General features: G+C 35.9%; 7 protein-coding genes and 1 pseudogene across 11 annotated transcripts; 5 read left to right on the plus strand and 3 right to left on the minus strand.

The window, feature by feature from the left end:
- The first annotated feature begins 16846 nt into the window (after positions 1-16846).
- On the plus strand, positions 16847-21997 carry LOC110712408 (ankyrin-3-like). The gene is made up of 4 exons (XM_021890870.1): positions 16847-17573; positions 19429-19701; positions 20037-20174; positions 20282-21997. Exons 1-4 carry the CDS (start codon positions 17238-17240, stop codon positions 21851-21853), a joined length of 2319 nt encoding a protein of 772 aa, XP_021746562.1. The 5' UTR covers positions 16847-17237; the 3' UTR covers positions 21854-21997.
- A 2023-nt stretch (positions 21998-24020) lies between these two features.
- On the minus strand, positions 24021-26789 carry LOC110712422 (annotated as a pseudogene).
- Positions 26790-29385: 2596 nt separating this feature from the next.
- On the plus strand, positions 29386-42505 carry LOC110712609 (urease-like). 3 transcript variants are annotated; one of them, XM_021891082.1, is made up of 20 exons: positions 29386-29498; positions 30534-30695; positions 31159-31232; positions 33474-33519; positions 33863-33968; positions 34088-34230; positions 35064-35174; positions 35782-35945; positions 36037-36415; positions 36517-36625; positions 36854-36993; positions 37362-37499; positions 38085-38176; positions 38293-38422; positions 38507-38665; positions 39222-39389; positions 39572-39706; positions 40235-40306; positions 40974-41205; positions 41755-42505. In XM_021891082.1, exons 2-19 carry the CDS (start codon positions 30570-30572, stop codon positions 41193-41195), a joined length of 2514 nt encoding a protein of 837 aa, XP_021746774.1. In that variant the 5' UTR covers positions 29386-29498; positions 30534-30569; the 3' UTR covers positions 41196-41205; positions 41755-42505. The 3 variants fall into 3 exon arrangements, with proteins under 3 accessions (XP_021746774.1, XP_021746773.1, XP_021746775.1); XM_021891081.1 differs by lacking the exon at positions 41755-42505 and adding an exon at positions 41351-41611; XM_021891083.1 differs by lacking the exons at positions 29386-29498; positions 41755-42505 and adding exons at positions 29500-29574; positions 41351-41611.
- Positions 42506-42781: 276 nt separating this feature from the next.
- LOC110712610 (1,4-dihydroxy-2-naphthoyl-CoA synthase, peroxisomal-like) lies at positions 42782-45544 on the plus strand. Its single transcript, XM_021891084.1, has 9 exons — positions 42782-43213; positions 43582-43704; positions 44076-44177; positions 44261-44299; positions 44395-44493; positions 44628-44675; positions 44777-44872; positions 44975-45097; positions 45186-45544. Exons 1-9 carry the CDS (start codon positions 42938-42940, stop codon positions 45300-45302), a joined length of 1023 nt encoding a protein of 340 aa, XP_021746776.1. The 5' UTR covers positions 42782-42937; the 3' UTR covers positions 45303-45544.
- A 17253-nt stretch (positions 45545-62797) lies between these two features.
- On the plus strand, positions 62798-67859 carry LOC110712524 (lipoxygenase 6, chloroplastic-like). The gene is made up of 9 exons (XM_021890989.1): positions 62798-63352; positions 64254-64531; positions 64657-64894; positions 65186-65500; positions 65599-65684; positions 65775-65882; positions 66063-66364; positions 66519-66785; positions 66993-67859. Exons 1-9 carry the CDS (start codon positions 62953-62955, stop codon positions 67741-67743), a joined length of 2745 nt encoding a protein of 914 aa, XP_021746681.1. The 5' UTR covers positions 62798-62952; the 3' UTR covers positions 67744-67859.
- A 273-nt stretch (positions 67860-68132) lies between these two features.
- LOC110712525 (65-kDa microtubule-associated protein 3-like) lies at positions 68133-73650 on the minus strand. The gene is made up of 13 exons (XM_021890990.1): positions 73068-73650; positions 72171-72274; positions 71881-72087; positions 71235-71486; positions 70929-71138; positions 70682-70837; positions 70231-70390; positions 69912-70063; positions 69734-69821; positions 69522-69595; positions 69364-69438; positions 68976-69231; positions 68133-68836 (listed from the first exon to the last, which is right to left on the minus strand). The coding sequence occupies exons 2-13, from the start codon at positions 72240-72242 to the stop codon at positions 68343-68345; spliced, it is 2196 nt and encodes a 731-aa protein (XP_021746682.1). The 5' UTR covers positions 72243-72274; positions 73068-73650; the 3' UTR covers positions 68133-68342.
- Positions 73651-78465: 4815 nt separating this feature from the next.
- Positions 78466-84618, plus strand: LOC110712395. Of its 3 annotated transcripts, none has more exons than XR_002509579.1 (4): positions 78466-79839; positions 80947-81378; positions 81647-81865; positions 83032-83128. XR_002509579.1 is itself a non-coding variant. In XM_021890854.1 (4 exons), exons 1-4 carry the CDS (start codon positions 79342-79344, stop codon positions 84236-84238), a joined length of 1335 nt encoding a protein of 444 aa, XP_021746546.1. In that variant the 5' UTR covers positions 78473-79341; the 3' UTR covers positions 84239-84618. The 3 variants fall into 3 exon arrangements, 2 of the variants coding, with proteins under 2 accessions (XP_021746546.1, XP_021746545.1); XM_021890854.1 differs by lacking the exon at positions 81647-81865 and adding an exon at positions 84105-84618 and having other exon boundaries at positions 78473-79839; positions 83032-83302; XM_021890853.1 differs by lacking the exon at positions 81647-81865 and adding an exon at positions 84091-84618 and having other exon boundaries at positions 78477-79839; positions 83032-83302.
- Positions 84619-84666: 48 nt separating this feature from the next.
- On the minus strand, positions 84667-87355 carry LOC110712396 (LON peptidase N-terminal domain and RING finger protein 3-like). The gene is made up of 5 exons (XM_021890855.1): positions 86689-87355; positions 86150-86301; positions 85844-85893; positions 85680-85754; positions 84667-85581 (listed from the first exon to the last, which is right to left on the minus strand). The coding sequence occupies exons 1-5, from the start codon at positions 87035-87037 to the stop codon at positions 85194-85196; spliced, it is 1014 nt and encodes a 337-aa protein (XP_021746547.1). The 5' UTR covers positions 87038-87355; the 3' UTR covers positions 84667-85193.
- Positions 87356-112706: the final 25351 nt, after the last annotated feature.

Below are 112706 nucleotides of genomic sequence, written 5' to 3' on the forward strand. Positions count from 1 at the left end.
AACACAATCCATAACTCTATCAACCCAAAACCCATTAAAACCAAACTTACGTAAAGTAGCCTCCAAAAAATCTCACTCTACTCTGTCATAAGCTTTGGACATATCCAGCTTCATAGCCATCGAACTTTCCACATGATTCGAGTTTTTCATAAAATGAAACAACTCAAAATCCACAAGAATATTATCTGTTATCAGCCGGCCCGGGGTAAAGGCACTTTGATTAACAACAATAATTTTATCAAGGAAAACTTTGAGTCTATTTGCAAGAACCTTATACACAAGTTTATAGACTACATTGCATAGAGAGATGGGTCTAAAGTCCGACATCCGATCAGCATTTGATTTTTTTGGGATAAGGCAAATAAAAGTTCTATTCAGAAATGATGGAATAGCCATACCTCCCAAAATTGCAAGAACCATATTTGACACCGAAGAGCCTACAATATGCCAATACGACTGAAAAAATAACGGACTCATTCCATCCGGCCCGCGGGCTTTAATTGGATGCATTTGTCCTAAAGCAAACTCCACCTCTGCCACAGTATACGGAGCACTAAGAGTCGCATTCATGTCCTCAGTAACCCGACTCTGAACCTCTTGCAAGGCTTGGTTGATCATCGACGGATTGGAAGTAGAAAACATATTCTGGAAATAAGCAACGGCCACCTCACTAACTGCCTCATCACCCACATGAACACTCTCATTATCATCGATAAGTTTCCTTATCGAATTTTTATTTTTCCTTCCCGAAGCTCTTTGATGGAAAAACTTTGTGTTTGGGTCCAATTTAGTCCAATTGGGCCTAAGCACTAAATGATCCAATTAAAAGCCCAAGGTCAAGGTTCAACTCTCCAATTGTGCTAAAGTCAAAGGTCAGCCCACAAAGCAAGCCAATTGGGCTAAGGCCCAACCTCTCCATGTATGATGAGGTATAAAAGCCATCATATTGATACATTCGAGAGGGGGGATTTCATTCTGATTCATTGATAGATTCATATGTTCATTCATATATTCTGATATATTCCATAAAAGCCTCAAGCAACAAACTCTCTTGCATAGTGTCTTCTTCTTACACATTGTACTGACTTTAGCATCGGAGGGGCCTTCCTCGGAAACACCCCCGAGGCTAGTTTACGTGTGTTTACTGTGCAGGAAACCTTCGGCCCAACATAACTTGGACCGAATCCAGCCTTCTCCATTTCAGCGGACCTTCGGCAAGGTCCCATTGTTTTCACCCGAAACAATTTGGCGCCGTCTGTGGGGAAGACTTTCAAAAATCTTTAAGCCAAATTCCTAACCAAGATCATCTTGCAATTATCTTAGCAGCAATGGCTAAGAACCGCAAGAGCAAAAGCCTCCGTCAAGGAGCGGGCGAAAAGCCTAAAACCCCTACACCATCGCCCTCGCCGGACCGGAACTCTCCCAAGGGTGCCGGCTCGGGGGGAGGATCATACAAGGAGGATTCCCTATCTCCCGTAATTCATGACTCTCAATATAGGCCGGGCCACTCTCGGTCTAGCAGGGGTGAGTCCGATCATAGGACATATTCAGTGTCCCAAAGCCAACCATCGGCTGCGCGCCCTCATTCCCACACTCGGCCGAGGACCCCTTTGACGGGTCCCAGCTCGGAAGAGGTGGCAAGAGCGCTGGCAGTACTCATGGAGGCGATGAGGGCACAAAATATGCCACCACCTCGTGATCGAACTCCTCCGCATACCCGGCATCAGCGGAGGAAGTTAGACCATGATGGTGGGAAGCTTCCTTCCTTCCGAGAACTGGAAGAGTGGGAGGAGGATTCTTGGAAAAATGAAAAACAGAGGAAAAAGAACCCTCAATTTTTAAAAGGATCCTCATCCTCAAGACCAGAAGCGCATAAGAGCAGCAGCTCAGCTTCTCGGCCAGAATCTACTCACCGAGAACCTGAGACTGTTCGCAGAAGCGTCCTTGACCGACTCGGCGGCCAGGAACCGAGCGTGCGTAGTCGCCTCTCGTTCCCTGCAGCCGAGGCCCAGACTTCCCAGCCAGGGACGAAAACCACTCCTACCTCTCTAAGAGGGCGGAGCGCGGTCCCTTCGGCCAGGAACAAGGGCAAGGCCGTTATGCTACCCGCTAGTTCACCATTCGAGCAATGGATACTGGAAGAGCGCGTACCCACGGTTAAAATACCGTCGCACATCACATATGACGGGACCACGGATCCGAAGGATCACGTGGCCTCGTATGAGACTCATATGCATCTTTGCCCCAGATCCGAGGCGACTTGGTGCAAATATTTCCCAACCACTCTCAAGGGGGTCGCGCAAGCGTGGATCTCCAAGGGAGTAAGGCAAGGCTCCGTAACAGGGTGGGATGATCTGTCCTCCAAGTTCAGGAGCAAGTTTTCCACGGCAAACCGCCGAGAGAAGACTACCGCAGAGCTCATGAGTCTGCAACAGGGGGAAACCGAAAGCCTCCGAGACTACTTGACCCGTTTCAGTAACAAGTCATCAAGCGTCTCCCAGCTGGACCAGGGGCTAGCCGTTTTCGCAATGCAGAATGGCCTTCAGCCAGGAAAGTTCCTAGACTTCATGGTCATGCATACCCCGCAGACCTTGGAGGAAGCTCTTAGTGCTTCGGATAAGTTCATCCGAGCCGAAGAATGGAACAAAGCGAAAACCCAACCTCAATCCGGGGGAGGGAAACAGAGGCAAATACCCTTGTCTGAAGGCCAAGGCCATAAGGCAAAGGGAAAGTCAAAGGCCCCGGAGCAATCTTTGGCCAACGACCCAAAGAAGGAAAGATTTGCCTCATACACAGGCAGATACGAGTCCTACACTCCGCTCTCTCTTCCACGCGCCAAAATTTACAGTGTGACGAAGGAGGAGCAGAGTTACCGAAAGCCGAGACCACTCCCAGAGTGGTATCAGCGAAAAAATAAAAATCAGTGGTGTGAGTTCCACGAGTCTTCGGGCCACAACACTGAGGAGTGTATCCAACTGAAGGACCAGATAGAGGACATGGTCCGGAAGGGATACTTGAAAAAATACATCGCGGATCACCGCGAGAAAAAAGAATCCGAGAGGTCAGCAAAGGACCCTCGGCAGGACCTTGACTTCCCCCGGAAAAACAGTAAAAAGCCGGAGGGGAAATTCCCTCCGATCAATGTTATCTCGGGAGGAATATACTCTCGGAGGGAGCACAAGCGCCACCTTAGAGCTTTGACTCACCAGGTGAACAACGCTGACATTCAATCTCCCCAGTCGCCGGTGCCGAACATGACGTTCACAGCCGCCGACTGCCGGGGGATTACGTTCCCTCACGAGGATCCGTTGGTGATCATCGCCACGGTGGCCAACCACGACGTCAGTAAGGTCCTTGTTGACGGTGGCAGTGGAGCAAACATTCTGTTCCGAAAGGCCTACAATCAAATTAAGCTGAAGCCCAAGCACCTTACGCCGGTACCTTATCCGGTATCCGGGTTCAATGGGGCTTCAACTTATCCAGATGGGAAGGTGACACTTCCTGTCACCATCGGTTGCGATGAGGCAGCCCGGAACGTCATGATTGAATTTTTGGTCATCGACGCTCCTTCAGTGTACAACGTGATTTTGGGGAGACCCATAATTCACGAGATCCAAGGGGTCGTCTCAACTTATCATCAGCTGATGATTTACGTCTCAGACGCCGGCTTCCCCGAAAGGATACAGGGCAACCAAGAGGACGCCCGAAGGTGCAACTACCTCAAGCCATCCAGTAGTCGCCCAGATGACGACAAGGATGAGGAGGAGAAAGAAAGAGAGCCAGGCACAAAAAAGCCGAAAGGCCTAAGTGCTTCGGCCCAAGGATCTGTGCCCAGAGAAAAAGGGTCCGAAAGGGAAAAGGCTAGCTCTTCAGCTGAGCCGCAAGACTCAGAGAGCCAACCGAAGAACAAAAAGACTGGGACACCTGCTGACATTGGCAGCAGGCCAGATTCTGAAGAGTCCAGTCCATCGGCAATGGACATGGACCAACAGACTGAAACAGTTGAGTTGGCCGAAGGAGACGGTGAGAAATGTGTAGCAATTGGGATGGACCTTGATCCGAACACCCGTTGTGAACTTATTCAGCTCCTTCGGGACAACAGAGATGTGTTTGCTTTCTCGGCAGCTGATATGCCCGGGATAAGTTCAGACCTCATCTCCCATAAGCTTAATGTTGACCCGACGTGTCGACCAGTTAAGCAAAAGAAGCGGAATTACTCCGCCAATAAGAACCGAGACATCGCAGCCGAGGTCAAAAAATTATTGGAGGCAGGATTCATTGAACCTTGCCAATATCCAGAATGGCTGGCAAATGTGGTGATGGTTCAGAAGCCCAATGGTACCTGGAGGATGTGCGTTGACTTCACGGACCTAAATAAGGCTTGTCCAAAGGATTTCTATCCCTTGCCGAGAATCGATCAGCTAGTCGATTCGACAAGTGGCCATGCCTTGCTTAGCTTCATGGACGCATTCTCGGGGTATCATCAGATCTTTATGCACCCCGACGATCGAGCCAAGACAGCATTCGTCACGAACGCTGGGGTGTACAATTACAAAATGATGCCCTTCGGATTGAAAAATGCGGGGGCAACCTATCAAAGGCTGGTGGATCAAGTTTTCGCCGATCAAAAGGGCCGAAACATGGAAGTCTATGTTGACGATTCGATCGTCAAAAGCAAAAAACTAGAGGACCATGTAAAGGACCTGGCTGAAACTTTCGCCACCTTGAGAAAGCATCAAATGAAGCTGAATCCGAAGAAGTGTGTCTTCGGCGTGAAGTCAGGGAAATTCCTTGGGTTCATGGTCAGCAAAAGGGGGATTGATGCCAATCCCTCTAAAGTCAAAGCGGCGCTCGACCTTCCTGAGCCGAAAACGAAGTGGGATGTTCAGCGGCTCACCGGAAGAATGGCAGCCCTCTCGAGGTTCATTTCCAGAGCTTCGGATAAGGGGTTACCTTTCTTCAAAGCCCTGAAACTCCCGAAAACAAAATAGCTCGTTTGGGAGGAAGAGCAAAAAGACGCCTTTAAACAGCTTCGGGAGCATCTGGCTCAACTCCCAACGCTGGCTAGCCCAGCTGAAGGAGAAACTTTATACCTATATGTGGCCTTAAGCCCAGCCACCATCGGCGCAGTATTGCTGAAGGAAGAGAGTAAGAGTCAGCAACCGATCTACTTCGTCAGTCATACACTGACGGATGCCGAGACTCGCTATCCTCTACTCGAGAAAGTTGCTTTCGCGGTAGTAGTAGCTGCTCGGAAGCTGAGGCCCTATTTTGATTGCCATCAGATAGTGGTCTTAACTGATCAGCCGTTGGAAAAAGTTCTCGGCAAGGTTGAAAAATCTGGTAGGCTAGCCAAGTGGGCTTTTGAGCTCACCGAATTCAGCATCAGCTACCGTCCGAGGGCTGCCATTAAGGCTCAAGCTCTAGCGGATTTCTTGGCCGAATGCTCATACCAAGAAGCGCTAGACAGTGAAAAGAAAGTCTGGACCGTGTTTACGGATGGGTCTTCCACCGAAAACGGTTCCGGGGCAGGAGTAGTGATAACTTCTCCCGAAGGCAAATCCTTTGAGTATGCACTAAAGTTTTCTTTTAAGGCCTCGAACAATGAAGCCGAGTATGAGGCAGCAATCGCCGGCCTAAAATTGTGCATCTCCTTGGAAGCCGATCATGTCTGCTTAAAAACAGACTCTCAGCTAGTTGCATATCAGATCAGTGGCAGCTACGAGGCCAAAGAGCCCTCCATGATAGCTTATCTTGCCAAGATCAAATCAGTCATTGCAGAGCTGAAAACTTTTGAGGTTCAGCTGATCCCAAGGGGTCAGAATACTCAAGCCGATGCACTCTCCAAACTTGCTAGTTCATCTTTTACCGAGCTGAACAGATCTGTATATGTAGAAGTGCGTCGAGAGAGAAGTGTCGACGAAGCACCTGAAGTGTGCTGCGCTGACCCAGAGCCTAGTTGGATGGACCCCATCCTAGCTTTCAAGCTTCGGGGAGAAACTCCTGAGGATAAAGCTTTGGCCTCCAAGATGAAGAGAACCAGTTCTAGGTTCATTGTCTTCAGGGGGGAACTTCTGAAAAAGTCCTTCTCAGCCCCATTGCTGAAATGCGTGGGACCAACAGATGCAGATTATATCCTACGGGAGATTCACCTCGGCATCTGTGGGAACCACATTGGGGGAAGAACCTTAGCCCACAAGGCATTGAGGGCTGGATATTACTGGCCCACCATGATCGCAGATGCTAAGGGGCTGGTTCGGAAATGCGAAAAATGTCAAAAATACGCTCCAGTTATCCATCAGCCAGCAAGGGATCTTCAGCCGATCCTTAATCCACTCCCGTTTGCCCAATGGGGACTGGATATACTGGGACCATTTCCAGAGGCTGTGTACCAGAAAAAATGGCTGATAGTTGGTGTCGACTACTTCAGTAAATGGATCGAGGCCGAAGCAGCCTCGAACATTACAGAGCAAACTGTCAGAAAATTTATCTGGCAGAATATCATCACTCGCTTTGGCATCCCGAGAGTATTTGTCTTCGATCATGGGAGGCAATTTGATAACTTACCGCTGAAGCGGTATACAGATCAGTTCGGCATCAGACTGGCATATTCAGCGGTATGCCACCCGCAAAGTAACAGACAAGCCGAAGCTGCAAATAAACAGATCTTAAATGCCCTCAAGAAGAGGGTGGAAGATCAAAAGTTCAAATGGCTAGAGGAGCTCCCTGGAACCCTTTGGTCCCTTCGGACAACTGAAAAAGAGGCAACGGGCCACTCACCTTTTGAACTGGTGTATGGTGCCGAAGCCGTCCTTCCAGTGGAAATTGGCTCTGAGAGCCTTCGAGTGCACCACTTCTCGGCTGAGAATGAGCGACTGATGAGGGAATCTCTCGATTTCCTCGACGAAGTGAGAGACTCAGCCCGAGATAGAATGGCCGCCTATAAGCAGAGAATCAGCAAATTTTATAACCGAAGGGTCCATGCAAGGCCTCTCAAAATTGGAGACCTTGTCCTTCGGAATGCCGCTGCAGTTCAGAAAGGCCGAATCCATGGGAAACTCTCAGCTGCATGGGAAGGACCTTATGAAATTTATGATGAGCTTCAGCCAGGGACATACCGACTTCGGCAGTTGGATGGAACTGAGTTGAAAAATCACTGGAACGCTGATGTACCGAAAAAATACCATGTGTAAACCCTTCGGGGCAGAACAATCTTTGTAAGTACATTTTGAACTAATGAAAGGCCTTGGAGCCGCCATTTATATAAATGTTTACAACTTTTTATCCTTTCAAAGTTTTCTTTGTTCTATCTACTCTTTAAGGGTTTTTTATATCAGCCTCGTCTGAAACCTTCGCCTTCGGGTAACTGGGTTTCAGATTGCTGACAAAACTCGTCTTTTTAAAGAACACTGGTCTTTCAGCTGAAGTCAAACTTCAGTAAGACTTGTTCTCCAAAGACATGAGTCCATGGACAATTCTGGGATATTGCCTTAACTGAGCCTTGTATCCCAGAGAGCCATTATCCGAAACATTGCCTTAAGTTGGCCCTGTGTTTCGGGTATCCATTTTTCAAAGATAGACAGAAAATCAAGGATAACAGCAACAGTTGAAAATTTTTTATATATCAGCCTCGTCTGAAACCTTCGCCTTCGGGTAACTGGGTTTAAGATTGCTGACAAAACTCGTCTTTTTAAAGAACACTGGTCTTTCAGCTGAAGTCAAACTTCAGTAAGACTTGTTCTCCAAAGACATGAGTCCATGGACAATTCAGGGATATTGCCTTAACTGAGCCTTGTATCCCAGAGAGCCATTATCCGAAACATTGCCTTAAGTTGGCCCTGTGTTTCGGATATGCGTCTTTTTAAAGAACACTGGTCTTTCAGCTGAAGTCAAACTTCAGTAAGACTTGTTCTCCAAAGACATTAGTCCATGGACAATTCTGGGATATTGCCTTAACTGAGCCTTGTATCCCAGAAAGCTAATATCTAAAGCATTGCCTTCAGTTGGCCCTGTGTTTCGGATATCCAACTTTCAGATGAAGTCAATCTTCAGTAAGACTTGTATCCCAGAAGCATTGCCTTCAGTTGGCCCTGTGTTTCGGATACCCATTTTGAAGAAGTGAAGAAATTGCTTATTCCGCTGAAGTCATACTTCAATTTCTGGGGGGCAAGAAGCACTCTCAGTGCAAGTATGTACGGCAGAATTGAAGAAACAGAAACAGTAAAGCATTCAAAAACAAAGCAACTGAAGAAAAGAGCATCAGGTATATAATTCATGCTCAGAATTTGAGCTACAAGTTCAATTAAACTGTATCGGCAGCCGCCCACAAGCGGAAAATAACAGCTGCCGAAATACGTACATAAGCAAAAAAAATAAACTGATGTACGACAAGGCAAGCTGAAGCAAAAAATAAGGCAAAAAATTCAGAAAGCGGCAAGTCTAAAGTTAAGCACATGATGAACCGCAAGATTCTGAAGACGACTGCCCGAGTTCCTATGCTTCAGCCTGAGGATCAGACTGATCAGCGTTGAGCCCCATGGTGGCCTCAGCCCCAGCAGCAGAAGAAGCGGGCTTTGCACTCTGCCGAGCCTCCCTTTCCCTCTGTTCAGCTTCCAACTCCATTCTCTCAGCTTCCTCTTCGGCTTCCTCAGCCTTAAGGATTTCAGCTTCGGCTGGAGTTGCATACTTCATATGAGGGTCTTCGGGATTCTGGACCCATTCAGCACATTTAGACCAGTCCAGCTTCGGTTCAGCATGAAGGCAGACTCTTCGGCATACTCGGAACCCGTTTCTGAAACCCATCTCATATTCCTCTTGGGTATAGACACGGACTTTGAGTAGAGCCTCAACATCAGCCAGCTTCTTCTGGGTCTCCTCCAAGTCTTCCTTGGATTTCTTCAGCTCATCAGCGAGCTTGGAGGAGGAACCTTTCAGCTCATTCAGCTCCTGCTGAACTTGGGAAGCCTTTGTCTGAGCTTGGGCCACTTCAACTTTTTGGGTCATCAGTTGATCCTCAGCCTCATGGAGTTTAACTCTCTGAGCTTCGGCAGCAGCAGCAGCCTCTGAGAGTTGGACATCTTTGGCCTGGAGCAGCTCTTCAACGGCCATTCGGCTGGCTTCAAGAGCTTCTAGACGTTGCTGCACTTCAGCTTGTGCAGCAGCTCCTTCCTGAATACGGCTCTCAACAGCAGCCTTGAATTTGGAGACGTCCACTCCCATATGCTCCTGGAGGAATTTTTCCCCTTCCATCAGTGGGGGAAAAACTTCCTTCTCCATAGCGTCGCAGAAGGTTTTGAGGGCTTCAGCAGCTCTTTTCTCATACTCCTCACCCTTCTGCTGCTTCTCTTCAGCTGCTGCTTGCTTCAGCTTAGCAAGCTTTAATTCCTCTTCAGCTACCTTCTTGTCGTGCACAGCAGCGTCTACCCTATCTTGTAGGGTATCTATCAGCTCTACAGTGAGAGTCTGATTGTGCACGAACTGAAAACAGGAAGACAAAAAAAAAATAATAAATAAAAAAAAATATATAGAGCTGAATTTCAGAGGAAATGAAGACAAGGAAAATTACCTGCATCATCAGCAGTTGGTTAGACCTGGCTGGGTCAGGAACTGATCTGCTGGATTCGCCCATCCCAGCAGTGGCCTTCAGCGACCAGATCCTTGCCCTATCTACTTCGGACCTGCCAGCCAAATCGCCGAAGTAGGCTGCAGCTCCTTCTCGGTTCTGACCCCATATGAGGTCCCAGATGTGGTCTGGGATTGGAATTCGGGGGGCCGAGAAACCCATTTCTCCAGATTGCAGAGTCTGGAAAGAAGGGAAGGATGACGATGGAGCTTGATTAGCTTTGGATGGCTCAGCATCATCCTTCTCAGAGGAGTCAATTACTATGACCTCCTCTTCTTCACGGGTGAGGACGAAAGCCTCAACCTCTCTTGCGATGTCTGCCGTGAAGCCCTCAGCACTGGACATCACGACATCCTTGTTTTCGTGCTCAGCAGCACTCTCCTTAATTTCTTCTTGGACCCCTCCCTTAGATTCGGGAGTTCTCTGATCCACCTCCATCTCAGGAGGTGGCGGAGGGGTCTTTTGAGGTGATTGGGGTGGTGGCCGGGGAACCCTCGGCGATCCATTGCCTTCCTCGGGTTCCCTTATTGCAACGCCGATGGTCATCGGCCTCCGCTGAAAGTCATGAGGGCCGATGATGGCCATCCTTCGGCGCCTTTTCAGAAGGGGCTGCTCGTCCATATCTGAGTCTGAAGACTCTCCTTGTATTTGGTCTTCGGGACGAACAGGAGCTTTCCCTTCTCTATGTCTGTTACTCTCTTCAGACTGTGATAGGGGGGAGGAAGAATGTGAGTAAAAAAAAAAAAAGAAAAAAAAGAAAAGAAAAAATAAAAAGTTAAGTCTGAAAGCTCACCGAGGTCTTCAGCAAAGCCTTGTCTTCTTCAGCTGCTCTAGCTGCAGCTTCTGCTTCAGCAGCTCTGGAGGACCCTTCTCCTCCTTCGCAAGCTTCGAGAACCCGTGCAACCTCTTCGGCTGTGTGGGCAGCTTCAGCTTCTTCGTCCAGCAGCTGAAACCAGGGGTCTCTCTTCTTCCACCAAGGCTTCTGCCTCTGATACAGAGCAACAGCCTCAATTTGGAAGTGGGAAGAGTCTAGATGAACTTCCGTATGCCTCGGCTCAGTGATAGACGGGGCCCGTTCAGTTACAACTCGTTCTCGGTTGACACCAAGACGAGCGTAGTTAATGCCAACGTTGGTCTCGTCCCGCTCTGAAAAAGGAAAGGGGAAAGGTTAGTTCAGATAGGTTGGCACAACATAAAAAAGCGAAGCGAGAGAAGAGAAAGAGTTAAAAAGCCTCGGCCCCAGCCGAAGAAGCTTACCATCCTTAAACTTTCGGCTGAGGCCAACAGCTGCTAGCATGTTCTCTTGGAAAACGTAATGCGTATCGGGGAGCCAAGTCTCCGGGATATGCTGCATTCGGCCACTACCCCCCCGGTTCGGCAGCTTGCCGAAGATATGTTGCTGATCCAGGTTCGGATCCGCCCCGTTATCTGCGGGGGGACCTAGACTTCCCATTTCGGGATCAGGCTCAGCGAGGTACCGGGGAGCGCTGAAGACGCAAGGGTGGCCCGGATCTGTGGGTGCCCTAACCCAAATCCATTGACCTCTCCAGTCCTTGTCTGAAGAGTCGTTTGGCCACATGGTTAGGTATTGGGGCCGGGACTCAATCCGGTACCACCCAGAACCATGGCTTCCGTGCCCACTTTGAATATTTGGCACTAGCCGATGGAGCTTTTTGAAGCAGTGCAGGTTCGGCACGTACTTGAAGAACTTGCAGACCCATAAGTATGTCATCACCCTTCGGATGCTGGTGGGAGTTAACTGACATAGAGAGATGTTGTAATGGATCAGCAAGTCTCGGACGAATACGTCCAAAGGGAACCTCAGCCCGTACTGAAGCTGTCTTGTGTACACCCCCACATACCCCGGGGGTGGACGATGGATTCTATCGGATGCCGAGGGCATTCGGCACCAATACCCATCAGCTTCAAAAATGTCGTAATGCAACTCAATTTGCTCGGCAAATCGATATTGATCGGCATTCTCCACCCACCATGGGTAGGGGCGGTTCTTTATCATGGCCGAAGCAACTTCGGCATTCTCCCATTCTGAAAACCCGGGGAGGATATCCCAAAGGACAGCGAGAACTTCATCATCCCGTCCAGAAGCGCTCGGCTCCTCCGTTCTCTGAGGAGGAGCCGAGGAAAGGGGAGTCGCCCTAATCCCTTCAGCAGGGTCAGACTCTGGCCTTTGTCCATTCCAGGTCCCAATCCTGTTCCTAGGATCGGGAATCGGCCTTGCTCTTCTTGGAGCACGGGCTCTACCTCTAACTCCTCTTGCCATTGATTATTTCGAAGAAAAAAGTCGAAAGAAAAGGGGAAGGAGTTCGAATTCGAAGAAAAATAAACTGAAATCAAAGGAATTTACCTTAATCTGAAGCGAAAGTTGCCGATTTACGAGTTCGTAGTGGCAAGTCTCAGTTTCTAAGCTTAATGCTCGGGGAATTTGCGAAGTTTTGATGCGGGTTCTTGGTTTCTCTCTCGAGAATTCTGGGTTTGTGTTGGTGAATAAGTGAGGAGAGATGACGTGCCTTTGTTTATATCTCCAGGTATGGGATACGAGGAGTCCGCGTTTTAATTTCTCTTAAATACTCCACTAAGTAACCGTTAAACACATGATCTTGTGATTAAACTGCCCATTATCCGTCCAACTTCCACAATCATTAACCGTTGTTATCTCATTAATTACGGTTTAAATTCAAATTTTTGGATTAATTAAATCATTTACTTCCCTCCTTTTCTGAATTAAATCAAACCCGACCCGTCATCCTTCCAAATCGGGTCTGGGGGGCAAGTTGTTTGGGTCCAATTTAGTCCAATTGGGCCTAAGCACTAAATGATCCAATTAAAAGCCCAAGGTCAAGGTTCAACTCTCCAATTGTGCTAAAGTCAAAGGTCAGCCCACAAAGCAAGCCAATTGGGCTAAGGTCCAACCTCTCCATGTATGATGAGGTATAAAAGCCATCATATTGATACATTCGAGAGGGGGATTTCATTCTGATTCATTGATAGATTCATATGTTCATTCATATATTCTGATATATTCCATAAAAGCCTCAAGCAACAAACTCTCTTGCATAGTGTCTTCTTCTTACACATTGTACTGACTTTAGCATCGGAGGGGCCTTCCTCGGCAACACCCCCGAGGCTAGTTTACGTGTGTTTACTGTGCAGGAAACCTTCGGCCCAACATAACTTGGACCGAATCCAGCCTTCTCCATTTCAGCGGACCTTCGGCAAGGTCCCATTATTTTCACCCGAAACACTTTGTATTTTTGTCCCCTTCCGCTAGCCACAAGACCCTTGAACGTTGCCGCCAAAAAATCTCTTCATGATGAACCAAATCAGCAATCTCACGTACCAACTTTCGTCGCTGATTCAATTGGGCAGAAGTCAACCCACCTTTGTTAAGATTTTTCAGCTTTTTCCTTTTTTTTTATCCAACTCCCTGAAAATTTTACCAAACTTTTCCTTGCTCCAATCTTGTAATTCACTAGCACACAAGTTGAGTTTTGCTTCCAGAGAAGCCCCACCCAACCATGCATTCTCAATAACACCTTCACACGTTTCATTGGATTGCCAAAATTGCTCGAATCTGAATGGTTTAATGCCAAGACGATTATTATGAGACTTTTGAAGCACTAGTTTGATAGGAGCATGATCCGACCACTCTCTATCAATATGGATCGAATTGGCATCCGCAAAGCAAGTCATCCAACTATCCGTTGCCAAGGCACGATCTAACCGACATTGGATATTTTCTCCTTCATCCCTACCATTATCATAAGTAAACTCATACCCCGTAAAAGGTACATTACGAAATTCACAAAAATCAACCACACTCCTAAAATTATCCATTTGCCAATTAGCTCTATCATTACCCCCTGCTTTTTCAGACGGAAACAAAATCTCATTAAAATCACCCAAACACACCCATGGAAGCTGAGAATATTGCTTGAGCTCTCTTAGAAGATCCCATGAAAGATGTTGATTAGTACCTCTGGCCACCCATAAAAACCCGTCAGCCTCCATTTATCCTCTCCCAAACCCCTATGAACCTCTACATCAATATGATGCACTGACATCGAGCAAAGAACAATATCCAAGTCCTTTCACCACAAAAGCGCCAAACCACCAGACCTCCCCATAGAATCTACCACAATGCCCTCAAAATCACCAATCCTCTCCTTAACCCGTCTAAACTCACTAGAGCTCAATTTCGTCTCTGACAAAAATATCACAGACGGGGCCTCTCTCCGAATAAGATCTCGGAGCCCACTCACCGCAGAGGGATTGCCCAACCCTCTGCAGTTTAAACTTAATACACTCATTGAGCTCGGCGGGGTTGCTAAATTGCAACCGCCGCCTCCCGCCATCCAGAAATATCACTACTAACAACAGTTTTTTTCACCGCACTCCCTTCTTCAGATTCCCTCCTCCCCCTTCTCTTTGCCTCTTTTCCAAACCCCCCTCCTCGTGAGAATCCAATAACATAGAGTCCCCTGACCCGTACCCCCTAATTAATTTTTTCCCTCCAATCGAACCCCTCACCCCCTCTCCATCCAACAGCACCTCCTTCCCACGGTCTAAAACCCCTTGCATTTTAGTAGAAACACTCCTCACCTCACCCCTCTCTTCATTATGTAACACTTCTTCTCCACCACTCACTTCCTCCCCCTTTTGCTCCTCCTTGTTGCTAATTTCAGACGTACCATCAATACTTTTTTTCCCCGGAGGAAAATATAAATTCCACCAGAGAGTTACTAGTGGGCTGCTCAACATCACAGACAAAAGTATCTTTCCCCATCCCTTTCTCAACCTCAGGCTTGACAACAAATAGTTGTTTCTTTGCAGCACAAACAACTTCCTCTTCTTCTTTGTCACGCAGCCAGCCTTTACGAGGGGACGCTTTTAGCCATCTCCCCCAGCCTAGCTTCGACTTCCTGCTCTCATAAGAAACAACATGGCCCATAATCCCACAGGCATAGCAAAAGAAAGGAAGCCGTTCATAGGCAAATTCCAATCTGACTTCCCTCCCCAACTTATCAATAATACGCTGATTCCTACGTATAGGTTTAGAAACATTTATCATTACTTTGACACGTCTGAATCGATCAAGTCCCAACAAATCATCCTCGATTTCAATTAATTCCCCTAATCCCGAAGCTAATTGTTTCACATCATCATTAGAACGGCAATTAAAAGGTAAATGCTTAATACGATCCCAGAAAGGAGAATGAGTGAGTGATACCTTCTCCGGTTGCTCATGCCCTTCAACTTCCTTCAATAGAATTAACATGTTATCAAAGCACCAAGGTCGACCCTTAAGAATTTTCTCTTTGTCTTTCCAATGAAACAGTTGAATAGCATACAAATTGGGGCTTAAGACCCTAAACACCACCCCATTCGCCGGAGCCCAAACCTTCTTCATTGTTTCTCTAAGCGCATCAACATTGTAAGGTCTGTCAGTCAACAACTTACCAATAAGTAACAGGCTAAATTTCTCCTCCACGGACGATGTAGCACCTCCGCTAAGGTCCACAACACCACTGTCATCATCGTCTAACCGTAATCTTGAACACTGATCAATGATCTCCTCCGCCATCTAAAACCAAAGAGATGAAAAACAGGCAGACAAGCCGCTAGTGACGGCAGAAAAACCCTCCTATCGAGAGAGCAAAACCCTTTCTTTCGAGGGAGTCTTTTTCGCTCTTTTTAGCTATGTTGAATATGGTAATCCCTTCTAAATAGTGTTACGTTCTTAATTAAATCCATATGTGGTATACCACTTTTTATAAGTACTGGTAGAAAATTATACGTTAATCTGGTGTTATAATGACAATTTAGATTTTATAATGAAAAATTTAGTGTTACTTGTGTCTGTAATATAATAGCTAGGAAGCCTAGAAGGCCTAGAACACACAGAAAATAAAATGAGATAAATGGTATGTATATATGGAGTACATAAAATGATACACACTTTAAAGAGATTATTATTGGATAACCATGTCATTTATGTAGAACCCTATTTGCTACTCTTTACTTTAAAAATTCACATCCTTATTACTACTATTGATTTTACAAAAAAAAAAAAAAAAAAAAAAAAAATTAATAATAATAATAATAAATTAAAAAAAATATATGTTGTGATGTCTTTCTTAACCCCACAACTTATGAGCATGATGATGGCTAATTTTGAGTTAGTGCCTATGTGGTCATCTTTCACCAACAGGAAACGGATGAAGAAGCTAGCTAGGAATGGGGTCAATGGGGTTATAGTGTTTTATCCTCTACTAATTTAATTTCATTATTTAATTGGGATTTCATTTTGACTATTGTCCAATATAAATCTTGATCTCATTAACATTAAGATTTTATCACAAATTTTGAATTTGAATGATTGATTGTAACCTATGAGTATCAAATCAATTAATAGGTCCAATTTGATAAATATTAACCAAAAATTAACAAAAAAATTAATAGGTCCATTTTTTTTCCTTTCTTTTTTTTATTTGAAAAAAATTTTATAAATCTAATCAAACTTACCTTTCAATTATTGAAAGATAACATGTCTAAGTCATACCCCTTTGACATCTTGTATGCTACCTTAATTGAATCGACATAAAGGATAATAAAATTTTATATATTAATCATTACTAATATGATATACTCTGTGATTTTTATTTTTTTTTTAAAATTTAATTTAAATTTTTAATGTGTGTCAAAATTTTAATATCATAACTAAAAGAGTGCTCTTTCAATCCAACCAAATCTAACCAATTAATTAGAGCCATAATATTTGCTTCTATCCTAATGTAGCACAATTCACAAATCCAAAAAAAACAACATAATTACCAAACAAACAATAATTATTACAAGGATGAACTCTAACAATATCTTAATATACAAGCAAAAAGATAACCCCAATAAAATTTTGTGAGATATCAATACTTTAAAAACATGATTGATTGACCACTCATCCTTCCATTTTTTCTTTAAAAAAAATCATATGAATTATACATCTTAATAATGAATTGACTACATTCATTATTAAGAGTTTTTAAACATTTCACATTTGCTAGTTTGTATTGGATATGCTTATAACCTAAATGAAAATTTTTACAAAGTTAATTACTTAAAGACTTTTTTTTACAAGTTTTCCTTAATACTAATGGTTAATATTATACAGATACATCATATATGTGTCAGTCAAAGTGTCGTGATTATTAAAAAATAGAAATTTAATACTACCTCCTGTCCAAATTACTTGCGATTTGGGTATTATTTGTGAGATATAAAATATTCCAAAGTTTCGAGTAATTCGGACCGGATGTAGTATATCTGATATCTATAATCTATATGTAATAATGGGGCCCACTAAATACTTTATTTAAAAAATTGATAATTAATACAGTATCAACGACTGATGAGTGTAACGGCTAAAAATGGTCACTGAAACTCCAAAGACTAAACCCCCACATTCCAACCATCAAACTCTGCGCACACTCCATTGTCTCTCAGACAATTAGGAGAGAGAAACTCAAAACCCAGCTGATCACACAACAACAACAACAACCGAGGGCAAACACGTAATTTCCCCCAACCCCGCGAAAATACTATGCACGGACTCCGAGTCTACAACTCCTCCGGCAAGTTTCACGGCGGAAAACAGATTTTTCCGATGACTTCCGGCGAATCTGCGGCGGCTTCACAGCGCCTTATCGACGCCATTCTCGCCGGAGATTCAAAGCTCGCTTTTGATCTTCTCTCCGATCCTTTCGTCGACGTTGATTTTGTTGGTACTGTTACTTTGAGGTCTCTGAAGACTGAACTTGTTCCTAATGGTGAGTCGACTCACCGAGTTGTCTCCGAGTTTGAGGAGTTTCGGACTGATGTTACTGCTTTGTTTCTTGCTGCTCACTCTGGGAATCTCATTCTCCTCAATAAATTACTGGTATTCATTTTTTTTTTTATTTCCACTTTTTTTTTTTGGCTGGATTAAAGTAGATAATATGTGGATTTGTGTGTAAAGGTGAAAAAAGTTTTGATGTAGAAGTTGTAAGAAAACTTTTAGAACAAATTTGGATTAGTTGGAGTCTAGTTAGGCTCTAAATTACGGACCGGGTTGGGTAACTCGAACAGAAAAATTAGTCGGAGTCTAATTAGGCTCTGAATTACTAAGGTATATTTTGGGTCGAATCTGAATTAGTCCGTGTCTAGTTACAGACCTGGTGGGGTAACCCGAATAAAATTAGAAAACTTTTGAACTGTTAACTAAAACTTTAATGCTGTTATTATTTCCTATTCTAGAGGAATTTTGATTTTTTATGGCTTCAATTGGAGTTCTGTTTGTACTGTAAATTGATTTTGGTTGATTTAGCTCCTTTTTTTGCAGATTTTTGTGCTGTTTTGATTTTCGCGGCTTAAATTGGACCTTCATTGTTAATAGAAAATGATTTTTGAATTTATAATACTAGATAAAGTTCTTGGAAAAAAAAAATTCGAAAATGTCTGATTTGGTAGTTTTCTTATTTATTGGTTAGGAAAAACTTTGAATTTCTGGCTAAATTTATAAAACCTAAAATCAGAATATATATATATATATATATACTTTTTAAGATAATACTGTAAAAAAGTTGATAATTTTTGTAAATTTATAAAACCAAAATCATAATTTTAATTTGTAATTTGTGGATGATAATTATTTTTATTTTTTCCTTCTTTAAACGGCCACTTTGACTTGTAATAAGTAACTCAAAATTTAAGGTCAAACTTCCAATTTCAGTAGAAATAAAATTTCCAATTTCACTACTCTGTTAACAAACTAAAACAGAAGATTTTTGTCTTTTGTTTAACTCGATTGGAGGAGGTTCTTTAAGCGTAAACTATAGACAATATTTAGGAATGATCTAATTTCTTGCTTTACTTGTGCTACAAATCTTACATAATATGTAGACAAATCATCGGTATTTGCCTACTCTGCAGTTATCATGTACACAAATCATTGATACTCGACTACTCGATAGTTGTATACTATATAGTACATTTAGACAAATCAGTGGTACTCGGTAGTTGAAACACAATTCATGCACAATTTTGCATTTTAGCTTTTATGTGAATGATTTTGAAACAACCTTTTGTCTTAGAATTTACTGTGACTATGTGGTCCAATGGTTGTTGCTGTTGTTGTAATTTGGTAAATTTAGTTGAGTTGTGAGTATTTCTGAGGTGGTTTGTTGAAATTTTATGTCGTGCCAATTGCCAAATAGTCGGAAATCAGACTAGGGAAAAACTATTTGTGCTGGATCATGGAAGATTGGGATCTAGATCTCGTAAGATTTCTTAAAATAAGTTTTGGATTTTGGCAGAACTGCAAGTGCTAAACTTATCAGTTTATTAAACATATGTTTTGTTGCAGACTTTTATTAAGGAGAATGTGTGTAGGAGTGGATTAAAAAAAGAATGCTTGATGTAGTGATGCCATGTTCTTGTTTGATATGCATATTTTATAATCAGTCTTTCACTAGTATTGAGATTAAGGGATAAGTATGCCATGTGGGTTGAAATGTTATCCTATTAAAAATTAATACCTAGACATAAAATTTCGGAATTTTGGTGTTACTTCATGTTAACTTGTGGTACGGTGGTAGAAGGAGATTGCTACATTTAGCCGTGATACTATAAAGCAATCACTATAGTTGATTTGGAACTGTTATTTTTCTTATTATTGTAGGAAATACTATGTATCTCTGTTGATAGTTTCACATAAATTCTTGTAAATGATACTGTGAGTTGCGGAAACATGACAGAGTTTTAAAGCTGATATAAATAAGCTCTTCCGAGGCTATGCAACAACGGCAGCAGTTAGAAGTGGTCACATCGAAATACTTGAAGTTCTACTGAAAGCAAGGGTATGTCAGCCAGCATGTGAGGATGCGTTGTTAGAGGCAAGCTATGTGGGACGGCCAAGGCATGCAGAGCTACTCATGGGTTCCAACAATATCAGTTCACAAGTTGCTGTCCATGCCCTTGTCACTGCTTGCAGCAGAGGCTTTCTTGATGTTATTCAGGTGTTAATTAAGGTAATTACGCCGTCTTTTAGAGGAATTTCCTAATTGCTTGTGGACTTTAATTTTATAGCCGTAGTAGTGTTTAGGTCACAGAGGCACTCCCAAAAAAGACCAGTACTAACTTCCTCAGATTTTGTGTTCACCGGAAGCAATTTCAATTTTCAAGGCCCTACTCTTTGTTCTCTTAATCATTAAATCCTTCAAAATATTATATGCTAAATGGTGCTAGATTTCTAGTTCTTACTATACAAATTAGTTAAAGCCACAGAGGCAGGCAGAGCTTATTGAATGACCACTACATAACTCATGTCTGCTTTTGTTATTTCTTCATTTTTATATGAATGCAGTGTGGAGTGGACACTAATGCTATTGACCGCATGCTGCTCCTGTCATCAAAACCATACCTACACCTGAATGTTGACTGCAATGCAATTGTTGCGGCCATAGTTAGCAGACAGAGTTCTGTTGTCGAATTACTGCTAAGGGTGAGTGACCAGGGGAGTACTAAATATACTTGGATTTATGTAGGTGTATTTGACATTCTTCCAATAATACATCTCATTATACAAATAAAAACAATTATTTTCCACAGGAGGGTGTCCGGACAGATACTAAAGTCAGGTTAGGTGCATGGTCGTGGGATCCATCAACAGGAGAGGAGTGCAGAGTGGGTGCTGGACTAGCTGAACCTTATGACATTGCTTGGTGTGCTGTTGAATACTTTGAAGAAACTGGTAGTATCTTGCGCTTGCTCCTTCAGCATCTCTCCCCTAACACACCTCACCTCGGAAGAACCCTTATCTACCATGCCATCCTATGCAACAATGCACGAGCGCTTGATGTGTTGTTGAGTTGTGGCGCAGATGTGGAATTTCCTCTAAAATCAAGTAAAAAAACTGAAATCCGTCCTATACATTTGGGTGCACGCCTTGGGGAAGTGGAAATTCTTTGGCGTCTCATAACTGCAGGCTGCAAAATCAATTCCAAAACCAGTGGAGGAGAGACTGCAGTTATGATATGTACTAAATACAAGCACAAGGAGTGTCTTAAAGCACTAGCTTCAGCTGGTGCTGATTTTGGGCTGGTAGATGCAGCTGGTGAGTCTGCAAGCTCCATAGCAGGGTCCACGAGGTGGACATTAGGTTTCCAGCAGGTAATCCTTTATGTGATTAGATCTGGGAAAGTAGTCAAATCCAGTAACTCTGCAGTCTTTTCTTCAATCATATTTGTGGTTCAATCCAATGAGATTCAAGCATTGAAATTCCTTACAAAACAACCAGATGTTGCTCTTGACGAGCAGGACGAGAATGGGTTTACAGCAGCTATGTTGGCTGCAGCAAGTGGTCAAGTGGAGACTTTCCGCTTGCTTGTCTATGCTGGAGCTGATATATCAGTAAGCAACAAGCGTGGAGAAACAGCGTTAACTTTATCTGAAGCAAGCTGTAACCGAGAAGCTTTTGAGCAGATAATGCTGGATTATGCCCTAAAAAATGAAAGTCAAGGGCCTACTAGTTCTTTTGCCTTGCATTGTGCAGCACGACAAGGGGACTTGGCTTCAGTTCGAAGGCTAACAAGCATGGGATACGATGTCAATGCTTTTGATGGTGATGGGTATACCCCATTGATGTTAGCAGCTAAGGAAGGCTATGGAAGCACGTGTCAATTTCTGATCTCTCGAGGTGCAAAATGTGAGACTGAAAATGATAAACACGAGACTGCACTTTCACTGACGAGGAAGAACGGCATTGGGAACGAAGCAGAGCATGTGATACTTGACGAACTAGCAAGGGTTCTAGTTCTATGTGGTACATGGGTGAAGAAGCACACCAAGGAAGGCAAAGGATCACCACACTGGAAGAAATTGAAGATGATTCGATCAACTGGAGTGCTGTACTGGGGCAAGTCAGGGAAGAGGAATGTGATTTGTCGGGCAGCTGAAGTTGGTCCCAGCATAACATTCCTTGGAAACAGACCAAAGACATACAGTGACAAGCAGTCAGGGCTGTTCCACGTAGTGACCACCAAGAACCAAGAAGTGCACTTTGCCTGCGATGGAGTGGAAGTGGCCAAGTTGTGGGTGAGAGGGATAAAACTAGTGACAAGAGAAGCCATTTTCGGGAAGACAACACTCCGAGCTATATTCAATCAGGAATTTGGGAGTTAAGTTAATAAGAAACTACCCTATTCACATGTGTATTGCTAGCTGTTAAATATCGTGCCTTGTAAAAGATGATCAGTTTGTAACTAGCAGGGATAATATTGATCTTCAGTAGTTAACCATCAGAAGTAGAGTTCAGTTTAACTATTACTCGTATTAATATAGCTCTTCGTATAGCTAGCTAATTGGAGATGGCAAAATTAAGTGTTTGAAAATAGAGCTAGTTGATATAAGCCAGTTAGAATGTTTTCCAACCCTAAGAATAATAAGAAGTTGCACATTCAACACTTTAAAATTTCGCCGAAGCCCCCTAATTATCAAGACATGATAATTCTAAGGGTCAATTTAATCCACCTAAATTAATCATCAATATGAGAGTAATTTCTGGTAGCAAGTTTTAAAGGAGAAAGTTTCCAGGCCTTTCTGTTAGTAGGCGAAATTTTAAAGGAGAAAGTTTCCCATTCTTTGTCACAGCTTTCCCTTCTTAATCATCATTGTCGGGTGTTGCTGAGAAGTTTTCATTATCCTCGGGTTCTTGAGGCATGGATTCTCACCATTGTTTGCATTACATAAGCCATGTAGCTAGCATATGTTCTTCCTCTTAATCTGATATGAGCCCTAACACGTCTTTACTGATGTTTATTTCACACTCACAACTTTGGCATATTGGTTAACTTGATGTCTTAATCAATTTGTATCCACTAAACTCATACTGTAGTACTCCGTACTAAATTTGCCATTGTCTTTTTCTGATTAGATTGGGATTGGGTAAAAGAGGATAAAAAATATTTCCATCTTTGTATGGCGGATTGTTTGAGGCAAACAACATCTCTAGTCTTTACACTTTTGTTAACTCATTTATAACTTTCTTCTTTTTGAAACAAATAAATAAATAAAAAATACGGAGTAACACAAAGATAATGACAATAAAGCTACACTAATTCATAGTACCCCCATTTCTTTTTAGTTGACACATATTTCTTTTTGGGAAGTTTTTTTTAGTTGACACGTTTTCTTTTGAGGTAAATTTTTTACCTTGTATTTACAAGTTACCCCACTTGCTTTTTCATTCTCTCTCACTCTCTCTCCTCTCCTTAATATATGTACCTAAATCAAACACGTCAAGTCGTCAACTACTACGTAAATAGAAACGGAAGAAGTATTATGGAGTATTTTATAAGAAAATACACTCTAGTAATCCTAATTATTGCCGATTTACTTCTAATAATCTCAACTTTATTATGAGTTTGCCTTTAATGGTCCCAATAACCGATGACCTTCTTAAAGAGTTATTATTATTATTATTACTAGGTTAATCCCGTGCGATGCACGGTTTTATAATAAGAATTGAATTATAAACTTTTAACACATATTGAAATAAAATAACTACTTCTTCCGTTTTCCTAATTAATTTTGGATTAAATATGAATATACAATTCCCAAAAGTGCATAATTTTCATATTTAATTAGGAAATTTCAATTAAATTATATTATTAACTATTGTTAACAAATCATAAATAACTAAATAACATAATATCTATAGAAAACCAAAAATTTAAAAATTCAAATGAATTTTAATTTTCAATGCAAAGTTAAATAGGGTAGCTTTTAAAGGAAAAATATGACATCATTCATGTATTTTGGAGGGAAAAAATAAAATAAGAAAGTGACACATAGACAGTGATGACATCAGCGGTTATTACTTTAGTATATATATAGATAGATTATTATTATTATTATTATTATTATTATTATTATTATTATTATTATTATTATTATTATTATTATTATTATAGGCATGTGTCAACACTTGAAGCTACTATAGCCTATAGGGGCTTGGTGATCTCATATTCTATTATTTTGCAAAAAAATATAGTTTTGCTTTTGTAATTATCAGCTATTCAGCTTGCCTTTGGAGTTTGTAAAGATTCTATTGTTTTTTTTTTCTTCTTTAAAAGTAAATGCAAAGACTAGAAAGGTTTTTTACCCTTTGAAAGTGTGATTATATTTTAGACTATGGAACGTAAAAATACCATGTTTTGAACTGAAATTGCGATAATGTAGTTCTTCCTCTATGAATCTATAACACAATCAATCAAAATTGATCCGTGAAACAATTTGATCTATGGATGGCGTTGTTAAAGTAAAGATCGTAATGCCAAAAAAAACCATATAGTAAGCCCCTAAGGCATAGATTGTTGACACTAATAATATGCAATGTTTTTGCAAGGCAAAACTACCATAATTCTGAATACTGATACATTAATTCCTGCCCTTGTGACCAAAGAAAGGCAATAGGGATGAAGAATTACCGTGCTTAAATCACACTGGTGGAGAGCTGTACATCTCTTTTACTATGGAAGACCTCAAAAATGGGAGCTGCCAATGAGCTAACTAATATGCAATACCCTGTACACAGTAAACAATGGTAAGTACACAAATATTCCAACAAAAATAACCACTGATTCGAAAGATACATGTAAAGTTTTTCCCCGAACATGAGCTCTCCATAATCAGCTGTCAATAACAAGAAACTACTACTCTGTATAAATCTCAAAATGATACAATTTCATGGTTATGGTGAAGATGAGAATTCATCAAATCAGCAAAAACACGGCCTATAACACAACTACAATCAATTTCACCTAGTAAATGACTAATACCTGTGGGCTGTGGCAATATAGAATTATAGATAGCTCTTATCCTAAAGCTACTTCTTCACTTTACGAGCAAGGAAACGCTCTCGAGCTGCTTGGATTTTACTATCCCGATCAGCAGGAGACTCGACTTCCTTCACTTCCTTCTTTGACACACCTTGATCATTCTCTTTAATGCCATCCTCGGGATCAGTGAAGCCCCCACTGAGTTTGTTGATATCAAGAGTCTCAAGCTTCTTTAAGATGGGGGAGATCCATTGCATTTCTACAGTACACACATTCCGCATAAATGGACTAGATGTTGTAATCAACTCCTGGTACACAACATAATTCGGAAGCATTCCATCCTCATCGGGTTGCAACACAGATGATGGATGTAACTGAACAAGCTGAGACTTCAACCCAAGTGTTCGATACCCATTATGGCGAATCATTCTTTCAGCAAGCTGATTAGCATAACCAACACATAATGCCCTCCTCAAGTTTCTGTAATTCATTTTTCTCTCTCTAGACTGGTGTTTCCCTTGAACTTCTGTAGCACATTTGGCCATCTTCTGCATTAACTGACACAGCTGCCCACGAACATCTTTGACAAATGACATCCCTCGTATCTGCAATCCATACTCTTTACACCATTCAATATCATAGCCTGTTTCATTCCACAACTCAAAAATATGCAGCAGTTGTATATGATCACCCAAACCTCCTCCATCAGGAAGCTTCAAGGGAGTGTGCTTCCGTTTCTTTTCAGACCCTTTAGCAAAACTAGGAAGCAAAGAAGTTTCAGCCGATAACATGGCAGCAATTGTCAAAGCCTGTGACAGACTTCCATTCTCATTGGCTGCTATTAGAGTCCTAGACAAAGAAGGCTCCAACGGAAGCTCAGCCATGGTTCTTCCAACACTAGTTATCGCTCCATTCTCATCTATTGCATCAATGAGATACAACTGCCTAAGTGCATCACCTAAAGTAGCATAAGAAGGCGGGTCCAAAAAATCAAACTTAAGGATATCAATGCCAGGGAGGTCCAAGGACTTCAAATACAGGACACTCCCTGCAAGTGAGGTTCTCTGTATCTCAGGCACTGCGGCCTCCATAAAATCATCTTTATACACAATAGATGAATATAACCTATAACATTTCCCGGGGCATGTCCTCCCAGCACGCCCCGCTCGTTGATTAGCCTGCACTCTACTAATCTGTACAATATCTAATGAATACATCCCAGTTTGAGGATTATACTGTCTTTGCTTAACATAACCAGAATCAATAACATACACAACACCATCAACAGTCAAAGAAGTTTCAGCAATATTAGTTGCAACAATAAATCTCCTACAATTACTCGGAGGAGGGTTAAAAACTCGAACCTGTAACTCGGGTGGCAATGACCCATGAAGTGGATAAAACACAGCATCCATCACAGAACCTTCCTCTAAGCTCCTAACTCGATCCTCCAGCTTCTGCACCAACTTCTCAATATCCTCCTGACCTGTCATAAAGATCAATATATCCACTCCCGAACGTGTATATCGATCGCCTTCTTTAACGCCGCCTCGACAAAACTCTTAGTCACTTCATCCGTGTATATCACCTCCACCGGAAACAGCTTCCCAGGCACATTTAGCACAGGACACCCATTAAAAAATTCAGAAACTTTCTCCCCTTCAAGAGTTGCCGAAGTAATCAAAACCCTAAAATTCGCCGAATCACGAATACCCACCAATCTTTTCACAAGACCCATCAAAATATCCATATTCAAACTCCTTTCATGAGCTTCATCTAAGATTATCACGGAATATGATCGAAGTTCTGAATCAGATAAGCTCTCTCTAAGAAGAACACCATCAGTTAGGTATTTGATTCGGGTTTTTGTTGAAGTTCGATCTTCGAATCGAATTGCGTACCCAACTTCTTCCCCAAGTCGAACCCCCATTTCATGGGCGACACGGCGTGCGACGGAGACGGCGGCGACACGGCGAGGTTGTGTGACGCAAATGGTGCCGGAATCGGCGAAACCATGCCGGAAGAGGATTTGGGAAAGTTGGGTACTTTTGCCGGAACCAGTTTCTCCGATTAAGACAGTGACGAGGTTGTTCTTGACTGTTTCAACGATTTTGGCTTCGAATTGAAGAATTGGGAGCTTATCCATTGAAATGGAGTTGCAATGATGGCGGAAATTGTGATTGCGCCGCCGTTTAGCTGGAGGTTTTTGGGCGGGACTGAGGGGTGCTGTTCTTATATCCTGCGAGTTTAAGAATGACAATCCAAATTCCAAACTCTCTAGCAAATACAATTTTATGTGCCAGATAAACGCATTTATGTTAAACTGATGGTATTTCTGTAAATATATTGAAAAAATGTGGTCATTTATTTTATCTTTTTAGGTGAGCTATTCAATTACTGTTTGCAGATTGCATTTACTGTTTGGTGAAAGAAATTACACATGTACCCCTCAACTAGTACATGAAAAGACGCATGTACCCTCTACTGGTACTTTAAAAGACGATTATACCCCCCAAATAAACAAAATTATCTGAAAAATTAACTGGGCACAGCTCCTAGTTTACACGGGTCGCGTGCAACTAGAGTCTAAAGAACGGAGATATATAAATATTAAAGATACTTTCTAAAATAAAATAAAGTTAAAATTTGATAAAATTATGCGTTGATCGGTGTAATTAATGTTAATTTACCATTAATATTTCTTTTTATAGATTCTTATACATAGTCTTTAAGGCCCTTAGGGCTATGTTTATCATTTTCCATAAATTATAAATCTGATTAAAAACTCGTAGTGCTTCATTTAGGCATAAGTGAATAAGCTAAATGAGCCTAGCTCAAACCATTTTGGCTCACGGATAGCTCATTCATTTTGTTTGCTACGTTCATCTTGTGCCACAGACGGTAATTTTAAAATTTGTTATCCATTCTATACTATGTTTAATGTGCTCATTTAAAAGTCAATTTTAAAGGAAAATTATTGTGTAGAACGGACTCACATGAGTCCAATCATACAAAAAAAAAATTAACTGTTAAAAATTAGATAATAATGGTCAAATATTAGATAATAAGTATCAGAAATTAGATAATAACTGGAAGAAATTAGATAATATTGGTCAGGTTTTAGATAATAAGTATCAGAAATTAGATAATATTGGTCAAATTTTAGATAATAAGTATCAGAAATTAGATAATAAGTGTCAGAAATTAGATAATATTAGTCAGGTATTAGAAATTAGATAATATTGGTCAGGCATATAAACTATTGTTGGAGCTGCTCTCTTTTATAAATCTTTACAAAGTATTACATTAGACACCATTATCTTTACCCTCGATTTTTTTCACAAAGTCAGATTTTCTCATATTCTTTCTCAATTTCTTCATTTCTGAGCTCTATGTTTTGCGCCATTTTCGAATTTCTGGCAGGAGCTTCTTCGAGTTAATACGGAGAGGATTTGGTGGCAGATGCAGGAAGTTGCGGGCGGCGGCAGATTATGGTCGGCAGCAAATGCATGAAGTTGCGGTCGACGACAGATGCAGGAAGTTACGGTCGCAAATTATCGCTCTTTTTTATCTGTTGTTGATGTTTTGGTTTCGATTAGAGAAGAGGTAAGGATCTGAATGAGGAGGAGAGAGAAAATGTGAAAAAAATGGTGATGAATGAAGGATTGTAAAAATGGAGGAGAGAAAAAATGGAAGTGGTGTGTTTGAAGGTTATAAACTGGACTCACATGAGTCCGTTCACACAAAACCTTTTAATTTTAAATTTGTTCAAACCGAATTAAAAAAATAAAAAGCACGGAGTAATGATTATTATTTTTAGGCAAAATTGGTCTTAACATCATAAAATATTACTCCGTAGTTAATTACGATGAAGGTCATATGTACTAGCATGACCTTTAACTAGTAGCTAATGCAACATAGCAATATCATAAACTCCCGATCCCTAACAGAATCTCTATTGCCAGGTTTCAATTATGATATTTCACCCATTTGATGAAAGGTCAATTTTTCCTTATTCTTCTTCGAGTATTAGGATATAAATATAAATTACGATGTACATCTTACAAAAATTTATATATATTATATAATTGAAAGAAAGTTAAATTTAAAAGTTACACCCTAATCCAATTGAACTCCATTACGAAGTATTTAGTATTACGTATCTATATTTATTATTATTAAAACTCACGGGATTAACATGCTAACGCTATGTGTACCCTTATTATTATTTGGTACCACATGTACACCATGTGTCATCCTATGTGTAACACCCATCTCTCACCGCATTGAAATGCAATAACGTGTAATTAATTTAAAAACTCTTCATTAGTATACCTTTAATTCTCTATATTAATAATTTATTTACTTCAAAAACTATTCATATGTATAACCTTCCTATTTATATTTGACATTTTTAATATAAATATTAATGAAAAATAATAATTTAAATTATATTATTTTGACTTACTCAATTATAATTGTTCAACATTAACCTTTTTTATTAATTTTGATAAAATTTACATTATATCGGGGCATCGCCCGAGCCAATAACTAGTTATAAGGGTCTGTTCTCATACGTTGAAATTCAGTTCAGTTCAGCTCCTAATTTCCTTCTCTTATAAAATATTCAGTTTAGTTCAGCTCAGTACAGTTCAGTTGAATTCAGTCAATGAGAACATGCCCTAAGTTTATAACCAGTATCCTTAAGTTCTTAACCGATAATTTTGTGTGAGTTTGAGTCAAATTGACCAGTGTCACCTCTATCGATTTTGCTACATTTGACTTGAGGACTTCATTAAAATTTATTACAACCAGTCAACCATTGATTAATTAAATCCATTTATTGAAATAAAACATGAAACTAAACTTCAATTATTCAATAAGACAAATTTTCAATATTGAACTAGTTTGCTCTCAAAACTCCCAGTTGTCCTATTCTATTGAATTAACTCAACGTTTGAAGCTTCAATTTCCAATTTAATTTCAAGGTTCAACTCTCTTTCTTTCCCCCATTGTTCTTGATTCAGTCAAATGCAGCATTTTAATTATTTGATTTTGTAGTGGGTATGAATGTTTTGATAATTTTTTTCCCCAAAGTTTCAATTTTTAATCAAATGTCTGGAATTTGTAGTTGCTTACTTTCTTTAATTTGACATGCATGAATTTCCTTCGATTTTTACTAGTTTCATAGTCTGTGATGTTTATGCTTGTATTTTCTTATGATTTTTCTGGGACTAACTAAATAAATACATATCAATCTTTGTTCTATTTAATGGCTGTTTATGTTGGGCATAATTTGGTGTTTGAATAGTGGTTCAACTGCTGGGTAGAATACTCAAATTGGACAAAATCCCCCCAAAAATGGAGGGGAAAAGAAGGATGGAAATGGTAAAATATTTAAAATAATGGAAATGGGAAGTGAGAGAAAATTATTTTGTGTAAATTCAAGAATATACTTAGTAGATCAGTGTTGAGGGAGGGTGGCTAGAATCAATTTTCCTTGATCTAAAATCGTCGAGTTTCGAAGTTTCATAATCTGTTCAAAGGTGGTGGAAAGTCTTTTCTGCTTGATAAAAAATGGCCTCAGGGTTGTCAAGTAGGTTAATCAGATTCCCTAATGTTTGATATTTGGGGGTGGGGAAAGCGTCGTAAAGGCATTGCTTTTTATTGACCGAAATCACATCCATTCAATCATGTAGTGTTAATCTCTTCCTCCTTGAATTAAGGTATATGTATTGTTAATTGACTCCAGAAAAATGGAAGGTTTTCTTTTAAGTACTTCATTCTAGTTCTTGGCCTTTTGATTCTGTTCCCATTTGTTGACATGTTTCTACTTGGTTAAAGCCTTTGTTTTATATACCCGGTAAAACATGTATAGGAAGAAATTGAAGGATAGAAGCAATGTGTGACTTAGAGGGGATTCATGAGAATTGTTTTCATTAATGTCCGTGTTTCTTGTTTTTATTATAAGTATATGTATGGGACCTTCTTACTCTAATTTCTATCATCGTAAATGATTGCAGTTGATAGTGGTGCAAATCTCTGAAGGAAAGTTACAAATGAAATTGTGTCCTAGAGAGGTTGAGAAACTAGCTCTTCATAATGCTGGTTTCCTTGCGCAAAAGCGTCTTGCTAGTGGTCTTAGGCTCAATTATACCGAAGCTGTGGCTGTCATAGCAACTCAGGTGGCTACCACTTACTGCCACTTTATAAACCCATGCCATTCATATTTTTATTTCTGAATTGTTTAAGCATCTCTTAACAATTTTTTTTAATGTAAACTTTCTAATGTACTTCATTCAAAATTTGTGGAAGCATGGTTGAGTATTGTATACACAGATATTTGTAAAATTCTTTACACCCCATATAACCCCTTGATTTTGATGGAATTTGGGGCTTTCAGCTAATACCTCATACCTAATCCTTTACCTAAGTCAAGGAGCTAGGATCTGACTTCCACCTTTATTTATTAGTTCCTTGCCACCTGTTGAAAATAATTTCTCAAGCAATCACCTTCGAATTGAAGGGTCAATGCGTCACTATTAAGTATTAACAGCATCGAGATTTATCATCTGGTTGAATGTGTTTGGTATGTGGTTTAAAGCCTCAAAGCAAAAAGGTTGATATACTAATTGTTTTATTCTATAGATTTTAAGTTTTGTTCGTGTTGGAAACAAGAGTGTGGCAGAACTTATGGACATCGGGAAGCAGCTTCTTGGAAGGTAACTTATACGAAGTAGTTTTATTTTTATGTTTTGATCATCTCTAGGAAAATGCTCTTCGGAATAAAGAATTACTTTTCCAGCTTTCCTAATGTTTTGCTATGTTTGGATAACAAATTAGAAGGGAAATGAAAGGGAGGGAAATAGAAGGGGAAGGAAGGGAAAGTGGAGGAAATGATGAGCTCCATTTTCCCTCCAAATCTCTCCAATTTTGAAGCAATGATCTTTATTAAAGGAGGAGGGAAAATGGATCCCTCCCTCCCCCTCCCCCTCCCCTTCCCTCCCCCAACATATTATCCAAACAAGGAACTTTGTCTCCCTCCCTTTCCCTTCCCTTCCTTTCCTTCCATTTTTTGTTATCCAAACATAGCCTTTGTGTCTCCTACTCCCCGGGATCAACCTTCTGATGTGTAAACAATTGTATTATCATGCCGAAAACCTATACAACGCACTTGTTTTGTTTCCTTTTGTTTTCATATTCAGACCTCCATGTGTTGTTTCACAACTATTTAGTTATGTGAATGTTTGCACCCAAAAAAAAAAAAAATTATGTAAATCTGTTGCTTGAAGTAGATTTTGATCTGTTGAGGAAAACTCACAAACTCATTGTCATTATATCTATTGGAACCGTGGAAGGAAAATATTTCTCTTTATGATGAGCACTGTCATAAAGAGTGATCTTCCATCCTGTAGTGGTAGTTGGTGATCTGGGAAAGACTGCTTTGTGGAGGAAGTTTGGGATGCTGTTAAGAATTTGGGTGAAGAAATTTTTTCAGATTAGGTCCATTTTAAAAGTACGTTCTTAAAGTTACCAGATTGTATAGATGACTGTTGGTTTCTTTACTACCTTTGATAAAAATTGTATGGAGTATCTTAAAATCTTTTATGCCACTTTTATGATGTGGCTTTTACATGCGTAGTTGAGATTAGAACCCAATACTGTAACTAATTGTATGGATAGTTGTAGCTTTCTTTACTACCTTTGGAAAAGTATGCTCAAACAATCAAACCTATTGATAGATCTTTTAATTTGAGATGAGGAAGTAGTAAATTAGAAGGCTTTACTTTGGGAAGCACCTTGATGCCTAACCTTGTCGAGTCCAAAAATGTTGTCCAGAGTCTAAGTTTGAAGACAATAATTCACGAAATTGGACCGTTTATGGAGATTGACTCGATGACAAAAACTCAAGTGATGGCAGGGGAGGCATCCCTAGGTCAAATAACGTTGTTTGAATCCATATATACAACCACTAATTGGTCGCATAAAGGCCCGTGGTAGCATTGAGTTAATAAAAAGAGACTTGCACGTAACCTACTACATTGACAGCTTAAAGGCAATGTTGATGGTTCCAACCACCCAAATGGCCTCTCGGGATTTTTTTATTTTTATTTTTGGGCCCAAATAACTCGAAACCGAAAACTATAATAATTGCTTAGAGGCCAATTTTGAGAGAATTTTCCAAGAATGAACTGAATGTGTATGGTGGTCCCCAAAATAAAAAAATGTTTGTTTTGAACCATAATAGGCATTCCGTTAGGTCTATAAAGTTTCGAGAATGAGTTAAGTCTAATATGTGGTGGTTTCGGAATTTTAATGCATTGGTAGTTAAGAGTTATAATAGAGCATCCCTCTGTCCAAAAAAAAAATAAAAAAAAAATAGAGCATCCCAGGTGAGAAGCACCTCAATGCCTAATCTTGTCCGATCCAAAAATGTTCTTCTGAGTTTAATAATTTTTTAGTCTATAATTCATGAAATCGGACCATTTTGAAGATTTTTGACCTAGAGTCGAAAAATCAAGTGATGGCAAGGGAGGCATCCTTAGATGTGTTGAGAAGTATCTCGATGCCTAATTTTGCCGAATCTGAATTTGTTCTCTGGAGTCTAATTTAAAGACTATAATTCGCAAAATCGGACCATTTTTTGGAGATTTTAGAACCGGTATTAAAAACTCAAGTGATGGTAGAGGAAGCATCCCTAGTTAAATAACGTTGTTTGGAACCATATACCACCACTAACCGGTTGCATAAAGAGTTATAACTAGAGCTGTCAATTCGGGTATTCAAGTCAGGTTTGGGTCGGGTCTAATCAGGTTTCGAGTTAAATCAGGATTAGGTTTTGTCGGATCAATCTAGCTTCAGGTTCGGGCCGGGTTATAGACTTATAGTACATCACTTTTCAACATTAGATAATGTCTTCTCACATGTAATGAGAAGCTAACCTAAAATTTTGGTTATGGCAGGCGACAGGTCCTTCCAGCTGTTGTTCACATTTTACATACTGTCCAGGTACATGGCTTCAATTCTTAATAAACTTTGTGTATTTTGACCGTAAAATGTTCCAGAGTCATGTTGCTGATTAATCCAAGATAAAGTTTCCTGGTTTCAAATTTGTTATTCTGATCTCTCAGGGTGTTTCATTCATGGATTCTGACAGGTGTGACAGCTTGTCTTCTTTCATGATAATTTGGGAATCACTTTTGTTTATTAGTTTCTGGACTTTAGAACACAATGAATCAGTCAAACGAAATTCATTATTTAGGACTCAGAGTTTGTAACTGCTTTTTTTTTTCTTTTCTTTTTTTTTTTTTTTCAGAACATTACTACATAAATGTATTGCTTTCATGTTTAGGTTGAAGGGACCTTCCCAGATGGGACTAAGTTGATCACCATCCATGATCCTATTGCTAGTGAAAACGGAAACTTAGAGTTAGCTCTTGATGGTTCCTTTCTTCCAGGTTACAATCTGCACTTCTTTTTGTTTACGTCACTTTATCTACTGGTACAGCAGCATATTCAGTAGCACCAGGATGAAAATTCATTTAATGAGGCATTGATTAAAACTTTAGCTTTGCAGTTCCATCATTGGACAGATTCCCGGAGTTGGAAGACGATATTGTACCCGGTGAGCTAAAGCCTGGGGTTGGAGACATCTCCCTGAACAATGGCAGGAGAGCAGTAATCCTCAAAGTTGTTAACAACGGAGATAGACCGGTTCAGGTGCACTCCTTAACTAGATTTAAGTGAATAGATTGATTTAAGAGATTAATTTGGTAACCAACTTAATTCTTCTTAACTAGATTTAGAGAAAAGATTGATTTAAGAGATAAATTTGGTGGCAAGGTGAAAAATATCTTCAAGATGCGACAACTGAGTTTGATTTTAATGGCAACGACACTAGTCCTTTGTTTGAATTTTTATAAAGAATTCTCTCTCTCAATGGTTCAAGCACAACAGCTCAAGATAGACATATTAATTCATATGCATCCAACTATATTTGCGGGCATGTGACTTGAATTATGGCAAAAATAATTTAACTTTCCTTGTATCTTCTACACAGTTCAGGAGAAAACAACTAACTTATTTTGCTGCCCTGCAAGGAAACTAAATGAACGCTTACTAACACTAAACATAAACCCCGGCCAATTAAAGAACCAATGCTGCCCAATAATTATCTGATATGAAGTATAGCTTTTGAAACCTAAGACTCCATAAATGTAGGAATTACATACATAAAACAAATCCCAACACATTAAACCCTCACTATAAGAACCATTATAAAGTGCTTCCTAGGAAAGCAATTAAACAAAAGTAACTCCTATAACAAGACTAAATCAGCTGTTAGGAGTCTTAGGACCCAAGGACACTGTCTCAGCCAGTGTAACGAAGAGAAAGCTTTGGAATCCTAATTCTTTCTTGGCCTATGTTTGGGTACCTGAGCTGTAGTTTTAAAGTGTTTTTAAGGACCTTTTTCCTTTAAAGTTCATACCACAGTATCAGTTGACCGCGTATAGCATTCTTATATTCCTAATCAGTCTTGTACTTGTGTTCAGGTTGGCAGTCACTATCATTTCATTGAGGTGAATCCTTCCTTAATATTTGATCGAAGAAAAGCTTATGGCATGCGATTGAATATACCTGCCGGAACAGCAATACGGTTTGAGGTTTGACTCTGCATTTTAAGCGTTTGACTGTTGCACTATCAACTTCCTTTGCTGAAATAATTTTAGTCCTTTATCTGCAAAAGTTATCTGTCCGGTGAAGTGTTGAGACTGTCTATTGTAAAGCTACAAACCTTCCGCTCCAGAGGTTGTGTTAATGTGATATCGTTCCATTATAGTAATATTATGCCTTCCTATAGTTCCATTATTAACAATTTGAACTTAGCCAGTCCTCTACAACAACAAAGCCTTAGTCCCAAAATAATTTGGGGTTGGCTAACATGTATCGTCACAAGAAACCGTCCGACAAAGAAAAAGGGAATATAACAAGATAGCCAATTGAAAAAGTCCTCTATTGTGACTTTTTTTTTTTCTTTGGTAAAGTGATGAGTCCTCTATTGCCACTCACCCATCTATAGATTTAGGATTATTGTATAACTCCTAAATGATATGGAATTGGAATGATAATGCATTTCCTTCAATTTTTCAACCAAACCCAAAATTGACTTTGTTTTAAGAGGTTGCTTTATTGATTTTTCTAATTTCTGTTATTGTTGAACCTTAAATTTACCGGATTTTCTTCTGTTTGTTTGTTCCTTTAATTTGCTAGCCAGGGGATCCAAAAAGCGTCACTCTTGTAAGTATTGGAGGTAAAAGATGCATTAGAGGAGGGAACAACATTGCTTATGGTCCAGTTGATGATGCCAAAATTAAAACTATAATGGACACTATACATTCTAGAGGATTTGGACATTCAGATGAAGATAATGCCAGGTCAATAATTACTGCATACTGTATTTATGTCTAGACACGTGAATGTCATAGCTTGAATTCTTTATAGACCCCCCTCCTAATTGGTTTGCAGTAGAGGAGTCACCGGAGAAGATTCGAATTTCACTAAAACTATGTCTCGTGAGGCTTATGCAAACATGTATGGCCCTACAACTGGTGATAAAATCCGGCTTGGTGACACTGATTTGTTTGCAGAAATAGAAAGGGATTTTGCAGTTTATGGTGATGAATGTGTTTTTGGAGGCGGGAAAGTTCTAAGGGATGGAATGGGTCAGGCTTCTGGGTACCCATCAGCTGTCTGTCTGGACACTGTTATCACTAATGCCACGATAATTGATTATACCGGAATATTTAAAGCAGATATCGGTATTAAGGGTGGTAATATTATTGCCCTCGGAAAAGCGGGTAATCCAGATACAATGGATGGTGTATCAGCCAACATGATCATTGGGGTAACAATAATCACTATTTGTGTGCTACTTGTACTAATTAGATTTCTATTTTGTTTCAAGTACATAATGCATTTGAATTTTTATATTATCAAATGTATCAGGTCAATACAGAGGTGATTGCTGGAGAAGGAATGATTGTTACAGCAGGGGCTATAGACTGCCATGTGCACTTCATATGTCCTCAATTGGCTTCTGAAGCAATATCCAGTGGTAAGGATCTAATTGATCTAAATTGTGTGAGCTGCTGCTGCAAAAAAAAAAAAAAAAAAAGGCTGTAGTTGTTCCATGGTTTTAAATAAAAAAATTGCTGATATGATGTAATGCTAATGAATACACTGAAGTCGAAATTATTTTTTAGGATTCTGGACCATCTTCAACTTGTTTGTCAAACATATCTTGTCGTTTCTTTTTCCAGTTAAACTTGTATTGCTTTTGTAGGAATTACTACTTTGGTAGGAGGTGGAACTGGACCTTCTTTTGGGACACGCGCAACTACCTGCACACCTGCACCTTCACACATGAAATTTATGTTGAAATCCACTGATGATATTCCACTAAACTTTGGTTTCACTGGTAAGGTAGGCTTAAGTTATTGTTTTGTAAGAATTTAAGCTTTTCTCTTGGGTGCTGGGAAGTGGCATGAATACGCATAATTTTATCCTTTGTACTCCCTATGTCCCTAAAATATTGCCCCAAACCTTTAACTTCACTTTTTTAAGAAGCAAAGCCAGATTTATGCACATGAGGGACACAATTATTGATGATGAGAGATAGATAGAGAGAGCAAGTTGGGTTGCAAGTGGGAAAATTTACCAAATAGGTTTTGGGGTGATCTTTTTGGGGCAGAGGGTGTATTTGCCATTTTGTTCGCCTGTAACAATTTTTAGGTATTGAGTCTCTGATTGAAACATTGACTCTTATAACTACTTTTGTTGAATGTCACTAGGGTAATAGTTCTAGGCCAGAAGGACTTCCTGAAATAATAGTTGCTGGAGCAATGGGACTGAAGCTTCATGAGGATTGGGGAACGACTCCTGCTGCAATAGACAGTTGTCTTAATGTTGCAGAAGAATACGATATTCAGGTATTACATCGTAGCATTTATGTGAAGAATATGGTACATGGATTAATATCCAAATGATTATTGTCCCAGATGTCATTAATGTTTTTTTGTAGACCTGGCATATTTCATTTGTGCGACTTGTTCTTATCTAATAATTTCTTAAGAGCCATGTTTTGCTATATAAGTCCTGTGTACAGGTTCATTCTATAATGGGGATTATATAAAATGCCCTGAGTTCAAGGTGTTTTCTCAGAAATTCCCAAAGTACAATGAAGTACCAAAAATTGCTCCCAAACTAATCTTATGCTAACGGGTCTTTGGCAGTATATATACCCTCTCTTCGTCTCTTATCTATCTCCACTTTGAAATTTGAATCCCTCCTCCTCTACATGGATATATAAAAATTCATTTTTTAATGCTTATTCTGTACTTTATTAGTATTTCAGTACCTATTGGTTTGGAAATTGAAGCAAGCTAGCAGTGTAATAGCTGCGACTGATGCTGGCTTGCTGCACTAATACTCAGTTTTTAGATTTTTTTTGTCAGCTTAATTAAGCATACTACTTACTATGGGCTTGTATTTTTCTCTTTTGTCCCATTTGCCAGGTCAATATCCACACGGACACATTGAATGAATCTGGATTTGTTGAACACACAATTGATGCATTTAAAGGAAGAACGATTCATACTTACCACAGGTGTGAATTGTGGTTATATTTCATCTATATTTATGATGAAACTTGATTTGTGAAGTACACAGAAATATTAGCTTGAAACTATCTGCATGTATCTGTTCATTGTATTGCTTGAGCAGTGAAGGTGCAGGTGGTGGTCATGCTCCTGATATAATCAAAGTCTGTGGAGTTAAAAATGTTCTTCCATCTTCAACTAATCCTACTAAACCTTTCACTTCGAATACAGTAGATGAGCACCTTGACATGCTGGTATGCCTCCTTATCTCCCACTGTCCGTGTGTGTGCGCCTCCATTTCATTTATGCTTTTTGCCTTTTCTTCTGTCTTCATGCAGATGGTCTGCCATCACCTCAACAAGGACATTCCAGAAGATGTGGCTTTTGCTGAATCACGAATCCGTGCTGAAACAATAGCTGCAGAAGATATTCTGCATGACATTGGTGCCATCAGTATCATATCTTCTGACTCGCAGGCTATGGGTCGCATTGGAGAGGTTTGTTAATATGACATCATCTACTGTAAAGCAAAGTATATTTGCTTATCTTTATGTGCTCTTCCCTCTCCTTCCTGTCACGTTTTGCAATTTTTTTATTTTTTATTTTTATTTATTTATTCTTATTATTATAATAATTTTTTGCCATAAAATGAGGGATTTGCCACCTGGGGGATGTTTTAAAGAAGGAAAATCCCAAGAGAGAGTTGATCCCTTGTCTTAGGGTTAAGAATGTGAGTTGCACTTTGTTGTGTGAAATGAATATATTACTTCCACAAGAATCATTCTGTTTTGGGTATAGAAGAAACACTAAATTTCACAAAAAGGTAAAATTACCAAGTACCAAAGTAGCTGTGTCGATCTTCGTTCCTGCTCTCACTGATACAGATATTAATGATTTATGCAGTATTTTTCTATGTCCATATGATTATTTTAAAAGCTATCCCCAGTACTAGTCCAGGAAAGTCAATGCTGTCAAGAAGCTGTTCTGTTAAATTGATATACCAGTATATCGAACGGTTGGACTTTCTAGTCTCAGTTATATTCATTTATGCAGGTTATATGTAGGACTTGGCAAACTGCACACAAGATGAAATTACAGAGAGGACCACTGCCGTCAAGTGAAACTGACAATGATAATTTCAGAATTAAACGCTACATAGCAAAACACACCATTAATCCTGCCATAGCGAATGGGTTTTCTAAGTATGTTGGATCAGTTGAGGTGTGTTGCTTAAACCAGCTTGGCATAAAATTTGCATCATCTATAAGTCTCTCCTTGAATATTAATTTTCTCAAATTAAAATTATTTTTTTTACATGATTTACTTGGCTCTCATATGCATAGTACGCAAGAAAAGATACAACGAGAGTTCTAGTTTTTTCATTGAATTACTATTCCCTGCAGGTTGGGAAGTTGGCTGATCTTGTTGTGTGGGATCCTGCTTTCTTTGGGGCAAAACCAGAAATAATCATCAAAGGTGGTGAAATTGCATGGGCTAATATGGGTGATGCTAATGCTAGCATACCAACACCAGAGCCGGTAACAATTTTTTGTCATTGTTTAAAGGAATTATATGCAAACTAGTTCGATGTCTTAGATATGGTTTATCAAACATCAGAAAATTATGCATTTAGCATTCACATGATGCTCCCTCCATCCCGATTTCCTTTTAAATAGCTCTATTTTTGGTTGTTGCATAGCATTAGAAGATTTAGAACATTTTCTAATTACACCGTATTAAGTAAAATCTGAACTTTATCGTTTTTTTTGTATGATATTATTAAGGTCTTATCTAAAAAGTCCAAAGGACATGTAAGAAATCCAACTGATATGTTGGAGATTTATTACTTAAGAGTTAAGGATAATCATGGGTTTTAACTAAGTTCCTTGAAAGTGACCCCCAATCAAATGTGAGTGACGGAAGGAAGATTTAATCATGTAGCTTGCATAATTTATTGGCCATACAAGTTGAAAGGTACTGAAAATGTCCCTGAGTAGAAGCATCCAGTGGTGTTATGTTATAAGAGGGTGTCTAGCCGAGTTCTTATTATCAAGGCATTATTGTAGGTGATCATGCGGCCTATGTTTGGAGCTTTCGGAAAAGCTGGAAGTGCTAATTCGATCGCTTTTGTCAGCAAGGTATGCACACAATTGATCACTCTCTTTTGGAAAATAGACAATTAGAAATTTTGGACATTCGCATTGTGAATCTTTTACATACTGAATCTGTTTTATGAAAATCAATGGAAAAGCGGGCCTGTTCGTCCATGGGAACTATATAAGATATATATGTTGGTTTGACCTTAACTCTGAAATTTTCCACAACTTTATCCTGCAAGCAAACAAAGACTTATTGGACATGTTTTAAACTTAAGATACTATGCTTTTCCTGAAATCTTCTGAATTTCCTTATTACAATATTTTGTACTTTGTGTTTTTACGCTTATGGTTCTTGGTTGAGATTTAGTTTTATAAATCAATTTGTTTTTCAAAAGGCAGGTCTTACCCTACATCACTGTCAAAACTTTTACTATCTGCTAATAATGCTATTGTTCTTGATATTGCGTATGCAGCCTTTTCTATAGTTATCTAATTACAAGTGTTGTCTTTATATCGAAACATAACTTTCTTTTCAATTGGAAATGGGTAACATTTTTTGATATCATATTTTATCTGAAGAAACTAGTTCAAATGAACGGTGAAAATAAAATTTTCCATGACTGTGTACACATGTGTGTACTGTCGGTGCATGTCATTCACACCCAAGAATAAATTCAATTAGACCTGCTCAATTCTCTGTTAACAGGCAGCTCTAGACAGGGGAATAAAGGAACTGTATGGGCTTGACAAGAGAGTAGAAGCAGTGGGTGGCGTAAGGAGTGTTACCAAAGAAGACATGAAACTCAATAATTCCCTGCCAAAGATCACGGTCGACCCTGATACTTACACAGTTACTGCTGATGGCGAGGTGCTCACGTGTTCACCAGCAACAGCTATTCCATTGTCACGAAATTACTTTCTGTTTTAGGCTTTTATTGGTAAGTTTCTCTTCAGTTTACTTATTTAGGTACACTTTATTATTTGGTGTGAATTTTTTCTTTGAAATTTCACCTAGGCATCTGGAGATGTTTTATCTCAAACTTTAGTAGCGCATGAGAATAATGTTCTTTTTCCTTCATTTAGGTAAAGTACTTCTGAATTTATCACAGTTATCCCGCGAAAGAGGCCTATGAAGAAATGGAGAAGTTTTTATGATTGCAGACAGACCTACAATCACATCTGGTTTAGGAAGAATAATTAACCAATCAGCCCTTAAGACTATATATAAGCATTAAATATACTTTCTAAAATGGAAATGAGTTGGGAATTCATAACAAAATCACACGCAAATTAATGTAATTAATGTTAATTTATTCTCAATATTTCCTTTTGTAGCTTCTTATACATGGCTATGTTTATCATTTTTCATTATTTATTGCAGGCGACATTTAATGAAAAAAATCAATAAATTCAAACTGAATAAACAGAATAATAGAAGAGTGTTGGCTAGTGATTCTAGCGAAATGATTTTTTTTTTTGGTGTTTAGAGAGCCACAGGGGCGAGGTGAGAATCGATCCCAAGATCTCCTGGAACCGGGAGGAAAGCTCTAACCACTAGAGCTATCCCTCACTCTCGATTCTACCGAAATGATGCTGGTAGTTCATACACCATAGATTACTCTTCTGGTTAATTAGGTACTCTTCATTCATTTTTCTTTTATTTGCCTGTACACTTGTACTGAATTCTTTTGGAGGTGGAGGTTAGGGAGGATTACCCTCTTTGAATAAGCCATGAATATGTCGTACTAGGTTCTTTTGTCAAACGCAATGTATATGAAGTATAGAATTTGATAAATTTTGTAAGATTTATTCGTACACTACAAGTCTCTTGGACTTGGACTTGATCTTCTACATCTTCTGTAACATCGGTCACGCTCAAGACACTTCTATTCATTCATCAATTGTTCAGGTTTTTTTTATCTTGGCCCTTATGTACAGTATTAAAAGCTTGAAAGTGAACATCAAAGGAAAACCGTCTTAAATCAAGATTACAGATCAGATCTGCACCATTAAAGGTTAAAAACAGGGACGAAAAAAAACATAGGCTATTGATCAATTTTACATGACCCGAAAATATTTTGACTAATATTAATTGATTTTTATAATATTTTGACCTAAATACGAGTACACGCTAATACATTCAAACCGGTCAAAATGACCTAAGTAGACATCTTGACTTAGTGGCTAAGATCAAGGCCTCAAGAGCTAAGGATAGGTCACAAATTTGTAACTCCCCTTCTCCATTTGTAATTTATAATGTATTTTCATTTCTTAAAAAAAAAAAAAAACCAAACTTTACCAAAATCAAGAGATAGTGAGTACGGAGTATATTTTTGGCCTAACGATTATAATGGTCTTTTTTCTATCTTATTTAATGAATTATATAATTAGTAATTAAGAGGTACCCAATTATTTTGAAACGAGCCACAAATTCACGTTACAAATTTAGTTGAGCTAACTGATTAGTACTTTGTATTTACTAAACTATGACTTTTAGCAATACTAGTATGTAGTATAACAAAAAACCATATGATATGATTTTATCTTATCTTATCCTATCACCATATTTCATATTATATCAAAAATAACATCTTTCCCCCTTGTTTTTCTTCCCTTAGTTTCATAAACTCAGCTCAAACCCAGCAAAAAAAACTGTATGATCCTACGAAAATGTCGCGAATTGAGACTGAAGAATTGAAGATTGCAAGGAGGAGACTTGCAAATGTAGCCAACCATGTTAACCCAGAAATAGTAACACACTCAAAATCCCATCAACTTTATGGTTGTTCCATTTCTTTGTCAGCAACTTCTATGAATGACAACTACCACAAGGTTCATGGTCAGGTTTCGACTGATCCTGTCGTCTGGAAAGCTGCTACTGATGATTCTGGTGATGATTTCATTGATATTATTTACGAAAAAGCCGTTGGTGAAGCCATTGCTAAGGTCATCACTTCTTACCACTAGTACTTCCTCTGTATTATATTTTACTGGTTCATTTTATTGTTATGAATAAGTATTTGATTCATTTTACTGATAATGTTGAGTTGACGATTCAGGCAAATGAGTCTGTTACTATATATTCGAGTTTAATTTGGTTTTGATTATGCTCAAAACATATAAAAGTTTCTTTGAAACATAACAAATTATGAACATCTTAGTCAAATTAGGTGATCAAGGGTTAAGGTAAGGTTTGACTTTCTCTCAGTAACTTCAGGTCGGGTTGACTTTGTTAGCTTTACTAAAAAGAATACAGTATTGTCTGATATTAATGAATGACTTTTTTTGTTTTTGTTTTTGTTGTTGGTGAGTAGATTACGATAAACAGGCCAGAAAGAAGAAATGCTTTTAGGCCGGAAACAATTAAGGAGCTTATTCGAGCATTTGACGATGCAAGGGATGATAGTTCAATTGGTGTTATTATTCTAACTGGCAAGGTGATTAACTCGGCTGCTTTTCGTCAATTGTATTATCTTCTTTGTTGATTTTTGGATTTCTTGGCTGTTTCCCTTTTGCTGTTAATCATGACATGTATTTGCAAGCTGTATTATATTTTTGTTGATTACATGCTTTTCGGCTTTGCTCTGGCTAGGTGACTTTGGCAATATGAGCATTAGCATTTTAGCTGAATTAATAGACTGAACATGAAACAGCAGTTATGCATACAGAAGTTTAGTTACAGATTAATTTGGTGTTAAAGAGTCGAATTTAAGTGCAGAATTCAGCGCGTTACAGGTTGAGTATTATGCTAAGGTGCTTTGGTCTTGCAGTTGTTTGGTTGTAGTTTCATGAAATTGTTGTTCTGCAGGGGACCAAGGCATTTTGCAGTGGCGGAGATCAGGCAATTAGAGGGAAGGATGGCTATATTGACTCAAAAAAAATTGGCCGTCTTAATGTTTTGGACTTGCAGGTGTATTTATATCTTTGATCTCTCTTAACTTCAATCCAATAAGTTTGCATCTTTTTCTCACTTTTGTGCTCGTCTTCAAGTAGGTCCAAATTAGGCGGCTTCCAAAACCAGTTATAGCAATGGTATGTTACTATGTTCATTTTCCATCTTGCTAATCTATGAAGTTTGTCTAGCTTAAATACATATATCTATATATAATTGCGTGATTTTTATTCAGGTTGCTGGTTATGCTGTTGGAGGAGGACATATTCTGCACATGGTATGCGATTTAACTATTGCTGCTGATAATGCCATTTTCGGGCAGACAGGTCCAAAGGTTAGCCATTTATTTTTCACTGCTAGAACATTGTTACTTGTAAATGTGTTATATTCTGTTGATTTGGAGTACAGATTGTAGAGCAGCAGCTATTGCTGTATAACATAAGCATATCTGCTGGTGATGTATTACAGGTAGGCAGTTTTGATGCGGGTTATGGAAGTTCTATCATGTCTCGTTTGGTGAGTATCAAAGCTCATTGATTAATAGCTCTGAATTGCTCAAGGTTTGTGCAAGAATATTATGCTAAGCAAACGACTTAACATGGAATTTGGTCAAGCAGATTGGACCCAAAAAGGCGCGTGAAATGTGGTTTCTTACCAGGTTTTACCCAGCAGCTGAGGCAGAAAGAATGGGACTTGTCAACACAGTTGTACCTGTAAGTAATTCTTTAGTAACTAATGCAGAATTTCACATGAAAAATGGGGGTGACTGTTAGAGGTGCTTAAACGTTGAAGAAATCATATATTTTCTTGTGTAGTTGGAGAGTTTGGAGCAAGAGACAATAAAATGGTGTCGCGAGATCTTAAGAAATAGTCCTACTGCAATTCGAGTACTCAAATCAGCTATCAATGCAGTTGATGATGGTCATGCAGGACTTCAGGTACCTAAAATCATACCATAAATCATTAGTACAATAATGTAGTATAATAAACCTTAGTTAATGTGTGTTATTTTGGACGTGACAAAAGCAAATTGGAGGAGATGCAACGCTCTTATTCTATGGAACGGAAGAAGGTAACGAAGGGAAGACAGCATACAATGAAAGAAGGCGGCCTGAGTTCTCCAAGTTTCCTCGTCGACCATGATGGATGCTTGATTCTATTTTCTTCCTAGAAGGACATACACTCCATGGTTTTTTGGAATGGATTTTCCTATTGGTTGTACAAGTATTGATTAGTAAAATTTGGTGGACTTGTAATTGTATTTAGAATGAAACTCATTTCATGAAAGCAAGCTCCTTGAATTACTTGATATGTTTGATCTTTGAGATATTGTTAATTGTATTTAGAATGAAACTCATTTCCTAATTGATTTTCATTGTTAACTATTGATGAAAGTGTATTGTTATTAATTTCAAACAGAGTGTAGTGGATCTCTGTACTGGGCTCCTTAGATGGTCATCTAGTTTTGGGCCTTGTTATATTGCGTTGGTAGATTGCATGTCCTACTAGACTAGTAGCCTTTTGCAGTATTTTGCTTTTTTTTTTTTTTTTTTTTTGGTAGGTAAGTTGAAGGGCCCTATTGGACTGGAATGCCTCACGGGTAGACCTGTCAATTCGGGTCAATGGGTTGGGTTTGGGTCAAAGGTTCAAGTGGTTTAGATTGCTTGAATCATTACAAATTATGATAAATGGGTCAAATCAGGTCTATTTCGGGTCATTTGGGTTGGGTTTGGGTTTCTCTCTCAGTAAAACAGTACATGTTTAAAATCGGGTCGGGTCAGGAATTGTCAGGTCTACTCACGGATCAATCAGCCTATACAATTTAGAAGGGAGGGGGGGGTTAAGGGAATCTCATCCCCCTAATTGTCACTGATAGGTATTGAACCTCTAAACTTATGATTGGAGCTTAGAGGTTACTATCCTATCCACTAAACCAAACTTAATTTGGTAAAGTATTTGCGTTATTATGTGTTAGTTAGATGAATGAATGTTATAATCTCAAATTTTTGGGTACCAACTAGGGCTGAGCAAAACTACTCGAAAAGCCGAAAACCCGTTCCGTTACCGTTCTGAAAATTAGGGTACCCGATCCGATAACCATAATGGTTCGGGTATCCGTTTCGATAATTTGTTATCGGGTATGGTTATTGGGTATCATTTTAAAATTAACGGTTACCCGTTCCGAACCGATAAGCAATTTTTTGTTTTTTTATCCTACTTAATCTATTTTTTCCAAAATCTAAACTCTTACTTTACTTCATAATCACTATATATCAATGATTAGTAATATAATTAATAATTTGGTCAAGATCATGTGGTATTGTTAATTAGTGTTAAAATATATCATAATAACTAATTTATTAAGTTTAATGATCACTATTGGATATTTTATTGGGTACCCGATAACCGTTCCGAAAATTTGGGTACCCGAACTTATCGGTTCGGTTTATGGATATCACTTTTAGTGATATTGGTTATCGGGTACCTGAATCGTTAGTACTAATGATACGGGTACCCGTCCCATGCTCACCCCTAGTACCAACCTTTTAAAACCTCTTGTTCAAATACTTTGTATTTCTTGTTATTTGAAACTCTATTACGTCTCTTTTCAAATACTTCGTATGTCTTGTTATTTGGCCAATAATATTTAGGGTTTGTTTACTTCAACTTAATTTTAGTTCTCTTCATCTCCAATCAGTTCAGTTCACTCCAGTTTAGTTCAGCTCTAATCAGTTCAATTTAACTTTAATCAGTTCAGTTCAGTTCAGTTCAATAAATATGAACAGACCCTATGAATAGAACCATATATGTATGTATTTTTTTATTTTTTTTTTGAAAGCTCTTGTATATACGTACTTCTTGTACGTACTTGTAAAATACTATGTCGTACATTCGAATGTATAATGAAATTTGTTGCGTTATAGGCTCATACGGGATATTTCGCAGAATTTCTAGGACCACCCAAACACCTCATATATGTGTACATAGTCATACAATTATAATTGATCACACGAACACTGTCATTTTCAGCCAGTACTAAAGTTAATGGTCCCATTAATAAATTATTGACATTTCAAAGTGGAAACCTTCTAAATCTTTGACAAAAGAAATTGTACGTACATGATAGTTGTAGAATCACACAATCTTAGGCTTCATTTATTGTGCATACTACAATGTTTTTCCACTACTACTATGTCTTGTTTCTATGTTTGTCTTAATCATACTTGTAAATATCAAACGTAACACCTTTATATAATTACATTACTTCCTCCGTTATTTTTCTATTGCACTATGAGTGATTTTACTTTTGTTAATACATTATTTTGTCTATTAATATTTTAAATTACATTTTTGTAAAAATTATAAAAATTTGATATTTAAAAGAGAAATTATCATTGGTACACCCTATGTTTAGGCTTTTATCAATGATACACCTGCTTAATTTTTAATTATCAGTATCTATATACTATACTAAAAGAGAAGAATGTCTGTCTCTGATTCGCTTCTCTTAATATAGTAAAACAATAATATATATATACATACATATATATATATATATATATATATATATATATATATATATATATATATATATATATATATATATATATATATATATATTAAGCACAAAAGATAAAGTAACAAAATTCAATTATGGTAAATAATTGAAAATAAAAATATTACTCTATTTATATCTGAATTTTGTATATGACTTAATGCATATCATCTATTCATGTTTCAGAGTATTATTAATGTATGATATTCTTCTTAATTCTTTAGTAAGTAGTTGCGTTAAACGACTGTTTAAGGAATTGAGCTGAGTGTTTCTTTTTTTTTTTTTCCTCCAAACACTATGAGATAAATAATGATCGATTAAATATATGACTTTGGATATTTTGAGATTATATGATAAATAAATGCTAATTACTTATTAATCATTTTGCAAAGAAGATGAGTTAATTGTTAGCAAAAATTGTGCCAAAAAATTATGACAAGCGAATCAATGTGGATCTTAGAGGTGTCAATTTTGAGTGTTTGAGTCGCCTTGGGCAAGGTCGGGTAATTTTGAGTGTTCGATTTATATCTTATATTTGTAGTACTATATACGAAGTATTAAATAAGAAAAATTTATGCCAAAATTTATGACAAGTGGATCAATGAGAGCTAACAAGTGTCATTTTATGACTCGCTTATCTTATATCTGTAATATTATATGTAAAATTTTCATAATATATTACATAATATTTTTGGTTAATTTTTAATATATAAATTTTATAGATTTAAAAATAAATTTGATTGAATTTGATTGATTCTAAATATTGCAAATGAATTCCAAATATTTATGCATACATGATAACTATTAAATATTCCATACAATTCTATAATTAATAATTAAATATTACTCCGTATCTAATATATGAAGATTATTATCATTTTTATAATCATTGAATTTTCATCATATTTTAATTTTATATAATTTATTCATACCTATATGCTATAATTTTTTTATTCATTCATATTTATAAGAATACAGGTCATAAAAAAATACATTACCAACATGATTGATTAGTTGATGATGAATTATGTCATTCATTCATATAAATCTTAAAAGTAATAAATACTCTGTATCTTTTATTCAAATGTTAGTTTTCAATATTGATCTACATCTATATATTTATGTTGTATATTCAATCAATTGGTTGTCGTACGACTACTATATAAAAGTTTTTGGCACAATGCTTAGAAAAGTATATATGTAGGTAAGATATAAGGTTCTTATTGTGTCAATAAAGATTTAGTATTCTTCAAAAAAAAAAAAGATTTAGTAAATATGACGGGTAAAATAGATATTAGGTTGTACAGCTATCAGGGTCTGTTTTGTTCACTTTATTTTCACTTATTTCAAGCGTAATAAGTTCAATTAAGTTCAGATATATTCAATTTAGTTTTAATAAGTTTTAATAAAGGTTACCCAAGTACAAATTACAACTAGAATAAGTTTTAATAAGATGTTAAGGTCTAATAATTAAAAGAGAAAAGTTCAAATTAGGTGAATAAAACACACCCTAAACCGGTTAATATGACAAGAAAATTTTAGTGTTAATTCCCTCCACAGGAGATAGAAAATAACTTTTCTTTAATAGAACATAATAATTTATTCGGTTTTTTTTTTCACAAGTTATTCGTTTTTCAATTAATTAAATAACAATATAAAAAATAAAAAAGAAGTAAAATATAAGAAATACAAATGACAAAGTACTATTCATATCACATTCCTTAATATTTGTATTAGCCATTATTGTTAGTGAATACTTTACTAATTAATTTGTTAATGTAAATAAGTCCATTATTACTATAGCAATTTTTGGTGCAACAAGCCACACCATGTGGTAGGAGTTTCTCGAGGTTTTTTTTTTTTTTTTTTTTTTTTTTTTAAGGGTTTACTTAAGTTTTTCCGTCAAGGTTACTCGATCAGGGGTTACTTGAGTTTTTAAGTCAAGGGTTACTTGAGTTACTCGGTTAGGACTTACTTGAGTTTTTCAGTCAGGAGTTACTCGAGTTACTTGGTCAGAGGTTACTTGAGTTACTCGATTAGGGGTTACTCGAGGGGTTTTCTCGATTAAAGGTTACTCAGTCATGGGTTACACAAGTTTCTCAATCAGGGCTTACTCGAGTTTCTTGGTCATGCCGCATTCAAAAAATTGTGACTCGAGTAACCCCTGACCGAGAAACTCGAGTAACCCCTGGCCAAGAAACTCAAGTAACCCCGAAAACTTAAGTAATCCCTGACCGAGAAACTCAAGTAACCCCTGCCGCATGGTACTACAGGCCGCATATAATTTTTTTTGTTATTACTAGCTAATTCATATATTATTTATCAATATCGATCTATACATACATATTTGTGTTATATATTCACTCAGTTTTAGGTTGTGCGACTGTTATGTATTTTTTTAGCACAATGCTTAGACAAAATATGTACAGGTAGATAAGATATAAGGGTACTTAGCTTGTATACTACATAATGATAAAATTATGTCTATAGAATTGGTGATTATAATGGGTAAAAGATATTATATTGCATAACTATTAAACCGATTAATATGACGATAAAATTTTAGTTTTGAATTCCTCTATAGACTATGGGTAACAGGAAACGACTTTCCTTAGCTTGTGTAGTGCATATTTTATTCATTTTTAATCAATAAAATAAAAATATAAAAAATGAAAAGGAATAAAATAAGAGCAATAAAATAATTTTCATATCACATAACATAAAAAATATATTGACCATTATTGTGGTGATTGGTGAATAGAATTTTAATAATTAATTTGTTAATGTAAATATGCCGACTTTTACTAATTGAATTATTTTTGTTTCGTTTTTATGAAATTAAAATTTTGATTTTTAAACCGTGCATCGCACGGGAACTATACTAGTTACACCTATATTTTCAACAAATTATCTACAGTAAGCATTCCGTTAACTATGACTGCAATTTTGACCAAGTTTAACTCCTTTTTTTTCTCTCCTTAATTTCCTTCTTCTTATGTAAAGTAACCCACCCACCTCTGTCATTATATAAACAAAGCCCCCTCATTTACTCTGATTTATGCAGTTTCGATCTTCTTCTTCTCCGTTTATATAATGACATAGGTGGATGAGAGAGTTACTTTAAATATCGGAGGAAAATTGAGGTGGAAAAAAAGGAGGGAGTTAAAATGGTCAAAATTGCACGTCATTAACCAATAATACTAATGTTTAATTAACAGAATGCTTACGGTAGATAATTTGTTGAAAATATAAGTGTACCACTGATAATTAAAACTTAAGCAAGTGTATCATTGATAAAAGCCCAAACTTGGGGTGTACCAATGGTAATTTCCCTATTTAAAATATAGATATGAAGACGAATTTGACTAAATCCCCCATGCATGATTATGTCATATGTAGGTTTTTTTTTTTTTTTTTTTTTTGTTCTTTTCTTTAAAAAAAAAATTAAAGGAATTAGTATTATTTTCGTATCAAATATATGACAGAATAAAATAGTTGTTACATTGTTCAACGGGTGGAATTGAGTCCTCTTCCTCCATTAATCACTCTAATAATGCAGATATTTTCGTATATATACAGGATTACAGGACATATATATTGTGATATTATATGTTAACATTATTTGCTTGCTCAACCATATCATCACATGCAATGGTCTGCTCGCCATTTACTAGAAACTTCATCAACTAATAAAGTAAATATGAAATCAGAGAGATAAGCTTAATAATTTCAATGTAATAAAGCAAGTCAAATTTTTATGAAAAAATTATATGAGTAATAAATAGGCCAATTGACCATATTGGTAAATAAAAAAGACCTGACAATTTGGTAAAAAAACTTACTCCGGCGACAATTAGTAAAATAATAATTTGGTAAAATAACAATCTGGTAAGTAATAATTTGGTAAAATAATAATTGGTCTAGAGGTCTTTTTTTACCAAATTGTCGCTACTCGCTAGAGGTCTTTTTTATTTACCAATCTGGTTAATTGGCCGTAATAAATACGAAGTAGAAATTAAGTAAGTACTATTATAAAGAGTTTGGCAAAATTATTGAGTAAACCTTTTTTTTTTAACCACCCAATTAATTACTATACCCAAAGTTTAAATAATTGAAGGTCGCTATCTTCTAAAATTAGAATGGCCACATATATTGATATATAGGATCGGATTTTCCATTACATTCATTTTTTTTGTCTTTTTGTTCCAAAAAAATAAAATAAAAAAAAAATCGTTGTCTTTTATGTCACGCAATGCACGTTTCCAAACAGTAATGCATTGTTTAATAAGGAGTATCAGTAAGAGAGTAACTCATATTTTGATAAAACTAGTGAGAGTGAGGGATAGCTCAAGTGGTTAGAGTTTCTCTCCCGATTTCAAGAGATTCTGGGATCGATTCTCACCCCCGCCCTTGTGGCTCTCTAAACACCAAAAAAAAAAAAAAAAAAAAAAAAAAAAAAAAAAACTAGTTTAGGCCCCGTGTCAATACACTGTAAGTCCAAAACAAATTATACATTAAAAGATTATATAAAAGCGCAAAACAAATTATACATTAAAAGATTATATAAAAGCGTTTGGTAAATAGCTGATAGCTTAAATGTGATTGAGTATGTGAAATGACCAATAAGCTAATTGTGGGGTAGGTAGTTTAGATAGGATTTTGAATTAAATGAGGTTATAATTGTAATTTCACAATAATTAATGAATAAGCTAATTGAAAAAGCTCTTAAAATGAGCTTTTTCAAAAAGAGCTTATTTAGTGGAATAAGCTCTTTCAATAAGCTTAGAACCAAACACTTGTATTAGCTTGTTTGACTAGTCAAATAAGCTAATATACCCCCAATAAGCTAACTACCAAACAGGGTCATAGCTTATGATTGTTATACACCATTATATTCATACAACAATATCTTATGATTATTATTTTCAAGGTAGAAAAAAACATAGAATTATATTTAAAAAAAATACTTTTGCATCTAATAACACCATTTCCAAAGAATCTGTTTCATAATTAGGATAAGCTTTTGAAGGTACAATCCATAACCTAATTAATCTAGCCTGCAAAATTACATGCTCATTAGTAAGACTATTATCGTTAATTGACCCCTGATTTGTTGCCATGATGAAAATATATTTGGGGCTCCTAAACACATTTATCAATTATCAATAGAATTATTTACACAGTATAAATCATTCAAACTTAACAAAAAAAAGTTTGGGTTAATTAAGTATAGTAGTATTTTTTTTTTTTGACAGGCACTAAGCGGGAAAGAACCTAGGGTCATTCGGTATCCCTATTCCTAGCCTTAAGGGCTAGGTCATGGGCTTTCCAAATGACCTGTCTAGAAGCCTTAATAATATTACAGAAAAGAAAAGAGCTACCCTTTCTCTTAATATCCTCAAAGAGATGATGTAGATGAACCGGCCCCGACGCCGGGGAGCGTAAGAGATGAATTGCCCTTTGACAGTCCGTTCTGATCAAGATTCCTGAGAAGTGCTGGGATTGACACCAAGTTAAAACATGGAGTATGCCTATCAGCTCCGTATGGAGTGGAGAATCACCAAGGACCACCTCGTCTCCATGTTCTATAACGTCACCATCGGCCGACCGCCTACACGCTCAACCAATGCCACATCTCGGAAAGCCCATCCCACTCTTGTCCTTTTTCCATGCCCCATCCACGTCAATGATCCTTTGAACAGTTCTTGATTGTTGCTGGCCTAGCTCAACTGCACTTGCTCTGGTGTTTTCCCTGGGTTTATTCTTTGCCTGTGAATTTTCCAGCTTATTAGAGATAGCTGCCATACATGTGGTTTCCCACCGCCGCATGCTATCTACAAGGTTACTAGGATCTGCCTCCTCTTCTCGAAAGATAACTTTATTCCTATAAGTCCATAAAGCCCATAATCCTGCAAAAAAAAAGAATTATCTCTGTCGCATCTCGGTCTGTCATCCTTCAAGAGAGCCTTCACCCATGATTGAATCCATTGCTCTATGGGTATCCCGAAGCTCGCCCTCGAATTGAGCCCCAAAGTTGAAGCCGCCCACAATCTGGAGGCCCAATCACAATCCCTAAAAAGATGCTCCCGGGATTCGTTCTCCTTTTTACATAAGACACAGACAGGGTCAAGACGTACCCCTCTTTTCTCCAAATTAGGTTTATTTGGAAGAGCATCGTTACATAATTTCCAAACGAGCAGCTTGACCTTTGGTAAGGACGGAATAGCCCAAAAAATCCTCCAGAAGGATGAAGTATTTTCCAAGCAGGAGTGCTTTAGGCTCTCCGATAGTAATGAGCTGTAGCCTGAATTCACTGTGTATTCTCCTGTTAAAGTGTGCTGCCAAGCCCGCTGGTCCTCCACCGCACTCTCCGGAATGTGCATGCTAACAATTGCCCTAGCATCCCTGACCTCAAAAGGCTTCCCCACTAGACTCACATTCCATCTCCTCCCTGTCGGGCACATCAGATGCTGAACTGTCTGGATGTTCTCTTTATCTGCAGGGTCAATGTCGTGCCTGATTGTCGCCTTTTTCCTATGAACCCATGCGTCCTCAAAACATCTGATTCTCGACTCACTTCCCAGCTTCCAGCAAGTATGCTTTCTCATTTGTCTCGCCACACAAACTATCCCCTTATAGCCCCACGACCAGTGCCCTTTTTCCTCCTCTCTCTCTGCCGCCTCCAAAGGAAGATGCTTGTACTTGTCCCTGTACAATGTGCTGAGGAGACTAGAAGGGTCTCTTTGGCAGCGCCATGCATACTTATATAAGAGAGCCCTATTGAACAAACTCATACTCCTAATTCCCAGTCCACCTTTCCCTTTCGGGAGTTCCAGCAAGTGTTTGCTCCTCCAATGCATGGGCCTATCTTTTCCCTTAGAAGCCCAGAATAACTTTTTGAAAAGGGAGTCCAGGATGTCGCGTCGGTGATCTTCTTCGGAACCAGAAAGATGGAAAAAACATGAGTGAATAGAGCAGATAAAATACCATTTATGAGCACCAATCTTCCTGCCTGAGATAAGGACTTTGAGGCCCAAGAGGAGAGCGTTGCGGTCGCTTTATCGATCATGAACTGGAAGTCCTTAGATTTTTCCGAGGTGAAGGTCACATGGTTTCCCAGATACAGTCCTGCGTCGTTTTTCTCAGGAATTAGGAGTGCATTTTTGATGTTGAGTTTTTCGTCCTATGACAAGTTCGGGCTAAAGATAATCGAGGACTTCTTCAAATTAATCATTTCTCCCGACGCGTTCGGACAAGTTCGGGCTAAAGATAGTAGTATGATTCTTTCAAAAAAAAAAAGTATAGCAATATGAAAAATTATTAGAAGAGTTTACTTATGAAACTTATATATATTATAAGATCAGATTGTTATTTTGTGAAGATATTGTGCGTGCATATATACTAAAGATGTTGTGATATTAAGATAGATAGATAGTGTATGTGTCCCATATAATAGTAATGATTAAAAAATATTTAATGACAATGATATATATTGTGCAATTGTGTGTTTATATAATGGTAAATTATCATCCCTAGTGTCTGTTTTAGTATTATGTATTGATTATTGAATCATCTTATTCATCTATACTTTAATTTTATCATTTACTTTAGCTTAGGTTTGAAATAAATTATGAATGAGGACTTTTTTTGAAAGGCTTATGAATGAGGACTTAATATTACGGCTCTCTAAACACCAAAAAAAAAAATATTACGTAGCATATTATTTGCACGAGGTTTTATGATAATTCAATAACTGAGTTTACTTTGCTTAATATTTTGGGACAATATCATAGTAGATGCATGGATTATCCTTCCAAGCAAGTTTCCTTAAGAAGAAATTGTAAAATACTAAATTTGGTATCCTCATTTTAATGTATATTTCAAATACTTTTATTATTTTATAACAGGCCTTAAAATATCAACAAAGTTTTGACTTTTGAGAATTCAATGAAATTAACAATACGTTAATGAATCACAAGATGCCTAAATATAACCATAACATTGAATTAACTTATTCTTGAGACTTCCTCAACTCAATCCAACTTTAAAAAATTTCCACACAGATCCAAATCATGGATTTGCCTTTAATTTTACAAATAATTTGATTTTTTCAAACCTTGATGTATTGATGATGAGGTGTTCCACATGCATGCAGGGACCACATAAGATCATGAGAGGCTAGATAGATAATTGATCGGAACAATTTACTTATGGTCCGAGTTCTATTCACCTGATTTTAATTTATCTGAACTTATTTGTTAATATAAACTTATTAAGTTAGCCCTTATTAGAACTTATTTTAGTTAAAAATTAAACTTGGATAGCCCTGATTAACCCTTATCACAACTTCTCTGAACTAATCTGAACTCATTATTCCTGAACTTATCTTATCTGAACTTTTTTTTTTTTTGAGAAATCTTATCTGAACTTATTAACCCTTATCTGAATTTATTTTCCTGAAATAAGTGGAAATAAGGTGATTAGAACAAGGCTTTAGCATCTTAATTATCAATTAATTAGCCAATTATGAACTAACACTTCTTCTATCAATGATTCAAGGTCATATTAGGCTTTTATATGACAAACTAGTGACCTAGACAAATATGGTTCAAAACAATTTTATATTGCTACTATAAGTCAGTATAGGATATATGATGTATCTCGCATCCATTAAATACTTGAATATTTGACATTAAATCTCAAAATCACCAAAATTGGTCCAATTTCTTTATTATCATAAGCCTTCAACCTAGCTAGTCTCTCTATAAAACATTTTCGGATCCAATAGGTTTATATAGGCATTGAAGTGCAAGGGATCCCAAGAGCTTGGACTTGCCTTGTGCTTATGCCTTCCCTTTCTTATAAATACAATGTCCTTGAAATCAGCGAGTCAAGACGCTACCTTTCTATGGTTATATACAAGTATTTTAATAACAAGGTGTTCTTGCCCCATCCTTGCATGTTGCAAGTTTAATTTTGAACATCAATATATAATATCATATAATATAATATATACACTGTGTGAATAATGTACTCGTAATAATTAAAACGCTGCAATTTATAAAACATATAAAGGAATATTTTAGGTGGACAACATTGAGAACAATCCATTATTAATTTATTATTGTGTAAGGAATTAAGAGCCAACCATGCATAGTTTTTATTTTTATTTTTGTTTTATTTATTTATTTACTTCATATACTGTATTCAATCTTTCTACTCATATGATTTGAACTACTTTTTTTTTTTTTTTTTTTTTTTTTTTTTGAATAGAACTACTAAAATAAAATCATTGTTGTTGTAGGTGGACAAAAGAACTAATTTGCCCTTAACTCATGTTTTGCATGCAAGCCCAATAATAAGTACTTGTATAAGAATGCATAGTGCAGAAGAAGGCAACGTGCTTTCCATTAATTGCCATTGAACAGTGCATGTCTCCATGATTGTACATTATTGGCATCATTTTGTACAAAAAAAAAAACGAGAGATATTGCATCAAATCATTTGCGTTAATTCAAACATATATATATATATATATATATATATATATATATATATATATATATATATATATATATATATATATATATATATATATATATATATATATATAATGTAGTTCAATATAAATTCTGATGAAAAATGTCTTAAATAACATCTTAGAGTGTATGAATGAGCTAGATCCTAGATATGAATTTATTAATTTCCTATAATCAAACGACAAAAGAAAACCACTTTTTACAATCATGTTAGCCATTGAAAATTATTTCCTTTGGAAAATCATCGATTTTACAAGAAAAATGTTTTCCATGAAAAATATTTTACTTAATTTCCATCAAAACAAACGTACTGAGTATTTTCCTAATAGCTATTCCGATCCAAAATTTTAAGATATATTCATCTAATCATCTATATATGTTCATAAGTCAATGTTAAGATATTACAACCAAAACGATAATTAAGTCAAATAGTCAATACAAAAATATTACTCCTGAGTACGTACTACATACATCAAATAGTAGATTAATACAGCTACACAAAGTATGATTGTTAATTAAAGAAGTGATTTGTCGTTAGTGTTACATTATTAGAAAATAATAAGCAACGCAATTAAGCAAGTTAAAGTTGATAGTTATCTTTTTCCAAAGATTTGCTTAATCATGCATGAACATGCCAAGCATTATTACCTCATTAAAGTGTAAATTAGACTTAAGTTATCTTAATCGCATAAATTAATACATTATTAATTGAAACTAAATAACTACTGCTAAGTCATTTATTAAGTATTTCTATTTTGACTAAATTCTTCTAAGATGCATAATTGCTCAAGATAATAGTTAATACTTGTAATATGAAACTAACATGCTAAGGTATTTCAATTAAAAAAAATAAAAAAATAAATAAAAAAATAAAAATAAAAATAAAAATAAAAACCTAACATGCTAAGGACTGAAAGTACATTTGATATTTAACAAAAATTCAGTAATTTTCCTATTCTCATAGCTAGCTAGGGGTGCTAATTGAGCTGAGTAGCTCGCGAGCAACTTGTATTCAACTCGGTCAACGCTTGGTCAAAACTCAACTCAAATTCAAATTCAACTCGACTCGAGATTTAATGAGCACAAGTTAAGCAAACTCTAACTCGACTCGATAAGCTCGTGAGCAACTCGATAATATAATATTACTATAGAATTTGCAAACAAAGTTACTATCTTTAAATAAATTTGACACTTATTAAGTCTTAATTTTTATCATAAAAAAAAAAAGAGTAAATGTTTAATAATATCAATATATAATAAGGAAAACAATATAAATTGAACAAAAAATAAATAAAGGCATACAATAATAGAAGGACCAAAATTTTAACGAGCAGATCGTGAGCTACTCGACTCGATTCGAAACTTTAACGAGCACGAGTCGAGCAGGTTTTATTTAATTTGCTCTAAAGTTTAGCGAGCACGAGTTGAGTCGAGTCGAGCACCCCTCGGCTCGTGATCGACTCACTCGATAAGCACCCCTACTCATATCAAATGTATATAGGTTAGAACTCAATAAGTTTGGATATACTACCTCCGTTAAATATTATGTGCAACTTTGGAATATTTAATATCTCACAAATAATACTCCAAAGTTGCACATAAAATTTAACGGAGGTAATATATGAATAAGGTTGTCTACTTCAATTCTACCACTATGTTTAGATTACTTAAATTATTTTACTAAAAAATTAAACCGATTTAAATGAGTTAAATTCAAGAAAAATAACTTCAAATATGTTTATTTAGGAAGCATAAGAGCTTTTAAATTTAAATTCTTAAGTAAAATAAATTTAAATAAGCTTGTATAAGCTGAAAAAAAAAGTATATATGGTCAAAAAAATATTTACGTAGTAGTTGTTTGAATGTATATAAATACTCTACGTACTCTAACAATCGAGTATCCAACCATATCTTCTAAAATCTAAGAGCAAGATTAGCCCAATCTTGTCTTGAGACTTTTTTCCCATGCCACATCATATTTTAATAATTTTTAATATTTTATAATTATGCTAAGACTCTATAAGATTCAACTAAATTTAGACCTTCATTCCTCATACTCATTTAAGATTTTTCAAATATACATACATACTATTTTTATTTTTCATTTTTATATAAGATATTTTAATAGTATAATTTACAATGGTGTAGTAAGTTACGTATCTTACAGAGGCACATAACTGAAAAATAATATCAAACCACTAATAGATACAAAATTGTGATCGATATATGTACATAAAACCATAGTAGTAAAATTTACATTTATTTGTAATTTTATTTTGATGTTGAAAATAATAGCAAATAATAGAATACTTTAGATTAAAATAAAAAAAAAAAACAAATAAAGGAATACTTTAATTTTTATTAAAATACAACAAACAATTTTTCAACAAAAATAAATATAACAGTCAATTGCTATTAAATTTACACTTTATATTTTTTTTTCAATTAAATTAAATCAAATTATTGTTAACGATAATATTTTTTTGAAAAAAATAAATTATGCTTTGGTATACATATATAGGCAAAATACAGTGTATAAAGTATTAAAAGGAGTCAGTACATGACAAATATTGATATGTATTGTAAATGTTATGTACTGCTATATATTATTAAATTTTATATATATAAACAAATAAATTTTAAAAAAATAAAAAACAGTTAATCCCTTTAATTTTATTTTTCTCACGTTTTTTCAGTTTCCATTGTTCCCTGCTCTCTCATTCAAACCTCTGTCAAATTAACACCCAATTGAGGATTCAATTGAAAATCTGAGTTCGAAATTGCCCAAAATATCAAATTAGGAATAACTTGCAGAAAATTATATCCCATGATTACAAACTTTTTGTATATATGGTCATGTGCATAATTGCTCAATAAATAAATAAATAAATAAATTATACGACAAATTAATTGTATTATATTCTCTAATACAATTGATGGTGATTTTTTTTTTTTTAAAAAAAATCAATCATAGATTTTCATGACTAGTGATGAATTGCAGCATGGAGTCGGTAGCCGGTGACTAAGAGCTAGCAGAGCAATGTGGAGATTAGAGATGGCGGTTAGGCTTTTTTCTAGGGCTTTGTATTTTTGATTTTTTGATTTGGCTATAGCTTTTTTTTTCTCTATTTTTTTAAAAAAAATAATTTTTGTAAAAAAGTTTAAGGTGTATGTGTGCCAATGATTTAAAACACCGCCAAATTTAATTTTGCCAACGAATTTGAAGATTGTACAAATTTTGTTGGAAATTACATTAGATCAATAAATAACTAGATTTGAGAATTAAACTAAAAAAAAAAGTAAGATGTTAGTCAGGTATAAAAATATACTTCGTAATAAGAAAATATGATGAAGTTCATAGTTTATCGAAAAATAAAACATGTAAAATGACACAATTACTAGTCTCAGTAAAAGAACTCAAATTTAGATCACTCGCTAGTCATAACTATGTGAGAAAAAACATGTTTGTGTGTGGTCTTAACAAGACTAACGTTGTATAAATTTTACAATACGAAATTAAAGATACGGATGATTAAAAAAAAAGTGCAATTGATTAGTGAGAAAAGATAAATGACTACCAAAAAAAACACAGGAAGTAATTTTTTTAATCTTTTATAAGTCAAGGCAAAAATCTTTATAAAATATACTTCGTAGTAACCTATTCAAAGAAACAAATAGGGATCAAGGGATGTCTATTAAACAAAGCACTCCTTAAACAACTCATTCAAAACCCGTTTGTTAGTTGATAAACAAAAATTCAAGTTATTTAATAAACAAGCTCATCTAGAACAACTTGGTATTCGATTTTCTTAGGCTCACAAACATCAATTCTTCCGTGATTGTTTATAAGCCCATTAGTTTGTGTTTTTTATTGGCTCATTTAAAATTGTTTAAAACTCAAATTTTAGAGAAGTCTATATTTAAAATATTTTGTCGCTATTCAGCAATAATTTATAATTTTGTTGCCAAACTTTGTTGCTAAAATGCTCTCGTTTTTGTAGTGAATAATAACTTTGGTGGATCTAATACAGTGAGAAGGATTTAAAATTGATAAGAATTTTAAAATATAAGTAGTCCTACGAATAATCTACATAAGTTGTATGATGTAAAATAAATCAAACAAGTATTTGATATTGCTTTTTGAAGGTAATTAGAGAGGAAAAAATGGATCTAATAAATTGCAAAGGATTTGAAATTGATAAGTTTATAATTAATATAGTCCAACGAGTAATTTAAAAAGGTTGTATGATGTAAAATAAATCAAATATGTATTTTATATTTCTTTTTGAATGTGGTCTAGAGGGAAAAAATTTAAAAATATGAGAACGGAAAAAAATTTAAAAATATGAGAAGGGACTACATTAATTATATAGTTATTAATTTTCAAAAAAAAATATATGAGAAGGGAAAAAAAATTTAAAAAATGAGAAGGGACTGCATTAATTATATCGTTATCAATTTTGGAAAAAAATATGTGAGAAGGGAAAAAAAATATATATATGGTGAGCACAAAGATTTGATCCTTAAACCACTAATCAAAACAATAATGCAATTCACCATCTTAACTAGAGTCAAACTATGATAAAGAGATACAAAAAATATATAATTAATTTAATTAAATTTAATAGTGGTACATTACTTTAGTGGTACATAGCGGTACGCGTCATTTACTGTAGTATTAAGACCTAGGGCTAATCTTGCTCTATTTAAGATTTTGTTAAGACTTTGCTTCATAAATGCATAAATTTTGTGAAATCTTGTCTTAAGACAATTTTAAAGTAATTTGCATGATGTCATGTATACTATTAAGACCTAGGGCTAATCTTGCTCTAAGAAATTATAGTATTTTCTACTCGGTACACCACTATTACCTTATTACATTATTTGATTTTTCGTTTGTATAAATTAAACCATTCACGAAAGATTGAGGTAATTAAAAATATTAAAAATAAAGCCCTTTAGTTACATTTTTTTTAGAAAAAAAAAAGAAAAGAAAAAGTGAAAAGATAACCTGTCTAACCAAAATCATTTCATTGAATCATTTGACACAAAATCCACTCTTTTATGCATAATCTAGACTTGTTAAAAAGGAATGTCAAGAAATAAGGGTGTTTAAGAAATGTTTTGAAGATATTTCAAGACACATAGGGACATAAGGTACATGAAATCATGAACCTAAAAAAAAATAGTACTACATGAATGTGACATTTCTCTCAATTATTAATTATCTAGGCTAACATTAATCACACCAAACGGTCCAAACCTGTCAATATTATGGAGTAATTGAGGGCATTATCTGATTTATTGAACTGAGCTGTACTGAACTGAGTTGAACTGTTTATAAGAGAAGAAAATTAAAAACTAAGCTGAAATGAACTGTTTATGAAGGAAGGAAATTAGGAACTGAACTGAATCGAAATTAAACGGAAGAGAACATGTCTTAATACACAAATAGACAAACACAAAAATATAAAAGAATATAAAAAGTTTGTCTTTTTCCTTATGTTTTGTTTAATATTCATACTCTTGTTGCGTGTGTTGCTCAGATTTACTTAATTTCATACAAGTACTTCTTTATTTCTGACTACCTTTCCAATCCAAAATCACTGCATTTTACAAAGCTTATGCTACGTATAAAATAAAAGTTGAGATCTTTTTTGTACTTTCATTCATTCATTTTCATCAACAACTCAAAAAGATGTTAACTTCAAGGCTAATACCCACAATCAAGCCAAATCTGATTGACCCATCAGAATTTCACCGGAGATTCACCGGAGTAGGAATCTATGGCACTGGAAAAAATGCAAGAACAGCCACTAAGAAGATGACACGTGGGATGAGGGTTAAAGCTGTAATCAGCAGTGGTGACAAGACAGTGGAATCTGGTGCACCCTCAACAATGGAGGTAAAAGAGGGAATTGGGCCAACTTTATTGGGTGCTTCTGAAAGTGGGTTTATTAAAGTCAAAGCAATTGTTAGTATTAAGAAGAAGATTAGGCAGAGATTAGTTGATAAACTTGAAGATCAATGGTTTAATTTTCTTAATAATGTTGGTCAAGCTATTTTTCTTCAGCTTATTAGTGAGCAGATTGATCCTGGTTTGTTTTCTCTCTCTACTTTTTGTTTAGTTTTTATATTTTAGTGTAAATAATCTTGTGGGTTACTTTATTATTGTTGGTTTGGAGATTTACTTGCCAAAGGTGCAACCTTTTCTATGGTGGGGTTAGGGGTGTTAATGAGTCGAGCCTGCTCGTGGACTTTTAAGGGTAAGAGAAACCCGAATTATTTAGTTTGGCTACAAGTAACATTAACTAGAAAGAAACAACAACCACAATTTAAGAATAAGGGGGTAATGATAATTGAGTTGGGAAGGTGGGAGCTCTACCATTAAACTCGCACTTAATTAATTGTATATCATACGTGATAAAAGGTTGTTTGTGAGTCCACTTTGGTAAAAAATAGATAAAATTGAGACTTTTGGTGTATGTTTTTTTTTTTTTTTTTTTTTTTTTTTTTGGTGAAAAATAAAATAAAATTGAGACATTAGGTTAATCACTAAGATTTGTGAATAGTAGGGTTATCTTTTGGGATAAGGGTTGAGATTCGCAAGATTAGTATTTACAAATTTCAAATATTAAAAAAGTGACATTTGGAAAAAATATACTAGTAATAGATAGTGACCTGCTTCCTAAATAATTTTTAATGTAAAAATTGAAAAATGAGATGTTTGTAAATTCATCTCCCTTTCATAGCTAGCTAGTTGAAAATTATTAATTTGTTAGTTGCTAATTTGGCTAATAATGTATGAAATGTGGTGCATGAATTGATTTATATTATGATTAAAGTCTTAATTTGTAATTTGTACTAAATATTTTTTGATTTATGTCATGGATGATCCAATTAGATGCTTTCTGATATTAAAATCTGTTGGTTAATAATTTAGTTTTTTGATAATTTGACAAGAGGAAGAATCATGGATGATTGTTGTGTTATTTGTAGATACTAATTCAGGAAAGAGTGTAGAGGGTTACGTGACTGAGTGGCGGCCTAGTTCATCAGAACAGCCATACATTGATGAATATACTGCCAGTTTTACAGTTCCTTCTGACTTTGGAATTCCTGGGGCAATCCTCGTTACGAATACGTACTATAAGGAGTTCTATCTGGTGGAGATTGTTCTTGATGGATTCGATAATGGACCTGTTTACTTCCCGGCTAATTCATGGATTCATTCCTGTAATGACAATCCTGAGAGCAGAATTATCTTCAGAAATCATGTAAAGTGTCACATTTTGTTTTGTTTGAGTCTTTTTTGCTGTTGCATTGTTTAATTTGTATGGATTATACTGTTGCGAGGACATGATAGTGTATCTGATGTTGCACTGAATTTTTGACTGTGAAGACGTACTTACCAGCACAAACACCGTCTGGTATCAAAGATCTGCGAAGAGAGGACTTGCTTAGTCGTCGTGGTGATGGGAAAGGAGAAAGGAAGTTACATGAGATGGTTTATGATTATGCTCCATATAATGATTTGGGAAATCCTGATAAAGATGATGACCTCTTTAGGCCTGTTCTTGCTGGCTCTGAACGACCTTATCCAAGGCGCTGTCGCACAGGAAGGCCACCTATGAAATCTGGTATAGCTGCTCTCCTCCATCCATTAGTGTTTGTAAGTTTAAGTGACAAGCAATATGTCTGGTAGAATTTAATCAGTAGCAGTCGGGTTAATAAGGGTTGGACAAACAATCTATATGCATTTGGGACCATTTGATTAGTAAATCGGTTCAATAAGAGAACAGGTCCTGTGTGGATATAGATAATAAGGCTTGGATTATTCTTATAGATGTAGTAGCTTTTCAAACTCAAACACTCAAATATCTAGTACTTTTCTCTTGATTTTGATTGTTCTGTTCTGGGAATTCATGCAGTTCCGATATGTGAGAGTAGAATCGAGAAACCTCATCCAGTATATGTTCCTCGTGATGAAGCTTTTGAGGAGATGAAGCAAGCAACATTTGCTACTGGAAGACTGAAAGCTGTTTTGCACAATTTGGTGCCTCAGATTGCCACTGCTTTGGCTAGTTCGGATATCCCATTCACCTGCTTTTCTGAGATTGACAACCTTTATATCAAAGGTTTTATGGTACCAGAAGATGATGTAGCTGAAAAGATTAATAGCTTAAAGAAAATGCTCAACATGAGTACTAAACTCTTCAAGTATGATGTTCCTGCTGTTATCAAAAGTATGTCTTGTGCTCTATCTCATAGCAACTTTATTGAAGGTTAAATATGCTATTGGTCCCTCCTGTTCTTCCAATACTTATTTATTTTCGGCCCCCAGGTGATAGATTTTCTTGGCTGCGGGACAATGAATTTGCACGCCAGGCTTTAGCAGGAGTCAATCCTGTGAACATTGAACTTCTAAAGGTAGCTTCAAAATTACTTACACTTTATATTTGTCTCACAGAAACTATCAAAGTCGATAGACTTTCCTAAATAGCTGATGTTGTGGCTTAGGAATTTCCTATCACAAGCAAATTGGATCCAGCAGTTTATGGCCCTCCAGAATCAAAGATCACAAAGGAAGTAATTGAAGGAGAACTGGATGGAATGAGTGTCGAAGAGGTACTGATATACATTGTGTTTTTGGTAGCTTTAGCTTCTGTGCTTATTGTGGCTGATAGAATAAGAATTACTTTATTAATTTGACTCGAGGTCAACCCCATTGGATTCAAATTTTAGTTAGAATGTAATAAATTCTCATGACCTCTTACCAGTTATGCTCCTTTTGCCATGCTAATGCAGGCCATAGAAAACAAGAGGCTGTTCATAATAGATTATCATGACCTCTTACTTCCGTTTGTCAACAAGATAAATGACTTACCTGGAAGAAAAGTATATGCTTCTAGAACAATTCTTTTCTATACCAGTGCCGGGACTCTTACACCTGTTGCTGTTGAGCTTTCGCTTCCTCCCACTGATTCTTCCCCTGCATTTAATCGTGTTTATACTCATGGACATGATGCTACAAGCTATTGGATCTGGAAGTTGGCCAAAGCCCACGTTTGTGCAGTTGATGCAGGCGTGCATCAACTAATAAATCACTGGTTTGTTTTCATGACAATTGTGCAATGATTTTTTTTTTATCTTCACATATCTATATACTATGCATTTCAACTTGTAACCTTGATTCCAATATTAACGAAAAGAAAATGTCTTACATCATCCTTTTCTGATCTCGAGGTGATATTTGGTTGTTAGGTTGAGGACTCATGCTAGCGTGGAGGCTTACATAATTGCTACAAATAGACAGCTGAGCCAAATGCATCCTATTTACAAGCTCCTGCATCCACATATGCGATACACTATGGAAATTAATGCCCTTGCTCGACAGAGCTTGATCAATGGAGGAGGAATCATTGAGGCCTCGTTTACCCCTGGAAAATATGCTATGGAGATCAGCTCTGCTGCCTACAAGAGTATGTGGCGGTTTGACATGGAGGCATTGCCAGCTGATCTACTCCGAAGGTGAACTATTACTCACATGACTGCTATCTTATTTCCACTTACTTCATGCACCTATGCCTCCTTTCATTCTTTGAACCTTAGTTTACCAAAAATATCTGTAATATAAATGTACAGAACCTTAATGTTGTTCAGAAAGTCCTTCCAGCTGTTTAATCCTATGTGTTGAGGACAATCGGGTGCTGTACTGATAGCTGTATGATTTTCCAGGGGAATGGCAGAAGAGGATCCCTCAGCACCCTGTGGAGTGAAACTGGTGATTGAAGATTACCCTTATGCTGCTGATGGCCTTCTCATATGGTCTGCCATCAACGAATGGGTTGAATCTTATGTTTCACACTTCTATCCCGACTCCAGTGCCATCACCTCAGATGCTGAGCTCCAAGAGTGGTGGAAAGAGATCAAGGAAAAAGGCCATGCTGACCTGAAAGACGAACCTTGGTGGCCTAAACTCGAATCCAAAGAGGATTTAGCCAGAATACTGACTACAATTATTTGGGTTGCTTCAGGTCAGCATGCAGCAATAAACTTTGGACAGTACCCTTTTGGAGGGTACATTCCAAACCGTCCTACCCTCATGCGGCAACTTATCCCTCAAGAAAATGATCCCGAGTTTCAAAAGTTCCTTAAGAATCCCCAAGCTACATTTCTCTCATCTCTACCTTCTAAACTACAAGGTACTAAAGTGATGGCTGTCCAAGACACATTGTCAACACATTCCCCAGATGAAGAGTATTTGGGGCAGGTGCATGGCCATTGGATTGATGACCAACAGGTTAGAAACATGTATGAGAGATTTGCCACTCGTTTGAAGGAGGTTGAAGAGATAATACATCAGAGGAATAAGGATTTTTGTCTGAGGAACAGAACTGGTGCTGGTGTCCCTCCATATGAGCTGCTTCTACCCACTTCTGGTCCAGGAGTCACTGGCCGTGGCATCCCAAATAGCATTTCCATTTGAAAAGGAACCACTATTATACTTCGAATTCTTTTGTACAAATTTGCTAAATATTCTGGCAAACCTTTCTTGAAATAATCTTTCCATTATGAAAAATCTCTGATTTGTTATTACAGGAATCAAACATGAGTGATGCTGTCATCAATGACTCAAATAGTTTATAGTTTTGCAAAATTAAACGTGGTATGGTGCTGTAAGTTGTAATGATTAATTAACTCGATAACTTCAATGTATAAAAAATGAAATTAACAACTCAAAATTAAGCTTTATAGCAACTTCTTGTGGTTGGCTAGCTGTGCTACTCGGGACAATGCAAGTCTGAGGAGATATCAACTTTAAATTTATGTAAATCTGAGCAGAGATTATATATGAATATATGATCAAAGAACAAATTGAATTATCAAATTTCATCAACAAGGGTCAAGGGACTAAGAAGTCCAGTTGATTAGAACAATTTAGAGTTTACAACTCGCAGGTTATATTACAAGTGGGACGAAAGGTTAAGCAGCCAGATATTATTTGACTTCACCATCATCTAAAGTATATTTCCAACAAACAAAAAAAATAAAAAAAACCAAATCCACTAAGGTTTTCCTAAGGTTTCATACTTGTAGAGCTCTTCTTAGATGTGTGCTAGGCAGCACAAAGCCAGCTCTTCTTTCCTCAAATGAGTATTCTATTTCTTCATCCTTTTCTCCTACCAAATTATCACCAAAAAGAGGTTTCGAAGGAGCTGGAGTCATCGATGTTTGCATGGGAGCTGAAACTGTCATAGGCGTTGTAGGTGGAGGGAACAACATTTTGTTGGGAGTGTGGTTTTCTTCATCACCAGCTGGGATCTTCTTTGAAGGAGTAACTACTGAAGTGTTGCTTACACTAGCTACTTTCTGGGATGTCTCGTTTTTGGCCAGAGATTTCTGTACACTGTTGTTTTGCAGTATGTTCTGATCGTCAAAGAAATCTCCATTTGCTCTTGATGATGCCACAGAAGAAATAGGGGAGAAAGGTCTTCGTGCCACAGTAGTAGGGTCAGATTCACGACCACTGAATGTGAAGTTTCTAGTCGGGAGATTGGCAATGTCTAGTGCCCTCCTCGCTACAAATAATGAAACAAATGATCAAACATTAGCAGTTGGAACAAGGAAATGTTGGCTCAAAAAAACATCTCTCAAACCCTTTATCACATCAGAAAATAGACATAATTGGTTGATCAGCCTTGATCTGAAGAAACTAACCAGTTGATTGTCCTCCATTGTTGTCGTCCTTTCTGACAGAACGGGAACTCGGTGTTGCTCTAGTTGAGTGAGATGAATCAGGCCTCGGAGTTTGGTGCATGTTACCTCCTAAGGAGAGCCTTCGATTTGGTCCTCCTCCTGGACCTCCCATAGACATTCTTCGGGAAGGCTTCTTGGCACTCTTTAATGGGCTTGGTTTTGAGCCAAAAAGTGCCTCTTGCTCCGTATTTATTTGCCCTTGGAGTTTCTTCTGTTCCTGAAATTCGAGACAGTAATACACATGCATGCCTTTATAAACACCCATATTTAGGCTTAAGAATTAAGCTAACAGCTTTTTCAAGAAGTACTTGAAATCCAAGAATGGATCAAAGTAAGATGCTATGCATACCCTTTGCCTTTTCTTTTCTAGCTCCTTTTCTTGCCGCAATATCATGTATTCCTCAAGCATGGAAAGAAGACGAACCTGATTGATAAACACGAGCTGATTTACAATTGAATGACAAGGGAAAACAACACAAAAAAAAGTATTAAGAAATATGTACTTACACCATCATACATAAATTCAACACCTCTTTCATTCTCCCAGCTATGAGCTTTTGCAGCCAGTGCCTCCACCATTCCTGTGTGAGCATGGAAGGTTAATCAAAATTGTGAGCAATTACCAAAATTCTTCTACAATACAGGTGTTAGATACATACTACATCAGCCTAATCTTTACAATGAAATCATTTGCACATGACATATATCACCATGTTTACCTGGAAGTTTGTTGACTAGTGATCGAGCTTTTTCAGCACGCTTAAGGGTGAGATGAGCACCTCTGCTTGCATTGTACCGGTTGTCATCCTAAGGTGACAGAAGGAAGGATTAACCATCAATGTGAATGTTGGAGGTAAGACAATGAGCTTGTAAATATTTCAAGATAACAAACATTACCTGATTATATTGTTCAAGCCACTCTTCCTCCTCACGGGCTGATAACCACTTTTCAACCTTTTCAAGTATTTCTTTGCGGCTATATGCTTCTTCCTTGACCTTGGAAACTTCCGACTCAATTTGTTCGAGAACAGAAGCAGGATCCAAAGCTCCTGAAAAGGAAAAATAATTAAGTATTCTATAAGAGAAAAGTACAAAGCAAAGCAATCTATTATTATTGGTGATATGATCAATTCTACAGCCATTAAAAAGGAGCATATGGAGGAACCAATGCAATATGCAATTCAAAGTCTTATAACCATTATGTAAAGCATAATACCAGATTCTATTGCTGCCATGAGATGTTCTGTTTCACAATCTGCTTCCGGAACTAAGTGTGTCTTCCTGCAAATCTCTTCTAGTTCTGTTCTCTTCTTCATGACAAGTTCTTTCATCTTGCTTGATTTCAGCTGTTCCAATCTTGAAACTTCTGCCTCAACCTGCATAAGTCATATATGCTTGCTGGTCAATACTTGAGCATTGTTGTAAAAGATCAAAATGAAGATTCCTCCAAAATGCAAGTACTTGAATTGCGACAAAGTTGCACTAGTATTGTGAAGTACACGTTTTGATATTGTATTGATACTACAACACAACATGTATGCAAATCAAAGCAGATATCTTGTTGCATGGTTGATGTAGAAAAACTTATACTTTGGATAAAAATCAATGTATTAAAAAGACTTATAATTTGGATCAAAAATGTATTAGAGAAGAGGTCTGGCACTGACATATTTTATGCAGTCTTCTGAAAGGACATTGGGCTCAGTTATCTCATCTTCAGATGCAGCAATATTGCATGTGACATGTTGAAAAGGTTGTTGTTCCTCAAATGGTGTATCCATTAGATTCCAAAGCTCGATCAACATTGTTGCAAGATCTTGAAGCTGAACCATTTTGGTTAAAAAGAACATATGTGATGAGTAAATAAGAAATTGGAATGACAAGAACTAATCTAATAAAAAATGTTTAATGTACCTTCTGCATCCTCTGAAGCTTAAGCTCTCGCAATCTAAATATGGCAGACTCCAGCTGCTTAAGTGTTTCAGTACTTATGCTATGCGATTCTTCAGAATCAGCTAAACTTGGATGAAGTTCTCTGACAGTTCCCTTAAAGTCCAACCCAAGGACAGAACACAATGAACTCAAATCATTCAAGTGTTCCATGACAAGCTTCAGGCGATCACTCTGCAAGTTGAAAGAGCGAGGCAGAATTAATTCAAATAAACACTAACTAAAGTTTTGAACCTTTTAAAAGGATGGACAATGAATAGAATAATTCACCTTCTCCTTCTGTAGGGACTGCAGCTTGTTTTGCAATTCTTCGAGCCTTCTCAGAGACAGGTCATTTTCATCTATAACAACTGTGCAACTATCATATCCTGACAGTCCATATATTTCAGTGGACACTTTTTGAATCTGTCCAATGACATCAAGAAATTGATTTTTCCTTTCGATTTTGCTTTTTCGCATTTCTTCTAGCTGTGGAAGAATGGCATCTAGCTCTTCCTTTAGGCTTCCAGCTTTTTGTTCAGTCTGAAAAATTAGTTCAACTGGGTTATTCCTCATTACAAGACAGGTAAAAGATCATAGTGCCAGGGTCCTGTGCCCAATCTCTAAATACTCATTTTGATTATTCGTTTTCAGTGAAAGCTTTTTAGTCTGGTAACAGACTGTTGATCAAGTTTCCTACACATATCTAACATAAGTGATCAACAATCAGATACTGAAAGTGGAAATATCTGAATTGTTGAAGCATCTAAGACAGCCTAATTGATTAAAGTTTTTGTGCATCAGTTCATGGACATATTTCTGAAGACTGAAACTGATCTATAATAGCATGCAGGAAACAGTGGTGACTAATAAAAGTATACAACAAAGGGTATCAATTCAATGTATACATGTATGATCAAGTATTAGAATTCGTTACCTGTCGAATATGGACTGGCCTCTCAACCATTGCAGAACAAATGGCGGCTAGCTCAGCCTCAGAATCAGCAATAGCCTGCAATAGCTGAGCTCTGCAGCGGTTAGCCTGATCAACTTTTCTCCTGTATACCTCAAGGCACTCTTGCTCCAGCTCAAGTAACATCTTATCACGAGCGGTTTCAGATTCACCAACCTCATCCCATATAATCTGAACATAATAACAACAACTTAAATCACCCATATATTAAACTACAACTGTCATCACTGCATCAAATTATTCACAGTTTATACCTGAAGTTCATATAATAAAGATCCACAGGTCGTTTCCACTTGTGTAATCGGATCGGTCGGGACCACAGCCATCTTAATTCAACACAGAAGCACAACCCAACAGCCTAATTAAGGAGAAAAAATCAATGAGAATTTCAATTGAGCATATAGAAGAAGGTACTCAAGTAAGGCACTCTTGTAATCTTGAACCATTATGTACTAAATCATGAATTATATTATCAGTATGTACTATCAAATAATTTGGACCATATGTTATACATAACATACATCAAATTGACCAAATATGATATAGAACTCAAAATTATGACCAAACTTTAAAAAATCAAAATTGTAATTAATACCACCAAGAGATACTTTTACAGTAAATCAAGTCAATCATAGTAAACTTAGTTATAACCTTATAATTAATACTCTCTCGCCGGAGATATATCTCGTATCACCGAAAAAGTTGTAACCTTTCCTAAAATAGTGACAGGTCAAGCTCGATTACACCGATTATTACAAAGGTTATTTCAGTAAACAATACTAATAATATCCCCTCCATTTCCATAAATAGAAAATTCGACATCAATTTTGAGAAAACCAAACTCATCTAAAAATTCCAATTACACAGATACATCTCCAAACAAAAACTTAAACATTGAAAAATTCCAACAAATCCAAATTGAAAAATAACCCACAAAAAAGAAATTACAACTCCTCAATGTAACTGGAAATTAATTACTCGTATACACAAAGCCCAATTTCCAGTAATTACCCAGATAAATCAAATCCCTAAGAAAATTAGGGTTTATCAAAAAAAAAAAAAATGCCAACAAGAACAAATTGCGCAGAAATCAAACAAAAAACACGAAAGCACAGCAAAATAAGAGCAAAAGAGAGGAAATCAACACTAACCTTGTTGAAAGATTAGAGGTTGAAGATGATCAGAAAATGGAAGGTAGAGAAAGAAAGAGTTAGAGAGAGATGAGAGAGAAAGAGAGGTGTTTGAAAAATTCGACCGTTAAAAGAAGAGAGTGAGATCTTCTCTTCAAAGTATCTGACTTTGTTCAAATTCAAAAATAAAAAAGGAAAAAAAACAGTGACTGGAGAAAAGGACTGTAATGCCCGTTACAAAACTCCAATTATGACCAAACTTTAAAAAATCAAAATTGTAATGTAAAGGGTTTGGAATTTGGATTAAGGCCCAATTGTAGAGATTTCTCAAAACACAAGTCTACTCTAACCCAACCCTATCAACGTTAGGTGTAGTTTTTTTTTTTTTTTTTTTTTTTTTTTTTTTTTTTTTTTTTTTTTTTTTTTTGGACAAAGAGCACTAACAAACAAACCAAAAAAACAACTAGTAACTAAACGACCAGCAAAGGAAATGACGATCACGAGCGCGGACAACCAACCAATGAACTGGAGCCACCCGAGGCACCTTACAAATTTGACAAGCAGAAAACCGAGCCAGGAGCTCCCTCGGTTATTGGAACAGCCACCAACAGGAAATATCTGCAGAATTGGGATACCTAAGCTGAGAAACCAACTGAGCACAATTCTTATAAATTAAGAGCCTAAAACAATCATGTCGAACTGCTATCCGAAGAGCCCAAAAACACGCCCTCAATTCAGCCTGAAAGGCGGAACCCGCACGACCTGCCTTGGCTTAGCCAGCAACCTTCAGAAGAAACCCTACGAAGAACCCAACCAGCACCTGCAGAATTATCATGATCGAACCAAGCACCATCAAACATCGGGCAGTATCAAGCTGGTCCGAAAGTTCTCGCACACTCAAACGCGCAGGATCATGCCCCAGGGAAGGAGGGCAGCTGCCTAAAGATAATAGACTATGCTGAAAATCCTAGCTTGAACTGCCCGAGAATTCCAATCCTGAGAAAGATGAACAATCAAAGAAGGAGACCACACAGCTTGCCTAAAAACACAGCCATTCCGCACCGTCCAAACCGCCCAAAAGAAAGAAACACAATAAACTAAACTAGCTAAGTCCTTAGATCTGCTGAAGGAAGAAACTGCATCCACGATCCAATCTACAAAGGACGATGAGACAGGCAACACACCCTCAATTCTGCCTGAAAGGCAGAACCCGCACGACCTGCCTTGGCTCCGCCAGCAACCACCCTGTCAGAAGAAACCCTACGAAGAACCCAACCAGCACCTGCAGAATTATCATGATCGGACTAAGCACCGTCAAACATCAGGTAGTAATCAAGCTGGTCCGAAAGTTCTCCTCGCACACTCAAACGCGCAAGATCATGCCCCAGGGAAAGATGAACAATCAAAGAAGGAGACCACACATCTTGCCTAAAAACACAGCCATTCCGCACCGTCCAAACCGCCCAAAAGAAAGAAACACAAGAAACTAAACCAGCTAAGTCCTTAGATCTGTTGAAGGAAGAAACTGTATCCACGATCCAATCTGCAAAGGACGAAGAGACAGCAGGCAACACACCATTGAGGGACAAAAGAGTCGGAGTCCAAAGAGGACGAATACAAGGACAATCCCGAAATAGGTGAGAAGTCGTCTCTGAGCTGTCACGACAGAAAATACATCTAGGATCGACCGGAACACCTCTGGAAAGCAGAGTTGCCACTACAGGCAGCGCATTATGAAGAATTTTCCAGCAAAAAAGCTTAAACCGGGGAAGAAGGGGGAGACCCCAGAAGCGTTTCCACCACCCATCGGGTGCTGGATTACATATCGTCGAAACAATCACTTGTTAAACTAAGTAGGTGTAGGTTTAAATTGTTTAGTACTCCCTTCGTGTTTTAACAAGTGTTACACTTATTAAATGCAATCGTGTTTTAATACTCTCACTTTTTATTTTTTATAATTGTATGAGTTCAACCGATATATTTGTCAAGACATAACTTTAACCATTAATTAATATGTTTAATTAATTATTAGTAAAAATTGTAATAAAATTATACGAAGTAATATGAAAGTAGACATTCAGACGAATCTAATGATATATACATAATAACAATTATTTATTTTATAATAGCAAAAAAAATTAAGACAAACATGGCATGTAAATAGTGCAAAAGTCAAATTAAATTGCGTAAAATTATATGCCAGTCAAGTGCTTTTTTATTTTATTTTTTTTTTGTGCAAATGTGTCGGTCAAAATGTAATCTTTATTAAAATACAAAGAGAGTATGGTCTTTCTCCTTGCCAAAAAAAAAAAATAATAAATACTTGGACATTTAATGTTCTCTATTTTTATTTTTATATTTTAAGATTTTCTAAAGGACACTGTTTAACATTAATTAAATCATACAACATCTACAATTATTAAAGTCAAGTTTCATCTCCTAGTCTGAAGTTCAACAAGTTAGTCACTGTGTAGCTTGCTCGCATTGGTCTTTCTTAGCCTCCTAGGACTTTATTTTTTCCCTTCAAAAATAGGACTTTGTTACTTAATGTTAGGGGTGGAGCCACCTATAACAAGGGGGACAATTGTCCCCCATTTAAAAAAAAAATTAATAATATGTACTACGAAGTATTATCTAATGCACATTATATACACATCAACTTATATGATGTAGTGGTAACTGATAAGGTCTTACAAATAGATTTTGCTTAGAGCATTTACATTGGTAGAGTACTTTACAATTTCTCTCTTCAATTCTTCCGCATCATAATCCACTAATTTGAGTCATTTGTTTACTTTTTTCACAATGGTGAGCTAGCTCACTACAATTAAAAAAATTATTTTTGTTAATTTTGGGCCAAAAAATTAAATGAAAATATAAAAAATTGTCACTTGTCTTCTCCTTGTTTGTCACTGGGCTCGTGGGCCGAGCTTGTCACTGACTTGTTAGAGGAAGGAGCCTCACCCCACGAGTCACCTTTCATAATAGTAAGTTAGCTCAAAATAGGGGAGAGAGTGTTGTGGGGAGGGTCTTGAGTCACCCATTGCGGGTGCTCTCAGTGGGATCAAACACCCTCCATTTCATTATATCTAGGGGTGGCAATTTGGGTCAGTAGGTTGGATTCGGGTTAGATTTCGGATTGTGCTTACAACTATTAAAAATAATACTACTGATATGGTGTAAGCTTAAGATTATTCTGAAATATGAAATTTGGATCAAATCGGGTCAAATTCGAGTTGTTCGAGTTTGGGTCGGGTTTAGGTTTCTCTCAATAATTTCGAATCGGATTATTGAGTCGGATCAGAGATTGTCAGCCCCGATATGGTATATCCCCTTTGTATTTTATTTTTTTTTGGCAAAATTACTCATTGACACCAACTTTAAAGTATGTTGCAGATATTGACATGAACTTGTGTCACTTGTTAAATTGACACCAACTTGCCCAAAAAATAATAAAGTTGGCATAAAAACACTAAACATTCAATAAAACTCTACATATGACATCTATATAGTCTTACCTTTCCAACACGTTAAGAACTTTTTGAAGCAAATGATTGTTGAAAAATGAATTTTATAATTGTACAAGGGTTGAAAGTTATATAAAATTAGTTGTTCAGTGTGAATTTTGTATTTTTTTTTGTAGCAAGTTATTACTCCATATAATTTAGTAAGTGATATAAGTTGGTGTCATAATTGCAAAACTTCACAAAATTTGTGTCAATAATTGTAATTTTGCCTTTTTTTTTTTTGACTCATTTTACCTTTTTTCTTCCTTTAATTTTTTGTATATGCTTAAGACAATTTGCCTTCCATTTTTGTAAACAATAAATTATGGTTGTAATAGGAAATTAAACAATAAACCTATATTATCTTATGTTCAAATTCGTCAAAAAATTAAACCCATAAGTAAATATCTATAGACTTGTCACTATTCAAATACTAATAACGTACCATCAGAGGAGTATTGAGGAATAATTAGTATATAATGTTAAATTTCTTTAGTTAGTATTTTGGATTTTGTAAAACTCTAATTATTTAACTAGTTATGTGTTCAAGTATTGAATTTTTTTCCAACTCTTTTGTCGAACTAAGAGATGTCCATTTGTCCCTCAATTTGAAATTTCTGGCTCCGCCACTGCTTAATGCAGTTGTTGTTTGTTGTCTACTTGTCTTGTGCGTTATGTTGTTATGCTATTTTCACTTTGTTATATTGTATACTTTGTAAAAAAAAAAAAAAACAAATATAAAACTTACAATACATATTTTTTTTTATCTCACACACACAAAAAAATAAAATAAAATAAAATAAAAAAATAAAAAAGTGGAAGGAGCAGAATAGGAGGGGAGGGAACAATGGTGAGTTTTCCTTCTAAATCTCTCCATTGTTAGAGTGATCAATTTCCTACAATTTAATCCTTCCATTTCTCTTTCGTTCAATTCCATTCCTTCTCCATTTGTTATCCGAATGAAAGATGTCACATCTCTCCATTTCCCTTCCCTCTTTTTCCTTCAATCCAAACACACTGTAAATGTGATCGATGCTAGTGATGAAAGTTGAGCAAATGAGCATTCTAAAAATCTCAAACTAAATATTTTGTCATTTAACGTTATATTAGTAAATAGCAATTACTTTTTTTTTACGGGATATGAGTAAGTAATAATTGTATCTTATAGCACGGAGTAATATTTAACAGTTAGTGTTTAAAAGTTACTTATGAAGTACGAGTAATTGTATCTTATACACAAACTATATCCTTTTATAACAGAATACCTAGAATATTAATCCTATGTTGTATCACTTACCAATGAACAAGCACAATAGCTTATAAGTCTTAGGGCCTGTTGTGATACGATTATTCTCAGTTCAGTTCAGTTAAGCTCTAATAAGTCCAGTTCATTTCAGCTCCTAATTTCCTTCTCTGATAAAACATCCAGTTCAGTTCAGTTCAGCTCTAATTAATGCAGTTCAGTTCAGCTCTAATAAGTTCAGTTCAGTTCAGCTCTAATAAGTTCAGTTCAGTTCAATTCCATTCAATTCAGTTCAGCTCAATTCAGCCAATCAGAACATGCCCTTAGTATGATAGTATCTATTATTAGATTATTACTAGATTAGTGAAAGTGCTTAACTTGATGAATTTAATACTACATTCAAATTGGAGTAAGGCTATACTCGGACTGGATCTTTAGCTAGCTCAAGTAAATCAATTTCGCCCAAAACCAACTTAACTAATTACAGTTGGCAACACGTGACAGTATTGCATGTCTTCGACACACATACATCCATTGAGTTTTAATACAGTAATAAACTACGAATATAGAATTTGTGTCCATGAGAAATAATGCAAATAATAAAATATGAAAGGAGTAAGAGATGTATGAAATCAATTTTAAAAAGCTTTGTTATGCAACATACGTTAATGATTTGCTAAGTTTTGACGTGCAACATTTTAATTTTTAAGGTTTTAATCAACTAAACTATGTCGATTAGATATTTTCTAATGAGTTTTCGAGCATGCCGTCAGCCAATAATATATGTATGAAGTAAGGGATATTCAATTTAAATAGGTTTTATTATACGTCAATGATTTGCTAATAAGTTTTGATGTGCAATATATTTTAATTTTTAAGGTTTGATTTAATCAAACTAAACTACATTGATTAGACATTTTCTATTTCCTAAAAAAAAAAAAAAAAAAAATTCCTAACCTATATGGGGTTTCGAGCATGCCATCAGTCATATCACTTTTCCCACATCATCATAAGCCATTTTTTTTCTTTCCATTTTTTGAATTAAAAATTGATGACACTTCAAGATGACAAGTTCATCCTCAAATCATTTGACCCCACATCAAACTAATTTTTTTTTTTTTAAGAAAATCAAATTAAAACTTATACTTCAAAGCTTACTACTACTTTGATTTCGTCTGTATATTTATTGTATTAATTAATTAAAATTTTATATATTTATTAAATTTCCCTATTTTCTGCCATTAATTCTCCTAAGTTGATGGTTGATTTTCAGTCGACTAATTCATAGTGAAGAACAGGGCGAAAAGGTCTGGTTTTAATTTTTTGTTTTTTTCCCACAAATTTTTTAATACATTTCTTGGGTTATGTTCAATTTAAAGACCTTCCTTCTGAAATCTTCAATTTGGGATTTTTTTGTTGACCTAATTTTTATACCCAAAACTTCATTGATTTGAATCAAAATTAATGAAATTATGCCCATTTGACAAAAATTTCAATTTTTTTGAGCAAATTTACAACAACCCCATCTTCTCTTTATATCTTATAGATGGAGAAAGAGAGGAATAACTCAACCCCACTTCTTCTCCCACCCAAAAGTGGGACCCACCATCAAAATCATCCTCCCAAAGGTAAACAAGAACAAGCAGAAGGGATTAATGATAAAAATGTTGTTGTTGATGTAGATGGTGAAGAAGTTGATACCCAACTTGATGAAACCCTAAAAAAGTTTGAATTTTTTCTGAGATTTCTGTGTTTTGATCAGACAAATCCATTGAAATTTGGGGTTTCTTGGTTTGTGTTCTTAGTTGTGGGTGTTGCAATTCCTGTATTGATAATTGAGCTCACCCATTGCTTGGATTGTGAAGATTATCAAGTCAAGGATTTTGAGTATGAGATTCTTACCTCTCATCTTATTCTTGCTGGTGTTTCTTTGATTTGTGTGGCATACAATATTAATAAAAAGGGGTTTCGAAAATTCTTGTTTGTCGATCGTTATAGGGGGTATACCGCCCGTTTCAAGGATCAATATATCAAAAAGATTGAGGTAAATTATGAATTCATTGTGTATCAAAACTCGAAATGGCCTGCATTTTGGGGTTTCTCTTCGAATTCGAGCTATATATATTCATGGATACTCTTATTAGTTTGTTGGTTGATAAATTGTTCCAATTTTAGTTGTATGTATTTATGGATGTTACTCTTATTAGCTAGTTGGTTGATAAATTGTTTGAATTTTAGTTGTATGTATATATGGATGTTACTAGTTTGTTGGTTGATAAAATGTTCGAATTCAAGTTGTATTAAGGGTATTTGTATTGCTTCTATAAGAAAGATCTATGCTTTTGATTTATCAATAGCATTTTTTGAAATTTCTTTCTTTCCTGTTGATTTCATGAATGCAATCCACATTGTATGTAAAATGGGGCTGGTCTCAATTTCAAATTTGTTAGTTACTCTCAAATGGATGAAAGAGCAAATAGTTTTAGTTTCAGAATCTTGAAGAGGGTGATTTTAAGAAGCTTGGGATGATTGATGGTCTTATGCTTACCTTTAGGACAAATGCAAGTCAATGTTCCGATGGCATATCTGTGGGTATAATACAGGAGTTAGCCAAAGCCTGGAACTCTAAAATTCTTAGGCAGTTGTAGGCTTGTAGCTACATGCAAGTTTGGGAAGACTTAGATTCCTAATGGCTTCTACGTTAGGTCAAGTAACGTAATTAATTTATTGGGAGGCAGTTTTTTAAGTATTGATCACCAGTACTGTTCTGTAAAGCTGTACAATTTATCACAAGTATATTAGAGATGGTCTCCCAATAGTCTTGTTTGATACACTTTGTATCTTCTGCTATTCTTGTGTACACGCAGTCTTATCTATCATAGATAATGAGCACAGCTGGAGCCGAAAATCTCAGTTACTCTTAGTGCTTATATTTTCAAACCGATTGATTATATCAATGTCTTTTTTTCATATAGATTCCTGTACATACTGTGCCATTTTCCAAGTTTCACTTCATTTGTTACAACTAATATTTTCTTTATAGTTAAATTAGGCCTTTCTTTAATTAATGCTTTATGTGTTACAAACAATGCTCTGTTCCTTAACAATTTTATATGTACCCTCATAAGATCTTGCCATAATTTTTCCTCAGGGTTCATATCAACTGCTGTTACAGTCACTGATTCCATGTTGCATCTTGAAGGCGCTTCATGAGATCATGCGCATGATATACGTGCAAAACCATTCATGGTGGTTGGCTTGTTTTAATGCCACTGCTTTAGTAATATCTTGGACATACCTGAGTGCAATTTCACTGGCAGCCTGTATTCTCTTTCATGTAGCCTGCAATTTGCAAGTCATTCATTTCAATGATTATGCAAAACTCTTGGAAAGTGAATCCAGCATAATGACTTTGATGGATGAGCACATGCGGTTGAGGGGGTATCTCTCCAAAATCAGCCACAGATTTCGAATATATCTTATCTTGATCTTCCTATTCGTCACTGCTAGCCTGTGTATGACTCTTATACAGATCACTGGTATTAACGGCAGAGTAACTTTCCTAAATGGTGGAAATTTTGCTGTAAGTCAAATTCCCTTTTCACTTTCGATTTAAATTATTTGTGTTTATATTAGATCAGAGTTACAGTGTACTGCTATGACATAATTTGCATGATCACAAGGTGTGTGATTGTCAAGATTAAGAGTTTTATTAACTTCAGCAAAACTAAACTAGAAATTTTTTTGTGTTGATAATGTATAGAAGTTTTTACTTAACCTGTTAGCAAATCTCAAGCATTAAGGTTTTCTTTAGAAGCTCTTTGTATTGATATCTACCTATTATAGGGCAGCCCCTCCTCAGGATCTGTTTCCTAAAACCAGCTTCCAAGATTACAGATAGGGCTCAGGTTTGTTTGGCATCTATGCCTTCTGCCCTTCAAACAGTATGGGAGCCATTCAGCTTATCCATCAATGAGAAGGGGCTGCAGAATACTAGAACCCAATTTCTACAGTGATGACAGGTTACTGTTGCATTGTCCATGGGGTCTGAATAGCCCCAGCTTTCACAGGTTCTAACCTTTGATTAAAAGTTAAATTGATGAATTAATGAACTGGATACATTTTCTTGCATAGTTGTGTGATGGTGTATGATCGGTATGTATGAATAAATCATAAAGAAAACACCTCCCCTCCCCCCCCCCCCCTCTCACTCAAAACAAAAGTTACAAAAAGATCCGAAACGAAAATTATTAGATTGATTGAAGTATGCGGTATGCCATGTTAATGTGCAGATTATATGTTATCTTTGTGCTAGATCCCGAGGAAGGCTTACATCTATCTAACCCTAAGAAGGAAAATCAATGTGAAACTGGTAATAGAGTCTAATTATTAATTAGTTTTACCAACAAACCTTTGGTGAAGTGAAGCCATTGATAACGGAAATGCCTCATTGCTTTGTATGGTGATTGGGATGAATGATATACTGATGTTTTTTTCTATCATTGATTGATGATCTTACATACATGGAAGTAGGGCTAGGTTGTTGACATCAAGGAGCTATGCATTTCTCAAAGTTGTATGCTACAAGATACATGTCAGACTTGTGGCATAGTTGTATGTATAAGCTGAAGTTCGTAAAATAAAGGTTGCAGAGTCCTAGAGACAAGGATTTTATAGAAAAGTGAAATCAGGAAGTGATTAGAGATTATTATGTGAATTCTACTTAATGTAAGTGGCAGGAAACAGTATGTGGTTGAGCTGAACATATACACTGGATGCTGTAAGGTACTCCAAGTGATGTAAAAAGGTGATTGTAGTAGGAGAGCAGAATTAACAGATAGATCCTGGATTAAAATTTCGGGGGAGGGCTGGACTGCCAGAAGGGGACCTCGTATATCATTTTTACCCTAGGCTCTTAGGGAATGGAGTGGTCCTTCCCTAATTTCTGATTCTTATGTCTATTAAATGACTTTCAGACCTTTGTAAGAACATTGCTTTTGTGGGTTATTTTGGGAACTAGTTCTCTTCCAGTTTCAACTAGTTAGGAGTAAAGCTACATGCCTCTTGGTCTTCCAAACCTCGTCAACAGCAGGCACTAAACTAATTGGTAGTCGTCATTGTTGTAGCAAATAAGATCTTCAGTGTCTTTGCCGATGCCATTTAATAGAATAATTGCTCTCGCTCTTCCATTTCCTTCTTTTCTGTGTTTCTAACTTCTTTCCGCTCCTGATTTTAGGTAACTTCAATTGTTCAAGTTGTTGAAACACTTCTTTGCTTGCATGCTGGTACAAAGATTTCCTCCAGAGCTCACGCAATTGGTTCAGTGGCATCTAGATGGCATGCGCTAGTAACTTGCAAGTCCCTTGATGCAGGAAAACGATCAATGTCGATGGGCTCATTGACTTCAAATTATTCTGACAGTGAATCGAATTTACTAGATGAAAATGCAATCATCAGCCATTCGCAATTTGCTTCTGTTTCGTCATATAACAAGAGGCAATCTTTTGGTAAGTCTAGTCTTTTTTTTTTTTTTTTTTCATTAGGACACCTATCTTATACTCTACTTTCCAAACACCCTTTTATTCAGTGTTAAATAGTTAACGTGATCACCCTTGCTGGACTGTTGAATGGCAGGAAACAAAATTACTAACAGATTTCTAACTTTGAGGTGCAAAACATATTTACAAATCATCTAAGCTCATTAGCTTTAGAGATAATTTCTGAAAACAATATTAGTCAAGCCTAGAAACATTTAATTTATCGAATTTTGGATAGATTGGTTTGCCTGTGAACCAGAAACCTAAGATGCATGTTTACGCCTTAAATGTTTTTGTTGTTTTCTATTCGCAAATTAAGGATGTCAAGACCTATTTGAACATTTCTGTTGTTAAGGCCAAAAATTGTAAAAATGTATGTGCATATTGCAAGACTATTCTTTCATTTCCACTTCATATTAATTTCTTATGAGGAAAAAAATAGATATAAAGTGTGGAATAATTATAGTTACTCCCTACTTCTACTGCTTCAAATGATAAGGATGTAAGTGAGAACAAACCCTGGATCACTGAAGTCTTTTACAATGAAGAGATATATCCTGGAGCAGAGCTCACCTTGTTAGCTTCTTTATTCACTATATACTCCATATGCCCTCCATTTCATTCCAATGTTTCGAATTTGAGTTCATGTTGTTTTGTGATATTTAAGTTGATAGTGGAAATTGTATTTTCGTATGTATGGTTTATGATTAGTGCTATTTCATACAACATGTGTTCATTTTACTAAGTGGATATTACAGTGATGTATTTGCAGACGAATCCTGGAGGGCTCACATTGTATGGATGGACAGTGGATCGTTCGCTTTTGTCTACTATATTTGCTATCGAGCTCTCACTAGTCCTTTTTGTATTGGGTCAAACCATTGTTTTCTCTTCCCCATCAAATGATTGACTTTTCATTCGTTACTAAAGTACACCATGAATCACTATCATCTCGTGTTCTGAAGTCGAATTGCTTTTGCGTAGTTCAAACTTCAAAGGTCTCATACCAACTTGGAATCCCAGTTAAAGCAAATGTCATTTCAGAACTTTTTTTGTTCGCTTCCTGGGATTCTTACTGCCATTACGTGCTGTATTTGGTGCACGAGGCGGAGCCACGTAATTGTTGATTATATGAGTGTAGCATTCTATTTTGTATATTCTTTTGTAAATAATAGTAAAAGCATTAAATTACTCTTCATTTGTAACCTTATACGAAGTATGTAAACAGTGACAGTTTGTATACATGAATGAATGTGAATAAACATAATCATGAGTGCTGTTTGTGACATTGTTGTTCCTCAAGCTGTTAATATTTGTGAAATCAGATATTTGACTATAAACATGATTTTAACCAAAAAAAAACTAACATGCTGACCAAAAATATGCTGTATCAATAGATATTCATCTGATGTCATTTGTTTGGATATATTTTAAGATAATAAGGCATCAGCCTTTTTGGAAAAGTTCTACCCTCCCTCAATATATTGTCTAATTTAAAATATGTACATTTTTTTTTCTTTTTTTCTTTTTTTTGTGTGTATGTACAGAGTCGTAAAAAGGTTAATGATGTAGACAAAATTTGATCTTACAGGGAATACTTTTAGAATTGTAACCAATCTAGCTAGTTGACATCTAGTCGTCTACATAAATACAAGAAAAATAAAGTTGAAATATTAATAGATTTAATAATAAAGTCTTAACAAGCTAGAATTTTTAAAGTGAACCCGAAGTTCCATTTCAACAGCTACAACACTCATGAGAAACCAATTTAAAGAGAGTAATATCATTCTCTGTATCGTTCCAATTTTATATATGTCTTTGAGAGACAAGACTGAACATATAAGATCAAACAGGGTGGCTCCTATCGATTCATGACTCTTCGTGCCATAGCTCTCAAATTATCTCGTGCCAAGCTAGAGCTTCTATAAATATCCATGAACTCTTCTCTCTGTAACCTCAATGCTAATGCAGCATCTTCATCTTGGTTTGGAACTCCTCTACTACTGATCAAACTAGCTTCTTCTGATCTCCTTGATACTCTAAGTCTTCTGCTCAAGTGCGGATTGCTGTTGTCAGTAGCTTGATTACTACTACTGATCACCCTTTCAGTGCTCTTCCTGCGCTGATCACTTACTTTACTATTCGCAGCTGCTGCTGCTGCAGCTGCAATCCTCGACTCGACTTCTGCAGGGAATAAAAGCTGTATAGTGTTCCAAAGCACTGTGTTTATAGTGCAGGATCTTCCATTACTGCCAAAAATTCATCAACAATCATATACATTAATACCCATCAAAATCTGACCTTAATTAATACGAAATATGAAATTTGCACTGATTTGTTCAAGTACCTTATCAGCTGTCTACATTTGGGACATCTTTTGCCACATTTTTCAGCTGCAGATTTCAAGCAGTTCTTGCAAAAACTAAAACACCAAAGTTGATGTTACATTCAAAAATTGGAATTTTACAGATTATTCTTCTCAATTATATGATGTAAGATTCTGAATTTTACCTGTGACCACAAGGAGTTGTGCTTGGTTCATAACATATGTCCAAGCAAATCTGGATAAATAAAAGTAACCATTTTAAATTCAATCCATGAAAATTGAAAACTCAACTATTCTTATATGTACACAACTTTCATAGTCACCTCAAATCACATAAAGTCGACTTTAGGTGATTAGATTGGAATGACTAAACCTGTCGTGTATACAATACACCCGTTGCATATAAGTTTTCACCTAATCAGGGCGCTAAATGACGATGGTACAATGGGGATAAAAATGACAAGCAAAATCAGAAAGTAAAGCTCACTTACAGCACAAGAAAGTTCATCTCTAAGACGATCCATACATGTAAGTGTTGAAGAACTTGAACAATTAGCAGCATCAGAAACAGCATTTTCCTGCTCCTTTTCTTTGGTTTTTTCTTCTACTTTCTTTGGTAAATCACTTTTACCCTTTTCTGCTTCTACCCATCACAAAAAATCCTCAAAATATTCAGAAAATTGAAATTCATAATTCTAACTTTAATAATTATTATTATTAACCCTTCTTCAATTTCAATGAAATTAATTGGAAAAACAACTTTAAAAAATTCTGTAAATTCAATATAGACTAGGTTACTCATTTCACTCCAAGTACCCATGTCGAATCCCCGACACTTCAATTTGTGCCGAAATCTTTGATTAATTCTCAAATTGACCGTATCCATGATCAACTCGAGTACCCGAGTCCCAGTAACATAGAATCAAGACTAATTCACTGAAAACCCACCAGATGACCAGACCCCATCAATCAAAACACCAAAAATACACCAAATTTTCCAATCAAACCCAAAAGGATTCAAAAAACATACCTTTAAGATTACTGTTAGAAGATTCATCATCAACATCAACATCAAGATTAAAAACTGCAATAGGAATCGAACCAGGGCGAACCCGTCTTCTCTTTTTTCTAGAACTAGTAGAAGGAGATTTCACAAGTAAATCAGAACGTTTCTTGTCTCTTAAGTTTCTTTCAGGGGTATCTTCAACAACAAGAGTAGAAAGTAGGGTTTCTTCATCCCATCCCGCCATTGCTGCAACTGATTTGAATCTTGGGCTAAACATACTCATATTATTACTGCAATTTTCTGGGATTTGGGTTGAATTAATTGATGGGGTGTTTTTGATTTTGGGGGTTTTGGTTGAATCTTGAGTCACCATTGAAGAATGTTGAGAAACAGGGAGGAGAGAGAATGAGAGAAAGGAGATCAAGGACAAATTTTGAATCTGAGACGTTTAGGACAAGCCTTTTTGGGCAACGGTCGAATTTTTTTTTTTAAGGAAAATGACAACTCAGTCTGTGTTTTAGGCCAATTGACCAAATTGGTAAATAAAAAAGACCCTAACGATAATTTGGTAAAAAAAAAACCCTAATCATGTGTAACAATTTGGTAAAAACAATAAACTCCGGCGACATTTAGACCAAAAAAATCTATTTTTTCGACAAATTCTTTAAAATCATATTTTAATTTGTATTTGTGTTTTTAAATTTATTTTTCCTTTTAAAAATTTTGAATTACTATCTCATCTCCTTTTTATTTTTCTAAATAATCCCGATACCAAATTTATTTCCTACCCCTTTTTAAAAACATTTCATTAATAGGGGGTATGAATCTTAAGTAAAAATTGATACTTAACATGTTTTTTTCTTGAAATTGTTAGATCCGTAAAAAAGGGCGGTAAAAAACCACAAAAAACGAACTAAAATAAGTATTCGCGAGTAATTTATTGGATTTTTTTGTATTTTTTGTGTTAAATGTCGCCTGAGATAATTTTATTTACCAAATTGTCGCTTAGGGTTAACTTTTTTTTTACTAAATTGTCGCCGGAGTTATTTTTTTACCAAATTGTCACTAAGGGTCTTTTTTATTTACCAAATTGGTCAATTGGCCTCGTGTTTTAATAAATTAGACAATTTAATTAACTGCAATAGGAATCGAAAGTGACGCGGCTAATGTGATCTCGGGGATTAAGCAACGTTCCACAGGATGCTCTCCATTCTATCTACTTTTAGAGGATATTTGTTCTATTTCTACGTCTTTCATTATTTTATGTTCTTTTTCTCATGTTAAAAGGACGGGGAATACTTTAGCCCATTTGGTGGCAAGATGGGATTTTAGGGGTTGCGATGAACTTGTTCGTTGTGGTCCTCCCCCAAAGTCTTATTCGTTGCGATGAACTTTTCTCATTTAATATAATCCCCGTCGTGTTTATTCAAAAAAAAAAAAAAAAAGACAATTTAATTAACTTAAATAAAATAAAAGGTAAGTGAAGTACTTAAAAAATTACTTCCTACTATATAAAAGAAAGATAGTAATGAATGTGTTAGGAAATTAGGGTGTAATTGTGTTTGATTAACGCGGAACAAGTCAATGAAATTAAGAACGAGAAAAACAATAAAGAAGATAAACAAAGAACATAAGGATTTTTGTGGTTCGGTCAAAATAGACCTACATCCACGGGTGGGGGATTCGAGAGCTTCTTCACTATAATGGAGAAAGAACGAGAGAATAATACAAGGAGTCCTAAATCTAATGGCTCAAAAAGGTATGATCTAAATGATCAACTAAAGGGTCCTTTTATAACACAAAAAACCCTAATAAAACCCTAATATTGTTCCCCAAGTATACTCAAATAGCCGTCATAGAAAAGGTGAAACGCTAAACATCGCCCGCAAATTACCATATAAAGCCCACAAATATGATTTGGTGTGACCATTATGCCCATTTTCTAAAATTGAAATAATCTCGGTTTAAAAAATGTGGAGCCGTACTGGCTCGCCGGGGGAGACCGGAGGGCAGGCCGGAGATGCGGGGGACGCCGGAGGTACGTCGTCTTCGACGGAAAACGAGGTAAGTCACCGTTAAAATTCACGGTTTACCGTCGGAGTGGCTCCGGCGCCTAGGATGGACGCCCAATCCGTAGCCTGGACGTCCAAGCCAGACGCCAGAACCACCAGAGTGGCGTCCAGCCCAGACGCCCAGACCACCAGACTGGCGTCTTGGCCAAGCGCCACTCTACTGGCTGAGGCGGCCCTGCCAGGCGCCAGTCCAGTGGCTGTGGCAGCCCTGGCAGACGCCACCCTTATAAATTATTATTTTTTTTCTTTTTTGATTTTGTTGTTGTTTTTTATTTAATTTTTTTTTTTAAAAAAAAAATCGAAAATGATTTTTTAAAAAAATTCGAAATGGGTTTTTTTAAAATTAATTTTGAAAATTCGAAATAGGTTTTTTTAAAATTAAGTTTGAAAATTCGAAATGGTATATTTTTAAATTTAGTTTGAAAATTCGAATTGGGTTTTTATAAAAATTAAGTTTGATTATATATAATTATGCTTTTTTTTTGTGTTAATTCTGTGTAAATATAGAAATTAAATGTACTTTCCGTTAAATGTATTTATTGTAATATATAATTGATGCAGGAATATGGTGGAGACGGATTTGATTACAGTGGGATATTTGGACATGATGGTCCATTCGAAGAAGCTCAACAGACGATTGATTGGGGAAAACAGGTTGCAATTGCAGGTGGATTTTGCTTGGTAGTAGTAACTCATAAATCTCAACGGGATGGTAGAATGGATCGCATTTTGAGATGTGACCGTTATCGCAAAAGAGAAGAAAAAGATTTCCGTACAGCCACTCGGTTTGGTACAAAGCGGAAAGGTTGTGGGTGTGAGTTCAGAGTAAAGGTTCGACAACTACGGAGTCGTGACGGTTGGGAAGTGATTGGTTACTCTAAATGGGGGTATCACAACCATGAGATGATAGTATATGAAGAGGGTCATCGAAAACTGAGCGGCTTAAGTCCTGCTGCGAAACTAGTTGTGAAAGAAATGAGTGATGCTCAAGTCAAGCCTGCTAAAATATTAGCATCTGTGTTAGAGAAATTTCCAGAAGACCATCCAAACCGAAGACACATCTACAACGTCAGACAGCAACTCAGGTTTGAACGATCAGAGGGAAGGAACCCTATACAGCAGCTGCTACACCAGGCACAATCACGTGGTTACCTGTTCTGGTTTGATTCTGATGAAGATACAGCGGAGGTGACTCATCTTTTCCTTGTGCATCCTGATTGTGCTGATATGATCAAGTCTTGGCCATTTGTGATTTTGATCGACTCAACGTACAAGACAAACAAGTACAAGTTCCCACTGGTTGAGATCATGGGGATGACTCCAACGAACCAGAACTTTCTGATTGGTCATGCAATCATCAAGGATGAGACGGCTCCAAGTTATTATTGGGTGTTGGAGAAGCTGAGAAACTACATCGGGCCTAATGTTCATCCAGCAACCATCGTCAGCGACTGTGAGGGAGGTCTCTTTGCCCCCATAGCAGAGCTGTTTTCCGAATCGAACCACTTATTGTGCACATGGCACATCAACAACTGCGTGAAAGTGAAAGCCTACAACCTTTTCAAGAAGAATTTGGAAATGGCAGAGAGATTGGTGAATGGTAAGTGGCGGAAGATCCTACAGGCTACCACAGAGGAAGCGTATGAGCGAGCATTGGCTAACTTCAGGGATTCGTACCAGTGGTGTCCGGCACTGGTGGACTATGTGATGCAGCAATGGGTCCCTCACAGGGAAAAGTTTGTCAAATATTGGACAAACCAGGTACTTCATTTTGGGAACACTACAACATGTAGAGTTGAGAGCGCTCATAGAGCTACCAAGGACTGGATTGATTCATCGACCGCTGCTTTGGATACACTGTTCGCTAGACTTAATAAGTCAATTGAAACTCAGAAGAACGACATCGGAACTCTCTAGAGGACTCCAGACGACGACATGGTACGATGTATAGCCATTTTATATTTAAGATTCTCCATGGTCGTGTGTCGCACTACTGCTTGGTGCATGGTGGCAGGAACGTGATTCACCCCAGTGCCCTCCAGTCGCTAGAACATCTCGCTCTCCGCCGGCCAAGCCTTAGCCCATGTACGCAAAAAGCTACAAGTCTTTTCCCGGGTATGACATTTCAACAACCCCGTAACTGAAGGCCTCTCCTGGTCCTCCCAAATACGGGCTGCTATGTGTCCTAGAAAGCTAGGAATCACACTCCCGTCAACAGGCCCACCGGGCACCTCACTCCTAACAACCCAAGAATCATTACCGTCCCTCGACCGTTTCCTGCTTGCCCCAGATACAGTGGACGCAGATGATGTGCCAGATCTACTAACAAACCTACCACCCCTACCCTTACGCACCTCCACCATATGTGTCTCGTACATGTCATCAACCCTCTGACTGAATGGACCGTAATCATCATACGGTCCACTGCCATCGTCCACATCCTCATCCTCATCTGCGCCCTCCTCCTGCTCCTCCTCCTGGTCACCCTCCTCAGCATCATCATCGTCATCGTCATCCTCATCCCGACGGTGGATCCGTTCTCTACGAGCTGAGGCCGAAATACCACGGGATTCGACATGTCTATGCCCCGACCTCTCCACTGAATAGCTTCTACTAAGAAGCTCTACATTCTTCCCAGCACCATGACGACCCAGTGAATTCTACACAAAATTTTAAAATATATAAACATACAAAAATTTATACGAAAAATTGCTACCACTCCCAAATCAAATAAACTAAAAACATACAAATAATTGTAAACAAAATATAAACATAGAAAAAATACAACAAAATTGAAAAAATTTATAAAAATAAACAACAAAATATAAAAACAATTCAAAAATATATTACACAAAAAAAAAAAAAAACAATATTTTAAAACAAATATAAAAAAAAAAAATGGGGGGGGGGCGCCTTGGCTGGACGCCCAGCCAGCGGTGGTGGCGCTAGCTGCAGACGCCGCCACCAGTGGGCTGGCGCCTGGGCTGGGCGCCACAGCCACGGCTACGGCGCCTTGATTAAACGCCACAACCGTGGCTATGGCGTCCAGCCCAGGCGCCAGCCTACTGGTGGCGGCGTCTGCAGCTGGCGCCACCACCGCTTGCTGGGCGTCCAGCCAGGGCGCCCCACCTCCGTCACGGCGGTTTTTCCTTTTTTTTTTTTTTTTTTTTTTTTTTACAAATTGTACCTTGCGTCCTTGGGACCTCCTTCCCTCCGCCGCCGCCGCCAATTCCTTGCCTTGCCGCCTCGACATTGCCGTTGTTTGAAATTTTATTTTTTTTTAAGAGAGGTTGAAAGAAGATGAGCAATGAGAGTGTGAGTGATGAGAGTGTGAGTGTTTTTTTTTAAGGTCAAGGGCAATATTGTCAAACCAAGTGAATTTTGTGGGCTTTATGTAGTAATTTATGGGCGATGTTTAACAAATCCCTAGAAAAGATATAATTATAGGAAATATTCCATAAATTATCCTAGAATAACCTAACTACCGAGCTATAGCTCGGAAGCTAGCTCATACCTGCCGCAAGTCCTCATAGGGCCGAGCTATAGCTCACTCGCATAGAGCTATAGCTCGTAGCCTCGTTGCTAATTTCCAGCTTCGTCAGGTTTTTGTAAAACGATCATAACTTTCTCGTTTCTTATCGAAATTGGGCATATGACCTATCGTTGAAAAGCTCTTGAACCAAGCTATCACCTGATATGAATCACACATAGTGACATAACACAAATTTCTCTAAAATTGGCATTAAAACAAAAGGTTACTAATGCATATTCTTAAAGGGGAATAGATGTGTTCATGCAATACTAAGTAATAGATTGTTTTTGCTGTTTGTATGCATCTGTATTATGGTATCTATCTATCTACATGATGTACTGTGTTTAAACATAATTCATTCATTAGAAAACTTCAATACTTTGTTGTATACCTAAACGAGACTATACATTGATATTATGATCTCACTTATATTTAGTATGCAGTCAATTTGGATTTTTCGAGAGCGGTAAAAGTTGATATGGGGAGTTTAAGTTGTTGCTACATGGACCTCTTTTTATTTAGTTGTATTTAAACTTCAAATCTCTCAAGTTGTACTCCAAAGGCATTATACTATTTTAGTATATTATTAGGAAGTGACCTTAGTGGATTTTCTTGAGCCAATTTGGAGTATATATTCAAGTTATTGTGTATATATTAGCTTGTTGTTAGGAAGCATGTAGCGTAACCTACCAATAGTGGCTTGGATTAGGGACATGAAGGCTGGATAGTTGAGTTGCTCGGACATTGGTATGTTTGTGTACTTAAATTAATTTGTTTGGGATTCAAATAAATCAAGTAATCAACCTTGCTCATGAATGGGAAAACCCTCCTAAATTATTGTCATTATATTTCTCAGTTTGCGTAATATGTTATTATGCATATATTCATGTGTAACATATATTTTGTTATGATATGTTAGTTGGACTCACCTTAGTGGGTGTGTTGAGGAGGGAGACTCTCATGTGAGTTCACTTAATTGTGGCTTAATATTGACTGATTTGTCAAGTTGTGAGTTGTTACTTTTGCTTATTGTATTATATGCGATCCATTGTTGAGTGTCATGGATGATTAAGGCTTGGATATGTAACTCTTGATGAGCCTAAAGTGTTAATCTTATATCCCTAATTCATTGGCTAATTGATTTGTTAACTTTGTTAATTATGAATCCTATTAATACGTAGGTATTTGTATGAGGTAAGTAATGATAGTCTTATAATTAATTGATTTATTAAACTTGGAGATCGAGTAGAATTATAAATGTGATTTTGTTCTTGAGGCATATCTTTTGTTCATGGTCTAGGTGAGACCAATTGTCTCCTTGTTTATATAGTAGAAGTAAAAGTGTTATTTTAACTAAAGTTTGAACAAATTAATACGGTCAACAAAATTTGGAGAACTCTACATATTGGAATAATATAAAGACTAGAATAGACCCGGTCTACAATAATTTATTGTAGACCCAACCTTCTAGTATACCATACGAATGTGATTATATCATACGAAATGTGATTATATTATTACAAAAGTGATTATATCATCTTGAAACTGTTATGTAAATGTATCACTCAAAAAGTGAATTTATCATTATAAAAAGTATCAAATTAATAATTTACATCTAGGGCTGTACAGAGTTTGGTCTGGACCGTAACCAAACCAGACCAAACCGCATTTTTGCGGTTTGGTTTGGTTTACGGTTTGGAAAAATACGGTTTGGTTTTGATTTTTTGGGAAATACGGTTTGCGGTTTGGTTTGGTTTTTCAAAAATTATAAACCAAACTAAACCATAAACCAGTAAATCGCATTTTAATATTTATATAATATTTATAAAAATTAAAATAGTTATTATATATTTTAAAAAAGAAAAAAATAATAATAAAAAACATGAAAAATCAGTAGAAGACGGTCAGTAATTCTGTATACTACTATACTCCAAGATCAGTTTAGCTCCGCCAATCATTGATATCGCATAATGTAGCCCCTGATGTTGTCAAGTTGCTGCCAATTATTAAAAACTATAATGTAGTATGAATTTTTCTTTGACAAATGTATTATGTTTTTTTCCACTGTTAATTTGTTATGTATTATTTTTATTATGTGTTATTGTGTTAGCACTTCATTAGTTGGTTGTTATTTTTATTAAAAATTTGTAGTATAATTTAATCTGTTTGGGCTAATTATTTTAACTTTATTATAAATTTATTAATATTTGACAATTTTTAGGAAAAAATGTCGTCTCATCATAAACCGCAAACCAAACCGCACCAAACCGTATTATTACGGTTTGGTTTGGTTTGGTTTCAATATTAATATGGTTTGGTTTGGTTTGGAAAATTGACCAAACCGTATTTTGCGGTTTGGTTTGGTTTATACTCAAACCGCACCAAACCAGACCACGTTCACCCCTACTTACATCATTCAAAAGATGATTTTTAAATTTTATCATCCTAAAGATAATTATATAATCTCATTAAATAGTTTAATATGAGATCAAAATATGACTCACAAAAAGATAATTATATCATCTAAAAAAGTGATTATATCATCCAAAATGTGATTATATTATTTGAAAGTATCAAATTTTGGGTTTATTGTAGACCAGGTCCATACAAGACCAATTGTTGGAATAATTAGAAGGAAGTACCCTATTTTTAAAAGCTCATTATGTTGGCTGATGGTACATCTCAGGAGCATTTGTACATATTGTTAACCTCCAGTGCTTTTTGTGTGGTATGCTCTATAGTTGAATTTTTGAGACATTGTGATATTGTGATTGTTGATTATAATTTCTTATGTATAGTAAGTGATCATTTATTACATTCATTCATGAGCAATGTAAATTTTTCAAGCTAGCATAAACCTTTAATTTATACTTGGTATTATTAATAGTGATATAAAGGGCTATCATTATTAAGCTAGCACATACTTAGGGGGGGAGGGGTGTTAAAACCTTTAAAACTCTCAATTTAAGATAATCAAAAGATTGAAAGATAAATATTAAATCTGATGTTTAGAACTTTAAAACTGTCAATTAAATTCCCTTAAAACTGTCAATCAAAAGATAATCAAATCTAATGTTATTGTTAAGAGTTAGAGGACTTAGAGCTACTTGCATTCAGATGAGTTTAAAAAATCCTTTGATCTTCATGATTATCACAGAAATCATGGTGATGCCGACAAAAACAACGTAAGCTATTTATCTAGCATAATCAAAAAGTAGAGTGAACATACAAGATATCCATGTTTTGGGTTTCCAAAGCCGACACATTGTACATCAAATGTGCTCAAGGCAACAACCAACAAGCCTATCATCCCTGAATCAGAGCATTGTATACAGTAACAGTAAGTTTAGGGCTTGTTTAGCATCGTTTTTTGTTTTCAGTTTTCTTTTTTTTTTAAACTAAAAACCAAAAACAGGAAACAAGAAAAAGGTATTTCCACTTTTCTGTTGTCAGTTTTCAAAATTATCACGATTTTAATAATTCTAAATAATTTTTTTATTAATTATGTGACATATATTGTATACTTTTAAAAAACCAAAAACAAAAAAACAGAAAACCACAACGATGCCATACAGATACTTAATAAAGTGTTCAATATGTGGTGTGCAGCCTGGAACAACGGTTGTTCCTAGAACTTAGTAACAGTGTTTTTTGTATGGGGGTGCTTAAATTATTTAAGGTGAGATATTCCTTAGTATGCTCTATAGTTGATTTTTTGAGACTTTGTGATGTTGTGATTGTTGAGTAAAACTGATATAAAAAAAAACATGAAATTATACATTAAATTGATAGATTAACTTGTGCAAATAAACAAAACTGAACTATTTAAAGGTACTGTTCTACTCATCAATGATTACTAATATAAAAACAAATTACATGAAAAATATAATAGATGTAACAAAATACATTAAAAAATACATGAAATTATACATTAAATCTACAAGGAAAAAAATGAAAGATTATGTTTGAATGAAGGTTGATAAGAGAAAGTGAGGGAGAGTTAAAGCATGAGATTTTCAACTAAATTAGTGTAGATAAATGTTTTTTCGTCCATTAAATTTTTTGAATATATCAACTATTTCAAAGTCTAGCGATTGTTCATTAAACGCTCGCCAAAATGTAAATTCGGATTTCCTTAACATCCAATAATTCAGTTAATCAAATTACATTTTTCTATAAAAAAATAATCTAATTTTATCAAAGTTTTCCAAACAATATATGCAAGGATTTGGAAAAAAGCTACAATATGGGCGAATAATAAAACATAAAAGTATTTTAATAATACACATTACTTATAGGGAAATTCTCATTGGTAATCACGAACTTTTATTTTTTCTCAATGGTAAACCCTAAAACTTTTGATTATCAATAGTAATCATGAATTAATATTACTAAACTAATGGTAACATTAATGATATTTTAATATTATTAAAAGATTAACTAGGGTTAATCTTGGGTTAAGTAACAATAAATTTACATTAATACCCTTCAAATTATTTAAAAAACAACAAAAAAAAAACAAAAAAAATCTGAACCCCTCCCCAGTTACCAGGCAACCAGCAACCCCCCCTCCCCGCCGCTCAGCTCGCCCGGCTAACGGTGACTCAACCCCATCCCCCGCCGGAGACCCCACCACCGACACCCTAATCCTAGAACGAGCACCTTCTCCCCTGTTCCCGACCCACACGCTCTCTCCTCTCATCACCACCGAAACCAGCCATCCTCCCTAGCCGAAATCAGCCACCCTCCCCTCTTCCTCAATTCCCTCTGATCTTCTTCCCCGATTCCCTCTCATTCCCCTTACTTTGATTAAAATTTCTAGGACTTTTGGCGATTTTGGGGTCAAATTTGTTGATTTTGGGGGTCGAATTTGACGATTTTGTTGATTTTTTAGGTCGAATTTGTTGATTTGGGGGTCAATTTTATTGATTTTTGGGGTTGAATTTGTCGATTTTGGAGTTGAATCTGTTGATTTTTGGGGTCGAATATGTTGATTTTGGGGTCGAAATTGCCAAATATGTTGATTTGGGGTCGAATTAGTGGTCGAATTCGTTGATTTTGGGGTCAAATTTGTTAGTTTTAGGTCGAATTTGTCGGGGTTTGCCGTTGAATTCTCTGGGTTTTGCGGTTCGAATGGCAGCGTCCTGAGGTTTGTTGTTGAATTGTTTCACGTGTTTCACTCGGTTGCTATGATCAAGCCATAGGTTATACAACACTAAAGCTACGTCACTCCGAGTTTGCTCCGATTCTGACCTTAACAAGTAGTTAAACAATGACGGTGGTGGCTGGGAAGGGAGTTGCAGCGGGGAGGAGGAAAGAGAAAGGAAGAAGAAATAAGTGGTTTTGCATAAGGGTATTAATGTCTTTTTGTAGGTCGATTGCTAAACCATGGTAAAGGAATTTACAAATTGTTTAACTTAAGTTACCATTAGTTTAGTAATTAATTCATGATTACCATTGATAATCAAAAGTTTTAGGGTTTACCATTGAGAAAAAATAAAAGTCCGTGATTACCGGTGAGAATTTCCCTTACTTATAACATCGAAGACTATATAATTGCCAATGCAAATAGGAATTACTAGATTGTCAGCTTTATTTATAATTAGGGAAGATTCATCCTGTAATGCAATCCAGAGAATAATAAGTGATAATTAGGTAACTTTAAGGTTTATTTTTTTATGCATTCTTCAGTTTGACTAACAATTATTTCACTCAATTTTGCCTTTATTAATTTCTATTATTTATTTGTTTTCCATTGTTGATTTTGTCATTAAATAATTTTCTAAAGCTTTTTTTTTCTAATTTGCCTCACTTTCACTCTCTAAAAATTTAAATTGCTCCTAGAACTAAGAGAGAGAAAATAATAGAGAGTCTTAATCTAATTTTAATATAGTATTAATTACAAGTTTTAAACCCCATTAAGAAGACTGTTGGTTCAGATAATGAAAACAAAGTAGAAATAAAACAAATAAGAGCCGAAAGAAAGCATTTAACTATTGCTTTTTAATTTATTTGTACGGTTTAACCATAAATTAGATACTTTATATTTGTTAAAAGAGGGGTAAGAGTATTGTTACCCTAAGCTTTTAAGAGGCAACAAATGAGGGGTAATCATTACCCTTAAGTATTGGTATTGTTACCATACTTTCTAACCAAACACACGGTAACATTATCGGTTTAATCGAATCCGTTTTTAATTCAAAAAATACACTAACCTAACGCCCCTAAGAGAATTTATATACTCCATACTAACTAAATTTATTAAGGGAATTGTACAAACTTATAATGAGAACTAAAAGAAACTAATAAAATTTATTAAATAAAATAATAATACAAATTTTATTGTGATTGGCCACATCGTGTGGTCGAAATTACTTATTCAGCTGTTACTCTGTCGGTCAGGGGTTACCATGTCAAGGGTTACTCGATCGGTTAGGGTTTACTCCAGCAGCTATTCAATTGATTAGAGGTTGCCCGCCAAGTGTTTTGGTATGTATCATCAAGCTAAGCCAATGGCTGATTTTCAGTTGGGGCCTATTGGGGCCTGGCACCTGGTATAGCCCAAAATTTTTTATCCAAATAAAGCCCAACCCATGAAATGAAGCATAAAACACGGAAGCCATAGAATATTGCCAAGTGATTTTCACCTTTGCACTTTTCAATTGTTGGCCTCAGATTTCCAAATAAATGGATCAAGTATTGCTGACCCACTTAGAACTTGTTCATATTTACTGAACTGAATTGAAATAATTGGAGCTGAACTGAACTGAAAAATTAAAATGCATAAAACTGAACTGAACTGATTAGAGTTGAATTGAACTGAACTGAATAGAGCTGAACTGAACTGAACTGAACTGATTGGAGCTGAACTGAACTGAACTGAAAATAAGTAAATATGAACAGACCCTTAGTACGTGACCAACAATCCTATATCCTTCCTCCGTTTTTAAATACTTGCTCCACTTTCCTTTTTCGGCCGTTTTTAAATACTTGTTTCATTTCCTTATTTTAAAAGTTTTTACAATATTTAATTAATTTATTTCACTAAGTGAACCCAACAATATTAATTCCATATATTCTCTCTCCTTCAATTCTCTCCACTACTTTTAATTTTTTATAATTTTTTATTCTTTCACCAACCTTATTACTTTCGTATTTTATTACTTTCTCCAATTTCTCTTAAAGCTCCGCACATGAAAAAATGGAACTTTAAAAACGGAGGGATTACTACGTACGTAGTACAAGTATCACATTTTATGTTTCTTGTACAGTATTTATTTGTGAGAGATTTAACACCTCTTAATTAATTAATTTTACACCATCTAAGAAAAAAAGTTACTCACTATAATATACTGTAAACAAGCAACTCGACATGCTGTACTTTCTATAACATATCATATTAATCGTATATAGTATGTTACTTGAATTACATTACAAATCTATTGTAAGCCTTATGTAGTTATGTTACAACACTTACAAGTACTAGCACTCTTATATGAACGAGTTAAATATGTCTATCGGTTGTCCAAAAATTGTATATCTTTAATTACTACTTATTATATGTTAATTTTTAATGTTGTTTAATTGCAACAAATTATATTTATATTTTTTAATACAATTTTTTTTTTTGAAAAAACTGGAAAATAACCATATGGAGTATTTCTATAACAATGATAAAAATGTTTGGCCCCTAAAAGGAAAATTACTCAAGATCTTCCAGTGAGCTAAGCAACACCTAGAAAACGTGTTAATCGACCGAGGAACCCCAAAATAAATAACCCTAATCGACCGAATAACCCCAAAATAAGTAACCCTTGATCGACCAAATAACCCAAAATAAGTAACCCTTGATTGACCGAATAACCCCTGAGTAAATAACCCCGACCACGTGGCCGGAGTGGTCAGCCACATAGAAAAAATAATAGATTAGAAAATAAATCTATAGTATTATATGAGGATGGGCCCTTTGGTTGATAAATTTTAATTTTTCTAAAATATCCTTTTACATTTTAAAAATTACATTTTTACCAAAAATAAGTGCATTTAAAAATAAAAAATAAAAAATAAAAAACTATCCTATCATAATTCATAACCACCCCTCTCATTTTTATCTTAAAAAATCAATAAAACTACCATCCTTTAAAATAAAATAAAATAAATCTAATATATAATTTGAGAGTCACTTTTAATGTGAAGCCTTCAAATCTCCAATGCTAAACTCTCATTGATTTGAGGGGTTTTTTTTTAATAACTACCCACCCTTATCCCATACTTTATTTATTTATTTCAATTATTTTTTTTTATTTTACAAAAAAAAAAAAACAATAACTACACATAGCACCTTTTTTTTTCTTTCTTTTTTGGTATTTTTCCAAGGGACTACTGCTAAGATTTCACTTTGTGTGTGTGTGTTTTTTCTTTATTTGAACGTAGTATTATATATGTCATGCATTAGCACGGGTATACAATTCCTTTATCAACAATTAAGCATAACACTCAAAATCCCCAACCCTACAATTATATACACTTTTTAGGGACAACCCTCTAAACAACATCCTTCTCTAATCATTAACACAAAAAAATGTACAACGCACTTTTTGCGTGACTGGCCTCGCCGAATAACTGCTTGCAAAATAACAAAGTAACTCCTAATAGAACAACCCTTAAATCACTAACCGAGTAACCCCTATAATACTGAACGAGTAACTTCTATAACTTTGACAAACTAAATCCCATAATAGCTGGCCACATTGCGTGGCCACCGGTAAGAGTAAGACCATGTTCTTTTAAGTAGAGCAAAGAACATCAGATTTCAATCGAGAAGAGAAATGTCAGCAAGCCAGAACGAGTGTTCGCGTATTACTAATACTCAGGGGCATAGTTAAGCAGGCTTCAGCAGAGCAAATCAAACCACAAGTACACAACAAACAATAATAGCTCAAAAGAATAAGGTCTAAGTTAACATCAAAATCAACTTCCCAAATTTTAAATATTATATATTTAATATTTCTCTAATATAATATATATCCCGTGCATTTTGCACGGGTACACTCTAATAAAATAAATAACAGAGAATTGATCTTGAAAATTATTTATATGCACATGTACAAATTTTTGTGTTACTTAACTTGTAAAATATAAACTAAAAATAAAAAAAATAAAAAAAATAAAAAATAAAAAAAAGAAAGAAAGAAAGAAGGAAATTCGAATTCAAAAGGTTCACAACTCATCACCAACGGTCATCAATCGAATGATTAACAATAATGCTTAATGATCTCCATCAATCGTAAACCATTGATTTCAAAAGGCATAATCATTCTCATGAAAAATCACCTGGCATTAAAAAAGAAATATTTATAAAAGGAAAAATTGATTCTAATAATCCCATCTTTGATCAGCTCGCTATTAATAATCCCATCTTTTGATTATTATTTAATAATTCCACCTTTATAGAGGATCTTCTTCTGTTGGTCCCTAACCTATTGGTAACCTATTTTGATAGGTCAATATGCCATGTGTCGTTTGTTAATTGGTTAAAAAAAAACTGAAAAAATAAAAAACAAAACAGAAAAATAAAATACAAAACTGGAAAAAAAAACCCCGCCAGCCACCTCCACGGCTCCACCCACTGTGAACCTAACCTTACCTTAGCCCCACAAAAACCGGTCAGCCACCACTCTACACCCCTAAAAAGGGCCGATCGAAACCTCCCATCACCGGAAACCGCCCCACCAACCAAAATCAACCCCCGAAATCATCCCCTAACCTAAATAACATCTCCGAAACCACCATAGCACCACCCTAAAAACCCCACCTAACCACCGAAACCGCCCTCTAATCGCCGAGAAATCCCGTCTAACCGCCGAAAACCACCAAAAATCTCTGAAACTCTTACCCAAATTCAACCTCATGCCCCCTTGAAATTAATTCATTGATTTTTTTTAAAAAAAAATTCATTGAAATTAAGGGCTTCGATATTTTCATGGGTGTGAGGGTTGGAATCGGGCCAGTTCTTGTTGGGTAAAGGTGGGAATGGGGTTCCGGCGGTGGGGATGGGGGTTCGGCAGTGGAGGAGGGGCTGCCAAAGGTTTGACCTCAGGGTGTTCATTTATTTGGGGATCGCTTGATTTAAAAAAAAAATAGGAAAATTTGCTAATAATAATACCACCTTCGCTGATCTTCCAATAATAGAACCACCTTTGGATTATCTCAAAATAACACGACCTTTGTCACAAATCCGCTCAAAATAGAATGTGACCTGTTGGTAACCTGTATAATAGGTTACTTGTGACACGTGTCACAATGTGATTGGTCATTTTTTAAAAAAATTAATTTTTTTAAAGCCCCCTCAACCACCAGCGTATTATTTCCGGCAACCAGCCCCCTGTCTCGTCCTCGTCCCCATCCCTGTTTCTGGCCCCCTCCCTTCCCCGTCCTCGATTTTGTCCCCCCTCCCTACCCCATCCCTGATTTCGACCCCCCTCCCTTCCCCATCCCAGATTTCGGCACCTCCCTTCCCCTTCACGCAAGCTTTCTCTTTCTTTTCAGGTTGGTAGGGGATATGGTTTCAATCTCTCTCTCTCTTTTCCGGAAGGTGGTGGAAAGGGTTTTGATCTATCTCTCTATTTTTCGGCAAGTGAGGAAAATGGTTTTGGAGGCAATTTCGAGGGCGGGGCGATGGTTTTGGGGCTGTTTCGATAGCAAGTCAGTGATTTTAAGGCGGTTTCGAGAGCAGGTCGGTGATTTTGAGGCGGTTTCGAGGGCAGAGTGCTGGCTTTGAGGCTGTTTTCGAGGGTGGTGGGTGGGGATACATGGTTGTTCAACTGGTTCGGGTGTAGGGGTGAGAGGGTGGGAGGTTTCGAGAGTAGTGATGGGGAGGGGGGTTGTTTCCAGCGAGTGGTTGGCTGACAGGGGAGGATCTGGGGGGGAGGTGGAGGGGGGCTGCTGAATGGGAAGAGGTTTTTTTTTTATTTATAAAAACAATAAAAAATTAACAAATTACAACGCGACACGTGTCCAATATAACCTCTAAAACAGGTTACCCATTTTTTGTTCTATTTATAGAAGATGTGTGTTAAAGGTCGTGTTATTTTGAGATAATCCAAAGGTGGTTCTATTATTGGAAGACCGATGAAAGGTGGTGTTATTCTTGGCAAATTTTCCAAAAAATATAGGCTTTTTTTTTTTTTTTTTTACCATTTTTTTTAACTGTGTCACTCAAATTAAAAAATAAATAAATAAAAGTTTACCCGATATTCAGGTTACAGGTCATAAGGGACCAATAGAAGAAGATCCTCTATAAAGGTGGGATTATTAGAATCAATTTTTCCTTTATAAAATTATTATGTTGGCATTTTTAGGAATTTTAAGTTTTTTATTTTAAGAAAAATGTTAACCATAGTTTAGATTTCACTAAAATATTTCATTAACTAGTTTAGGGCCCGTGCGTTGCCCGGATTAGGTAGCTATTATTTGTTTAGATAATCGTCAATTTTATATTCGAAAAAAGTGTAATCATAATCCTTTAATTATTTTGAAAGAGTATTGTTTTATTTAGTTTTGGAATAGATGAGGAAAAAATTAGAGGAAAAAAAAAGAATGATGTCAAAAATAGTTTAGGCGGGAAATTTTTTAATAAGAATTTGACATGTATCCTTTAATGATGTCAGCATGTTTTGTTTTAGTAATAGTTAATAGATGTCACCATTTGAATATTATAGCAAATTAGAGTTTATCAAGGATAACTAAAATTTTATAATTTACCACTGAGAAATTTAAAAAGTATTGTGTTATCGAAGAGAATTTCCCAAAGAAAAAAGCAACTTGGAGAAAAGAAATCCAGATTCATTGTCAATTTTTCATTTTTGTTGAGTATCAATATTGTTGCCGAAACTTTATGCAAGGTCCATTGTTTTATTGGGTGATCAATTTGGCCCAAAATTAAATCTTACGTGAATCAATACAAGGGCAATTGATCTTACATACATTCTTATGTAGTTAGGATAGCTGCAGCACCGACCCATTAAAGATTGAAGCCCACTTGCAAAAGGGTGCCCAATACAATGCGTGAGCCAACCGAAAACAAAACCTACCCATACCAGCACATCCTAAACCCGATTCAAACTCCAAAACCATCACTTCCCAACCACCATATTTGTTTTTACGGATTTTTCACCAAATGTTCCTGAGTTATTTTTTTATTCACCAAATACCTATAACATTTTTCAAATTCACCATATACCTCTGAATTTAATAAAAATGTCACCATACACCCAAATGACTAACGGACGTCCGCTAGTCATTAGGGTTAGGTATGTTACGTGGCAGGATTTTATTGGTTGTCTTTTCAATTAATTAAATTTTAAATAATTATTTATTTTGTTTTTTTAAAAAAAGACAACCCCACCATAACCCAGCCCCAACCACCACCTGTAACTGCCACCACCCTATTCCCGCCTCCAGCCTGTCCCCACTGCGCTTACGACCTAGCCCGCCCTTAACCAACTCCTGCACTTCTCTTCATCTTCAAACATTCACTATTCTCTATTTCTCTTACACTTTTCTCCCAAAGAGGAACTAGAAATGGAGGAAAGTTATGCATTTACTAATTCATAACATTGATTAAAATATTATAAAAATACATGGTAGAGAGAGAAAAGAGGAGAGAGATAGGAAGAGAGAGACATGTAGGTGGACCACACCTATTTTTTGGTCGGATTGTATCACGTGATGGGGGACCACATGCTGATTGTTCCACTGAAAGTTTATATGGTACCATTGAATCCTCAGTGGTACTATTTACGCTTAAATTTAGTACAACTGAATGCATATATAATACCATTATGTGCACATATAGTATCACCGTATATTCAGTGGCACCATTTGATCATCCAATGATATCTAAATATTTATTCGTTTGTACATATGCATAATTACATGAATACCCTTTGTTATGCATTTCTAAATGCCTAACATTCCTCCCTTTAAAATTCCTCTCTCCCAAATCACCACCCAATTCCTTCATTTTAAATACCCTTAATAGATTTTGGGAAATCAGAAATACCCACAAAATATTAGCCTTACAATTTTATTGTAACATGTTGATTGATGGTGCTTCTAGCCGGGAAATTCAATGGTGTTGGTGCCTTGAATTCGAAGAAGAAGTTATTTTTTTTGTTTTTTTATTTTTTTTTGGTAAATGAAGAAGAAGTTAATTAAAGAAAATTAGCCTTTCAATTATCAATGGTGTTAGTACCTTGATTTCGAAAATGGGGAAAGGCTTGGTCGGCCGACGGTGGGGATAAGTCAACGGGGGTGGGGGAATCAGAGCAACGACTCTCACGGGGGGAAGGGGCTGTTTCTAAGGGGGGAGGAAATGGAGATAGTGGCCGGTGGTTTGGAGGCTAATGATTTTTTTTATCTATAATATATAGATTAAATTTATTTATTGAATAATTTGGTGGGTTAGAAGGTAATTAGAAGTAATGGGGTGAAATTAGTGAGTAATTAAGTAAATTAGGGAGTAATCAATCAACCAATTAATCAATGAATAACATAATACTAAAACAGACACCGTGAATGACTCGTTTTTTCCCTCCAAAAACCTCCTGAAATTAAATATATTCTAACTTGATTTTTCTTTTTATATCTTTTTGATTGATAGCTTATTTAAGACAATAAAATTGTATATATTTAATTTATATATTATAATATAAATAAAGATTCTTATTAGTAATATTAATATTATATGCTTAAGATGATTTTTTATATAATATATTATAATCAAATGTTAATTCATAGTACGAAATACAAAAAAAATAAAATAAAAAATAAAATAAAATAAATAAATAACTTAACATTATATTGCATCAAATTGACTTTAACTCATAAATATATAACTATAACTACTACGTAAATATTATAGTTAAAGGTGAAATCAGGAATAACATGCATGCGTCGTCTTTTTTAAAAAAAATTCCTGCCATTTTGTTTTTTTGGCCAAAGCTTCTTAGAGAATATTTAATATTATGCAATAATATTTTCCATTATTTGGTATTTATATTTCATTTTTACACACTCAATAAAAATATTATTCTTTTAACTAATACTATGCAATAATTAAACTAATACTCCCTCCGTCTCTTATTGATAGTCCCTTATGGTCAATTTTAAGTTCCAAAATGATAGTCTTATTTGCTTTTTTTCAAGTACCATTAATCTTGAGTTTATGGGGTGGAGATGTTTTACACTTTGCCCTAAAGGCTTGGGGTCGCTATAATTATATGAAGACTGTTACTGATAACTGCGACTTCAAAGTCATGTGCGACAACATAAATGTTATGGTTTCACCTGCTAATAATTTCACCTCCGGGAGTATGATTGATGCTCCACTCTCCTGCAAATGCAACTCTGAGTGTTTATATGTTAAGAATAATCAGCATGCCTCTATATAAGGTGTGTGGACTAGTACGTATTTCAGCTTATTTATTTTGCATTAGAATTGCTATTTTAGTTTCTTTCAAAAAAAAAAACTTGCTATTGTAATATTAACATGCATACCACTAATAAAATAGTATATGTATGCTAAAATAAAAGAGAGTAAGTTATGGTATGACATGAGCAGACAAAGAATGAGCTACAAACTAACACATCCTCATTTTGTTACACTTACCACTACGCATATGCTTTTTGCCTTCAAAAACAGCCCTACTAACTTGTGGGGAGAATACTCTGCTAAATCGAGGAGTTCCATCATCATATACAATTCAATTTCAGAAAAAGAAATCAATCTGTTGAGACTGTGAGCACAAAATAATAGAATATGGGACATCTTAATAATTGGTATTGCCCCTTACTATTGTAAAGATGGTCATCAAGCTTATCTAAATATCTGTACAAACACTGAAACTCATGGAAAATCAATAAATTATTATGTGATGTACAATAATAAAAATAAAAAAAGCCAAATTACCAAGAAAAGTGATGCCAGAAGCTGATCAATAGAACCTCCCCTGGAAACCCCCCCCCATCCCACCTCTTTGCTACCTAATTCAATTTTCAATTAATGCTTGGATTGGGGGTAATACATTAAGGGGGTAATAAAAGTCAAACTAAGAAAAATGAATGTGAAAATAGAGAAAAAGGGGATAGCGATGGTGTGATTGTAAGAAGATTATGTAGTGATGGTATGGTGTGAAGTGAAGTGAAGAAAGAGGAATCAATACCCTCATTTTGGGGGTAATAGAACACTAGAGGGAGGGTGGGTAACTATTACCCTCGTTATGAGAGTAATAATTCCTCCATCTCTCTCTTTTCCTCATGACACAACTAATTTATTTCATTTGTAAGCACCATGCCTCTACAACACCATCTCTAATTATTATTATTATTATTATTATTATTATTATTATTATTATTATTATTATTATTATTATTATTATTATTATTATTATTATTATTATTATATATTATTATTATTATTTTTTAATAGACCACCTCTAATTACTTTTGTTTTTTCAAGTTTGACTTTTATTACTCTCTTAATGTATTACCCTCAATCCAAGCATGCCTTTAAGAAAAAAAAAAATTCTGGTAAAAATTTAATCACAATATTAGAATTAGTCAGAGTATCAGTAAATCAATCTCTTGCTTTTGATGATGAAACACATTTCAACACCGAATATCTCCTAAACTAAAATTGTTAGTTCACTTTCCAATGTCAGTTTTCGATCAAAGAGATAAGTTTCTATTAGGGCCTATTATTGTGCATAGTAGATAGCTAACGGGCCTAGTTATTGTGCCCTAATCTTTTGTATATATACTCTGCTCATACTCTAATACAAACTACGAAAAATCATTTCGTGACAGTTTCTAACCCTAAGAAATAATTCTCCTTAATTTCCTTTTAAACTAACAAAATCAAACCTAAATTGTAATAGTTTGAAGATTATTGATCACCTTGAACAATCGGCAAAGCTAAAACTTCATAGACAGTATCCTGAGCAGAATCTTCATAGAACACTTTATCGAAACCAAATGTTAAATCTTCGTCTTTCTCATCCTTCAATATAAAGTAAAATACATTCAAAATTCAGCGAAAAATCAAAATATTCAAAACCTAAGTGTCTCATCTTTACAGTTTTCCATAAATCGATACATTTTTGTTACGCAAAACGAGACACTAAGTTATTTTTTTTCTAATTCCGAGCTCAATTCAGACCCCTAACAGTTAATTGGCCCCTAAAACCTTTACCGAAAATTTTTCGACATGTAAACTGATGAAAAAGTTGAATCGGGCTGCAATTTACAATTTATACGAACTTTTGGGCTGCAATTTCCAATTTTTTTTAAATGGCTGCAATTTGCAAAATACGAACTTTAAATGGCTGCAGTTTGCAAATTTTCCTTCAATTTTAAAGTAAAATACATTCAGAATTCAGCGAAAAATCAAAATATTCGAAGATTATTAAAATTTTCAGAATTATATACCGTGAAATCGAAAGATTCATCGTCGATACGATGAATGCTAACGCCATTGTCGTGATCTCTGATCTCGCCAGCACTCAAAGGCCTAAATCGAGCGCAAACTATAACCTTGGACATCTTCAATCACACCTATAAATCAAAAATTAAAAAAGTGAATCAAACCTAAAATCGAACAATAGCAATTCATCCTGAAATTTAAAACATCGATTAGTTGTAGTTTATATTACGAATTGATCAGACGAAGAAACAGGAAATTTAAGTAGAATGAGAAAATTATTTACACAGTAGAATTAGACTGGATGATGAACTTGCAAAATCTTTGAAGGTTTTGATTGAGACTTGAAAGATAGGGAGAAAGGAGAGTGGAAAAAGGAAGACAATTTGAATTGATATGTCTAATGAATGAAGATTGAAAGGTTGTGTAGTGTTGGCGGGAAATTTGAGATGGCAAAAAAATTGGAGAATTCAATAGTTATAGACTTTTGAGAGCGAGGAATAGATCAAGTGGTTAGAGCTCCCTCCCGGATTCAGGAGATCCTAGATCGATTCTCACCCCCGCACTTGTGGCTCTATAAACACCAAAAAAAAAAAGACTTATTTCCAACACCAATAGTTTATTGTTAATAGAGGATCGAATCATGTTGTTAATAGGGGGTTAGGGCCGCCGATGGTAGGGAAGAAGGGTTTTCATGAAAGGGAGGTGGTTTAAGGGTGGGCGGGCGGTTGTTTTAGAGTGGGGACCGAGAGATGGGTGAGCTCATGGTGGGGAAGCTAGAGGGGGTAGGTTCAGTGGCGGGTGGTGGGTGGCCGAAGGTGGTGCAATGATGGTGTAGAGGTGGTTCTAGGGTTTAATTAGTTAATTAAGGTTTAAAGCAACTAATTACAATTTGGTCGGATAACGATATCGTTAATAAAAGCTTGGTAGGGGTAGTAATCACTAGAATTAATCAGTGTTAGGGGTAGCAATTAACAACATTTGTCGGGGTAATAATTTGCAAAACACATTTTTTAGGATAGTAATTGACAAATTTTCCAAATAAACTATACAATATGTTTTATATGCATTAGGCCTTGTTCTGTTCGTCTTATTTTCACTTATTCCAGGTATAATAAGTTCAGATAATTTCAAATAAGAGTTAAAAAGTTCAGATAAGTTCATATAATTTCAAATCAGAGTTAATAAGTTCAGATAAGGGTTAATCAAGACTAACCACAAGTTCAATTCATAACTAAAATAAGTTCCGATAAATTAAGATAAGATCAAATAAGTTCAATAAGATCAGATAAGTTAAAATCAGGTAAACGGAAGCCCTAAAACCTATTAGCTCAGTTGGTAGAGCATTGGCAAATGCACAAAATATGTGGGTTTAAATCCCACCTAAGAAAATTAATTTAGAAGATAGCAAAAATTTAGAACATAAGGAACCAAAAATGTTAGAACATAAGAAAAATAATTTAGAACATAAGTTGAAAAAATAATTTATACCATAAATAAAAATTTATAACTTAAGTTGAAAAAATAAGTAGAAATAAGTAGAAAAAATTTAGAATATAGGAAAAACTATAGAACATAAGCTGAAAAAAAAAATTTAGAACATAAAAAAAAAATTTAGAACATAAGCTGAAAAAAAAAATTAGAACATAGGAACAAATTTAGAACATAATCTAAAAAAACAATTTAGAACATTGGAAAAAATTTAGAATATACGAAAAACTTTAGAACATAAGCAGAAAAAAGTTTAAAACATAAGGTGTTCTTACATAAGAAAGAGTTCTTACATATATATATATATATATATATATATATATATATATATATATATATATATATATATAAACTTTTAGCCAGACGACGAGGCAGTGACACTTGGCGTTCCAACTTTTCGCCAAGGTCGTGCCACGTATAATAGAGTTATATAGAAATATTCAATTTGTAGGATATAACTAATATATAAAGCTAAACTTTTAGTCAGGCGACGAGGCAGCGACACTTGGCGTTCCAACTTTTCACCAAGTGTCGTGCCACGTATAATAGAGTTATATAGAATATTCAATTTGTAGGATAATTGAGTTAGTTTAGAATTTTATTTTCAATCAAATTTGGATAAATTTTAGGATAAAATTGTTAATTTAGAATTTTATTTTTTATAAAGTACCAATATTTCATATGTACAAATTGAATTATAATTTTATATTCAAAAAATAATTAGACTCTCATAAATCATCATATAAATTTATTTTTTGTATCATAATATTTTTTTTGGGGCGAAGGAATTAGTTCAAAATGTACCACATCCATTGTTTATAATATATTCTAATCAATTAAAATAGTATACTTCACAATCTAATATAATTTTGTTACTGTGTGTAGACCTGTCAATCAGTCAGGTCACGAGTCATTTCAAACAGGGTCATTATTTCAGGTTACGGGTCAAGAAATGTTTTTCACTAATATTATTATTATTAGTCATTACATGTCTACAAGTTTAAATCGTCTCAAAAACACATCAATTCCTAACTAATTTTGTATCAATGATATGTTTTAAAATTTGACATATAGATTAAAAATATATCTTGAAATTCAATAAACAACTCAGGCATCGTACGGGGTACAAAACAAGTATATGTATATATATATAGTTTTTGTTTGTAATACTTAGCACTGGTTTGATTTGTTTTTTAGTTTTATTTTTATATACTTTGGAGTTACTATGATTTATTTTTGAGTTATACATCTTAATTTATTTTTTGCTTTATTTTTGTAGAGATAACCCTATAGTATGTGATACATTCTATACATTGGATTTTTTAAACGACATTGCGGAATGAGATGTCATCAATCTCCAAGCATCAACTGGAGTGAAAGTTGGCATTGTTGACAAGGGGCGTTCCATAAAACAACCATTGTCTGATGTATTCAACAATGCATTTTCAAAGTAAGCTAAACTTGGGTGGCCACTTTAGTTAATGAATTTACTAAATACCACTAAGAGATGCATGATATGACTATATCACTAAAACTTAAACCGGAAATTGACTATATTTATCTTATCTTTACGTAGAATGCTACGTTTGAAGATCATAAATAAATGTAGCGGCCATGTAACATGAACGAACACGGGTATTATTGTGCATCGATTCTAATTCTAGCGGGCAAAATAAGAAACGCTGACTTCTTTGGTCATGGGGATGGAAAACAAATCAGGGGTGTAATACCTTCTGCAAATCTACACCTCTATGATTTTAGTTGTAGCATCTGTGCCAGCAACAACATATTAACTAATCAGACCTTGTTTGAAGTTTTGAATGAAGTTATCAAGAATAAAAATCCCATTCTTTTTGCATTTGATATGAAATCCCCGTATTTTGACAAGAAGATCCTTGGGCTATTCAAATCAACAACCTTGTTGCTAATAGCACGGGTAACAATGGCTTAAAAGAAGCAACAATGGCATATAAGATGCCTTAGTGTTTAACCGTTAGGGCACGCAATTCCGTGAATGACTCCAAAAACAGTAGTAGAAATTGATTAAACTACAACAGTTGAAAACTATGTCAGATGAGGTGAGAGAGATCAAGATCTTAAGTTAGTTTAAGGTAAAGTTATATATATTTTGATCTTTATAACTCTACCTCAAACTGACTTAAGATCTTGATCACTAAAACTGACTTAATGATCATGTGGAGAGTTTATTAATGTTTCCAAAGTCATTAGAGTTCATACAAATTTTACGCAATTTGTTAATTCACAAATAAGTTTTACATAAATTTTTAATGATAATCAAATGACCAGGGTTCAATATCTATTGGAGTCTTTTTTTGCTTTTTACTCTTTTACCTAAAAATTGAGGCCCAATTTATGAAACTTGAACATGGCCCCAAAATGGTAGCCATTTCTAGCACCACCCCTACATATGCAATGGAGTGTTGATTTCTAATTGAACGACTAAACT

The sequence above is a fragment of the Chenopodium quinoa genome, unplaced genomic scaffold (genome assembly GCF_001683475.1).
Source record: "Chenopodium quinoa cultivar QQ74 unplaced genomic scaffold, ASM168347v1, whole genome shotgun sequence".
In the NCBI taxonomy this organism is placed as follows: Eukaryota; Viridiplantae; Streptophyta; class Magnoliopsida; order Caryophyllales; family Amaranthaceae; genus Chenopodium; species Chenopodium quinoa.

Coding starts and splice junctions, on each gene's coding strand:
- LOC110712408 (XM_021890870.1), top strand. CDS start 17,238: ATGCACGGACTCCGAGTCTACAACTCCTCCGGCAAGTTTCACGGCGGA. Junction 19,702..20,036: donor TTATTCAGGTGTTAATTAAG/GTAATTACGCCG, acceptor ATATGAATGCAG/TGTGGAGTGGACACTAATGC. Junction 20,175..20,281: donor TTGTCGAATTACTGCTAAGG/GTGAGTGACCAG, acceptor TATTTTCCACAG/GAGGGTGTCCGGACAGATAC.
- LOC110712609 (XM_021891082.1), top strand. CDS start 30,570: ATGAAATTGTGTCCTAGAGAGGTTGAGAAACTAGCTCTTCATAATGCT. Junction 36,416..36,516: donor CAGCCAACATGATCATTGGG/GTAACAATAATC, acceptor CAAATGTATCAG/GTCAATACAGAGGTGATTGC. Junction 38,666..39,221: donor CTATGGGTCGCATTGGAGAG/GTTTGTTAATAT, acceptor TCATTTATGCAG/GTTATATGTAGGACTTGGCA.
- LOC110712610 (XM_021891084.1), top strand. CDS start 42,938: ATGTCGCGAATTGAGACTGAAGAATTGAAGATTGCAAGGAGGAGACTT. Junction 44,300..44,394: donor CAAAACCAGTTATAGCAATG/GTATGTTACTAT, acceptor ATTTTTATTCAG/GTTGCTGGTTATGCTGTTGG. Junction 44,873..44,974: donor TTGTCAACACAGTTGTACCT/GTAAGTAATTCT, acceptor TTTCTTGTGTAG/TTGGAGAGTTTGGAGCAAGA.
- LOC110712524 (XM_021890989.1), top strand. CDS start 62,953: ATGTTAACTTCAAGGCTAATACCCACAATCAAGCCAAATCTGATTGAC. Junction 64,532..64,656: donor GAATTATCTTCAGAAATCAT/GTAAAGTGTCAC, acceptor TTGACTGTGAAG/ACGTACTTACCAGCACAAAC. Junction 66,365..66,518: donor CATCAACTAATAAATCACTG/GTTTGTTTTCAT, acceptor TTTGGTTGTTAG/GTTGAGGACTCATGCTAGCG.
- LOC110712525 (XM_021890990.1), bottom strand. CDS start 72,242: ATGGCTGTGGTCCCGACCGATCCGATTACACAAGTGGAAACGACCTGT. Junction 70,391..70,681: donor CAGAAGACTGCATAAAATAT/GTCAGTGCCAGA, acceptor TGACTTATGCAG/GTTGAGGCAGAAGTTTCAAG. Junction 69,822..69,911: donor GGCTTGAACAATATAATCAG/GTAATGTTTGTT, acceptor CTGTCACCTTAG/GATGACAACCGGTACAATGC.
- LOC110712395 (XM_021890853.1), top strand. CDS start 79,342: ATGGAGAAAGAGAGGAATAACTCAACCCCACTTCTTCTCCCACCCAAA. Junction 79,840..80,946: donor AATATATCAAAAAGATTGAG/GTAAATTATGAA, acceptor ATTTTTCCTCAG/GGTTCATATCAACTGCTGTT. Junction 83,303..84,090: donor TAACAAGAGGCAATCTTTTG/GTAAGTCTAGTC, acceptor TGGATATTACAG/TGATGTATTTGCAGACGAAT.
- LOC110712396 (XM_021890855.1), bottom strand. CDS start 87,037: ATGGTGACTCAAGATTCAACCAAAACCCCCAAAATCAAAAACACCCCA. Junction 86,302..86,688: donor TTCTAACAGTAATCTTAAAG/GTATGTTTTTTG, acceptor TGTGATGGGTAG/AAGCAGAAAAGGGTAAAAGT. Junction 85,755..85,843: donor ACAACTCCTTGTGGTCACAG/GTAAAATTCAGA, acceptor TTGGTGTTTTAG/TTTTTGCAAGAACTGCTTGA.